Source organism: Chionomys nivalis, chromosome 1 (assembly GCF_950005125.1).
Source record: "Chionomys nivalis chromosome 1, mChiNiv1.1, whole genome shotgun sequence".
In the NCBI taxonomy this organism is placed as follows: domain Eukaryota; kingdom Metazoa; phylum Chordata; class Mammalia; order Rodentia; family Cricetidae; genus Chionomys; species Chionomys nivalis.
The window spans coordinates 8,347,014-8,491,192 of record NC_080086.1 but is presented as its reverse complement, the minus strand read 5'-3'; the positions used below and the strand labels follow the sequence as shown (position 1 = coordinate 8,491,192).

The window sequence follows — 144,179 nt, the reverse complement described above, 5'->3', positions numbered from 1 at the left end:
TGAGGAGCAGAAGGAGCGAGAACATGAACAAGGAAGTCAGGACCAGGAGGGGTGCATCCACCCACTGAGACAGTGGGGCCGATCTATTGGGAGCTCACCAAGGCCAGCTGGACTGTGACTGAAAAAGCATAGGATAAAACCAGACTCTCTGAACATGGCGGACAATGAGAGCTGATGAGAGGCCAAGGACAATGGCATGGGGTTTTGATCCTACTTCATGTTCTGGCTTTGTGGGAGCCTAGACAGTTTGGATGTTCACCTTCCTAGACCTGGATGGAGGGGGGAATACCTTAGACTTTCCACAGGACAGGTAACCCTGACTGCTCCTGGGACTGGAGAGGGAAGAGAAGAGGAGTGGGGGGAGGGGGAGAGGGGCCGGGAGGAAGGGGAGGGAAATGGGAGGCGGGGAGGAGGCGGAAAATTTTTTTTCAATAAAAAAAATTTCAAAAAAAAGATTCAATTATTATATGTCTATCTTCTGGGTCAGTTACCTCTATTTGTACTAGTTAGTCTTTGTAAAAAGTCACTAAAAGGCTCTTTCTGATACTGTTTAATTCTAAGATATGATTCAACACTATTTCTGACTCCCGAATCCTGTCCCGAGACTTTAAAGTTGCTGTGCTACATAGGGACAAGGTGTGGTTACCATAAAAAGCTTGATACTGAGAATCAGAATAAAGTCATTTGCCTAGAATTTGATCTAGGGAAATCTCAAGTCCTTTTGCTTTTTCTTGTTGCTCTAAAGTTTTAGCATCATCCTTAAAATAGCATCTCCAAAGCAACTGTGGTCCACATTTTGGCCATGCTGTGTGATGCAACATCAAATAACAAAATGTCAATTGTTCAATTTTATGAATAAAGACTTGAGAGTCAGATTTTGGAGTGAAAGAATGCTAGTTCATAGAGGCAGAAACCCAGCTGAATTTCCTCCTCAGCTAGCATTCCAGAAACCACCCACCTTCTACTAAACTCTTCAAACAAAATCCCACCAAATTCATGTACCTTGTTTCTATATCTTGTTTATCCTTCTCTCTGTCCTCTTTAGTTCCTCTTAATTGTTATGTTTTTTCTTAATAATACTGTTTTTACTTCCTATCAATTGGTTGCTGTTTCTACCTTTTGATCTATGGTTGAATTTATTTGATTCTGTTTCCAATATTCAAGCATAAAGTGTTATCATTCCTAAAGCAGGTGACAAGAGGCTTTTTCCATATGGGGAAGTGGTGAGTTACCTGAGGCCTTGGCAGTCTCCTGATGGGTGGGTGATTGCAGTAGGTGGCCTGAGGCTGTGGGGAAGACAAACAGATAACACCATGCAGAAAGAGCTTGGCTATAGAGTTTATTTAGTGGGAATTGGGAACAGTACAAGACCAAGGGATTATGGAGGGGAGAAGAGAAGGGGGACAGAAAAGGGAAACAGAGAAAGACAAAAGAGAGAGGAGAGTGAGGGAAGGGAAGAGGCAGAAAGGCAGTAGTTACCTCTTCAGCAAAGGGAGAGATAGAGAGAGTGGACTGAAAAGGAAGCAGGAGATCTGCCTGCCTTGGTGGAAGGGGGAGATTGGTAGTGCACAAGTCTTGTCTTTTAAAAGGACAGGGTACCCTGGTGACAGATAGGCTAGTAGATTACAACATTCCCATCTTTCTCTTATAATAAAAAGGCAAAGAGTTAGGCATGGCGAGTTGAGAAGATTGGGATGACAGTTTCTCAAGACTGTTTTCTGTTTATTTGTGGGCGAGAAGTCTTTCTTGGTGGGCCTGAGAAAACTAGCTGGTCTTATCCTCGGGTAGCTGGACACTTTCCTCTGTCAAAGACTTGTGGTATAGAACTGTCCATTTTCACTTGGACCTGGCAAGATGGTGGCAAAGCAGAGAATAAAGTTAAGTTTAGGAAGAAAAAAAATTCATGACTAGAGAATTGAGAGTGTATCTGATATGTTTAAGTTGGATTCTTCAATTCTTCTCCCTGGAATTCACAAGAATTTTTTGAGTTTGTGAAAACACAAGTTTTAGACATATACACTGCATAAACAGCAGCATATTTATACCAGAATGACTATGACAGATGTTTTTCCACAATAAAAATTATCTTTAGAGAATGACCAAAGAAGAATATGAAAGGCAATGTGAGAAAGAAATTTGATGACTTTCATTTCTCCTCATACTTTTATAACTTGCAGGTACACACTTTAATAACTTGCATTTGTATATTTTAAAACACCTTTTATTTAGAACATTTTAAGAAGTTGTACTGAAATTTGTTTGGTGAGGTTGTCCTTTTAATCTGACAAAACATTTCAGCTGTCAAACTCATCAGAGATCTTTGAGAAGGATAAAACTTTACTGGAGTTATTGATCAAAAGATAACAGAGGATTTACTCTATTAGCTATCTAGAGCTATTCCTCCATGGTTATCGACATTAGGGGCATCAGAACTGTATTTGACTTTTGCTGTTTAGTACAGGTTTTAGAAGAACCTGTGATTAGTAAATTAGTAGGAACACAAACCTATCTCAGCCCGAGGAGCAAGGAAGTCAATTTCATTTAATTCTTTGTCCACATCTGAAGATATTCAGTTTAGATAAAAGGCAGTTTTCGCCCAGTGGTTAGTGCATTCACTTGCTGAAGTGAATTGTGGATGGACAATTGTTGTAATAAGAGCAGCGGGGCTGTGTCCCCAGCACCCGGCCGCCCGCATGGCTTATGCCCCAAAATAATTACACGGAAACTGTATTCTTTTGAACACTGCCTAGCCCATTAGTTCCAGCCTCTTATTGGCTAGCTCTTACATATTGATCTAACCCATTTCTAATATTCTGTGTAACACCATGAGCTGGCTTACCAGGAAAGATCTTAACCTGCGTCTGTCTGGAGTGGGAGAATCATGGCGACTCCTGACTTGGCTTCTTTCTCTCAGCCTTCTGTTCTGTTTACTCCACCCACCTAAGGGTTGGCCTATCAAATGGGCCTAGGCAGTTTCTTTATTAATTAACCAATGAAAGCAACAGGTTAGAAAGAAATCACTCTCACATCATTTCCCCTTTTTCTGTTTAAACAAAAAAAAGAAGGCTTTAACTTTAACAGCAAAATTACATATAACAAAACAGTTATCAAGTAAAAATTACAATATTTACATCTATTTTATCTTTATCATAACTAAGGAAAACTATAACTACAACTAACTAACCATTCTTCAACTCCATCAAAGACTCCAGAAGGATATAATATTACCTAAGTAAACAAGAAATAAGAAAACTCTAGAAATGACAGAGACATCTTGCTGCCTGGACAGTCACCCAAAGTTCCTCTGTACCGTTGGGGCATCCATCTTCAGCCTACAGGCCCATAGTATCCAGCAGACATTTCCATGAAGCAGGAAAATTCAAAGACAGTTCAGTCACTTTCTGCTGTGTCCTGCAGAATGTCTCATAGACTCTTTCATGAATCAGGAACCCTGAAAGATCATCTCACCTTTAGGCAAGTTCAGCAGTCCACTTTCTGCGGGTTCTTTGTTTAACAGTCCAGGCAAGAGCAGTTTCTTGCCCAAATGGCTATCAAACTCCATAAGGAGCCTCTTCGATGCCCATCTTCCTCTTGAAGTAGATTGGTGCTGCCAGGAGCAGACGTGTCTCATTGTCATGAAAAGTCCTAAGTTATTAAAACATTAAATGCCATGTTCTATAGTCTTTGAAAGATATGAAGAATGCCTAATTGAAATATATCTCTATATATCTAGAAAATCTAACTAACGTGACTACAAGCTTGACTATTATTTATGATTATCCATTAGCAACCTATATTTCCTAATTACACATTACATTTTTAAATGAACTACACAATCACAATACCTTAATCAAGATCAGAAATACATATACATATAACAAAATTGACCTTAAAATCTATACCAATGCAAATTATTCATATCTATATCATATCCCCCTTTAAATGTAAAAGAATATTCATAAACAATATTTGGGAATATGGGCACAGTTTTTTTCTCTCCAAACTGCTTCCTGCTGAATAGGGGCGCTGTATTCAAATCTTTCATGGTGTAACCTGTGTGTCAGGGTCATCTCGGTTGGCAGTTGAGTGAAGTAATTTTCTGAAGGTGTTCACAGCAACCTTTCAGGAGGGCGTGGTGTATCATACCATATTGGAATAGACACAATCCACAGAGTCTCATCCTCTGTGAAAACAAAAGAAGACCCTCTCCAAAGCATCATATCCTTAGACCCATGTTTTGAAATCATAATACCCTTATATCCATTCTGGTTTAGCTTGGCAGCCCATATAATAAAATGTCTCTCTGCACTTAGCTCCTTTACAGTCAAAAATTTTAAAGAAAACACAATAATACAAAGAATCCAGACTCTGTGAATTTTCCATTTTTACGTGGCTTATTTTTCTTTATTTCTTTTAATCTATAACTATCTGTACTCTGTCTCTTTAAAGACTTTACCCTTTTTTTAAGACATTAACTTTATTCTTTATATATATTTTTTTCTCTCTCTCAAGCCTACGTACACTCATCCAACAGTGTCTGAATCAGTTCTATTGTGAATCTGTAATTTTTTTACTATCCAGGAGCATTTCTTAAAATGTTGAGCACTTCTTAAAAACTTAAGTTGCACCATGTACAGATAATACGGTACCGCCTGTGTCCTGCTCAGTCCAAACCTTAACTGCACTGTTATTACGATAATTATGGTAGTTCCTGCCTGAGACCAGCACAGTTCAGCTTGGTGGAGCTGCGCCCTCCTGCCTCAGAGCCATTTGGTGCCCCTGAGCACACACAGTTCCAGGCACACAGTCCACATTGCCATCAAGCAAGCCATAGCACTTTACTCCAAATGCTCCATTCAAAAGCTCTGTCTCCCGCAGGAGCCAGACAGAGATTGCAATGGCGGCACAGCCCAGAAAGCCAGCATTTTAAAACAGCCAGTTTTTTCCTGCTGCTGAGTCAGGACAATTTTTTGCCCCACGCAACCCACAAACAGCAAAAAAACTCTCTTGAATTCTCTCTCTCTCTCCTTTTTAAGCCCTCTCAGGTTTTACGTGGAGTTCATTAGCACGTTGGGTGCCACTCTGTTGTAATAAGAGCAGCGGGGCTGTGTCCCCAGCACCCGGCCGCCCGCATGGCTTATGCCCCAAAATAATTACACGGAAACTGTATTCTTTTGAACACTGCCTAGCCCATTAGTTCCAGCCTCTTATTGGCTAGCTCTTACATATTGATCTAACCCATTTCTAATATTCTGTGTAACACCATGAGCTGGCTTACCAGGAAAGATCTTAACCTGCGTCTGTCTGGAGTGGGAGAATCATGGCGACTCCTGACTTGGCTTCTTTCTCTCAGCCTTCTGTTCTGTTTACTCCACCCACCTAAGGGTTGGCCTATCAAATGGGCCTAGGCAGTTTCTTTATTAATTAACCAATGAAAGCAACAGGTTAGAAAGAAATCACCCCCACATCACACAATGTTCTGTGCCCATCTGTTTCCTGACTTCATTGGAGTATATATAGTGCTGCTTGTTAAGAGTCAATATGTCACTCTGTTATGAAAGTCTTCTAATAATTAAACATTTAAGTGATGTATTCCTAGTATATGAGCTTCTTCTGTTCATGTATTGCTTTCATTGGTTAATGAATAAAGAAACTGCCTTGGCCTTGTTGATAGGGTGGGACTTAGATAGACATAGAAAACAGAACTGAATGCTGGGAGGAAGAAGGGCAGAGTAAGAGAGAAGCCATGGATCCTCTGCCTGAGATGGATGCTCGTTAGAATCTCCGGTAAGCAACTGCCACGTGGTGATACACAGATTAATGGAGATGGGTAAAACTAATATGTAAGAGTTAGCCCATAAGAAGTTAGGGCTAATGGCCAAGCAGTGTTTTAATTAATACAGTTTCTGTGTGGTTATTTTGTGTGTAAACTAACTGTACAGCCGGGATTAACAAAGGAACCTCTCCTTGTAAGGACTGGCACCAACATGATGGAATAAATCCACTTAAAAACCCGAGAGAGCTTAATTCTAGACACACCCACACAAAACAGAGCTTAACACAGCTTTTTCTGTTTGCTGGCAGCGTGCCACAGAGAGATTTTCCTGACTCAGCAGCAGCAACAGAAAAAAAGCTGCACCATTTTAAAATAAGGATTCCTGGGCCCTACCTCTGGTACAAATGCTGGCTATGGAGCATTTGTAGGCCCGGGGGGGGGGGTTGTGTGCCCACTCGGGGTTGGGAGGAAAGTAGCTGAGACCATGACCTTGGCTCGGCTCTTTCTGCCAGGGCAGATGGCAGGATCAGGTCTACTAGGCTTGAGTAGGCAGGAGGGCATTGCCGATTCCCACTGCCATACAGAGAGATGTTTCTGGGATGCACAGTGTTCTGCATGGCGGATTTGACTGTAACTCAGATAAAAATTTATTCCAGTGCTGAATGTTCATTCTCGGGGTTGGACTGCTGAACACCACTCCTGCCGGGCGGCCCCAGAACAAACACTGGTGGTGCTTCCACTATTTTCAAATTGGAAAGAGGCAGAGCCAAGTTCCACAGCAGCTTCAATCAAGCTGCTTAGCATTTTAAAAGCTCTGCTAGACAGTAGAGAATTAAAGAAAATGCAATAAGGACAGATTCAGACATAAATGATTTAAAATGGGTCACAGTGTTGAATAAATGTATGTAGCTTGATAGAGAAAAGAAAAAAGAGTATAGAGAGTCATAAAATAAAGCTAATGCTTTAAAAATGGATAAAGTCTTTAAAGAGACAAAGTAAAGTAACACAGTAAAAATAAGCCAAATAAAAATGGAAAATTCACAGAGAGTCTGTATTATATATATTATTGTGTTTTCTTTGCATTTTTTGACTGTGAAGGAGCTAAGTACAGAGAGACATTTCATCGTATGGGCTGCTAAGCTAAACCAGCATGCATATTATAAGGGTATCATGACTTCCAAATTTGAGTCTAAGGATAAGTTGCTGTGGAAAAGAGGTACTTTTTTGTTTCAATAGAGGATGAGAACCTGTGGATAGCCTCCAGGCAAATATGGTTTCATGGACCAAAGCCTCCTGAAAGGTCACCATGAACACCCTCAAAAAATTACTTTGCCCAACTGCTGAGATAAACCTAGCACACAGGATACACCATGAAAAGACCTGATTAGTAGCTCCCCCAATCAGCATGAAGCAGCATGGATAAATCTATGCCCATATTCCCAAATATTTATATTCTTTTACATTTAAAGGGGGATATGATATAGATATGAATAATTTGCATTGATATAGATCTTGGTTTATTGATACAAATTTAAGGTGAGATGATCCTTTGGGGCTCCTGATTCATGAAAGAGTCTGCAAGACATTTGGCAGGACACAGCAGATAGTGACTGAACTGCCTTTGAAATTTCCTGCTTCATGGAAATGTCTCTGGATACTATGGGCCTGAAGGCCGAAGATGGATGCCCCAAGGGTACAAAAGAACTTTGGGTAACTGTACAGGCAGTGAGATGTCTCTATCATTTCAAGAGTTTTGGAAGTTGCTTACTTCTTGCTTGCTTAGGTAATATTATATCCTTCTGGAGTCTTTGATAGAGTTGAAGAATGGATAGATAGTTCTAGTTTTCCTTAGTTATTATAAAAGATAAAATAGATATAAATATTGTAACTGTAATTCTTGCTCGATAACTGTTTTGTTATATGTAATTTTACTATGTTACAGTTAAAGTCTTCCTTTTTGTTTAAACAGAAAAGGAAGAAATGATGTAGGAGGGTCTTCTGTCTATTTGTTACTTTCATTGGTCAAATAAAGAAACTGCCTTGGCCTTTTGATATGCCAGCCCTTAGGTGGGTGGAGTAGAAAGAACAGAATGCTGGAAGAGAAATAGCAGAGTCAGGCAGATGCCATGAAGCTCCGGCCTGAGATGGACATAGGTTAGAATATTCTCAATAAGCCACAACCCCATGGTAGTATACAGATGACTAGATATCGGTTAATCAAGATGTTAGAGTTAGCCAGTAAGAGGCTGGAGATAATGGTCCAGACAGTATTAAATGAATACAATTGTATTAAATGAATACAATTTGTGTGTTATTATTTCTGGGGCTAAGCTAGCCATGTGGGAGCTGGGCAGGATGAAAAACAGGCCTGCTCGCCTCATCAGTACAAAGGTCAATCTTGTTAAATGTATATTTCTGCTCTTGATTAATGTATTGTAATTGTATAGTTCATTTAAAAGTATAATGTATAATTAAGAAATATCTGTTAATAGATAATCATCTCTAATAGTCAAGTTTGTTGTCATGTTAGTTAGATTTTCTAGATGTGCATAGATATATTTCAGATAGGCATTCTTTATATCTTTCAAAAACTACAGAATATGGCATTTAAAATGTTTTAATAATTTAGGGCTTTTCATGACAATGAGACACATCTGCTCCTGGCAGCACTAATTACTTCGAGAGGAGGATGGGCATCAAAGAGGCTCCTTAGTCATTTGGGCAAGAAACTGCTCTTGCCTGGACTGCCTCACTAGATATTCAGTACCCACAGAGAGATGACTGCTGAACTTTCCTAAAGGTAAGATGGTCCTTTGGGGTTCCTGCATCATGAAAGTGTCTACAAGACATTCTTAAGGACACAGAAGAAAGTGACTGAACTATCTTTAAAATTTCCAGCTTCATGGAAAATTCTGCTGGATACTATGGGTCTATAGGTTGAAGATGGATGCCTCAATGGTACAGAAGAACTTTGGGTAAATGTCCAGGCAGTGAGATGTCTCTGTCAATTCTACAGTTTTGGAAGTTATTTATAATGTACTTCCTGTTTACTTAGGTAATATTATATCCTTCTGGAGTCTTTGATGGAATTGAAGAATTTATAGTTATAGTTCTCCTTAGTTATGATAAGAGATAAAATAAATATAAATATTGTAACTGTAGTTTTTGCTTGATACCTGTTTTGTTATATGTAATTTCGCTATGTTAAAGCCTTTTTTTTGTTTAAACAGAAAAGGGGAAATGGTGTAGGAGGTTCTTCTGTTCATGTGTTGCTTTCATTGGTTAATGAATAAAGAAACTGCCTTGGCATAGTTGATAGGGTAGAACTTAGGTAGGCAGAGAAAACAGAACTGAATACTAGATGGAAGAAGGGCAGAGTCAGAGAGAAACCATAGATCCTTTGCCTGAGATGGATGCCAGTTAAAATCTCTGGTAAGCCACTGCCATATGGTGATACACAGATTAGTGGAAATGGGTTAAACTAATATGTAATAGTTAGCCAATAAGATGTTAGAGATGATGGCTTAAAAGTAGCTGGTGACAGGTCGTGTAGCTGGCTAGGGGTGGGACCTCATGTGCAGAACCTGCCACTGGCACCCTTTGGCTAAGGGCAGAACATCATGAGTTTGTGGCTCCTCCCTTTGTTAAGCTCAAAGAAAATGGTGGCAGCTATGGTTGACCTCATGGTGTAATTCTTTAAATTTAACCATCCATTGGTAGAAGTTAGAAATGTCAGCCTATTTCCCATGGGTGAGGCAGAAAACTAAAAGAGTTGCTTAGGCCATTATGTATTCATCCACAGATAATGGGAGTCAAGAAAAGGCAGTCACCCAAGGGGTGCTAAGCTAAAAGGGAACAGTTTTACCTAAAAAGGATCTATATGTCCAAGGAGCCGTGGGTACAAAAACAAATGCACTGCTCAGTGAGTGCAGTGCTAGGGGAGAACCTGAGAATCTTGCTTGTGGGAAGTGCCAGAGATATCTTACCAATTGTCTCAGAAGACTGATGGAAAGTTGGGAAGTAAGCTGATAAAAGATCCAGGTCCAGGATTTTCATGTGTCTTGGACCTTATGCCCACAGTGAAGTCCTGCAGAAACAGGACTCCATGAATGGAAGAGAGACAGACTCCACCACCGTGGTGGAAGGCAGCATAGGGAAGGACATGCTGACAAGCCAGGAGCTGGAGCCAAGTCTATGAGATGGGCCCAGCATCAGAGGGACAGTTTGGTATGTGTGTGGTTATAAGCTTGGAACAAAAGCACAGAAAAACATGGAAAAAGTAGGCTGCATTTCCAACTAATAACCACTGGAAGAATGTAAACTGATGATAGGCAGCTATGTAGGTTGATATATAAAGGGGAATTGGTGCAGTCTCCATGAATAAGGCAAGAAGAAGGTCCAGAGACTGAATTCCAGTTTCCTAGAAGTTCAGCATGGGCTGCAACTCAAACTGGCTTTAAGTCATCATTCACAAAGTCCAGTGGCTGTTAGAACAGGTGGGCACAAACCAAAAACCTTTATCATTACTGTGGAATGGGGGCCCGAGGGAGGGGCTTTAAGCCTAAGGGGTGAGTGGTTGACCAGCACTGGACCATTTTACAAGGGCGAACTACCGCTGAGCAATTGCACACTCATGAAGGCATGGCGAGATATGTAGGAGGAACCTATTTTTTGATGTTGGGTGTAGAATTCCAGTAATTTTTTTTGACATTTTATTTTATTTTTTATCACTTTTTTTAATTTATTTATTAAAGATTTCTGCCTTCTCCCTGCCACCACCTCCCATTTCCCTCCCCCTCCCCCAACAAGTTCCCCTCCCTCATCATCTCTAAGAGTAATCCGGGTTCCCTGCCCTGTGGGAAGTCCAAGGACCACCCACCTCCATCCAGGGTGTACACTCATCCATTGGTGGTGGGAATCCAGTAATTTTTAAATTGGAAAAATGAGCATATAGAAGAAGAGTTAGACATTTACAGAATACCTACCAGTCCTCAGCTGTAAGGGATAGCCTGCTGAGTTCACAGCACCAATGTTATCATTTATAAAGCAGATGACTCATGGCCTAGGTGGGTCTTCTGACTGCAGTGGGTGGCCTGAGGCTATGTGGGAGACAGACAGATAAGCCATGCAGAGACAGCTTGGATATAGAGTTTTTATTAGTGGGTATTGAGAATGGTATAAGTGTTAGGGGTTAGGAGAGAGAGAGAAAGGGGGGCAGAGAAAGAGGAAAGTGAGAGGAGAGAGAGGGGGAAGGGGAAAGGTAGAGAGGCAGTATTTACCTCTTCAGCACAGAGATGGGGAGAGAGAGAGTAGTTGGAGAGGAGGCAAAAGATTCACTTGCCTCAACAGAACAGGGAGATTGGGAATGGGCAGGGCTTATATCATAAAGGGACAAGGTACCCAGGTGACAGGCCAGGTCAGTAGATTACAACAGAAAATTCTTAGATTAATGGTGTGTTCAAGGACTGAGTCATACCAGAGCTAGAAACAAGTAGGTTTTTCTAGTAAATAATGCAATCTCAGAGTTCACATTGTAATCAAATAGCCTGAAAAAACACATGGTTGACACTTTCTTGATATATTTTAAAGATAAAACATATCTACTTGCGTGTGTGTGTGTGTGTGTGTGTGTGTGTGTGTGTATATATATATATATATATATATATATATATATATATATATATTTGCCCTAGAGATCAGAAAAGGGCATTGGATCCCAAAAAGCTGGAGTTACACACAGTTATGAACCACAATGAAGGTGCTGGTAAACTAACTTGGGACCTTTGCAAGAGCAGTAAGTGCTCTTAATCACTGAGCTATCTCAGAAGTCTACTGACATGCTCTTTTTAATGTCAGTGCTCTGTTTTAAAGCCTTGGGGCTGTAGAACCCTTGCCTTGCATAAACAACAATTTGAGTTAAAAAATAGTGCCAGGAATAAAAACAAAACCACGGTCTCTGATTTCTAGCAACTTAATCTTGGAATCAATCCAATTCCATTCTCTAGAATTTCTCAATTTTCATATTAAAAATGCTAATAATTCTCATGTCTTGGACAGTGTTGGAGGAGGCTGCTTGTTATTCTTGGCTGACCAGCTAGCTTAAACCCAAAATAATCATATAGAAACTGTATTAATTAAATCACTGCTTGGCCCATTAGCTCTAGCTTTTTATTGGCTAACTCTTACATATTAATTTAACCCATTTCTATGAATCTGTGTATTGCCACATGGCAGTGGCTTACCAGCAAAGTTTTGGCATATCTGACTCTGGTGGCAGCTTCATGGCTTCTCTCTGACTCCACCTTCTTTCTCCCAGCATTTTGTTTAGTTTTTCCTGCCTAGCTCTGTTCTCCTATGGCTGTGCTGTAGGCCCAAAGCAGTTCCTTTATTAACCAATGATAATTATAGCATACAGAGGGAATCCCACATCACCTCCCCTTTTCTGTTTAAATGAAAAGGAAGTTTTTAATGTTAATATAGTAAAATTACATATAACAGAACAGGTATCAAACAAGAATTATAGTTACAATATTTATATCTTCTTTATCTCTTATCATAACTAAGGAAAGCTATATTATTGCTATCTACTCTTAAACTCCATCAAAGACTCCAGAAGGATATAATATTACCTAAGTAAACAAGAAGTGCATTGTAAGAAACTTCCAAAACTCGAGAATTGATGGAGACATCTCGCTGCCTGAACAGTCACCCAAAGTTCTTTTGTACTGTTGGGTCATCCATTTTCTGCCTATTGGCCCATAGTATCCAGCAGACTTTTTCATGAAGCAGGAAATTTCAAAGAAAGTTCCACCTATACTAGCAGTTTGTCTGTCACATTTTTATGTGTCCTGCAGAATGTCTAGCAGACACTTTTATGAAGCAGGAACCCCAAAGTATCAGATGACATTTAGGCATGTTTAGCAATCATGCATGCCCAGTATCAAGTAGCCTAGGCAAGAGCAGTTTCTTGCCAAATGGTCAACCAATTCAATAAGGAGCCTCTTGAATGTCCATCATCCTCTTAAAGTAGCTTGGTGCTATAAGAAGCAGATGTTTCTCACTCTCATGAAAAAGTCTTAAACTCTTAAAACATTCTAAATGCCAAATTCTGAAGGTTTCTGAAAGATTTGAAGAGTACCTATCTAACTGAAATATATCTCTATATATCTAGAAAACATAAATAACATGACTATAATCTTGACTATTATATCTTATCTATTAACCTATATTTCTTAATTATATTTTATATATTTTTAATATAAATTATATTTTACATTACAATTTTTAAATGAGCTGCACAAACACAATACCTTAATCAAGAACAGAAATATACATATAACAAAATTTATCTTAAATTTATATCAATAAACCAAAATCCATATCAATGCAAATCTCTATAGCATATCCCCCTTTAAATGTAAACAAACATTTATAGACAATATTTGGGAATATGGGTGTAGTTCTGTCTAAATTTCATCCTGCTGTTTATTGGGCGAAGTAATTTTTGAGGGGTGTTCAAGACAACCTTTCAGTGGGTCTTGGTCTATCAAACCACACTAGTGTGGAAGGATTTCACAGGTTCTCATCCTCTGTGGAAACAAAAGAACCTCTTTTCCAAAGCAACATATCCTTGGATCCATATTTTGAAATCAAGATACCTTTAAAATATATATGTTGTCTTAGTGTGGCAGTCCCTAGAATCAAATGTCTCTCTGCAGTCAAAAAAACTCAAAGAAAACACAATAATATACATAATCCAGACTCTCTGTGAATATTCCATCTTTATGTGGCTTTTTTTTTTAACTTTTTAAATCTATTACTGTCTGTACTCTGTCTCTTTAAACATTTTGTTTTATTTTTAAAATAGTTTACTTTTTTTAACTCTTTTTCTTCTCTCCCCCAAGCCTATGTACATTTATCCGACAATGTGACCCATTGAGAGGTCTATATCAGTCTTAATCTGTTTGTATTGTGTATCTGAAAGCCTTTTCTGGCCAGGACAGCTTCTTAAAATGCTAAGGACTTCTTGAAAACTTAAGCTGCGACATCACTAAAGGTAATGTGGTATTTTCTGCTTGCCCTACCCAGTCCAGCCACTGGCTGTCTCTTAGAGACATGGACATTACCCCATCTCTAGGCACCCAGCTGATCTATGTTGCCACCAAGCAAGCCATAGCACATTGTTCACAAACCCCATTCAAATGCTTGGTCACCTGAAAGAGCCAGAGGTCATTCTGGCAGCATGGCTAAGAAAACCAGCATTTCAAAACTGCAAGTCTTTAATCTGCTACCACTGAATCAGGAAATCCTTTCTTAAAGGAGCTGTGGAAAGCTGCCAGCTGAAAAAAATGTGGCTAAACTTTTTTTTTGTGTGTGTGTGTGTGTATGTGTGTGTCTACAGTTCCTTTCCAAGCCCTCTAATGTTTTACGTTGATTTAGTCTACCACATTGGCATACCAATTTGTTGGAGGAGGTCACTTGTTTTTTCCTGGCTGCCCAGCTAGCTTAGGTTAGATTACCTGAAATAATCATACAGATACTGTATTGATTAAACCACTGCCTGGCCCATTACCTCTAGTTTCTCATTGGCTAACTCTTACATATTAATTTAACACATTTCTATGAGGGGAATCACACATTAGACAAGTATCTTTGTGAAAAGTGATTGATCCTCTCCTATTAACCAACCAACACAGTTGGCTGAATTGTTCTTGTATTGAAGTGATGGAGAGAAAAAGCAATCAAATGTAGAAGTGAAAGAACTACGAAGGGGAAACTCTTGGGACATATCTGAGGACTTGTTCTTTGATTCTAAAGTAAGCTTTAAAAAGTTGCTCAAGTGTTATGTTTTTGTCACAGTCACTTGTATTATATTGTGACAAATACCCTGACAAAAGCAACTCACAGTAGAAAGGGTGTATTGTAATTCTCAGATTAAGGGTGCACAACATCACCTTGGGGAAGTCATGATGACAAGAATTGAGGTAGTTGTCATACTGTATCCAAAATTAGGAAGCAGAGATGAGTACTCAATTTTCTTTCTCCTTTCTGTTTAGTTTAAACTCCAGCCTGTTGAATGGTGCTGTCCACATTTGAGATGGAATCTTTCCATGTCAGTTAACCTAATCTCAACAATTCCTCAGGAGATTCCTAGGGGATTGCCTTCTGGGTTTTTCTAGGTCCTATTAAATTAACAATCATCATAAGCCACCACAAAGTATCATACTGATTCAGGTTTTGCTGGTGGCAGTTTTAAGACAGGTCTTACATTGGGCTCATAGTCTAAGCTACTAACTTTGAACTCATGATCTCCAGAACCATTATAAATAGCAGTACTTAAAATTTTTTTTCACTAATTCCCTCTGTTTTCTCTCATTTAAAATCAAAATTTCTAATTAAAATTCAAAGAAATGGCTTTTATTACATCATTTCCAACAATATCTTTTAATATACTTTGTTCTCTTTTGTTCCCCTCTTCCCTGCCCTCTCTATGTCTTTCTCTCTATTCTCTCCAATCTGAAAACAGATGTTAAACTTCATTGTCTCTGCTACTTTTATCTACCTGTTTCTTAATCACCATTTCAACTGTGGCTTTTCTTTTACACTCCATTAAACCTCAGAACATATATTTGAAAGAAAGAGTACCACCAAATTGGCAAGATTTCCAGTTAAATTGTGGACTCCAACCGCTTTGACTACTATAATGTTTTCACATCACTTTCAAATACTTTGGCAGGTAATATTTTTCAACACAATTATCAGAAAAAAAATCTTATTCCAAATGCCCAAAGATAAACCTCTCTGATATTTCTTCTCTTTGACCCTATCATCCACCTAAGAATAGGTAAGTTTAACCTGAGCACATTGTTTAAAGCTGATTACTACACGTGTATATTGATAGCAGCCATGCTGTCACCGCTGGGAACAGTGCATAAATATTTTGTGAATGAATCTCCTTAAGACAAGACTCTTTGGTGAAACCCATTCACCTTGCAAGGACCTGTGGAAGCAATGCTGCAAACCCACACACTGATCCCAGGAAACTCATGGGCTTCAGGACTCTCTAACTTTTGCTATGCTTATTTGGTAATTCTTAGTTTTGCTTTGTTAGTTGTGGTTACAGTTGAGTTTACTGGGAATAAAAGGTGATAGTTTTCCTAGAATTTTCTTCAAAGAAATTAATCTTCTGTGCAATCATTCACAGAATCTGGCTAGTCATGCCAGGTTACCTCTGCAGTCATTCTGAGTACGCAGGAGGAACTTACTAAGATTAATGATTCTTGCTTACATAACTATTCAAAAAGGGGTTAACTATATTCCAAAGATCCTAAGAACTGGGGCTATGGTTTCTTTAAAGATTATACTAAAAACTAATAGGGACACATAAGGGAAAGATGAAGAATATGAAAGGTAGACATCTTTGTGGTGCCAGCAAATTAATAACCAGCTAGATGTGTTTTCTAGTTATAAATTTCCAGTTCCCTTGGAAGTAAAAAGTACACTTACAACTGCCAGGAAGAATAGAACTTTAGCCCCAACAGTTAAAGGGTTAGGTAATCATTATCATTTTGAGAATTTATAAAGAATACAATTATAGCTGGTTTCCAAATAAAGGTGATATACAGTCTATTTAGAAGTTGAATTGCACATGAATTAAATTTCTAATGGCATCATACACTCAGAATATAAAAAGTATCACATTATTAAGGGCGAATCATAAAGCTTGAATCTTTTATATTTATAACCACATGTTTGCTGCCAGCTAGGGCACAGTACGAAGAAGATATGCCTGGGTGGTTGTAATCATGTGGCTTGCAATATAAAAATCAATGATATGAGGCAATGGGCATCAAAGAAGCGGGGAAGAGGAAAATAAACTAAAATGGGCAAATATTAATGATTCTTGGAAAATGATTACAGAGAAATTAGAGAGTATTGAAACTGCTCGTACTTGAATGCATTAGAACTTATATTAATAAAAACAACTTGAGCTATTCAGTGTCATCTGTTTGAAAGACAACCAGTAGTTAGAATCTTCAATTTTCACCAGTTTTACACCTCTGACCTGCAACTCAGAAACCTGCTAGAGCTGGCTTCTGGCAGTCTATATGCTTCTCAGTACCAAGTAAACTTCTGGACTGAATCATAGATTCCTGGAGAAAGAATGCCAATGTCCTGCCACAAGGGTTTTGTATCACTTATGGAATGAATGAATGAATGAATGAATTATTTTAAATCTTTAAAATCTCACTGATCCTCTATACTAAATTTTGAAAAAAGGAGGCTGTGTGTATAGCTCAGGGGCAGAACACATAGGTAGTATGTGCAATACCCTGGAATTTGATCCCTAATGCCACAAATATTTAAAACTTTTGAAAGGAATTTATACCTTCTTGTTTAAAATGAACATAATTTTTATGTGTTGGTTTTCTTACGTTTATTTATTTGATGTGTGTATATGTGGTGCATGAGTGTCCATGTGGTATGTGTGTTTGTGTATGCATTCACAAGCACACAAATGTGCACATGTGACCATAATTATTGTCTGCTCTGTTCTCAAAGAGGTTAGAGAAGGACAAATAGCAAGTGTCTCCTATCACTTTCCACCTTATTCCTTTGGAGCAATGTTTCTCACTGAAGATTGATCTACGATAATGTCTCAGAAGCCCAAGCATTCTTCTTCATTTCACCTTGTTAGTGGAACTATTTGGGAATGGGTGAGGGCATGGCCTTGTTGAAGGAGGTGTGTCATTTTCAGTTCGTGTTCTCTTTCTCTTTGTCTTTCTCTTTCTCTCTCTCTCTCTGTCTTGTGTTTATTGATCAAGATATAAATTCTCAGCTACCATCCTACTATCATGCCTTACTGCCTGCTGCCATGCTCCTTGTCATGATTGTTATGAACTCTAACCCTCTGGAACCATGGACCCCCAAATTAAATGTCTCCCTTTATAATTTGCTTGGTCATGGTGTCTCCTTACAGCAATAAAAAAGTAATTGAGACAGAGAATATTAATTTTAATAGAAAATTCAGAAATAATTCAGTGTATTACATAAGAAAGCTAGTTAGATTTATTCAACTTACTGTTTTGAAATATTCTTAGTCAACAGTGGAACTGACATCTAAATATTGACTGACTGTGGACTCTTTATCAATTGTGTTAGCAGGAGTTTGTTTCTCCTGTTTGATGAGATTGATCATGTGATTCTCTTTTGTCTGTTTTAAGTACATGCAGAAATGCTGAGTGTTTCCTTTCTTTCTGTGGTGTCTTTGGAATTTTGGCTAGAAACAGAAGGGTATGGAAGAATAAAAAATAATAATCTAGATACATTATAGTTGAGTCACCCTGCACAAACTTAACCAGCATCCTTATGAGTTATTTGGAAGCTACATTTGATGAATAATTACAACAGGCCAGTCAGAAATTATTCTGAAAGACAATATTGGTTATGGCTGATGGCCTTCACAGATAAAGAAACCAAACTACATTTTATTAATCCTAAAATCTAATTTTCCTCTTTTTAGTATTTTTTCAACTTAGAAGTAGGGATAAATCAACAATTTGATGATACCTTACAATTTATAATGTCCAGAACCAGCAAAAATATTATAGCTTACCACCATACAGACTAATTTATAACTCGAGAATTGTTGACACTAAGTATTTGACCTCAAAGATGACAAAAACAAAGTCTCAGCATGAGTTTTCAACATCATCTGAAAATAGCTGTCAGTAAATAGGCTAGGATGGTACCAGACAAAAGTTTAACATTATTTCCAAGAAATGAGAAGGTTCTCCTGTTACTTCTAGATGCAGCATATGCAGCCCTATTGATAACACAGAAAAAGAAATGGCTGAGAAAAGAATGAAGTGAAAACAAGTTTAAAGGAACCCAGAACAGATGGACCCTCAACATGAGGCATCCTATACTGATATCACTTCAATTGTATTTTCCTTTGCAGTGTGAAGAAGAACGACATGTTAATGCTAGCTATCAGCTGACGTTCCCTGTGAATGATGAATGTCATTCATTTAATAATCAGTAAAAGATGTAGTAATTCCTAAAGACATACAAACTATGAAGACTGTGTTGTGAACTGGTGGAATCACTGAGCAAGCCTGGAGCTAGTGAGGATGCTGGAGCAGGAACACAGAGGAAAGTCCAGGACCAGATGGCTTCTTCGCGCTAATATTCTGCCTAGCACTCAGAAAAATAATAAGAATTCTAGTTCTTCTAAAAATATTTCTAAGTACTCATGATGAAACACTTACAGGTTCACCCAATGTGGCCAGAACCATGCTGATGCTAATACTAGACAAAGAGACAATACTTTAGATCACAGTAGTTGTGGTCTAATTTTTGTTGTGAAGTTGTCAGATGCAAAATTATAGCAAACGTTGCCATGTGGTTGTGGTGAACACCTTTGATCCCAGCACTTATGAGGCAGAGGCTGGCAGATCTCTGAGTTCAAGGCTGCCCTGGTATACAGAGTGAGTTTCAGGAAGGCAGGGGCTACCCAGAGAAAATCTGTATGGAAACACCAAAAAAAATACAGAAAAAATTACCTTTCTACACTACAAAGAACTGCCTGGAGACTATTATGAAATCATTCTTACTTTTAGTGCATCAAGAGTTAACTATGGAGGCAAAAACATAAAATTTACTTCACCCATTACTAAACAAAAAGAGATGCAAATAGACATGAAAATCCTGTTGTAGTCATCAAGATCTCAAGAATTCTGATATAATACAGGTACTTATATCTAAAGATAGCCTAATTTTTTTCAACTATTACCCTTAAAAGAGCTCCTCCCCAGCTCTGTATGAGATTTAAAATAAGGATGAACATGGAAGTGAATGAGAAGTAGTTTGATTAAGGGACTGTATTAAAAACAAGAGAGAGTTTGGGACTTCTCTTGACCTACTGTGATGTCAACTCTAATTTGGAAATAAATACTTTGAAGTCCTTAGATTTCTGATGAGATAAGAATTGGAAGGAATTGGATTTGTTAATATTGCAATCACTTATATGTTGAGTCAGATTCCTTCCTGTGGTGTTTAAAAATATTGTCATGCATTTGGTGGACTCTGATCCAACAGGGAGCTAGTAAGGTGGGGCATCTCTGGAGAGGAGATATGTCTTGGATGAGATTCTCAGGACTACACTAATGGAAAGTGGAATAGAACTCTCCACTGGAAGATTCAGGAGTGTGAGATGAAAGGGTCTTTTGAAAGTTACACACACAGTGATGGTTACTGCAAAGGGTATCAATGAAAAATTAGTGGGGAAGAAGAAAGGAACTCAAGTAATAAAGATAAAATGGTCACAAAGAGATATTTGTCCAGTTCTGATGAACCTGGATTTGGTACTGAAGTCTGCACTGAAATCACTATAGGTTCACAGGCCTGGATCATATTTGTTTAAAAGATTTATTCTGGAAGTGTGATGAATGAGAATAAGTGACACTGGGGTTAGGACAAGAGGAAGGAAGATTATGTGATGATTCAGCAAATAACACAATAAAGAGAAGGATGAGATACCACATACTTTTTTTTCTGTTGGAGTTTGAGAACCATATTTGCCATGTTGAGGTTTAGGTGCTTATTTAGCCTTCTAAAATTTTAAAAGGTGAGCACACGGTTATTTAAAAAAAATAAAAAATAAAAAAAACAGCTGATTCTATTTTATGAGCCAGAGAAATAAGATTGCAGTTGAAAAGTGTATGGGGTTGCTGGAGAGTCAGAAGTCTTCTGAATTCAGACTTCTTTCAAGATACTTGACTATGAAGAGAAATAGTTAATCATAAAATCAGCTACAAAATTGTTTGAGGACATAAAAATATCATACATGTAGAAAGTGCATAGGATGGAGAGTACTCCATAATAAAGAGAGTGGAGGTAGAGGGTGGAGATGGCTATGTAAAAGAGTGATGGGAAGAGATCTTGATGATTCAGGATAAAGATATCAAATCCTCAGGGTGGGCCTACAAACCTGAGCTGAAGGGGGATATGATTTTTACTGACTTTTGCATAGAAAAATGAGAGAAATAATGAAGATAAATGTGATAGTTATTGGCAAGAAGGTTTAAAGTTGAGAGTTTCCATATTTTGGCCAATTTCTCTGAATTATAAAGGAATGTTTGCTTTGAGAAGATAAAATGCCATAGGGATCACCTAGATTGCATTCTTTCATCCTCCAGCTGAAAGGGACCGTATGCCAAACCCTTTGTTAGGATCAAAGAAAGCATGAAAGCCAAGACACGGTGGAATTGCTCAAACCCTTCTAACCATTCTTCAACCACTCAACCTTATAGCATCTTCCCGAAGCTTCACTCTGTAATTGCTGTATTTCTAAATCCAATCCATCACCAAGTGAAAGCGCACCTGACTGTGTAACCAATTAGTTTTGGATCTAGTTGTCAAAAATTAGATTGCTCCAAATGACACATTTTATACTAACTTAGAAAAGTTTGGCATAAGCAAAGAGATGAGCTTTCTTTAAAATATGAATACCTCTTCTCCACTTATGATTTTTGAAAGCAAAATATCAAAGAACTATTGAAAGAGTTATACCTGTAACTTGGAGGCGTGGTGGCTTGATTCTGTAAGATCACTCTCTTGCTGCCTTTTCTGATTCTGCTTACTTAGGTCTGTGTATCCAATGCCTACATACATCCAAGCAAACATAGGTGACACAATAAATCTAACAACTGAAGCTGTTGTTGTCACTATATTCAGAATACCAGCAACAATTTCAAAACCATTTGATCAGAGTCCAATTAAATATATTTATTTTTCCTCACACAAATTTTGATCATATCCCCTACTTGTACTTACCTGAGAGCCATGTCCACTTCCTTACACATCCAAATTTGTGCCCACTTGTCTTTTTAAAACTCATCAACTTTAACTTGTGCCACCCATATGTTCTTGGGAATGGCCTTTACCAGACCATGATGAACCAATCACAGGCTACACTCTTAGAGAAAGTTTATTCTCCCTGTCCTAGTAGCTATCAACTGCTAATAGCTCCTCACTTAGCAATGAAACTTACTATCTACTTCCCATCATGAAGCTACGGTTTTGTCATCTTGAACTTGTAAATTAATGTTTTTTGTGCAGCATGTTTTAAAGTATAATAATATACAGCACATTTCTCCAAATAAGTTTTTCTAATTATATAAATTTACTTAGAGAGCTGGGGACATAGTTCACAGTTTAAAAGCATTGTGAGCTCTTCCAGAGCTTGGTTCACTTTCAAGCACCCAAATGTAGCTCATAACCATCTATAACTTTAATCCTAGGAAATCTGACACCCTCTTCTAGTACCCTTGGGCACTGCATACAGGTTGTTCCCTGACATAAATGCAGCAAATAAGACATATAAATACACATTTTAAACATAAACAAATCTAAAACCAATTTGCAATAATTAATTTAATAATGTTACCATTTTAAGGTTAGACCCAGAGAAATTAAGGTATTAAAGGTTGAACTGTATATTGCTTAAGTTCACAGAGGAGTGACTTTCTTTTACAAAGTCATCAATACAGGAAATTTCCAGGGGCCCTGATTGTGTTTCCCCTATCCCACAAAACATGATTCTCATCCATAAACAAATCTACATGTATGACTTGCATTCACTTTAAGAATCTGAGAATGGCATATACTTTTCAATTCCAAACAGTTCCATCAACTTGTGACCAAGTATTCAAATAAGAGCCAATGGGGGACATTCTCACACAAACTACCACAGGCTAAAAGATTATCAATATATGAAGTGCCTTTTATTCTAACAAACCTGTTGATCCCTCTTTCCTTTTTTGATTCATCTCTTTTTCTTTCATTTCACAGCTACATCAAAAAGCAAATTCTTTGCTCTAATCTTAAAATGTGACCACATTATGGAATATGAGTTTGTGTTTCCCAAAATCACCATGTTGAATCTTCAGTCATACATACTGCTGGGGCAATTAGGAGGTCGTTGGTTCTTCAGAGTTGAACTTTCACACTAGGATGAGTGATCTTATGATAAGAGAAAGCAGAGTGCTTGCTTCCCTTGCCCTGTCATGCAAGGATGCTGTACGAAGTCCACCTGCACATTCAGAAAGAAAGTTCTCACCACCTATCTCTGAAGGAAGCTTGGCTTCAGTTTCCCAGCTTCCAGTGAAATGCAAAATGAATTTCTGTTGTTGAAGTTGCCTACTCTTCACTTTTCTCAGTTGAACATTCAGTTTAAAAAGAGGTAGAGTGATGCAGTCACAGTGTTGGGAGGGCAGAAATAAAACCTCTAAACTAAAAGGTGTAGTTACAAAAATGTCCTTAAGAATTCAAAGAAAAATAATTATCTTCCTCAGATCAATAAAATTTATGGGAGCTTATTTAAAAATTTTCACAGTGAGAGAGAAGACAGAAAAAGTGGAATCTGATGTTTATTTTCTTGTTTTCATTCATCATTTTCATTTTTGTTTACCTTCCTACAAACTAGCCCTCAAAGTCTATTCCTTTATTTGACCACTGACTCATTCCTGAGACAAAAGCACCACGGTCCAACAATCAGAATTCACTAATTGGCTAATATATCCAATCAGGATTTACCCACTCACCCAAGCACAGACTCCCCTCCTTTCCCTTAAAAGTTCTCTCCTGCAGAAATAACCTCTCTTTCTCATTGCTTTTCTTGCTTACTTGCTGCTGCGATTATATTTGCAGCTTCCCACTTACAACCCTACGTCTCTGCCAGGTTATAAATCACTCTTGTTCTAAGAATTCAGTGTTCAGTATGTTCTGTATTGATTACAGGGTGGCAGATGACCTCTCTTCCAAGAGATTTGTTAGATTTGTTTGGTAGATTCTGAGAAATATTTCGAAATACATTATCTGGTTCTATGAAAGGATTAGTGACTACATCTATTCCACTTAAATGATACCAACTCTAACCAAATAATTAGTTGGGTACGTCTAATGTGGAACTTTCCTGCTTCCTAAGAAGTTAAAAGAAGTTATATTTACTTCTATATACTCCTAACTTTTTTAAACCTGGAAGACTCTGAAAAGTTTCAATACAGATTCAAGATTTAAAAAAAATAGGTTTGGGAGAATTTTGTAACAATATTGATGAGGCATTTTCTTCATGATTCATTAGTGTTTAAAAATAGAGTTTATCATTCTGTGAGCAGGAATATCTATCTTAAATAAAGGAAACAACTTTTAAAATGAGGTTTAAGGGTGCTGCCACTTCAATGGCCTTGTAGAACATTCATTTTCCTTCTATAAACAAGTAGGTATTATGCTGTTTAAGAATGTAATGAAATCCCCTGTAGGAGGGGCTACCAGGTGTCCCTGTTTAGGTGCTGAGGAGTTCCATCTGGATGGGTGAGTGTGTGCTATCCAGGGGTGGATTGTTCCGGAAGAGAGCACAAACTCCCCTCCCCCAGCTCCCTCCAACCCCCAAGCCTGGCCTGCTATCTGCTAGGTCCTTTGCTCAAGAACAATTTTTCAGCTCCTACACTAAGGCTACCCACCCAGAGCGGTGAGTGCCTGCCTACCGGGCAGGCTTTAAGTTCCCCTGCAAGGGAGCACTGGCACCTTTAGCTTGGGCTGCAGGGTCTCCTGTACTCTACTGGACCCCGCCCTGCCTGCCACGTTCTTCCTTTTGTCCCTGGATCATTGGGCCACCAGGTGTCCCTGTTTAGGTGCTGAGGAGTTCCATCTGGACAGGTGAGTGTGTGCTATCCAGGGGTGGATTGTTCCGGAAGAGAGCACAAATCCCCCTCCCCCAGCTCCTGCTGTAGGGCCCTTTTTCTTACACACGACCCAGCCCTTCCCCCCCAAGCCTGCCTTGTCTGCTAGGTCCTTTGCTCAAGAACAATTTTCCAGCTTCTACACTAAAGCTACCACCCAGAGCAGTGACTGCCTGCCTACCGGGCAGGCCTCAAGGTCCCCCACAAGGAAGCACTGGCAACTTCAGTTTGGGCTGCAGGGTCTCCTGTGCTCTACTGGACCCCGCCCTGCCTGCCACGTTCTTCCTTTTGTCCCTGGCTCATTGGGCTACCAGGCGTCCCTGTTTAGGTGCCGAGGAGTTCCATCTGGATGGGTGAGTGTGTGCTATCCAGGGGCGGACTGTCCTGGAAGAGAGCACAAACCCCCCTCCCCCAGCTCCTGCTGCAGGGCTTTCTTTTCTACACATGAACCCCCCCCCCACACACACACACACACACACCAAGCCTGCCTTGTCTGCAAGGTCCTTTGCTCAGGAACAGTTTCCTGCTCCTACACTAAGGCTACCCACCCAGAGTGGTGATTGCCTGCCTACCGGGCAGGCCTCAAGGACCCCCAAGAGGGAGCGTGGGCACCTTTAGCTTGAGCTGCAGGGTCTCCTGTGTTCTACTCTACCCCGCCCTGCCCCCCACATTCGCCCTTTTGTCCGCAGTCATTGATCTACCAGGCGTCCATGTTTTGGTGCTGAGGAGTTCCATCTGGAAGGGAACAGTTTCTGCTCCTACACTGAGGAGATACACCCAGAGAATCAGTCACAGCAAAGACTGGACCAAGACACCAGGCTTCTCCTGGCTCCATTTGAAGGAAGAGATGGGCAGGCGCCAATGCAAGAATTCCTCCAACAACCTGAAAGGCAACGTGACATCACCAGAATCCAGGAATCCCAAAATAAGAAGAATTGTACACCCTATTCCAGAAGAATTAGAAGAATTAGACTCAAAAGTGAATTATATGAAAATAATAGAGGACCTTAAACAGGAGGTGAAAAACTGCCATAATCAATTAGAGATTACAAACAAAAAGGTAGAGGAAATGAATAAATCTCTCAAAGATACCCAAGAAAATCAAGAGAAACAAGAAAAAGCAATCAAACAGGTAAGGGAAACGGTTCAAGACTTGAAGAATGAAATGGAAGTAATGAAGAAAACACAAACTGAGGGAAGGATGGAGATGGAAAATTTGGATAAACGAACAGGAAATACAGAAACAAGTACTACCAACAGATTACAAGAGATAGAAGAAAGAATTTCAGACACTGAAGATAAACACACTGATCAAAGAAAACAGCAAAACCAACAAATTCTCATCACAAAACATTCAGGAAATCTGGGACACAATAAAAAGACCAAACCTAAGAATAATAGGGATAGAAGGAGAAGTACAGCTCAATGGTCCAGAAAATACATTTAATAAAATTATAGAAGAAAACTTTCCCAACCTTAAGAAAGATATTCCTTTGAAGGTTCAAGAAGCATACAGAACCCCGAATAGACTGGATCAAAAAAAAATCTCCTCGCCATATAATAATCAAAACACAAAGCATACAGAATAAAGAAAGAATATTAAGAGCTGCAAAGGAAAAAGGTTAAGTTACTTATAAAGGTACACCTATCAGACTTACACTTGACTTCTCTATGGAAACCATGAAAGCCAGAAGGTCCTGGATAGATGTACTGCAGAAACTAAGAGACCATGGATGCAAGCCCAGAGTACTATACCCAGCCAAGCTTTTGTTCACTGTAAATGGAGAAAACCAAATTTTCCAGGATAAAAACAAATTTAAACAATATGTAGCCACAAATCCAGCCTTACAGAAAGTAATTTAAGGAAAATCACAACCCAAGGAGCCCAACAATGCCCACAATAACTCAGACATCTAATGACCTTTCACCAGCACAACTCAAAGAAGGGAAATACACAAACTCTACTACAAAAAACAAAAAGAAAAAAAAGAATAAAAGAAATAAAGAAATAAAGAAAGAAAGAAAGAAAGAAAGAAAGAAAGAAAGAAAGAAAGAAGAAAGAAAGAAAGAAAGAAAGAAAGAAAGAAAGAAAGAAAGAAAGAAAGAAAGAAAAAATGACCGGAGTTAACAACCACTGGCCATTAATATCACTTAATATCAATGGATTCAACTCACCTATAAAGAGGCACAGGCTAAGAGATTGGATACGAAAACAGGATCCAATATTCTGCTGTTTACAAGAAACACACCTCAATTACAAAGACAGACATCTACTCAGAGTAAAGGGCTGGGAAAAGGTTTATCAAGCAAACGGACCTAAGAAACAAGCAGGTGTGGCCATACTAATTTCTAACAAAGTTGACTTCAAACTAAAATCAATCAGAAGAGATGGAGAGGGACATTTTATACTCATAACAGGAACAATTCATCAGGATGAAGTCTCAATCCTGAATATCTATGCCCCTAATATAAAAGCACCCACTTATGTAAAAGAAACATTACTAAAACTCAAGGCAGTCATCAAACCAAACACACTAACAGTAGGAGATTTCAACACTCCTCTCTCACCAATGGACAGGTCAATCAGACAGAAACCTAACAGAGAAATAAGAGGATTAAGGGAGGTAATGAATCAAATGGACTTAACAGACATCTATAGAACATTCCACCCAAATAGGAAAGAATATACCTTCTTCTCTGCAGCTCATGGAACCTTCTCGAAAATTGACCACATACTCAGTAACAAAGCAAACTTACACAGTTACAAAAAAATATTAGTAATCACCTGTGTCTTATCAGATCACCTTGGATTAAAGCTAGAATTCAACAACAATGCTACCCCCAGAAAGCCTACAAACTCATGGAAACTGGACAGTCAACTACTGAACCACACCTGGATCAAGGAAGAAATAAAGAAAGAAATTAAAGTCTTCCTTGAATTCAAAGAAAATAAAGACACATCATACCCAAAGATATGGGACACTATGAAAGCAGTGTTAAGAAGAAAGTTCATAGCACTAAGTGCCCACTTAAAGAAAATGGAGAAAGCACACATTGGAGACTTAACAGCCCACCTAAAAGCTCTAGAAAAAAAAGAAACAGACTCACCTAGGAGAAGTAGAAGACTGGAAATAATCAAACTGAGGGCTGAAATCAACAAAATAGAAACACAGAAAACAATACAAAGAATCAATGAAACAAAAAGCTGGTTCTTGGAGAAAATCAATAAGATTGATAAACCCCTATCCAAACTAATCAAACGGCAGAGAGAGAATACGCAAATTAACAAGATCAGAAACGAAAAGGGAGACATAACCACAGACACAGAGGAAATACAGAGAATCATTAGATCTTACTACAAAAGCCTGTATGCCACAAAATTGGAAAATGTAAAAGAAATGGACACGTTTTTAGATAAGTACCATATACCAAAGTTAAACCAGGACCAGGTGAACAATCTAAATAGACTTGTTAGTCGCGAAGAATTAGAAGTTGTTATAAAAAACCTCCCTACCAAAAAAAGCCCAGGTCCAGATGGCTTCAATGCAGAATTCTACCAGAACTTTCAAGAAGACCTAATACCTATACTCCTTAATGTATTTCACAGTATAGAAACAGAGAAGTCATTGCCAATCTATACTGTGCTACCTCCATACCTGGGAGGAGAAGGTGAGAGCTGAGGTTGGAGGAGGGCTGGATTAAGAAAGGCCTATGCAAGTCACCTTGCAGAAGGGACTGAAGAGCTGTGAGAACGTGGGGTGGGCTGGTTGTGGTGATGATTTGGGGGCTTTTTTGCAGACAGCTGTATTAGTTACTCTTATTATTATTATGACCAAATATCTGACAAGAGGTAATGTGTGTGTGTGACTATGTGTGAGAGTGTGTGTGTGTGTGTGTATGTATGTGTGTTAGTGTGTGTATGTGTGAGTGTATATGAGTGTGTGAGAGAGTGTGTATGTGTGTTTATTTTGGCTCACAATTTAAGAAGGAATACAGTCCATGAGAGTGAGGAAGTCATGGCAGCAGGAACATACGGCAGTGGTCACATTGTGCAACCAGAAAGCAGAGAGTGGAGAGGGGAATGGACCAGGTTAACAAACCTCAAACCCCATTCCCAGTGATCCACTTCCTCCAGGGACACATTTGGGAGCTGGGTCAGTAAATTCACCGTCACTGGCCAGCCAGGATGGAGGTCACATATGCATTGTCCGTGTTTTCAAAAAGAGAATTTAAGGGCCTGATGTCTGGTCCCACTTTGCGTCCCTGCCTTGGGTAAGTAGAGAGTAAAAGGTTAAGATTGATCTGTCTAGGGTGGAGGTCTTGCAGGTTATTGGACACTGTGAATCTGATCCTGGAGAGAGGCCGCCCGTGCCCACACTCTGTAAGCCCTCCACGGTTCCAGCTGTTTCCTTACCATGTTATGGGGTCCAAGTGACATTTCCCACACTTGGAGGAAGGGCAGGAGGAATGACAGAGGGAGGTTTGGGGACCATGGCTCACAAAGACACCGTCTGTTAGTTAGAGGACTATGGGGTGCAGTCTCTCAGGGTGGAGGAACTTTCCAGAAACCTCTGAATGGGTCTCTGTGGGGAGGCCCTCTTTCTTGCACATCACACTCCCATTCCGGAAACACATGACTTCATCCAGCCCCAGTCAGGATCCCCAAAGTGAGTAGTCAACACAGAGTTTGGAGGGCACTTGAAACACTGGGGTGCAGGTCAAGGGTCAGCAACAAGGGGCGGGGCAGTCAACAGCATCACAAACAGAATGCGGTTGTCTGTCTGTCTCCAGGATCTTTCCTCACCCAGGAACCCTCAGCCTTACAAAGGAGACCACATGAAGACAACGCTGCCTGCCTTCCCAGGCAACGGGGACTTAAACCAGATAAATTCGCTTAAAATTATTTTGAAAATTGCAAAACAATTCTGCCTTGGATGACACTGCTTCCTGTCATGAAAAGTTTATTTTGGGAAACATTTCCCACCGATATAAACCCAGCATGGTACGAAGTATCAATAGATCCCAACTCCAGCAACGTGCTTTTGGATAGTGAACACACCCAGCACCGGCTGCATGCTTTTCCAATGCCAAACACATATGCTTTAATCTTTGCCTTCTACATGTCTGTACCCAACGGCTTTGCCATTGGTGGTCTTGCCCCCGCCCATCCTGAAGACTCACGCTCCTCCTAGGTCCAAGTGACCAAGCCTGGTTTTGAAAAAAAAAAAAAAAAAAAAAAAACCAAGATTTATCTCCTACTGTTGCAGTTCCTTGTCTTCCCCCAACCCCCACTGATGCACCTGGGTCTTTGGGTGACCCTTGCCTGTTATGGCCTCAAGTTGGCTCACTTACCACTGTGCAGCAGAGAGACCAGAACCACCAGAGCAGCGCCAGGGCCAGCAGCAGGAAGAGGATCAGCAGGGCAATTGCCAGGATGGAGCCGTGGGACTGTGGGCGAAGAGAGGGTGGTCAGTGACAGGTGGGACGCTTGAGGTCTCCCCTTCCCCCCACCTTCCCACATAACGATGGTAAATTTGAGGTCTAGATAAGTTCACAGTGCAACGCACACCTGAGTGAGACTATACCCATCATTCAGGGTCAAGGCTCCAAAAATCCTCTCTTTGGCTGATTTTCAAGAGAAATAGATTTGATGTTTCAGGGAGCCTCTGATCTTTATTTGGGGAGGTTCTGAATGATCCACCTTACAGGTGCAGAGGTCGCTTAAGACTACGCCTTGTCTCTGGGTACAGTCAGATTTCAGTCCTCAAGGCCTGAGGTTCTGGCCCCCTTCTGGGCTCATTCAAAACACCCCTATTTAGGATTCAGCCCCACACCCTACCCAGGAGTGTGTGCAACAGCCTCCTCGGGTGTGCGTGGAAAGTCTAGAACCACTGATGAGAGGCCAAATCGGAAAGGGGACAGGGCCACTTCTGCCAGCTGGCAGGGGAGGGTAGTGTGGCTGAGAGACTGGCAGTCAGCTCATGTGGCTGTGTGTAGTGGGGGCGCCAGGCAGCCGAGGTCAGTTTTAACCACTTCTACATGTTCCCAGATCATCCTGCAGAAGGGCACGGTTGCAGGGCCTGAGGAGTAGTGAACATAAGTTCCACTTGTCACCAGCTGTCATGTTCTGAGACTGCTGATTCAGAAAGCACCCGGGATTATGAGTCTAGGTCCTTCCCTGCCAGCTACATAGGCCACAGTTTCCTGGGGGCATGGGGTACCACTGTGCACATCAAAAGCTGCTGAGTGAAACTGGCAGCCCCACCTTTGGCCTAAGAAAACCATCGGGTGTATTTTCTTAAGTTATAATAATACAAGTAAAAAGGGTGGCTGTGCAAATTCTTAATGTACAGTTATCAAGCTATCAGCTGCTATGCTGGAACATGCTATCAAATAACATTTAAACAAGGGAGACAATTCCTGGCATAAAGAGATCTCTGTGCATTCGAGTCAAGAGCGGGGAGGAAGATTGTCTCCACCATTTACTAACAATTTCACAAGTAGCTTTTTGTTTGTTTTGAGACAGGGTCTCAGGTGGCTCAGATTGACCTTGAACTCCTGATCCTTTCGCCTCCATCTCCCGAACGCTGAAGTGCTAAGATTATAGGTGTCTGCCCCACACTGGGCATTTTCACTGACAGCTTATTGGTATGTACTAAAATGTTAAAGTATCTTCACTGGTAGGGCAATTCAGTTCTTTCTGAAATCTGTATTTTCTCTTTCCTTTAAAAATTTTTCATAAAGAGAAATATCCCAAGAGACTTCTTTAGAATATTTGTGTGGAGGTCTCCGGGACACGAGCATGAACACAGGGAAGATTATTCCGTTAGTGATCTGTGGGATCTGCAGAAGGGCTCAGGAGGATGGAGGCTTGCCACCCTGCCGAATCACCACCGTGATCTTTAGGGAGACCATTTACGGCGTTCCCAGGCTCTGAAGGCTGTCCCCCTCCCACAGCTACCCAGGAGGGTGGCTGGGTGGCCTGTCTAGGACCCCACAAGCTAAAGGCAGAGCCAGGATATGAGTCACTCCCACTCTGAGAGCTCGGTAGGACTCTGGAAGAGGTTTAAAGGTAACTCTCTGGAATGTCTTTGACCAAAAAGTCAGGGAATGAAACACCCTTGGCTCCAGCCAAGAAGCCAAGGTTTGGGAATGTGGGATTGCCCTCAAGGGAGCCAGGCCTCAGGCTCAGGTGCAGGGCCGGGCAGCCAGAGTGTGGGGTGTGGGAAAGCAAGGGTCCAACAGTAGACAAGGCCATGGCAGGCAGGCCCATTGGACCCACACGCGGAAGTCTGGAACGAAGTGTATCATTAGCAGTGTTGACGAGAAGTCACGTGTTAGTTAAGGGCAAGTCTTGTGGTCTGTCTCTGTAATCTAGGTGACAGAAGTGAGAAAGCCACTGCCTCTGTAGCAACTGACGACAGCAGGGACAGTGGAGAGGAGAGGGCCAGGCCTTCCCGTACAAGCGATCACTTCAAAGTCCGAGCTGGAACTTTCCTCTGTTTCCCCATAGCAACCAACACAGTGAACATTTCAGATCGTAAACCTGTCCGCACTTGGAATAATAAGTGGTTTGGTCACCAAGAGGCTTATAAAACTTCAGCCTCCATAAAGACTGCAGACTTTAGCTATTCACAATGTACACGTCACCCTCCTCCCTTATTGTTTCTGCCTCAGATAAACTCAAGCAGGCGCTGAGATGCTGCACAGCTCACTTCTACACTCCCATGGAAGACAGGGGCAGTTTCCATGGGCAGCAAGGGCAGAGGACTGCCCCATGGCGGGTGAAGAAGTTTCTAAGGCATCCAGAGTGGACACTGGCGGCTGGTTCTGCAACAGCCCCTAAGGAGTCATATTCCACCTAACTGTAGTGGAGGAGGAAGAGGGGGTTTAGCAAGGTGCCCTCTCCGCATGCCAAGGCCCAGGGTGGGGTGTTTAAACATTTTCTTGTGCCTTGGAGAAAGCTGTTGCCGAGGTTCCAAGTGTTTCTTGAAGTCATCGGTGCCAAGTTCATAAATGTCACTATCAAGTAAGAAAGAATGCCCTTTGTTTTCTAGAACCAGACCTGGAGCTAACAGCTCATCAGGAACATACACAGCGAGTGTGTATTGTGTCTCTGCTCTGTGCTTACTGGGCAGAGCTAAGGGGCGTGGATCGAAGTAACCAGACAGCCTCAATGTGCTCAATGTGCTCAGTCTGTGGAGCGATCTAAACCACAGTGCAGGAGGACATGGCTACTCTGTACCTGCATACCCGCCATGGTCTGTGGAGCAATCTAAACCACAGTGCAGGAGGACATGGCTACTCAATGCCTGCATACCTGCCATGGTCTGTGGAGCAATCTAAACCACAGTGCAGGAAGACATGGCTACTCAGTACCTGCATACCCTCCATGGTCTGTGGTGTTGCGGGAGGTTCTTCCGCTCCTCCAGCCAATAGCCGCTGAGATACCAGCCCATTGGGGCGTGGTATCTTTCCCTTTAAAAAAAGCGGCTACTTCCCTCCTCTCTCTCTTTACTTCCTGCTCCGGTTCGGCGACTAGACTTCTTCCTAATTGCGTGCGCAGAGGGCTGTTGTCTGGGACGGTGATCTGTAAGTTTATTCCCTTTTAAATAAATACCACCCTATTAATCACAATTCCAAACTGGTGTGGGATTGTTTATGACTTGCGCCTACACTGTGGAGCAATCTAAACCACAGTGCAGGGGGACATGGCTACTCAGTACCTGCATACCCGCCATGGTCTGTAGAGCAATCTAAACCACAGTGCAGGGGGACATGGCTACTCAATGCCTGCATACCTGGTGCTGAACTAAACATACTCTCTCTTTGCATATTCTGACAGGATGATGACGATAATGGTGATAAGAATAATTATGAACATAACTAATATTTATTAGGCACTTATGTGCAGGAAATATCTTTATTCTGTGTGCTAGGCTAGCACATTTCATTCTCTGAAATCTGTTTCAGCTCAGATCCCAGGCATATCTGTGGTCTTTTGTGGCAACATAGGCAAGAGACACCAAGATGGGACTGCAGGCTACTCAGACTGGCTTGAGCCTGGGAGAGTGTGGTCCTCAGATATCAACATGGCTCTGCATGGCCTTCCATGTTCTCAGGAGCTGCCAACTTCAACTCGAACCCTGGGTGCAGCAGCTCCACGGACCCAGACATAGCCTTTAGCCACAGTACTGGTCCAGATGATACCATGACCCCATTTGACATCATTGGCCACCTAACTCATCCTGATCACAGTACCAGAACAGCTCTCGGATACTACCAGCATGATCATAGATTGCTGCCCAGATCCAAAGCAATCACATAGCCCTTGCCAGAAACACGGGCCAGGAACATCACAGACTGTGACTGTGGCAGGACTATGGACTCAGAAATGTTCCTTGACAGGAGCCCAGAATGTCACTGTGCCCCTAGGTAGCCATTTATACCATCCAGATTGGCAAGGTTTCAGCAGCAGCAAGGCTCTTGGATTCCAATGTGATCCCAGTTGGTGGCCCAGACCACAGGGATCTGCAGATACCCAGAAGCCAAAGGAGCCACAATCATCAACACAGGCCCCCTCAGATGCTCCAGGACCCCAGATCAAGACCTGGTCCCTAGCCACTAGCCATAACCCAGGCCCAGCATCACTCTGGACTCAGGTGACTCAGGCAATTCCTGTCGGTCCATTCTCTCATCACCCTCACCTCTCCAGATCTACCTCTCTCCCCAACCCATAACCTTTCCATTACCCCCTTCCTTTTACTTCCACACTCTATACTCTGGTACCACAATGGTGTCCAACAGGCCTACACCAGTTGGGCTTCTGGTTGATTGTGGACCCACAGATTAAAAAAAATATATATTTAAACCAGCTGTTTCTGCTAATAGTTTGTAGGTAGTTACCAACTTCCTTTAACTTTGAGAGTGAACTGAATTAATATCAATATACCAAATAGTTACAATACCATTGTTAGAGCCCAACTCTGGGATACTAACTCCTCAGGAGGATCGCCCCAAGAAACGACTCACCAGTCCAGTTGATGCAAAAGCAAGAGGAATTTTATTCTCAGCCCCGACTAGCACAGGCTGCTTTTAAAGGCAAAAACCACATTTTCAAGGAGGGGTTGTTTGTCAAATGCAGGGATTGGCTCGTTTTAAGGGCATTTACTATGATTGGTTATGTCAAAGGTGGGAAGGGCCTGGGTTGAAGGACAGGGGAGCACCTGCAGGCTGTTGGAAAACACCTACTTTTCTAGTCAACAGGCAGGGTGGGATCAGTAGTTCACAAAAACATGTTTTCTTTATCCCCTCCTCTTGTTTTGGGAGTATTCCAATCCTGGAATAAAAGGGGTCCCCTTTTAGGGCCTGGTATTGTTGAGGGACATGTGGGTTTCAAAGTCTTAGCTTGAGTGGATTCCAAGCACACTGTGGCCTCCATCTGGCTTGATCCTCCCAAGATGCACACTGTCTTGAGCCAAAACAAAGATGGAGATCGAGAAGCGACATGACCTTTCAGGACACAGCTATAGAACCACCCCAAGGTGTCCGCACAAATCTACAAATAACAAAACAAACAAACAACAAAAATAATAGAAAAGACCTGTACAAAGCTGGCACCCAATCCCACTCTGCCCCAAAGTTTCACAAGTCCATCCATTCAGCAGACTGACCACAGGCTACTCACCTCTCAAATGAATCCTGTGGTAAGACAAGTCATTCAGCAGAGGTGCAGAGTGATGGAGGAAGGTCACTGGTTAAAAAATAAAGAAACTGCTTGGCCCTCATAGGTTAGAACATAGGTGGGTGGAGTAAACAGAACAGAATGCTGGGAGGAAGAGGAAGTGAGCTCAGATGCCATGCAGCTGCTCCCCAGGGCAGACGCAATGAAGCAAGTCGCCAGGTCAGACATGCTGAATCTTTCCCGGTAAGACAGGTGCTACACAGATTATTGGAGATGGGTATATTGGAATATGAGAATTAGCCAGTAAGGGCTAGAGCTAATGGGCCAAGCAGTGTTTAAAAGAATACAGTTTGTGTGTTGTTATTTCGGGGCATAAGCTAGCCAGGCAGCCCAGGAGCTGGGGCGGCAGGAACACAGCCCGCAGCTCCCACTACAGAATGGTGCCCAGACGTGGATGACTGAATCCACTGAAAGCCTGAGAAAGCTTGGGAAAGAATAGAGTAAAGCATGTTTTCTTGGTAGCAGCAATTTCTTGGGTCTGCTCTGTTTGCTAGACGCAAGCAAGCACTCTCATCTAAAAGAGGCTTCCTGACTCAGCTTTAGCTGCAAAACCCTGCAGCTCATTAAGAGGTCCTGCCACGAAACACTTAAATGGTATTGATAAAAGCTGACTGCATGCTTGTTTGTTTTCAGCCGTAGCAGGAAAAAAGTTGTGCTGTTTTAAAATGCTGGCTTTGTGGACCATCCTGCCAGGGAAACCTCTCACTCTTTAAGGCAGGAGGTCAGCTACAGAGAGAGCATTTGAGTGTTGTAGCTTGTTTGCTGGCAAGGACCTTGAAAAGCCACAGAGTTGTGGTGATAAACATGGCTACAGCCAGTACCTCTGCATGAGGCTGGAAAGCTAAGGAATGGGCTGGATCTAGCTGGCAAAGCCACGGCTTTAATCCTACCCACATTGCTCAGTAATTTAAAGGCTCGTGTGGACAGAAAAAGAGAGATATACAGTAAAGAGAGATTCAAAGACAAAGAAAATTTCTAAATGATTTACAGTGTGTTTAAAAATATATGCAGGCTAAAAGTTAAAGTTCTTAAAAACAAAAATAAGGAAGAAAGAGAGTAGTTGGGTGTGGTAGTACACACCTTTAATCCCAACACTTGGGAGGCAGAGGGAGATTGACCTCTGTGACTTCAAGGTGCGGTAGCACATGCCTTTAATCCCAATACCTGGAAGACAGAGACAGAAGGATCTCTGAGAGTTCAAGGACAGTCTGGTCTACAGAGTTATTCCAGGACAAATATATACAGAGAACCTGTCTCAAAAAGCAAAAAGTTAAAAGTAAATATAAACGAAATAAAGGTTAAAATAAAGCCGTACAAAGATGGAAGATACACAGAAAATCTTGATACTGTAGGCTATTATGCTCTGTTTGAATTGTTTGAGTGCTGAGGAAGGAGCAACAACTGCTAAAAGATATTTGTTTATAAATGCTACTGAACTAATCCAAGATAGATATTTTCAAAATACCTTGACTTTAAAATTTGGATCTAAGGACATGATGCTTTGGAAAGGAGTTTCTTCTTTTGTTTTCACAGAGGATGAGATCCTGTGTATTGCTTCTATTCCAATATGGTATGGTGGACCACGCCCTCCTGAAGGGTTGCTGTGAACACCTTTAAAAAATTGCTTCTCTCAACTGCCTACTGAGATGAACCTAGCAGACAGGTTATCCCATAAAAAACCCGAATAACCGCTCCCCCATTCAGCAGGAAGCAGTTTGGATAGAAAAAACTGTGCCCATGTTCCCATATATTGTTTATAAATGTTCTTTTACATTTAAAGGGGGAGATGATATAGATGTGAATAATTTGCATTGATATTAATCTTGGTTTACTGATATTAAATTAAGGTCAATTTTATTATATGTATATGTATTTCTGATATTGATTAAGGTATTGTGATTGTGTAGTTCACTTAAAAATGTAATGTATATAGGTTGTTAATGGATAATTATCAATAATAGTCAAGCTTGTAGTCATGTTAGATTTTCTAGATGTACATAGATATATTTTAGATAGGCATTCTTCATATCTTTCAAAGATTATAGAATATGACATTTTAAATGTTTTAATAACTTAAGACTTTTCATGACAATGAGGCACTCTGCTCCTGGCAGCACCAATCTACTTCAAGAGGAAGATGGGCATCGAAGAGGCTCCTTACGGAGTTGGTTAGCCATTTGGGCAAGAAACTGCTCTTGCCTGGACTATTGCATAAACTGGACACAGAGAACATGCAGAGAGAGGACTACTGAACTTGCCTAAAGGTGAGATGATCTTTCGGGGTTCCTGATTCATGAAGGAGTCTGCGAGACATTCTGCAGGACACAGCAGATTGTGACTGAACTGACTTTAAAATTTCCTGCTTCATGGAAATGCCTGCTGAAAACTATGGACCTGTAGGCCAAAGATGGATGCCCTAAGGGTACAGAGGAACTTTGGGTGACTGTCCAGGCAGCGAGATGTCTCTGTGATTTCTAGAGTTTTGTAAGTTGCTTACTTCTCATTTACTTAGGTAATATTTTATATCCTTCTGGAGTCTTTGATGCAGTTGAATAATAGATAGATAGTTATAGTTGTTTTCCTTTATGATAAAAGATAAAATAGATATAAATATTGTAACTGTAATTCTTGCTTGATAACTGTTTTGTTATATATATTTTTGCTATGTTGAAGTTAAAGCCTTCCTTTTTTTATTAAAAACAGAAAAAGGGGAAATGATGGAGGAAGGTCATTGGTTAAAAAATAAAGAAACTGCTTGGCCCTCATAGGTTAGAACATAGGTGGGTGGAGTAAACAGAACAGAATGCTGGGAGGAAGAGGAAGTGAGCTCAGATGCCATGCAGCTGCTCCCCAGGGCAGACGCAATGAAGCAAGTCGCCAGGTCAGACATGCTGAATCTTTCCTGGTAAGACAGGTGCTACACAGATTATTAGAGATGGGTATATTGGAATATGAGAATTAGCCAGTAAGGGCTAGAGCTAATGGGCCAAGCAGTGTTTAAAAGAATACAGTTTGTGTGTTGTTATTTCGGGGCATAAGCTAGCCAGGCAGCCCAGGAGCTGGGGCGGCAGGAACACAGCCCGCAGCTCCCACTACAGCAGAGTGCAGAATGGAGACCCTAGTTTGTGATTCACTACTTTCACAGAACACAGGCAGTACAAAGCGAAGTTTATCAAGACATGGGACTATCACAGCACTACGAAAGAGTACAAATTCTCCCTGTACTAAGGAAGCTCCAGTTGGGCATCCCCGTCCATGAGATCATTCCAATGAATGATAGACTCCATATCACAGTTCAAGTTCTCAATAAACACTCCATCCAAGTCACTTGGGAGCTTCTCCTGGTGGAGGACACCCATCCTCCCATAGCCATTTCAGCTGCTCACAGAGGAGTAGTCACCCAGGGCACTCATCTGCATGGGATGGGACTACTCTTGGAGTGGGACTCGAGAGCAGGACCAGGGGTATCAGGGTACTTCTGCCTCCCCCGCTAGGCCAATTCTAAAACAAGTCCTGTACAGGCACAAATACAGAACTAGCCAGACTTCAAAAGTAACATATAAGACATAGACACATTTAACACAACAGAAATGGTGAGCTCGCTCTTACCTCCAACTGGGTCCTGGTAATGGGTCTGGGGGGTGGCGTACCTGATCCCAGATGAGCCCCCAAAAGTTAGACCCCCCAACTCTGGGATGCTAACCCTCAGGAGGATTGCCCCAAGAAACCACTCATCAGTTCAGTTGATGAAAAAGCAAGAGGAATTTTATTCTCATTTGCACAAAGGGGCTCCTCAGCCAAGTGAGGGAGAGAAGCCCCGACTAGCTATTACAGGCTGCTTTTAAAGGCAAAAACCACATTTTCAAGGAGGGGTTGTTTGTCAAATGCAGGGATTGGCTCATTTTAAGGGCATTTACTATGATTGATTATGTCAAAGGCGGGAAGGGCCTGGGTTGAAGGACAGGGAAGCACCTGCAGGCTGTTGGAAAACACCTATTTTTCTAGTCAACAGGCAGGGTGGGGTCACGACTAGTTCACAGAAACATGTTTTCTCTAGTTCGCAAAAACATGTTTTCTTCACCATCTCTAGCTCACTAAGAAAATTTTAAAGCAACTCCCTAGAGAATATTATTTTTAAAAGTTTGTTTTTTGTTCTTTTGTATTTGTGTTTATCTACATGAGGGCAGGTGCGTGTGAATATAGGAGCCCACAGAGGCCAGAAGTGACAAATCTGCTAAGGCATAATTACAGGAAGTTGGTGACCCTCCCAACATAAGTACTAAGAACTTAACTGGGATCCTCTGGAGGAAAAGTAGGTGCTTTGCACACTGTAAAGATTTGTTACTCAGACTTGATAAGATTTCAACTTTGAAATCCCCAGTTGTGGATTTCTCTGATGCAATAAGCCAAATCCAGCTAAATTAATAAGACCAGGTTTAATAAACAAGCAAAATCACTGCCAGGTGACTCTCAGAGAGGCAAGAGTAGAATCATGTGACAGGTTTAGGGGGATGAGTCTTAGATATCCTGTGGGCATGGTTCTGAGCATCTCAGAGAGAGGAGCTGCTGGTTACTGGGTTTTCTGAAGGTAGGGTTTGGAATAAGAGATGGGACAAAGTTGGAGATTCTACCTAAACATGATTGGTTTAATAAAAATCTGATTGGCCAGAAGCTAGACAGGAAGTATCTTGGGACAGACAGAAACAGCAGGCTGGAAAGAAGGAGGGTGGAGTCAGGGAGAGTGTTGACATCCAGACAAAGACTAAGCAAGACATGCTAAAGAAGTAAATGACACGAATTGTGGGAAAACACATAGATAAACAGAAATAGGTTAATTTAAGTTGTAAGAGCTAGTCAGTAATAAGTCTGGGATAAGAGTTGAGCATTTATAATTAACATTTAGCATCTTGTGTGGTTACTTGGGAACTGCTTGTGGAACAGAAACTTCTGCCTACAAAGGACAGTCACTGAGGCCAGGCATATGTTAGAGTTGTCCGTGAATAGAGGCCTAGGAAAGAGGCCATTGTGTGAAACTGTGAAGTTGAAGCTTGAGTTGTCTTGAAGAACCTAAGATGCTAGAGATGCCAGAGTCATGGGATACCTGCAGAATGGAGCTGTCAACATGCTTTGAGGTCTCTTTTGTTCAAGCTTCCCTCAGTGTTATAGCCAGGCAACTCTCTGTTTCCCTCTAGGTGTAGGGCCCTCAGTTATTCCTCTAGCATCTTGTCTGCCTGTACACTCTCATGCCCCCTGCCATGATAATGGACTTAACCTCTGAAACTGTAAGTAACTGTCCCCCCAATTAAATGTTTTCTTTGTAAGAGTTGTTGTGGTCATGGTTCATCCTCACAGCAATAAAAAACTGAGACATACAATTTTAAGTTAACCAACTCCAAAACATGGCTTTTGGGTGGTCCACGTTTTCTGTGCTTCTCTCTAAGGATCCACTGAGGACTTCCCATTACAAATGTACCTTAAGGGAGATGTCCCCAGCTAGTTCCTTGGGCAGCTGAAGAGAGGGAACCTGAAATGGCCCTATCCTATAGCCATACTGATGATTATCTTGCATATCACCATAGAACCTTCATCTGGCGATGGATCGAGATAGAGACATAGACCCACATTGGAGCACCGGACTGAGCTCCCAAGGTCCAAATGAGGAGCAGAAGGAGGGAGAACATGAGCAATGAAGTCAGGACCGCGAGGGGTGCACCCACCCACTGTGACAGTGGGCTGATCTATTGGGAGCTCACCAAGGCCAGCTGGACTGGGACTGAATAAGCATGGGATAAAACCAGACTCTCTGAACATGGCAGACAATGAGGGCTGATAAGAAGCCAAGGACAATGCCACTTGGTTTTGATCCTACTGCATGAACTGGCTTTGTGGGAGCCTAGCCTGTTTGGATGCTCACCTTCTTGGACCTGGATGGAGGGGGGAGGATCTTGGACTTCCCACAGGGCAGGGAACCCTGACTGCTCTTCAGACTCGAGAGGGAGGGGTAAAGGAGTGGGGGAAGGGGGAGAGAAGAGTGAAGGAAGGGGGTGTCTGTGGTGTACCGGTTAAGGTTCCCAATATCTGTCTCTGGTGGGGCTACATGGCTTCTCCCCGACTCCTCCTTCTTTCTTCCAGCATTCAGTTTAGTTTTCCCTACCTAGCTAAGTTCTGCCTTGCTATAGGTCCAAAACAGTTTCTTTATTGATCAATGGTAATCACAGCATTCAGAGGTGAATTACACATCAGTTGTGTGATATTTTGCTTGTGTTCTGACACATAAAACTTGTCTGGAGATCAAAGGGTGGAGCAAGCCACTGGTGAATCATAGAGGTCTAGAGGCTGGTACAGACAGGAGATAGGAAATGATAAGGCTCTGCAGAGACAGAATGATAAGACAGGGCAAAGGCAAGATCTTAGCTTCTTTTTGATCTGAGGATTCAGATAGGTTAGAAGTGACGATAGCTGCTCCTTTGCTTCTCTTATCTTTGAGCTTTCAGACCTATATCTAACTCCAAGTTTTCATTGATAAGACTAATTGGAATCATGCTTCATCTGGCATCCAATTATTGGGGCAAAATTTCATGGAAAAGTCACTTGCCTGTGGCTTTGAAGTCACAAGCCGGAGCTGAATATGACTTGAGTCATAGCCCACTGGCAAGGTTGTCCTTTTTTCCCCCAATACCTCTGAACAAGTTTGGGATTTTTTCTGTTGCAGTTTCTCTGCAGCAAACACACAAGCACTTGGGTTCCAAATGCCATGGGTGTTAGCTCTATACCACTAGCCAGCTCTGTCTTCAGGCAGCTTCTGCCACATATGCTTTTTTCCCAAGAGTTCCTTTGCTTGTGTTTTACAGACAGAAGGCTACCTATGGATTATGAGCTTAACCTAGACCACATCCTTGGGCTGCTCCCAAAATAGGCAGTTGCCTTGAAAACCCACTCATGCTTCTACTGTTCTATGAAGCAGCAGTCAGCCTCACACTTTTTACTGACATCATCAAATTTGGTGAAGCAATTAAAAATTCTTTAAGGGGAATTAGTGTAAAATAAATAGAGAGAGAGACTTTACCACATTAAAAATGGGAAACATACAATGGAGGGAGTTAGGTCTCCTTATGATTATACAATGAATGGTTTAAAATGGAGCAATTAAATGAGGGATAATTAACTTATGGATTAGCATAATGTCATTTATAAACATTATCAATTTGATCATTCTTGCTTTATTCCTAAAAATAGCCGGTTGATATGAGTGCCAACATACAAATCTTAGAAAAACTTATTAAAATAGACCATAGAGGTTAGGGTTAGGGTTTAGGGTTAGGGTTAGGGGAAAAAAAGACTATAGGGATATTTAGATTCAAAAAGAGAAATTTAAAAAGCAAACCAATCTCAACATTACATCATAAAGTTAAGAAGGAACAGCTCAAGGTTTTCAAACAACCAAACTTAATTTTTCCAGTCACCTTACAGGAACTACAAAACGACAGATATCTCCAAGGCCAAGCAAAACTTAACCAGACTCTTGGGGAAATGTTATATTTGAGGAGACTTAAGGAAGTAATAGTCTCATAGGGTATGCATCCACCTTTTGTGAGGCAGATATTAAATTCAGAGTCAATTAGTAATAGAATTATCCCACAAGACTGGAAAGACTTGGTTACAGCAGTATTGAAGCCTGGTCATCAATTTCTGTGGGGGACCAGTGAAAAGATGAGGTGAGGACCACTGAGCAGTAAGGCTAGATAGAAATCTCTCAAGACCTACTTCTTGGAAAGGAAAATTATGCTGTGTGCAAAAACAGTCTATAGGGGCCCAAAAGAATTCTTCACTGGTTTTTATTTTATTTTATTTTATTTTATTTTATTAAAATTTCCACCTTCTCCCATTTCCCTCTTCTCACTTCTCTCTCTCTCCCCATGTTCCCTTACCCCCACCCCACCCCCAATCTCCCAATTTTTGCCTGGCAATCTTTTCTCCTTCCAATATCCAGGAGGATAACCATATGTTTTTCTTTAGGTTCACCTTTTTATTTATCTTCTCTAGGATCATGAATTATAGGCTCAATGTCCTATATTTATGACTAGAATCTACTTATGAGTGAGAACATACCATGTTCATCTTTTTTGGGTCTGGGTTACCTGACTCAGGATAGTGTTTTCTATTTCCATCCATTTGCATGCAAAATTCAAGATGTCATTGTTTTTTTACCTCTGAGTAGTACTCTAATGCGTACATATTCCACACTTACTTTATCCATTCTTCCATTGAGGGGCATCTAGGTTGTTTCCAGGTTCTGGCTATTACAAATAAAGCTGCTATGAACATAGTTGAACAAATGCTTTTGTAGTATGATAGGGCATCTCTTGGGTATATTCAACCACACCAGAAAATGGAAGGATCTCCCATGCTCTTGGATTGGGAGGATCAACATAGTAAAAATGGCAGTTCTACCGAAGGCAATCTATAAATTCAATGCAATCCCCATAAAAATACCAACAAAATTCTTCACAGACCTTGAGAGAACAATAATCAATTTTATATGAAAAAACAAAAAACCCAGGATATCCAAAACAATCCTATAAAATAAAAGTACTTCCAGAGGAATTACAATCCCTGACTTCAAACTCTATTACAGAGCTACAGTAATGAAAACAGCTTGATATTGGCACAAAAACAGAGATGTTGACCAATGAAATCAAATCAAAGACCCAGATATTAATCCACAAACCTATGAACACCTGATTTTTGACAAAAAAGCTAAAAGTATACAATGGAAGAAAGAAAGCATCTTTAACAAATGGTGCTGGCATAACTGGATGTCAACCTGTAGAAGATTGAAAATAGATCCATATCTATCACCATGTACAAAACTCAAGTCCAAATGGATTAAATACCTCAATATTAATCCGACCACACTGAACCTGACAGAAGAGAAAGTGGGAAGTAGTCTACAACACAGGGGCACAAGAGACCACTTCCTATGTTGAACCCCTGTAGCACTGACAGTAAAAGCAACAATGGATAAATGGAACCTCCTAAAACTGAGAAGCTTCTGTAAAGCAAAAGACACTGTCATTAAGACAAAAAGGCAACCTACTGATTGGGAGATCTTCACCAACCCCGCAACAGACAAAGGTCTGATCTCCAAGATATATAAAGAACTAAAGAAACTAGACTTTAAAATGCTAATTAACCCAATTAAAAAAACAGGGCACTGAACTGAACAGAGAATTCTCAACAGAAGAGGTTCGAATGGCCAAAAGACACTTAAGGTCATGCTCAGCCTCCTTAGTGATCAGGGAAATGCAAATCAAAACAACTTTGAGATATCACCTTACACCTGTCAGAATGGCTAAAATCAAAAACACCATTGATAGCCTTTGCTGGAGAGGACATGGAGTAAGGGGAACACTCATCCATTGCTGGTGGGAATGCAAACTTGTGCAACCACTTTGGAAATCAGTGTGGCCATTTCTCAGGAAATTTGGGGTCAACCTACCCCAGGATCCAGCAATACCACTCTTAGGAATATACCCAAGAGATACCCTATCATACTAAAAAAGCATCTGTTCAACTATGTTCATAGCAGCTTTATTTGTAATAGCCAGAACCTGGAAACAACCTAGATTCCCCTCAATGGAAGAATAGATAAAGAAAGTGTGGAATATGTATGCATTAGAGTACTACTCAGCAATAAAAAGCAATGGCATCTTGAATTTTGCATGCAAATGGATGGAAATAGAAAATGCTATCCTGAGTCAGGTAACCCAGACCCAAAAAGACGAATATGGCATGTTCTCACTCATAAGTGGATTCTAGCCATAAATATAGAACATTGAGCCTATAATTCATGATCCTAGAGAAGATAAATAAAAAGGTGAACCCAAAGAAAAACATATGTTATCCTTCTGGATATTGGAAGTAGACAAGATTGCCAGGAAAAAATTGAAAACTTGGGCATGGGGTTGTGGTGGGGTAAAGGGGAGATGGGGAGAAAAAAATGAGAAGGGGAGAATGGGGAGAGCTTGAGGGAATGGGATGGTTGGGATGGAGGAAGGGTGGATATGGGAGCAGGGAAGTATATATCTTAATTTAAGGAGCCTTTTTAGGGTTGGCAAGAGACTTGACTCTAGACGTGTTCCCAGGTGTCCTTGGAGATGTCCCCAGCTCATCTAGGTCCTTGGGCAGCTGAGGAGAGGGAGCCTGAAATGGCTCTCTCCTATAGCCACACTGATGAATATCTTGCATATCACCATAGACCCTTCATCTGGTAATGAGTGATGCTAGAGACAGAGACCCACATTGGGGCACTGGACTGAGATCCCAAGGTCCAAATGAGGAGCAAAAGGAGGGAGAACATGAGCAAGGAAGTCAGGACCGGGAAGAGTTGGTCCACCCACTGAGAGGGTGGGGCTGATCTAATGGGAGCTCACCAAGGCCAGCTGGACTGGCACCGATGGAGCATGTGATCAAATTGGACTCTTTGAATGTGGTGGACAAGGAGGGCTAACTGAGAAGCCAAGGACAATGGCACTGGGTTTTGAGTCTACTGCATGTACTGGCTTTGTGGGAGCCTAGTCTATTTGAATGCTCACCTTCCTAGACCTGGATGGAGGGGGGAGGACCTTGGACTTTCCACAGGGCAGGGAACCCTGACTGCTCTTTGGATTGGAGAGGGAGAGGGAGGGGGAGGGGGGACGGAAATGGGAGGAGGGGAGGAGGTGGAAATTTTTTATTAAAAATAAATAAATAAATAATAGATGAGAAAAAAAGGATAGAGATCCCTGTTAAATACACTATAAAATTTCTTTGAAGGTTCTAATTTAAAACAGCATCGATCAGAACTGAAGGAGGTCACTTGATTTCAATGCTTTTTGCTTCACAGCAAACTTGAGAAGCGGTGCACATCTCCAAGCTGCTGGCTGCTCTCCTCATCCTCTCTGTGGCACTAAACCACGTGAAAGCTACAAGTGTCAGATGGTTGGTATTCTGAAAATCTCTACTTTATTTGAAAAGTGTGGGGAAATTAGAATTGAACACTGCTATGTGGCTAATTACCCTCACACTGTTCAGTTTCTAAGAAAATGCAGCCATGAGCAGTACTTGAAGCTTAATGTTTTCCTAATTCTGCATTCTTTAAAAACAAAGTCAGTGACTGATGATTGAACTTCTTAAAGATGGGCATGGATGATGACATTTGTCTGGAAACTCATTATAACCTACAGGGGCAAACCCAAAGTAAAACCTGGCAAAAGCCGGAAAAACTGACAGACAAACAGACATTCCTGATGTTTAAACACAGTACTGAAAGAAATGGAAGGAATTGAACAAAACAATAAATTTCATGTCAGCTGAAATTTTGGTGCATAATTTTAGGAGTGTGTTTACTGTTTGTTCTTCTTCAGAAGATACAGGAAATATCCAAACTTCTGCATCTCCTTCTGGAAATTGAAACTATAAAATCAGAGACAAATGAAAAATTTTAAGAAGTTAAACTTCAGGATTAGTTTAAAAGTCATTTGTTATTTAAAGGTCATTCCATGCCATGGCTATACAGAATTATAAGAAGCTATTCCACACAAGATGACTCTGAGTATCTGTGGATGTAAATTAGTAATACCTGAAATATTGCCAATGTATAGATTGTTCATGCATATTATCATGTGTTGCGGGAGGTCCTTCCGCTCCTCCAGCCAATAGCCGCTGAGATACCAGCCCATTGGGGCGTGGTCTCTTTCCCTTTAAAAAAGCAGCTACTTCCCTCCTCGCTTTTTTTACTTCCTGCACCTTCCCAGACAACAGCCCTCTGTGCAATTAGGAAGAAGTCTACTCGCCAGAACCGGAGCAGGAAGTAATATAAGCGAGGAGGGAAGTAGCCGCTTTTTTAAAGGGAAAGAGACCACGCCCCAATGGGCTGGTATCTCAGCGGCTATTGGCTGGAGGAGCGGAAGGACCTCCCGCAACAATCATGATTTCTGAGGAAGGCTTATTAAAAGCATCAAAGGTAAACAAAGAAAACTAAATAATAGTTTGAGGAAACCTAAAGTAAAGACAGCTAACAGAATAGTAACAATTCCAACCATCAGAGGAAAACCACTAAAAACTGTAATTCTCCATCTATTTAATAGATTCCTGAGACCAAACCCATGAATTTCATTTAAATTATGTAATGAAAATTTGTGCCTAAATCAGTTTTGCTCAATATATTCTCAGGAATATATTACCTATCTTGGGCAGCACAAAGAATTAAATTTACCTTTGAAAATTCATGTGATTTAATCTCTCATTGGAAGTGTCATCATCTCTTTTTATTCTCTGGAATATGTGTTCTTGGGTGAAGGTCTGTGTCAGTGTACAGATATTTCTACAACACCAGCTGTGATTAATAGCAGGAATCATCAGAAAGTGGCTTTTGTCATCTTAAGACTTAATGGTTTCACATGTTGTTCTCTGAAATAACTGTAATTTTCAATTGTAATTTTAATGGCTAAAAATAATTATAGAAACAATATGAAGTTTCTGAGAAGCAGAACAATTGAATCCTGACAGAATATTTAACAGAATTACCTAATATGTCTGCTAATATCTTGATTGTTTTTCTTCCAGTACATTCAGAGAGGTTTGCTTAGCACCTCAACTGAGTGTGTCTGTGAGTGCTCACATTTTATACAGTGAAATTTAAAATAGAATAATTCATAACATTACTGTCAGATTATTTTTGTGTTTTTTCATAATTACTTTTCTTGTGCAACTGTAAAATGTCTGCTAATGCATTTCTTGACATCAGTATCCTCATTGGTGATGGAGGATGTTTACAGAGATTTCTGTCCCACCTGATCCTACGGTCATTCAGTCCCAAAGAAACACACAAAGTCCTACATTAATTATAAACTGGTTGGCCTATTAGATCAGGCTTCCTTATTAACTAAATCTTATATCTTACATTAACCCATAATTCTTGTCTGTGTTATCCATGTGGCTTGGTACCTTTTATCAGTGAATCTTACTCATCTTGTATCTTCTGCATCTGGGTGATGACTGCAGACTAATCCTTTCCTCTTCCCAGAATTCTCCCATTCTCATCTCCTTGCCTCTACTTCCTGCCTGGTCTCCCCACCTATACAAACAGAAAGGGATAGAAAATGTCCCCCAAAATGATTGCATAATACTTTATTAACCTTGAATTTTCTTAACCCTAATGAGTAAGGAACAATGGCAGCATGGAGATATTTGATAATAGAAAAACTTCTGAATTAAATCAGCCAGTATATTTCAAGGATGTGTTGACTTCACAATGGAAACCAGGAGATGTGCTATGTTGAGGAAAGGGTTTTGTTCTTGTTTCCACAGGAGAAGAAAAACTATGGATACCCTCAAAATTAATAAAGATTCAATAGGAAAAGGAAAAATCTTTTGAGAAAGAAAAATGACAGCTCATCCCTAGAGTTGACAACCATACAGGTGGTAAGAAAACCTCATAAAGGTTGGGCAGGATTCTCTTCTGGCCTTTGCAGGAAAATATTCATCTCCAAAAAGACCTTGGACATCTAGATGCCTAAAGGGGAAAAGAGAGATACCCAGAAAGAATCAACAATCAAAGAGAAAACTGACTTATGATGTTGTATTATCTGCATGGTAAATTTGATTATTTGGACATGTATATATCTCTTCTTAAAAATAAGAGTTGGCTTTGGAGTTGGACAATGGCTATCCTTCTCTAAAGCCAAGTTTGTTTTTAAAAGAAGAAATCAGAACTTCTGTCTCATGTCAGGAGCCATCTGGTATAGGACAGAAAGAAGATAGGTTTTAAAAAATATTTTACTTTTCTCCATGCCCATTTTGTCTACATTGTATTTTTCATTGAATATATGTCTATATGAATAATGTTTAAGTTTTCAACAATTAACAGTAGATTTCCTGCAATAATCTTTGAAGCTTCCAGGAAGAAGATGGAGTTCCACAACAATGACTCCACCTGGTTGATATGATGTCATGCTGTTGATAGTGCTACTATAAGACCAGTTTTTGGATACCAACTGTGAAAATGATGCACCTTCTTACAATGTTCTGGCCAGAACTCCACATAAGAACTTCAAAAAAAAAAAATCTATCGACTATTCAGAGACCATTTTGCAATTATACAAAACAGCAACAGAGCAATCTTGAAATTTAACCATCATTTGGCATTTGGTGTGGGATAATTCTGTATTCTGTCAATTATGTTTTAAATAAACGCTGATTGGCCAGTAGCCAGGCAGGAAGTATAGGCAGGACAACCAGACAGGAAGTAGAGGCAGGGAAATGAGAACAGGAGAATTCAGGGAAGAGGAAAGCCCATTCCTCTGCATTCCTGTCCAACTACAGAACAAGCAAGATGTGACTATACTGCTGAAGAAGGTACTGAGCCATGTGGCTAACACAGATAAGAATAATGGGCAAATATGTTATAAGAGTTAATAAGAAGCCTGAGTTAATGGGTCAATCAGTTTATGATTAATGTAGGCCTCTGTGTGATTTCTTTGGGACTTTATAACTGTGGGAACCAGGCAGCACAAGGACCGGGTGGGACAGAAAACCCCAACAACAATCATTTTACTTTTATAGGTTCCCATAGAAAAAACATCACCCCCATGACAGCAAGAAGCAATTCTAGAAGACAATGTCCTCTCTCTCAACAAAGTTTGTCCGCATGGTTAGGGACACCATTTGGTGTTCTTTTTTACTCACAAAGAGTTGGGGGTTGGGGTAGAAATTATGTAAGCCTAGATATCAAAAAAAAAGGAAAAACTGAATGGGATAATAGGTAGATTAGTGTGAATTTATTCACACTAATAATAATAATAGTGAGTAATAGAGTGAATACTTATGAGCTATTATTTATGGACAATTTACATTGGTATAGCTTCTTATATATTGATACAAGTTCAAATTATAATTGTTATTTCTATTTACAATATTTGTATACCTATTCAAAGTTATTTTGTCATATTGTATGCATGCATGTTTCTGCCTCTATTTAAAATATTTTGTATATTGATACAATTTTAGGATATATTTGTCATATTGAATTATAATTTATACCTCTGGTTAAGATATTTACACATTGTTTACATTTTGAGGTCATTGTCCTCCTTTAGTGCACAGTTATTTAAAGATTGTTTAATATTCTGATATGAAGTCTTAATCTTTAAGTTACATGCATCTTGAAAAAAAGTGCTTTTCCAAATGCTAGTGATAAATGATACATTTCCACTCAAACTAACTTTTCTAGGAATCAAACTGCTGTGTCTTCACAATGGCATATTTTCAGCCACCCAACTTTTGCAATCATTTAGATAAAAAAAATCAATAAATGATGGACTCAGTTCTTTCCTCTTCTGTAAAGGGCTTTTTTATTATTAATCTTTCTTTTATCCATACATTGCTCTTGAAGAAAGATTATTTTAACCATATTTTATGTGTATAAGATAAAATGAAAACTCATAAAAGAAATCAAATTGAAAGGCAAATGCCTAGGCCTTTGTTCTTCCTTCAGACCCTCACACTGGCCCAAAAACGATCACTTGTGAGCTTGCAAACAACTCTTTGCTCCCTTTGGCAGTGAGTTCAACCATGCTAACAAACACATATCACAAAATATTAACATATCAAGTTCAATTTCACACCATGGCATACATGACACAGTGATTGACTCCCCCTTCCTTTTCCATTACTTCTTCCAGATTCTGTGTTGTTTAATGTTAAAATTTTAACTTTTTAATGTTGAAATTTTTATTATAATGAAATTACAGCTAAATCAGTGAGAAATTATTATACATTCTATTAGGTTTAGATACATAAGAATGCTAAACGGGAAGCTTATTCACCTGCAGGTTTCCCTGCCTCTTCCCTTACTCCTCTTCTGCACATCTGTCTGCTGTACCCTGATCACACCCTGATGAGAATAAAGCTCAGAATAATAACCTATCTACCTAGGTCTCATAGACACCATTAGGAAATCCCCAAGGATTCCACTGCCTATGTTTTCTGGATTGCTTTCCCCACTAAGTGTCTAGGACGAACCTGTGCTATTAGAGGGAAAGACTACATTCTTCGTAAAGGGTGAGTCCCAGATTTTTAGAGGAAAAGATTATATCCTTTGTAAAGGATGAATCCCAAGCACTGAGTATAAGCATGTGAGCAGAAGTGCCAGGAAGATCAGAGTCATCAGAAGCCAGAGAGCTGGGATCATAGATGGTTGAGGATCGTGAGAACCAAACTCAGATCCTGTGCAAGAGCAGTACATGCTCTTGACTGCTGAGCCATCTCATCCATGCCCCTGATCCTTCCCTTTTATAGGACACAGTCACTAATTCAGGAAATCATAGCATGAAGATAAGTGCAGAAAGCACTTCAGTTAAGTTACCTACCTTCTCTTTGCTGTTGTTTGGGTTTGGACAATTCCCTCAACGGCCCATGTGATAAAATCTTCAGGAAGGAGTTGTTGAAAGGTAGTCAAAGCATTAAGACATGGCAACTAGATACTAGGTCACTGGACCCTTCTCTCTCTCTCTCTCTCTATCTCTCTCTCTCTCTCTCTCCTCTCTTCTCTCTCCTCTCTCCTCTCTCTCTCTGTTCTTCCTCTCTCTCCCTCTTCTCCTCTCTCCTCTCCCTCCCCTCTCTCTCTTTCTCTCTCTTCTCTCTTCTTTCTCCTCTCTCTGTTCTCTCTGTGTGTTCTCTCCTCTCTCTCTCTCTCTCTCTCTCTCTCTCTCTCTCTCTCTCTCTCTCTTTCTCTGTGTGTGTGTGTGTATATATGTGTGTGTGTGATTCACAGTCAATGTGAAGTCAGCAACTTCCTTCCTATGAGTTTCATCCCAATGCATTGCATAGACCCAGGCCCAAAGCAGCAGGGCTGAGTGATCATGACCTGACACCTCTGGAGCAAAACAAGCCCTTCTTTCATGGAAGTGGATTGGCCTCGGTTCAAGTAACAAAAAGTTGTCAGCGTAACTCTCCCATGAACATTCTTGCTACCCAAAAGAGCTTTTGAGGTTGTACCTGCCTTCAATCTGCTCTAGATGGTAGACTCTCAATTTATTTTACATAAACATTGTGTATTGTATATTGACCCCATCACTCCTTACCTTTCCTTTCTTCAACATCCCCATCTTTAGGTATTTATACCATTTTTATATTACTGACATTCTTTACCAAAGGAAGAAAAATGAAGAAGAGAAACAAGTAGTCATGCCCATGCTACTGTCTTGAGCCACAGCTATAAAACAACAGACAGACAGACTTGCTGTTTCTTAAAATCTCTTTGTTCCATGCTACTGTCTTGAGTCACAGCTCTAAAACAACAGACAGACTTGTCCCTTAAAATCTCTTCATTCTTTATCAGGCACCCAATAAACTTTTTTTCTGTATCAGTTACTTTTCACTGCTGTGATTAAACACCACAAAGCAACCGAAAGAAAAAAGAGGTTATTTTTTTCTTATAATTCCAGAGAGACAGGAGTTCCTCAAGGCAAAGAGGCATGACAGCAAGCACCAGGCATGGTGACTGGGGCAGGAAGCTGAGGTGTCACATCCTCAATCTAAGCACTAAGCAGAGAGTAAGGGAGGCTTTAACTCTCAATACCCAGCCCAGTGATTCACTTCCTCCATCAAGGATGAACCCCTACTCCGCTCCAAGTAGAGCTATCAACTGCAAACCAAATGCACAAATGCCCGAGTCTACAAGGGACAGTTCTCAATCAAACCACCACAATTTTACTTTGGTTTGAAAGTGTACCTTGAATTTTATTAATTCCCAGATATATAGCAATAGTCACACTTAAAATCTTTCTATGTGCTTTTATTTATTTGTTTGCCGGTAGGGAAGTACAGGAGACGAGGGCATAGGACAGCTTGCAAGAGATGGTTCTCTCTCTTGGTCCCAGAGATCAAAACCACCTTGTCAGACTTTGAGGCAAACATCACTTTCCACTGAGCCACCCAGCTGGCTCTACTTTGAAAGTTTTATTTTAAGGTAATTTTGAATATTAATTCCTATGTGCTCCGAGGACACATGAGTAAAATGAACATTGGGCCAAAGAATATTTGAAGTATTTGAATATTTGAAAGTAATCTTTTGATAACATCTGACACAGCATCCAGCCTTGCTTTTTACTTTATTTTATATTTTAGTGTATTATCAGTAGTTTACCTTGTTGTTGAACACAGGGTCTCCCACATTCTAGGCAAGCATTGTGCCAAAGCCATACAGTCTCAAAAGATTGGCTTTCTCAAATATTTGCTTTTAAGAAAGAGTTTCATTACCATATTTTAATTGCTAGGGAGAATTCTGGGCATCTTTGCTACACGATTTTAAATAACGTGATTAAATATTTCAGTGCTCTAAACAAAATGATCAAATGTGTGATATGAGTAATGAAATAATGGGGTGAAAACAACAGATGACACATTAATGAGAAGTCTAATTTTGGAAGCATCATTTCTAGAATACAAAAAAGAGACCTTATAACTCTAAATAGATAAAAAGGTATTCATACGTCTTGCACATAGAAAAGATACATTTGAACAAATTATTTCAATGTAACACAACCAATATATAAATTTTCAATTCTAAATATCTCCAACATTGCAGCATAAATTCAATAAAATTGAATAGTGTCTCAGGAATGGGCAAGTTTTAATGCTATTTGCGTATATGTGAGAAACACACACTTGCTTTGATTGAGTTAAAAGAGAAAATGCTGTTTGAAAATGAAGGAAGCTTTAAAATTCAGTGTGGGGTCACCATAGTCTTCCCTGGGAAAATCTTAAGTACTACCCCAATGTTATGAAGATGCTATCAGTAAATATTTTCATCATGAGCAAAATAATTTTTGAGGTTCTTCAGGATAAGTTGAGTCCCTATAGTACACCTCTCATGAAGTACTATAGGTTCAAAAGAAGCAGATGCACACTCTGTCCATGGAATTGGGCAGGTCATTGGAAACCTTATTACAGCTTTGTTTTCAGTTCTTTGTCATTCTCAACCTCAGGACTTCCGTGCACATCCTTGTGCTCGCCTTTCTTTTCTGTGAGCTTCATCTCTGGATGTTCAGTCTCTGCAAAGTCAATTTCCCCAGGAAGTTGGACCTTCCTCATAAGTATTAGGATGAAGATTCCTGGGATAAAACTTGATCCTCTTAGAGCTGCTGGCAACCCAAGGTAAATGCGCCTGTTGAAAACAACTGATCTGTATTAAATCTTAACATACTCAGTGAAAGTTAATTCTGTATATTTTCACAGATCATTTATTCTTCAAAAAATCAGGTGATTATTTTGTCCATGTAATTTATATACTCTAGTTCACTGAGCTGTTAATTCTTTCTGTTAAAAATGTCAAAAACTTCCAACATAAAAGTTTGAATGTATTTTTTCAGTTTGGTGATGGCTAGTTTCCATTGTCAACATGACTGAACTTAGGATCATTATAGAAATACTACTCTGGGTGTGTGTGCTATGAGAATCTTTTCAGTAGGCTTAGCTGAGGATGAAGTCCCTAACACAGCATGCAATATGACCAGCCTCCTTATACTCTGCCACTAATCTCCTCTTCCCTTACCTCACACTGGGCCATTATTCTGCCATTGTCATCTAGACTCTTAAATACTGAGCCAAAAAAAGCCCTATATCGGGTTAAGGGTACTATTCTTTTCTATTTTGTTTACTCCAGTTTTAATTACACATGTAAGAAACAACACAAAGTCACTCACTTTTCAAGGTTTTCTTCCCACTCCGCATTTATCTGCTGTGCTACACTGAAAGATTTTTGTGATGTTAAAATCCTTCTATATCTAAACTAAGTCATATTACTCATTTTATATATCAGTTGATTCAATTTGTTAATTTCCATGCATAATTTTGCTTGTGTAATCAATTTATTTTATAACTCTTTACTACTTTTAACTGTCTAGGTCTCTGTATGTATCCTTTAGTCCTGGATACCTGGGAGTTGGAGTAACAGAAAGTTGTAGTCTTCCCATTGTGGGTTATGAGAACTGAACACATGTCCTCTGCAAGAGCAAGCAATATATACTCTTAACCCCTGAGCCATCTCTTTAGAGCTAAATTCTTTTCATTTAATTGACTTGTCCAATTAATTCATGAGGACTGTAGAAGCTTCCTGAAATGAATTGGGTAGTTTTACCTTTTAATTTTTTTGAGAATACTTTCATACTGTTAGAAGAATTTCTTCTTTATAAATTTGATAAAATATTCCTTAAGATTTCTGGACTTAATGTGTTTGGGAAATAGGTATTTTGACATATGTACATTTTTAAATAATTGTGAAAAATCCCTTCATGTTCTCAACATACTTATAGGAAAATCTGGTGTGATGGCTAGGCTGTCAACTTCATACAATCTAGAATCTTGTGGGAAGGAAGATTTTCTGAAGGCCTGAGTGGATTATGTTAGCCTGTGAACATTTCTGTGGGAGATATTTTGGTTACATTAATTGAGGTGAGAAGACCTACCACACAGTGAGTGGCACCATTTCTTAGGCAGGAAATCCTGAACTAAATACATATAGAGAAAATTATCTCGGCTACTTCTACAGTGGTAAAGTACAAATATATATGTGGAGAGAGATGCTTAAGACTTCAGATACAACAGTCTAGAAGTACAATTGAAATTTTTCTAGATGTATACTAGAATAACAAATATCCTAGTTTATGTTTCTGCCACTGTTATAAAAGACCCTGACAAAATCAATTTGAAGAAAAAGGGGTGAATTTGCTCAAGTTCTGGGTTAAAGTCCAGCATTGTGGGTATGTCAAGACAACTGGAACTTTAACGCACACAGATACACAGACAGAAGTAGTTGACTTCTTCCATGCTGGTACTATAGGCATACCAGTCTGTGAATGGGAGAGCAGCCATCCCCAGCCACACGCACATGAGAAAAGGGCAATGGCCAGCACTTTTCTTTCCTAGAAATTTTCAGTATCCTCCTCACCCCCTCACCCAGAATCAGAGCAAAACTAAGTCCTACCTAGAGAAAGCCTAAATTCCTTTTGACTAATGAGTTTTTAGGATCAAGGAAGAGAACAGGGAAGTACATAGCAAACAAAGTTTCTCTGTGGACTTTTTTTGGACCTTTTGCCCTAGAAGGTCAAAAAGGTAACAGCTAAAGTCTGTTTCAAGATCAGCCTAGCAAGACCTCCGGGCATGGAACAGCAGTAAACCCACAGTTACTCCACGATACTGTCAGCAACTGGTGCCTGTGTAGCACTGTGAGTGGTGGGAACCATGCAGGAACTGCTTTTAGTCTACACAGCAGCATGAAAGCACATAACTGGATGCACCCAAATCTCAGAGGCCAGGCTCCCCAGTCTGCTGGTTCTTGAGGGTAATGGTCTCAGTTATTTCTATGTGTGGTAACTTTTTCCCCATCTGTGACACTCTCAGCTGACTTGTACCACAATCCCTCTGTTGAGCCACGTTTTGTTCATGAGGCAGACAACCACTATGTGCAAAGAAGCATCTATGGGTTCTCAGCGATGAGACCATCAGTCAAATTCAAGTAGCAGATGCCTTCTCAAGCTAGTCCCTAGCTACAGTACCCGACATGTTCTACTAAACTGCAAGGCAGTACCTAGGTTTGGGGTTCTTAGTATATCAGGGTGCAAGCATGAGAGGGTTGTGAACTTTCCAGAAGCTTTAATGCCAGGATCCTTGCTGCTTGAATGTACTGGGACTGTCATACTGACCCCTGCAGAAAGGAAGAGTCTTTCTGTCCTTAGGCATGGAGGAGTAGGAACTGAGAACTTTCTTTCCCGCCAACAACATCAATGTCGTTGGTCTCTGGATCCTGCTGTCTGTTTATCTCCAGTGTTCTGCCATGCTGGCTCAGCTCAAGATGTAGCTCTCCTCCTACTTCTCCATCTGCTTCCTCTACGCAGACACTCTGCTCCCTTTCTGAGGTGTCTTCAAGGGTTAGGTTAGGAAGCTCACTCACACTTACATACATCAAGTACTTTAAGAAAAAAGGGAAAATATTAAAATACACAAATAAGGAGGTTATACCCTCCATGTGCATTCTGAACATGAAACCTAATGTAACCTTGTCACTCAACAAAATGTTAGTTATAAATGGGGACATTTTATGTAATACAAAAGTAGGTCTCAAAAATTACCTTTACCTTTGCATCTGGAGCAATGGCTCAGCAGTTAAAAGTACTGATTATTCTTCCAGAGGACCCATATTCAATTCCCAGAACTCACATGCCAGCTTAAAACCTGCCTGTAACTCTCCCTCCAGGGAATCTGACCCCATCACACAGACCACAGACATATGTGTATGCAAAACATCAATGAACATAAAGTAGAATTAAACAAATCATTTTAAAAATTATCTTTACCTGAAGTTATTTATATCATACATCCTGCAGGCCCCTGGCTCACCACATTTCAGAGTTCCCCAGTGTAAACAGGTTCTGTCTATCAAGGCACCAAAGTAAATAGGTGCTGGAATGCCCGCTTCAATGAGGAAAGAAAGAAAAACAGCTTATTGAAAAGAAGACAGAAAGGGGAAAGGATGCGATGTGTTATTTTATTTGGAAGTAGTTCAATTTTTCTCTTAAAAATACAACAAATTATGAATCAAACATTCTACACTTCTAGAATTTATAAATTAGTGTAAAGTTTCTAGATCACAACAAATGAAAACCATTGAGTTAATAACCAACAGCATCATGTATTTTCTGAAATGTCTTGTGCTGGCTTTCTATACATCTAACTAACAGAAACATTTTGCTTCTCACTTTATTATTGACTCTACTAAAGATGAAAGATGTAATTAAAATATATCATCTCTATAATTACCTCATTCTCAGACTAAATACAAGTTGCCATACCTTAACACAAGGGCTTGTGAACTGAATTTCACGGTGACATGGGTATAGTATGTGTATGTTAAAGATGCCACTAGGTCGGGATTTTTCAGATGTAGACTGTAGGAATATTGAAGATCCAGAGACAAACTATCTTTTTCTCTTTTATTTATCTTTCATTGCCCCATCCCTGTGTCTGACTATATATCCACATATCTATTACATGAAGCCTTTGGGGATGTATTGAGTTAACAGGTTATTATCCTCTCCACTCACCCAAACACTAAGGATGCCATCAGATAGCATCTGAGCCTACAGCAGATAATTCCCTGCTTTGCTGTCACCAATCTACTTCACGTTCCCACAGATATATTTGAGAAACTCCTTTTCATGACTTCCTTTGTTCTCCAGCCACAAACATCATGAAACCATATCCATGTTGGAACCACCCTGAATCTGTGTTCTCATTATGGTGACTCATGTCTGATTCCAGAATAAACCCTGTTATTCCTTCTAAGGTAAGGGTTGAGTTTTAGGCTGAGAAGATAGTTCCTATCTTTTTATTCAGAGAAAATAATTAGTTTATTGAATACTTAGCATGGTATTGCTCTAATGTGTTGAGGAAATTGTTCATACCAAATATTCTTGTACAAAATGCATGTAATCCAATTCCAAGTGACTTCTCTTCAGACTTGATACACCTGAAGAATACATACACATATATAAAAGTACATCATGCAAACCCTAGGGTCCTAGCATCCTCCCAATGACAGTCATAGTTCATGATCCTAATGGTTAAGCTTTGCATCCTGAAGAGAAGACAATGCTGCTCTATTGTTAAGCACCCATAGTGGAAGAAGAGAGTAATTTCTGAAAGTTGTCCAGTGACATCCATATATCTAAAGTATGGCAGAGCCCTTTAATGGTTAGACATTGACTGTTAACCAAGATGAATAGTCTTCTGTTTGCCATGGACAGCCCCATAGTATCCCCAGCATAATGGACCCAAAACTTTGAAACCAAAAAGCAAATAAGTCTTTCTTCTCTTAAGTTGCTTGCCAGGCATTTTGTCATTTTGATACAAAATCTAACATGTGTTATATAAAAACTCAAGTTATCATAAAAATGATCCCATAGATAAACAGAGGAAAACTCCATCATTCAAGCTATGACATTAAGAAAATGCCTTTGTTACGCGGAGTTAACAACTTTAGATGTTTGTCTTACCTGTACTGCCTATAGAAATAGACATAAGGTGGTTTTGGGAATTACATAAAAGGGGAGGTTTATAAAACAGTCAGGATAAGGTCTAAAAATATTCTTATGAATTAGGAATGTGGACGTCCCTTTAAAATGAGGTCTTTTCCTACCAAATACATCTTTCAGTAAGAAGAGCATAATAAATACAATGTTGGTATTTCATTTCATGAGGGATTCCATGAGAAGTTCAAGAAAACACAACAGACTAGAAGAGTGATTATAGTGTGCAAACAGTAGGACTGTATTACCAATCATTGACACTGCAACCATCACAATCAGCAAGAAAGAGCAAAGAAATATGAGAAAAATTAATTAGAATAGACCTTAACCCCATTATATCAAGAAATCGCACATTATATCAAGAAATACAAGATGGTTCAGTGGGTAAAGTTGATTGCTACGAAGCTTAACAAACTGAGTTCACTACCTGAAAACCATATAGTGGAAAGAGAACCAACCCTGCAAAAATGTCTTCTCATTTCAATATGCATGCCATGGCATGCAAACACACACACATACACACATACACTGAAAGCTTTTAGAAATCACACATTAAAACATCAATGAGCAAAAATTAAGTAAAACTTTAAAAAAACTCAATGAGCCACATCTTTTATACCCAGTTAAAGAGTCAATGTCAAAAGGTAAGATAATTGAGAAAGTGAAGAACATGTAAGTAGGGCATGGAAGTAGGAACAGACATGCAGTAAACACACTATCGTGTCTTGAAAGTGTTTGGAGATTTTAACAGTAGAGTATAAAGGCTCACATGCCCTTCACCTATGACCATCTTCCTCTACAAGGAAAACTCTGTTGATATAAGGATATCAACTGAGCGTGCTGCTTTGGAACAGAGGCACCTGGAGTAGTGAAGAAGAAAGAAGACGCCATGTAGTCACATCAGCTGAATCAGCCTGGCATATGATAGAATGATAGACGTTACAGCCAATTCTCCCTCACTTGTAAGAATAACAAGCAAGACTTGGTGCCTTTTTCTGTCCATGAACCTATCAACAAGGCATATACCACATCCTCATTCATGTGGACATGATAATATAACATCTTACCATGGAAAACAAAGATAGAAGGATGAATATCTAGCTTGTTCCAGAAAGTGTCTATGAAGGGTAGAAGCAGGGGAAAGGAAGAACCAAGGGAAGGGAATGGGAAAAATAGGAAGAGGAGAGAAGAGAAGGGGAGGGGAGGGGAGCGATAGAGGAAGGAAGACGAACGGAGAGGAGAGGAGAGGAGAGGAGAGGAGAGGAGAGGAGAGGAGAGGAGAGGAGAGGAGAGGAGAGGAGAGGAGAGGAGAGGAGAAGAGTGTAAGAGGAGGTATGGGAAAAGGGATTTGGAAAAAGAGGAGAGGGGGAGGGGTAGAATGGAAATGTGGACAAGGCAACCAAAAAGCATAGGAAAAGAAAGGGAGGAGTGAGAATCTTGGACCAGACTATGGATGAAATATTATGAATCATCAAATATTATATAACATTGTGGTTAACTCAACTTTGTTTCTGAATTCCAATGACACAAGGAAAGGAAGGATTGAACTGTTTTCCCATTGTTAGTGAGTATGAACTTTGCTAGACTGGAAATCATTCATGCTAACAATAAAAATACCTTGAAACTTGGCTTTGGAACTTTAATACTTTATGTTAGAAAGTTGAGTATCTGTGACTGCTTTCATGTGCCTCCTCGTTTATCTTCTACTGCTTTCATGTGCCTCCTGGTTAGTGTCTGTTACTACACTCATGTGCCTCCTGGTTAGACAATATCTATTCCTGCATTCATGTGCCTCCTGGTTAGACAATATCTATTCCTGCATTCATGTACCTCCTGGTTAGATAATGTCTACTACTGCATTCATATTTCTTGTTTATAAAGACAGGTAAAACCTAAGATGTCAAAAGATCCGGGTCACTTTTGCACAGAGTTGCACACTCAATCAGGCAGTTAGTTGAGCCATAGGAAATGGGTTTTAGACAACTCCCCTCTCCCTGCCAATACAAGGTATCCATTCATTTTGGGTTAAGACATAAGGGTGTAAAATAGAAAAGGGCAGAAAGGAAAATTCCAGAAAACTTTAAATTGTTGTTAAATTTAGCAATGCTCAGTGTAAGAGTCTTGATAAATGTATCTAAGAGCATTGAGGTTCTAGGAACCATGACTCTAAGAACCTTTCTTGGGAAAAATATTTTAATAGATGACCAAAAATCTAAATAGCATTGGTGGGGTGCTCAGTGTGTAAAGATGCTTGCCACAAAGGAAAGATGACCTGAGTTCAATACCCAGCAGAATTCAGGAACATATGAAAAAAAAACCTAAAAATAAGAAATCCCAGTTCAGTGGCACGCAACTGTAATTCTAATATTCCCGTAGTGAAATAGGAGAAAATAGAATTGCTTGGAACCTTGAAGGCCATGTATGCTGGAATACTCAGCCAGCACAGCAGCAGAAATATTAGAGACCCTGCCTTAAAAACAAGATGAATGGAGAGAACTGATTCCCAAACATTGTCTTCTGATCTCCCTCTGATCTTATTGGCTCCCAGGAGCCCATATCCCCCACATACACGTACAGAGAGAGAGAGAGAGAGAGAGAGAGAGAGAGAGAGAGAGAGAGATCATAAACTTGCATATGCACATACTACTAAGAAAAATAGAACACTAAATGAAAGAGTTACTTATTACCTCAGAAGAACCATATACCCAGGTATGGCTGATAGTGAATAGATGAAACAGCCGAATACTGACACGATTAAGAAGTACTGTAGCTTGATAGTACAGTCAGGGCTTTTGTTACACAGTCCAAGGACAGCAGATGCGTTTCCTGAAGACTGAATGCAGCTACAATTTTGAAACACCTGTCAAAAAAAAGTGTCCTATTTAAGAAAAAGAAATATTGGACATAGACCTTCAGTATTTTCGACAAGGCCAGTTAGAGCAAAATGGAGAGTGTTGGGGCCAAAGACAGAGCTCATAGGAAGAGCACTCATCTAGTTTGAATGAGGACCATAGTTTGAACACAAATACCATTGTGGTTTCTTCCCCCTTTATTCCTGTCCCTGTTGGAGGAAGGGCTGCTTGTTGGTTCCCAGCTGCTGGGATAGCTTAGATCCTCCACCCTCCCCAAAAGAAACTATTATTTAAATCACTGCTTGGCCCATTAGTTCTAGCTTCTTATTGGCTAACTCTTATATTAATTTAACCCATTTTTATGTGTATGGCCACGTGGCTGTGGCTTACCGGCTAAAGTTCCAACCAGTGTCTGTCTCTGGTTCCATGGCTTCTCTCTAGCTCAACCCTTTTTTCTCTCAACATTCAGCCTAACTTTCCCTGTCTAGCTAAGTTTTGTCCTGCTATAGGTCCAAAGCAGTTTCTTTATTCATAAATGGTAATCACAGCATGCATAAGAGACTCCCACATCACATCTTTTTTTAGTATCTTGGAATTCTATTATAAAATATTAAAAGGTGGATTTTAAAAGTTGGTATTTTTTCTAAATTTTTGGAGTAATTAGCACATTTATTTTATTTTTATATTTATTTTCATGTTTGTTTGGGTTTTTGTGGATATAAATATATATGTGTGTGTATGTGTGTTCATGTGTGTGTCTATGTGTGAACAAGTATGTGCCATGACATACATGCAGAAGTCAAAAGATAAATTACGGGACTAAGTTTTCTCCTACCATGCAGGATGTAGTTCTGATAATAAGGTTTGGTGGCAAATGCCGCATGTGAAAGATGCATGTGTAGAGGAAGTGCCCCACACACTGGTGCTCTGCAGGAGGGAGCAGGTTACTCCCTGGGGCTCACTTGCCAGGCAGCCTAAAAGAATCAGCAAATTCCAGGCCAGCAAGATTCTGTCTCAAAAGGCCAAAGTGGGTGGGACCTGAGAGTCCACAGTAGAGGTTGTCTTCTGACCTCCATATGCACATGCACCTGCATACACACACACACACACACACGACTGCAATCAATCAATCAATCAATAAATAAATAAATAAATAAATAAATAAATAAATAAATGAAAGAAGCTCATGATATGGAAAGATAAGTTTTCTGCCTGCCTCAACTACCTAGCTAGTTTGAGACTGACCTGGACTTCATGAGACCCTATAACAAAAGGGTATATTCTCTCCAGAGTATTTTAAAGTTTTAATTTTATATTTATATGTATGCTTCTTTATCTATGTGTATTAAAGTAGGTGCATATGATACCTGAGGATGGGAAAAGAGAGTGTCAGATTGCCAGGAGCTGGAGTTGTGATCTGCCTGCCATGGGAACCAAACAGGTCCACTGAAGGAGTAGCAAGTGTTTTTAACAGCTAAGCTATCTCTACAGTCATTTAAATAATGGTCTCAATTGTCTTTAAATTACAAAAAAAAATTCTCAGACTCTGTCAAGGTTTTACATAATATCTAGGAATCATAAGGTCAGATATAAATATATGAAGAAAATTTAGTTGTTCATAAAAAATATATTAAGCTAATTTAAGCATAGGCTAAATTTTGCTCAGATGTAGGATTAAATAGCATATGTTAATATACCACACAAAACATCAGCCCAGAACACTGAAAGAGTGCTTACCATGTTGATTCCTGTTCCAACAGACTTTTCACAGCCTGCAAGGCAGGCTGACATGTACGATAGACCATTGTCTCCACACACTGGATCCCATGTTTTATTTAAGCAGCTACACCTTGTGTTGCAGTCAACAAGCACCTTATGATCCTCATATAAAGGCTGCTGAATTCTGAAATGATGTAAAACAATGTTAGGGATACTGAAAAGTTACCCAAACACTTTATATTCTTCTCTTCTCTCTTCATCTCAGCAAGTACACACACACACACACACACACACACACAGAGAGAGAGAGAGAGAGAGAGAGAGAGAGAGAGAGAGAGAAACATTTCATCTCCTCAGACTAAAGAGAAATCAATCACCCGAATATCAATCTGTGATCTCTGTACTGTTTTTGTCACACAAGTTATCTGCTCCAGTGGTCACATGACTGGCTCTCAGTTACTTCAGAAACTAACATGAAGTGCCTACCCTATAGGAAAGTACTATGCTGTTAGAGCTAAAAATGAAGATGTAATTTCTCACTGATCTGCATGATGGGAAGGAAATAATGAAAGAGGACTGACTGAACAAAATCTACAATATAAATATTTTGTTTACTCACAAAACAGAGTGGTTGGAGTAACCAGACTTGCTTCTCTGAGATATACAGTGTCCAGCACTTACACTGGGATTGAAAGAGGATAATGTGGAAATCTAGAGGCTGAATCTAAATCCTGTCACTCAAACACAGTGTAGAGTCAGCATGACTGGAGATGGAGTCAAGACAGACAATTCTACTTTGGTGTTGTTGAATGCATTTTCTGTAAACTCCCTAATTTCCTCTGAGTTTCAATTTCTACATGTACAAAGTGAAAAAGACAGTCCTGTCTTTAAAAAAAAGATTCAAAGAAGATGATATGATTACTAAGGATTTTATACTGCAAAATCTAAGACTACAGAATATACAAGATACAACTATACCAGTGGCATATATATGTATATTCATTAATTGACTTACTGTATATTAGACTCAATTGTGCTAAATTTGAGCCCATTGTAGAAACCTGTGAAGGCATGCTGCCCTGAAAAGTCAACTTTTAAAACTATCTGTTGATGGAAGTTTAAAATATATTGATAATTTATGCTACTAAGCTCTTGGTTATTTTTCTTTATTACACTTTAAAGCAGACTAGGATATCACCATGATGGCCATGCATATGCATATAGAATCATAAGCTTACTCACTGGTGGTCCCCAAACCTCTTTAACAGGCTTGCAACTTATGTGAACCGATATAGGAATTATGAGTGGAAGAAAAATACAAGAAATCCTAGACCACTGCTTGTTGTAATAAACTGATCTTGTCATACACAATCCTTGATGAAAATGGACTAGTCATTGTAAAAATATTGTGATCATCATTAGGAAGCTACATACCCTTCATAAGAGGTGGTTAAGCCGGCAACTGGGAAATTATCACAGGCCATCATGAAGTTAAAGAAAGATAGAAGGTACTCAGTCAGCGATAGACAGAATGCTATGTATGCAGCTTTTTTGACAGTAATCTTGAACTTCTTCATAATCAAGCCACCAATTAAATATCCGACACATATTGGAGGTAAGTTATAAAGACCTATAGACATGAGTAAAATAGTATTTTTAAAATACAGAATAAAAATAAACGTTATCAATCTGCCTAACACATCTTACTTAAGAAACCATTTAGCTATAATATTCAGTGATCCTAACCCCTACAGGCTCACATATTAAATAAAAGGAGATTTTCAAGTGTCCCATAATGTCACTTAAAAAGAGACTATTGCCATGTATTAAATCATTGCAGCAGATTATATATAAGTATCACACACATGTATATGATAATAGATATTTCATGTATTTCTTTCCACTCTGTCTTGGGAATTTGACTCAGCCCAGGGTTAACAGGTGACTGATAAGTCCCTGATTACCAAGTGCAGAGCATTTCATGCATTGTTGATGGTGCCCATTATTCTTCCTCTCTAATGTTCCTTTCCCAAATAAAAAAATCAAAGGAATAAAAGAAAAGAGAGGAGGAAATCCCAGGTAGGTTGCATTCATACAACGTCATCCCCAGACTTGGAAGAATTTAGAACATTGCAGCCGTGTACCATTACATTTAATTTTATCCATCTGAAGATAAGGACTGGGATTTGGATTTCCACAGAATTCTGGATACCATAAATCCATGATCAACAGTTATCAGGAGAAAAAACACTGGGAAAAATCCAAAGCTAGAAAGGATCCTTGGTTTAGGGGAGTGTGGCTGCACAGAATCCACCGACCACCAGGGGATCAAGTAGTAAAATTAGTAATAATGTGGAAAGCAAGAATTGAAGTCCAGAAGTAAAATCTGGGAGTAATAAACAGAATCTTGTGAGCTAATTTTGTATTCCTCTGAATTAACATATTGCCTCTTGAAAATTGAATGATATGAACACCCCCAAGGTTTCCATAACAATGATGATTTCCATTCTGATTGGAGAGAGAAGAGAGAGGATATTTCTGGCCTCTACCTTTCCCTATCCTTTCCTAATTTACCTGGAAACTAGAGAGAGGATATTTGCAAGAATAACCTAACAGATTTCAATTTTGCTGTAGCCTCCTAGTTGCATTATCTGACTGCGTATCATGTCTTTGTGGGAGGGAGAAGTGCTGCTGAAGAAATCATGAGACTTCATACCTATGAGAAAGACTATCTCTGCAGTTGATTTTCCATATTGCTGTTCCAGGTATTTAGGCATGAAGGTAAATGAATTGATAAATGCGTTGAACTGGAGCACACTTATAAGGATGAAAAGCATGTAAATTGGATTGCAGGAGAGGCTCTTCATGAATGGCAAGAAATCTGAAACAAGAGAATGTCAAGACCATCAAGATTACTTTGCTTTGAATGTTGTATCCAGTGCTCTCCTAAAATCTTCTCACAAATTCTGCACTGTATCACAAAGGCATTTGATAAATCTTTATCCCTTGGGTCTAAAGTTCTATATCAATTTTTAAGTTGCTTCTGGAAGTTAGTAACACAACTGGCTATACAAGAATCAGAAAACTATAAGGAAATGGAATCATATCTATGGCCACACTCTTTCATTTCCTTTTCTTTCTTTTCCCTCTATTAATACCCTACGTTCACTATTGAATGACAAGTCTGTTCTCTCGATTCTACAAGGGACTATCATTGATGACATTTGAGGTCAGACAATGATACTATCAATCTTTTGTGCAAGAACAGATAAGCTCAAAAACCCAGGAAGGCTCCTAATCATGTTCTGGCTTTTCCAACCTCAGCATTTGTGTTGGACTTCACAACAGGATATGCATTAGAACTACCTGGTGATATCTTCAAACATCCCAATACAAGAGTCTCACTGTATGGAATGTATAACTCACTTAGTGTATGTCAAACACCATCCAACTGGCTTAACTAGAACTCCTCCTTGTTTATAAAACTGAGAGTCAAGTTCGTAGCCTGTCTCTAGTAAATGGACTGGATCTGATCAAAGATAATGAGCTTCACATTTAACAGTCTCTTTCCTTTTCCTGTCTTCATGTTTCCTGGGTTGATTTTCTAATTTTATACTATTCTTCATAAATCACCTAAAATTTTAGAGAGTAAAGTATTAAAAAGGAATGACTTAGAAGTAGAATCAGAGCAGTTTAATAAAAAAGTAAACTCTAGTGGCAAAATCATCTTTATGAATGAGAGGATTATAATCAGAATTCCCAGGAGCTTTTGGAGTCTCTCATGTTTGTTGATATCCTAACCTCCTAATGGAGTCTCCACAATTCATATTGATTGTCTACATTATGCCAAGTTCTTTCCTAGTTTTAAAAATCAGGTTGGCTGGGCTTACCATGCAATTGTGCATAATAATCAATATTAGTTGTTTCAGGAGAAACATTAAATGAGCATGGTTCTCAGAATTTTCAAATCTCTGAATTGGCTCCCAGTGCCCCACCCAAGCCCATCCCCAACCTCCACCTCCCTTTGACTTCACCACGCTTCAGCCACCAACTGGGCAAAGACTCTCTTCTCTACCAGACGCCATTCCAGCTGACAGAAATCCAGTCCCCAACTCAGGCAGAGACCCCCATCTCAACCACAGGTCACACTGACCAGAAGACAAGAGAGTAAACTGCAACCAAGCAATAAAACACCCATTCAACAAAGAAGAACTTCAATATCATCACTTAGACCCATAATTGCCCAAACCTAGATGCCCAGCTGTCAGTATAAGAAATAAGAAAAAACAGTCAAGGAAATGTATCACCCAGAGGCCAGCTATCCTAATACAAGTCTCAAATATTTCAATGCAGCAGAAGCTCAGAAAAATGATGTTAAAAGCAAATTTATGAAGATGTTTGAGTTCCTTAGGGGAAATAAATCCCTTAAGAAAATCAAAAAAAGAAAAAGAAAAGAAAATCAAAACTTAAAGGAAATGAGTAAGTCCCTTAGGGAAAGCCAGGGGTGGAGGAAACAGTTAAAGAAAATGACCCAAGATGGAAATAGAAACGATAAAGAAAACACAAACAGAGGGAGCTCTTGAAGTGAAAAATATAGGTAAGTGCTGTGGTCTGCAGGATTATGCAGTGAAATTTCGGCTGACACTTTAGAAGGCCAGCCCACCGGAAATATGCATTCTGATGGAGACAAGCTCAGACACAAGGTCTTGAGAATACAGCCTTTAGAACAGCAACTGTTCTTGCTGTTGATCCCGTGTGAAGCCATAGCACTGCCCTCTACAGTGGGACTCATTCCAAAACCTCACCCCACTGAGACAGTGTGCCCGTTCTAATGGGAGCTTACCAAATCCAGCTGCACTGGGACTGAATGAGCATGCCATCAAACCAGACTCTGAATGTGGCTGACAATGGGGTCTGACTGAGAAGCCATTGATAAAGGCACTGGGACTTGTTTCTACTGCAGGTACTGGCTTTTTGGGACCCTAGTCTATTTGGATGCAAAGCTTCCTAGGCCTAGATGGGGGGGGGGACCCTTGGACTTCCCACAGGGCAGGATTCCCTGCCCTCTCTTAAGGAGGGAAGGGGAGGGAAGAGAGTGAGTGGGGAAGCCGGAGGGGAATGGGAGGAGTGGAGGAAGTGTAAATTTTTGAATGGAAAAAAAAGCTAGAAATAAAACTATCATTTGATCCAGCTGTTCCACAAAAAAAAAAAAAAAAAAAAAAAAAAAAAAAAAAAAAAAAAAAACCTCAGCAGTGAATTAATCAATTATTAGGCACAATTTCTCCCATGTTCTGGTGTATTGGGTGATTTTTCCTCACACTGTGGGACCCTGGTGTGAAATAAGCCACACAATCATCTCCTTTGTTCTCACAGTCAAATCTCTGCTCCATTTCCTGATATAAACTTAGAATCCAGTTCCCCACAATCATCTTTTATGACAGGACATTTGGGCAGAAGAGTCTTGAAAAAAGATCATAATGGGACCTTCACATATAAGCCTTAGGATGAAATTATGGCATGTCTGGGTCTGTTGATTCCTAGTCCTCGGAGATAAGAACCAAATGCCCTGGATTCACCCTCAACTTATATGGGGAAGTACAACCCCATTTAACCCCACTCTGACCTTAGCAGGCTATTAACTATGCTTACTTTCACTTTGGTTTATTTATACAAGATTTTGGTTTAGGAAATTGTTTGTGTTTTAACCCTGAGAGATAACAGGAAAAAGTTGTTGATCACTTGACCCACTCCAGAAAAAGTTAATCCTTTTCACACAGATGCTGTGGGAACAAAAAACGGCCAATTGGCTGGGGCAGCTGGAAAGTGTCAGGCTCTGGATTTTGTGCTATATACCCACAGATCCCCTTTTGTTCTAACTACTTAGGGCAAAAGATGTAATTCTTAGATTTAAGAGGCCCCCTTTAGCCAGCTAATATTTGGCAAAAATGCTACCGTGAATCGGGCTCCACACTTCTATTTCTGAAGTTTACGCCAGTTGCCATGGCTACCCTGATGCAGTTCCCACAGCTACTGTTCTGCTGAGAGAGAACAGGGAGAGAGACAGCATCACTGCATTTTCCCTGTTTGACATGTATTGATTACAAACTTCTAGCTTAACTAGTCACACTTAGGAATGTAGTGTAGCTCACAAGCTCTCCTTTTCCCTTCTTAGTATTTGAAGCTTATAATTGACCCTTTTGCCTCTTAGACTTACTGGGGCATTTTACAAGGTATGACTCCCTAGAGCCATAAACTAACAGTTACTGTTTTGTGCAGCTCTTTTCTGCTTTATGACCATGAAAAATTCAAGCCTTATAACCTTGATATTGCCAGAGAATTGGTGTCTGTGTGTGTATATAATCTGGAAATTTTGCAGAATGGCAGAACAATAAAGAGGCTAATTCAGAAAAGCACATGAGAAAGAGTTTGCGCTCAGGTAAAGTCCTTTTATGAGTTGTTGCTTCCATTCTGAACCTGAAGAGAGTCTTGGGGCTGGAACTCAAGGTTCTTGTTAGGTAAGTAAACAGGAACTTCATGTTGTAATAGGAGCGGCGGGCTCCCGGCTAGCGGCTAGCTTTACCCGAAATAATTACACAGAAACTGTATTCTTTTAAACACTGTTTTGCCCATTAGTTCTAGCCTCTTATTGACTAATTCTCACAACTTGATTAACCCATTTTTAATAATCTGTGTAGCACCATGAGCTGGTAGCTTACCAGGGAAGATCTTAACCTGTGTCTGTGTCGGGTAGGAGAATCATGGTGACTGCCTGACTCGGCTTTTTTCTCCCAGCATTTTGTTCTGTCTACTCCGCCTATCTAAGCTGCTGTCCTATCAAAAGGGCCAAGGCAGTTTCTTTATTAACCAATGACATATGACCCTCTTCCATCAACTTCAGATGCAAGCATCACCAATGCAATAAAAGAAATAGAAGAGAGAATCCCAGGTGTTGGAAATCTGATAGAAAAAGTAGATACATTGGTTAAAGAGCATGGTAATTCTTTTAAAAAAAAATCCCTGGCACAAAACATCCAGGAAGTCTAGAATACTATGAAAGGACCAAACTTAAGAATAATGGGAATGGAAAAAGAAGAATCCCAGCTCAAAGGCTCAGAAAATATTTTCAACAAAATCATAGAAGAAAATTTGCCTAACCTAAAAAAAAAATGTGTAAAAGAACTTTACAGAACACCAAATAAGTTGGACCAGAAAAGAAAGTTGCCTCACCACATAATAATCAAAACATTAAACATACAGAACAAAGAAAGAATGTTAAAAGCTGGAAGGAAAAAAGAGCAAGTAAAGTAACATATAAAGGCAGATTTATTAGAATTATACCTGACATTTCAATGGAGACTCCAAAAGCCAGAAGGGTTGGAGAGATGTATTGTAGACTCAGAGACAACTGATTCTAGCCAAGACTACTTTACTCAGCAAAAGTTTAAATCACCATAGAAGAAGAAAATAGAATGGAGTCAACTTTAAACAATATTTATCCACAAATCCAGCTCTGCAGAAGGTACTAGAAGGAAAACTCTAACCCAAGAAGATTAACTACACCCATGAAAGCACAGTAAATAAATCACCTCATACAAGCAAAACCAAAAGAAGGGAAACACACACATACCATCACCATCACCATCATCAACAACCTAACAATCATTTGCCTTTGATATCTCTCAATATCAACGGACTCAACCCCTCAATAAAAAACACAGACTAACAGAATGATCCACCCTCTTTTGTATGCAAGAAACATAACTCAACATCAAAGATAGATATTACCTTAGTAAAGGTCTGGGAAAGATTTTTTAAGCAAATAAACCTAAGAAACAAGCTGGGATAGCCATTAAAATATCTAGAAAAACAGGCTTCAAAGCAAAGTTAATCAAGATAGATGGGAAATGACACCTTATACTCCTCAAAGGAAAAATCCACCAAGATGATCGTTCAATTCTCGATATCTATGCCCTAAATGCCAGGGCAATGTTTGTAAAAGAAACACTACTAAAGTTAAAATCACACATTGGCCATCATACATTGATAGTGGGATACTTCAATACCCTATTCTAACCAAAAGAGAGGTCATTCAGACAAAAGATAAACAGAGACATACTGGCACTTAAAGGTATTTATGAACCAAATAGACGTAAAGTTTCGCCCAAACACAAATAATTAACCTTCTTAGCACTTCATAAAATTGATCACATATTCAGCCACCAAGAAAGTCTCAACAGATACAAGAAAGTTGAAACAACTCCAGCTTCCCTATCAAACTACCAAGGATTAAAGCTGGATTTCAACAATAACAGAAATAGGAGAAATCCTATAAACTCATGGAAACTGAACAACTCTCTACTGAATGACTACTTACTGGGCCAAGGCAGAAAAAAAAAGAAATTAAAGGCTTCCTTGAGTCAAAGAAAATGAGTATACAACATACCCCAAACTTATGGGACACAATGAAAGTGGTAGAAGAGGGAAATTATATAGCATTATGTGGCTGCAAAAAGAAATGGGAAAAATCTCATACTAGCAACTCAACAGTACACATGAAAGCTCTAAAAACAGAAGCAGCTTTATTCATAACAGACAGAAACTACAAACAGCCTAGATGTCTCTCAACCAAAGAATGGGTAAAGAAGATGCAGAACATTTATGCATTGGAATATTACTCACCTGTTTTTAAAAATGACATCATGAAATTTGAAGGAAAATGCATGGAACTAGAAAAAAATCATCCTGAGTAAGGTAATCCAGACTTAGAAAGACAAGCACGGCATGCAGTCACTTATAAGTAGATATTAGCTGTTGAGTCAATTAGGATCATACTACAATCCACAGACACAGAAAGGCTAAGTAACAAGGAACTCTAGTGGGGATTAGTGGACCGTAGGAAGGGAAAATAGAATCAGTTTTGCAAGTAGACTGGGGTGTGTTGGTGGAGGCTGCTTGTTCATTCCCAGTTACCCTGATCTGAAATAATCACACAAAAACTGTTATTTGCAATACTGTTTGGCCAATACTTAAGCATATTTCTAGCTAGCTCTTACATCTTAAATTAACCCATTTCTATTATTTTATACTTTACCATGACAAGGTTCCACTATGTCTGACTCCTGTGGCAGCTACATGGCTTCTTTTTATTTAAACAGAAAAGGGGAGGTGATGTAGGATTCCTTTCTGTATGCTATGATTGTTTTATTGGCATTGGATAATAAAAAAACTGATTTTAGCCAATGATTTAGAATATAGACATGCTGGGAAAGATATAGAGAGAGAGTAGGCAGAGTCAGGGAGAAGCCATGTAGCCACCACAGGAGACAGACGCCAGATGCCAATAGACCACAACCACATGGTGATACACAGATTAATAGAAATGGGTTAATTTAAGATGTAAGAGCTATCTAGAAATATGCATAAGCTAATAGGCCAAACAGTATTATAATTAATACAGTTACTGTTAGATTATTTTGGATCTGGGCAGCTAGAAATAGACAAGCATCCATTGACTACAAGGGTGAGTGCTAATAAGAACAGGAGGGGTCAGGTGAGAGGTGGTAATAGAGGGAGAGCACATGGGAGAAATGACTGGAATTGGAGGTCATTTGATTGGGTGATATGGAAACAGAGTCCTTTAGAAACTTTTAGGATTATAAGAAGGTGATTCTAAGTGAAGATTCCAAGTAAAGGAGGATTCAGAGTATGAACCAGGTATCCTCTGTAAACAGGCTTCCAGAGGTGGAACTCAGACAACCCAGCCACAGACCCATCACCTTTCATCTATCCCACCTGAATGATGGGGTAAGACACTGGAACAGAACCTTTTAAAATCGTCACCCAATGACTAATCAAATTTGAGATCCACATCACTAATGGGAGCCCGTGCTCAATACAGCCTGGATGAATAGGAATAGGAAGCTGAATACCCAAAGATTTATGATAGAAAAAAATCAACAAAATGATTGCTAATGCTATTCTTATATACTCATAAATCTGTGCCTAGCAAAATCATCATCAAAGGGGCTTCCCACCAGCAGCTGATGGGGACAAACACAAAGCGCCCGAATAGAAGTCTCCATTAGATCCTTCCCCTTGGAGCTTGGGGAAGCTCACTGAAGAGGGAGAAAAGGAAATGTAAGAGACAAAATGGCCAAGGACACCAGGAAAGCACAGCCCACAGATTTCAGTTAAGTAGGGCTCATAGGGGCTCACAGCGATGGAAGCAGCAATCACAGCATGCATGGATCTGCACTAGTTCATCTGCATATATGTTATGGCTGTTCACTTGGTATTTTTGTGTGGCTCCTAACAGTGGGAGTTCACGTGTCTATGACCCTTTTGTCTGCTCTCGTGAATTGTTTCCTCCTAGGTTGTCTCGGGTAGCCTTGATGTGCAGGTTTGTGCCTAGTCTCATTATATCTTTTATGCTGTGTTTACTGGCTATCCCAGGGAGGCCTGATTTTTTTTTCTGAAGGGAAACAAAGATCTTTTGGGAGAAGGGGGCACTGGAGGAAGGGAGGAAGGGAAAACTGTGATCAAAAAATACTGAAGATAAAAACTTAAATTAAAATTGTTATGTTGATCTGGCAGACCACACAGTGGCACAAAAATCAGTATTAGTGCTCTCAGGAGAATCATTAATATGATCACAATTCTGAGAATGTTCAAGGCTCTGAACTGGATGCCAGTGACTGGCTCTTCAGCTGTGGTCCATAGAGCTTAAGGTAAATGTGCAGTTGTTCGTGGCCCATCATAATATCAAATATGTTATGAGTAATGAAGGAAATAGCAATATTGACAATAAAAGTGCTCCCCACAGTGGTCTGCACCAGAACAGCCCAGAAAACCAAGAATATAATGTAATTAACCTCCTGCACTAACCCAGCTCTCTTGAGAATACTAGACACACAGCTGGGAACTTAGTGCCAAGGTTCAGGTATGGGCAGTCTTGACCACTCAGCTTCTCACAGATGCACCACTGCTCTGCACCAGAAGTTAATAACATTCTTGCTTGTTTTCCAGCACTCTGCTCCTTAGGGAACAGTTCTCCTGTAAACTATCATACACCTTCAAATACAGAAGATCATATCATCTCTCAGGAATTCTCCTCCAGCCTTAACTTCAAGGATGCTCACAGCTAAACTGACATTTTTCTTATCAAACTACACTGTTACCATAGCACAGATATTTCTCTTACATTATGTTTAGGCTGAATTTCTGGTTATTCCTGTCTTTTAACTGGAACTAATATTTTGTGTAAAATGGGCTTTTCAAAACAGAAGGGAAAATTGTATTTGCTCAATTGAGTGGCCAGATTGACGAATTTTCCATAAAGTCTAATCTAAGATGTGCTGTTTACAAATTATGTGATTTGTTTCCAAGCAGTAACTTGGGAAGAAGTTTAAGGCATCTGAGTAGGGACCATTAGTGACAAACCATCTTAACTCAGCACAGCAGGCACATGCTCCACCACCTGCAGACCCATCTAAACCAAATACAGGGGTTAAGTTTTTCCTGTTTGCCTTTAGTGATTCCACGTTTTTCCTCCTTGGCTTTTTCTTGGTGTTTCTCTTCTTTGTCGCTTTTAGTCACATCTGCATTATCCTCTAATCCTTCCTTTGGGAGTGTTTTGGGAAAAAAGAAAAAGGGGATGCTGGTCAGGATATTCACTCCTGCACAGATCAAAAAGCCGACCCACCAAGCACCGACCCAGCGTGTATCAGTGGGAGATATGGTCAGGTCATCTGTGGAAAAATACAAATATTTTGTTAGCTTGCATCATTCCTTCCTGGGTAAACTGTAAAAAATTATTAAAATCATAATCCATCTAAACACAAAATTTTATATCATTTGTAAACCCATCACACCTTAGTTATTCCTCTTATTTGGGCCTTGAGCTTGTCATTATCTGCCTCTGCTTCCTAAATGCTGGGATTACAAGCATCTGCTACCCCCTGGGTGAGTTCAGACCTATAGAAATAGTGTCTGAGGTTGATCAATTGGGTGAAGTTGAAATTAAGTAACAAGGAAAAGTTCTAGATTGCTACATGGCATAATAGTTAAAACTTTATTTTAAAAAGATAGAAAAATATGTGCAGCATATTTAAGATACCAGCATTAACTTGATATATTCATATCTCAAAACATCACAGTGGGTGAAGAAGTTGGACAGGAGAAACAGTTCAGTGGCTAAGAGTTATTGCTGCTCTTGCAGCGGTCCTGAGTTCTATTCCTACCACCCACATGGGGTCTTACTACTGCCTGTAACTCTGATTTCAGGTCATCTGAAGTCCTCTTCTGACCTCAGCAGGCACCCTCACACATTGCATACAAACACACAGTCATACACACACACACACACACACACACACACACACACATATATATATATATATATATATATATATATATATATATATATATATATATATATATAAAGTCATTACTGCTTGTAGCTCTGATTTCAGGAAATGTGAAACCCTCTTCTGCTCTCAGCAGGCACCCACACACAGTGCATACACACACACAATCATACAATGCCCCAAAAAAATAATAAAACATCACACTGTATCCAGTTTTTTTATGGTTTGTGAGTGTTTTAAAATATTAACTAATTTTTATTTAGCAGTGTAGGTGTATATTTTCCAGCAGTAAATGAGTACTTCTGTCTGTCCTGTAAAACTTTACAAACTGGTGCTTGTCACATAACAGAAAGATCTGTTCTGTTAACCACAGTGACTGCTTCATTGAGAAAAACCTATGTAAGTAAATCTTCTGAGACCAAACATACGGCTGCAGTATGGTGGGAGAATGGTGGACTTTTGTTCCGAAGGTGACATTTTATCCTTACCACACTTCTCTTAGGTCTGCAAGTAGTGATAATTTCCCTAATTGAAGATCAAAGGAGGCAGTGTGTAGCAATCTGGAACATTCTTTTGCATTCTAGCGAATGGACTGTATAAATAAAATTATTGTGTTACCTATATTCACAGACCCAGTGTCTACATAAAGTTTTGCACAGAAGGAACCCAACATAAGTCCAATCAAAGGGCCGATGATCATTCCTGTTTCTAAAATCCCTGAAAGTAAACAAAGACAGGAAGTTACATGACCACACTTAAATTTGCTTACACACAAAAAAAAGCCTTAAGATTGAGTTGTTTCTAATATTAGATTTCTTTTCCTTCCTTTACACAGTTGGATAGCAAATCCAATAGTCTAAGCAAGTGTTCTACATGTGAGCTACATTCTCCCACTACCTCAAATACTTTTATATTAAACATATAAAAATTAATCTTGGTCTGTATCTTACACTTACTTAGTTGTTACATGCACATATTTGTGATGCATGTACATGTACTGGTTTCTATAATATTAGGAAGGAAGGTCCCATTGTTTCAATATAGAATGTTTCCCAGAAGCTCATGTGTGACAGACTTGTTTCGCAGAGGGCACCACTGAATTTTAATGGGACCCTACCGAGGCAGGGCATGAATTTGGGTCTTCAGGTCATCCGGAGTACAACCATCACCCCTATTCCTGCCAGAACCCATTGACTGAAGAGCTACACTTCAGGATCCCTATCACAGATTTTAAGAGTCCTCTTCAATGGCTTCCTCTTTAGATGGTTTCTCTTCTTTTGGGGGAGGAGTAGTTCTAGGGAAAAGAGATTGTCACAGAAGTCTTCTATGTCTCTCATTCTCAACTGTTAGTCTTCAGCCATCAACACCAATGCAAAAGAAGCTTTCTTACCCTGTATAGTCTGTGGCAGCATGGATTGTGGTAATGTTTTGTTTGTGCTTTAACAAATAAAGCTTGCCTGAAGATCAGAGTAGAATTAGCCATATTAGTTAGCCATAGAGGCCTGGCAGTGGTGGCACACACCTTTAATCACAGCACTTGGGAAGCAGAGGCAGGTGGATCTCTGTGAATTCAAGGCTACCCTGGGTTATACAAGATTGATCCAGTCTAAAAGAGAAAGAGAGTCAAGCGGTTGTAGCTCACACCTTTAATCCCAGTTCTTGGGAGTCACATGTCTTTAATCCCAGCACTAGGGACTAGAGACAGAGGGATATGGCTAAGCAGAGAGAGGACTATAAGGCAGGAGGAGATAGGAGCTGAAGGCATTCAGTCTGAGAACTTATAGAAACAGGATACCCTATTTTGTTTGGGGATTTCATAGAGGTAAGAGCTAGTGCCTGGCTGTTTTGCTTCTCTAATCTTTCAGCTTTCACCCCTTAATATCTGACACGGGTTTTTTTTATTACTATTAATACCAATTAGAGTTCACAACAGTGGATCATCAACTTCCATATAGTTTATGGTGGTAGTACAGATCAGAATCATAACCAATATAGCTCTCAGAAGAAGCATGGAACACAGACACCATCATGACCCTCAGTGGCAGCACAGGCCACAGACAGCAACATGACCAGAGGTAACATGAGCCAAGGACACCAACATGACTTCAGTAGGTAACACAGACCACAAACATCAACATGGCTAATAGCAGAAGCACAGACAATGAACATCACATGGCCTTGGGCAGCAACATGGATTACAGACACCATCATGTAGCCTCCTGCAGCAACAGGGCCCATAGATATCCAAATGACCTTTAGTGGTAAAACAGGCCGCAGGCATCCTCAGGGACCCTGGCTGCAGGGAAAACATGGAAAACATCATAGCCCTTCTTGGCAAGAGGGACCATAGACATCAACATGGCCACAGATGGCAAGATGGACCATAGACATCAACATGACTGACGAAGGAGGGTAATCTTTCTATCTGTTGTTTCATTGGGTAATTAATAAAGAAAACTGCTTGGCCTTTGATAGGACAGAAAATTAGGTAGGCAGAGTAGACAGAACAGAATTCTGGGAGAAAGAAAGCTGAGTCAGGCAGTCGCCATGATTCTCCGGCCAGACACAGACACAGGTTAAGATCCTCCCTGGTAAGCCACCAGCTCGTGGTGCTACACAGAATATTAGAAATGGGTTAGATCAATATGTAAGAGCTAGCCAATAAGGGGCTGAAACTAATGGGCCAAGCAGTGTTTAAAAGAATACAATTTCCGTGTAATTATCTCGGGTATAAAGCTAGCCATGTGGGTGGCCGGGTGCCAGGAATTTAGCCCACCGCTCCTATTACAACACATGACCTCCATGGGCAGCTTGGAACCTGAAGATCTTTCAGGGAGTCCCATTCCAGAAAAAGAACCATTCTCCATTTTTGACATCCTGTCATTATTCAGAGTCTGGGACATCCCACAGCTGGGCAGCATATTAGGGGATATTACTTAGGAGATGCATAGGGTTCCTATGATAATTTTAAGTAGTAATATCAAGAAAATGAACTTGGATATTTGTCAGAACTATTAAGAACCCTATCTAGGCTGAACAGTTATAAGGAAGAAAACTGTATCACTAACTTCATAGAGAAGCAGGATGCAGAGTCCCAAGTAGAAAGAGAGAACAGAAGGAAAATAAGAAATCACTTGCTGAACGTGGCTGAGAAGACATGATTAAAGCCATGTTTGGTGAAGCTTAAACTGAAAGACTGTTTATGAGATACAACAAGAGAAAAACACTACAAAGCCAGGCAGATGGCTGATGTGGGATGTCCTTCGGTATATGTGTTGTTTTTATAAACAAAGCTTTTCAGATTTGCCAGTGGCTTAGCAGAGTAAAACCAGGTGAAAAATCCAAACAGAGATATCTAGAGAGAGTAGGCAGAGTCAAGCAAACATCAGCCAGCCACCAAGTAAACAAGACATATAGAAAATGAGGTAATGCCACAGCCATGTGGCTTTTCATAGACTAATAGAAATGGATTAATTTAAGATGTAAGAGCTAGCTAGAAATATGCCTGAGCTGTTAACCAGACAGTATTATAATTAATATAGTTTTGTGTGACTATTCAGGTCTGGGTGCCAAGGAAACAAAACTACAGTCTCTGTTTACAGATGGCAAAGGCCCTTGTGCATTAAACCTGGCCCAAAGATTCCAGTTCAGTCCCCAGGCCAACTACTAAAAGCTGTCTTCTGATCACCATAATTTAATGCAAATTGACATGTATACATACGGGGGAGAGAGAGAGAGAGAGAGAGAGAGAGAGAGAGAGAGAGAGAGAGAATGGGAATAGTGGCATTTTAATCAATTGTATTTTAATAAATAAATCTTGCTTGAAGATTTGAGAGGAAAACAGCACACTGGTCAGTCTTACAGATTAGGCAGTGGTAACATACACCTTTAATCCCAGTAGCCCTAGTTGGTCATGGAAACTGGGCAGTGTATGCCTTTAATTCCAGTGGTCCACACCTTTAATCCCAGCCTCAGAGAGAATTATAAAATGAGAGGAGCCAGCTCTGTCTCGGTCTCATTCTGCGATTCCTGGAGGCAAGAACACCATTTTGGACTGAGGTCTGATAAAAGCCAGTGACCGACTGCTTTGCTTTTGGGGTCTTCAGGCTGAAACCCAATTTTAGTCTCTGAGTTTTTATTAATCATGTATCAGAGAGAGAGAGAGAGAGAGTTAAAAATACAAAACTATATTTTAAAATACTACAGACACAAAATGGCCAATATTGAAGTCATAATAACTTATAGATGAAATAATGAGAACCTAAGAGCAAAGGAATAGATAAAAAAGAATGGATTTATGGAAGACTTTCCAGGAAATACTGGTGAATCTCTAGCAGTTTAAAGGTAGTGCAGCAGCATCACAGGAGTATCGGGTCCGTAGATCAGATGGATCTCCAATAGTGAGAGTAACTTGATAAAGTAGTTTGTCTAGAGCTATCATTTAATTCTCCCATTGAACATTCTTATGAACTCTGCTCATGGTTCTGGAAAGCACAAAGCATCTAGATCAATGACTGATCTCTACCCTCTCAGAACGGTTAATTTTCAAACTTACTGTGGCAGTTTAAAAGAAAATGGCTCCCAAAGGGAGTAGCACTATTTGAAAGTGTAGCCTTGTTGGAGTAGGTATGGTCTTGTTAGATGAAGTGTGTCACTGTGGAGGTGAGCTTTGAGGTCTCATATACACTTAAGATGCCCAGCGAGACAGTCTACTTCCCTGCATATCAACATGATATCAGCATATATCAGCTCCTTTTCCAGCACCGTGTCTGCCCACACACCAACATGATGATGATGGACTAAACCTCTGAAAATGTTTTTCTTTTAAAAGAGTTGTCATGTTCTTGGTGTCCCATCACAGCAATAGAAATCCTAACTAAGACACTTACCAATGTATAAAGGGGAGTTTTCAGATTTGGCAAAATCTTCAATGTAGGAAATACCCAAGGGCATGATGGGAGTTTCACCAATTCCACGGATAATATTTCCCACTACTACATATATCCACATTAATGATTTAATTTCTTTCACACATTCTGCATGAAAAAAAGATAAAATTCGTGAATATTTTGACAGTCAAGTGTTACTGACAATTAATTCAAAAATTTCTGTAAGCCTTTCTCAGGTCACAAGTCCAGGTGACCAGTCAGTGACTTGCCTTACTTACTATGCTATCTGCATCTGTAAGTCACCCTACTACTTACTTTGGAAGAATACTTAGCAATAGAGTATAAGTGCTATGCTGGAGACATTTCCCACTTGGGTGGAAAGATGACTCTACAGATAAATACCTCTTCCCAATTCCGTGTTTAGTGACAACACGTTGGTTGTGAGAATTTACACTAAAGAAATAGGAAAAGAGAAAGAATTAGGACTTTTCTTCACATCAGGGACTCAGTTTTCCACAAATCAATGGACCCAGTAAGTTCATGTGTGCACTGCCTCATGTCTCCACAGCTTTGAGGAAGGAAAGCAAAGCATGCATGTGCATATATCTCTGACAATTGATGCTGTACTGTCACAACACAGAGAAGACTGATAGAAGTTGAATAACATTGTAGAAACTAAATATTTTAACTGAGTATTAATCATATTTTGAGAGGGTTTTTTTTGATCTTTTACTATCAATCAAATATTCCAATGAATCGAGTAGCAGATAATCAGTAGAACAACTCAAACTAGGCCAACTGGACTTGAAAGGCAAAAGGAGAAATCTTTGAAGGTTTGCACACACCTTCCAAGTTTGTTTTAAGCTAAATGAATTTCCACTCCCTAGGGAAGCTTGGCATTGTGTTTTCAGGGAAGTGAAGGACAATATACTCGAGCTGCAGACAGGTCAGGGGTTGCCCACATAAATGTCCTAAACACAACAGGATCATGAGGTCTAACTGTTACTTATGTCTGATTAAAGTAAAATCAGTTTTCATTTCTATGTATTCAGATTCTTATCTTTGATAAGCATGATGATTTCTGTCTACAGATCACAAGGAGACTCTCAACCCTTTTCTGGGGTAGAAGTGAAAGCATCAGACACTGGAAGACTCAAGTACTTTCCTGGTGCTCTGTACATGAGGAGATTTTTAACTTATCCACCAATATGCAAGAAGAACAAGGGGTGGATTTCCAAAGGTCAGTTCAGGAAGTGAGAATAGGCTAGCATGGAGGTCACTGCTTCATGGTGTTTGCTTAGATTTCTGTGGCTCAGAGCATCAGAGATGGCTACTCTTTGACTCTCTTATTTTTTTCTACAGACTCTCTGAGAACAGTGACAATCTAAACCTTGGAGACTGCTGAAAATTTTGTGGCATGGATCTAGCATAAAATGGAGAATTTCTGGTCTGAGGTGATCGTGCTGACACAGTCCCAGACTGAATGTTCAGAAGATGTGTTGGGTTCTTTGGCACATGTGACTTTAAAAATAATTTTGAAAAGTTTATGTAAATGTGTGTACAGACGTTTATGATCATATGTGCACCTTATGTGTACAGGTATCCAAGAGGGCTAGAAGAGGTCACCCAATTCTCCAGAATTGAATTGACAGGGATTGTATAATACTGATGTTAGTGCTGGGAACCAATCAGGCTCTCTGTGAGAATAGTGTGGTACTCTGAATTGAAATGTCCCCAAAAGGCTGTGGTATGAAACACTTAGTCTCCAGTTGGTGGTGGTATTTGGAAAGGTAAAGGAAGAATGTTACTGAAGATGAGTTTCAAGAGCTTAAAGCCTCACTCTCTACCGCATTTTGCATTCTCTGACTTGTGCTTATAGTTGAGATGCAAGCTTCTAATTTCTTGCTCCTGCTGTCATTCTCCCTGCCATGATTGATTCTCATCCCTCTAGAACAGTGGTTCTCAACCTGTGGGTCATGACTCCTTTGAGCGTACAATAACCCTTTTACAGAAGTCACCTAAAACCATCTAAAAACATAGATAAAGGCTATAATTTAAAATAATTGAAAAATTACAGTTATGAAGTAGCAATGAAAATAATTTATAGCTGGGGGCCATAACAACACGAGGAGTAGTACTAAAGAGTCCCAGCATTAGTAGGGGTGAGAACCAGTACGCTATAACCATAATCATCAATAAATTCTTCCTTGTATAAGTTCCCTTGTTCATGGTGCTCCATCAAAAACAAAGAAAAGCAACAAGGACATACAGTGAGTACTTTTATACAACATCTGACTGTTTCTCTGAGGCATATACAAAGACAGGTCACTATGGCTCTGACATAACCATCAATGGACTGTTCTGCTGATGGAGTCATGGGACTGGCACTATTGCGAAGTAATGAAAGGTAAGAGGTGACCCTAATTAGAGAAAGCTGTTCATCAGGGTGACAAGTCCACAGAGACTATATCCCACCACTTCCTGCATTTTGTTGTCTGTTTCCCCCTCACATCAGGAAATGAAGAAGAGCATCAGCCAACACTCGTGTCACCATGACACTCTGTCCATAAACATGAGGCAAAGTGATCATGGGCTGAATGTAAAACAATAGGTGAAAACAAACCTTTCCTCCTTTGAGATGTGATGGAGGTGGATCTTGTATTAATCTGTTGCTTTCATTGGTTAATTAATAAAGAAACTGCCTAGGCCCATTTGATAGGCCAACCCTTAGGTGGGTGGAGTAAACAGAACAGAATGCTGGGAGAAAGAAGCCGAGTCAGTGAGTCGCCATGATTCTCCCACTCCAGACTGACGCAGGTTAAGATCTTTCCTGGTAAGCCAGCTCGTGGTACTACACAGAATATTAGAAATGGGTTAGATCAATATGTAAGAGCTAGCCAATAAGAGGCTGGAACTAATGGGCCAGGCAGTGATTAAAAGAATACAGTTTCCGTGTAATTATTTCGGGGCATAAAGCTAGCCATGCGGGCGGCCGGGTGCCGGGGACGCAGCCCCGCCGCTCATATTACAACAGAGATGTCTGAGGTTTTGACCACAGTGATAGGAAAGTTACTAAAACAGCATATGAAGGGCAGGAGCCAGGACCACAGTGCATGAGCCCATAGAAAGTAAGGGAAGCACTGTGTGGTTGAAATATAAAGTAATGTCTGTGTTAAAGAGGGAAAAGGAGACTGAAAGACAAACTCCCAGTTAACCTAGGAATTCTGAGCTGTGACATAGACACCTGCTTTCCCATGGTGTATCTGACGCACAGCAATGACTGGAGTAAGATTCTTTCTCCTACATTTCCTATTTGCATCAATGTGATGACTAGATTTTGTCAATATTACACAAATCTAGACATACCTGAGAAGAAGGAATCTCAGTTGGAGAATTGCCTTTATCAGACTGGCCGGTGGAAATGTTTATGAGACATTTCCGTCTTTGATAATTGATGAAATATGGCAAACAGTACTGTGGGCAGTACCAGGCCTGGGCATATTGGCCTAGGCTATATAAGAGACATATCTGAACAAGCCAGTATACAAGACTCATTGGGGCTCGCTGTTTTGTTCTCTCTCTCTCTCTCTCTCTCTCTCTCTCTCTCTCTCTCCAAGTTCCTGCCTTTGCTTCAATGATGGTGGGCTACAGTTTGTAAGCTAGACAAACTCCTTTTAGTCCATGTTTTATTACTACAACAAAAAAACAAACTAGACCCATCATAGAGACCAAATCTTGTGTCTAAATACCACTTTAAAAAGCAGAGGAGTCTTAATAAGTATATTCAAACTCAGGAGGCAGAGTGTTCTATGTTATTATAGACAACTCTCTTCCCTGAAGAGAGAAATATGGTTTGTTCACTTGTCTTAGGTGCCTACTAAATCCAGTGTCACATTCAAAGCCCTTCATTAAAATGTGTTCTGTGACCCTGTCCCTGAGCGGAAATCAATAGGAAGCACCAGTCCACCTGCTGGATCATGAGTTGGCATTAAGGTCTGACTTCTGTTTCCTGAACACAGGAAGCTGTTTGAGGACAAGTTGCTTGAAGATGAAATCGTTGTTTCATATTCATATCTGTATGGACAGAGGAAACATTCACCATGAGGACTTGAAGGCAATTATAGTATCTGCAGATCACTGACTCCTGCTTCCCTGAAAACACAGCATCTAGAGCCTGCACAGACATGTTTCCACAGCAGTCATTCAAACCATCATTAATCCCATTGCAGGGCCAGAGAGACAACTCAGCAGGTAAAGAACTTGATGTACAGCTTGATGATCTGAGCTCAGTCCTGGAAATCACATAAAGGTGGAGGGAGAAGAGTGACTCCGTGAAGTGGTCCTCTGATCTCTACACGTGAACACCTACACCCACCATGCATATGTAAACACACGTACACACACAGAGACACACAGATACACAGAGGCAACATGCATGCATACAAAAATACACATACACACATGCATACAGAAATAAAGAGAGAAAGGAAGGAAGAAACAAACAAAGAAAGAAAGAGATCTGTATCACTAGGGTGGACAGGTAACTCTAGGTTTAAACTGTATAACTGAATAAACTGACTATGGTGAGCTATGTCTGTTATCCTAGCACTTGAGAGGAGACTCAGAAGCTCAAGGCTCATCTATTCAGTTAGTTAGAAGCCAGCCTGGTTTCTTGTCTCAATAAAAAGGAAAAAAAAGAAAAGAAAAAAGAAAGAAAGATTTAAAACAACTAATGTGGGATTCCCCTCTGTATGCTGTGATTACCATTGATTAATTTAAAAAAAATGCTTTGTGCCTATAGCAGGGCAGAACAGAGCTAGGTGGGGAAAACTAAACTTATTGCTGGGAGAAAGAAGATGGAGTCAGGAGACACCATGTAGCCATGCCAGAGACAGACGCCAGACAGAATCTTGTCAGTAAGCCAGAGCCACATGGCGATACACAGACTAATAGAAATAGGTTAAATTAAGATGCAATAGCTAACCAATAAGAGGCTGGAGCTAATAGGCCAAACAGTGGTTTAACTGATATAGTTTCTGAGTGATTATTTCTGGTCTGGGCAGCCAGGAACAAGCAAGCAGCCTCCTACTACAAGCAACCGCCTGAATGAAGAAAAGTAAGTAATCAATATCAGAAAAAGGACTTGACTTATTTATATTTTACTGTGTGAGTGTTCTGCATGTATACCTGCTTGCCAGAAGAGGGCATCAGATCCTATCCATAGATGGATGTGAGCCACCCACTGATTCCCGAGGACTGACCTCTGGAAGAGCAGCCAGTGCTCTTAGCCGTCTCTCCAACCCCCTCTTTGATTTCTAAATGACTATTTCCTAGAAATAATTGGGGAGAAATAAAGAACAAAAGCAAGAAAAAGAAAGAGACTCACTAAAGTAAAATTGAAAAGATAAAAGCTTTAGAGAGACACAAAACAATACAACAAATCAAGACAGCTGCTCTGTGTTCTCTGAGCTGTGGTCCCACCCTTCTTTTCTGAGAATACAAACAATCATCTTCCAATGTGTTCATTATCTCCAACAGAAGAAAAAAATTCCGTGTCATAATAAGATATGACAGAATCCATCACCTGACAATGCAGTGTTATGGACCAAAAGTGCTAATAAACTTTGGTTATTTAACTTGCTAAAATCACCAAGGATCAGCTTGTCCTAGAAAGACATGGCAGAGTACATCAGTAGAAGAGAATGTGTCCATCTAAGGCTCTCCATTGTAAGTATGCTGGATTTATTTCTAAGTGTTTTTTAAAAAGAGACAACCAAAGGGAAACATGGGCTGCTTAATTCTGCATGAATAGGAAACTATACATGCCAAAATGCTAATTTCTATGCTGCATACTATAGCACAGAAATCAGAATCACTTTCCCTTAGAACAACTGCCCGAATGTACCCACAGAGTTGGCCAGTGAAGTGTAGACAAAGCCATATGTCTTTCTATTCATGATTCCATGAGGACAAGTCAGTTTCAAAGAATACTCACCTTTGAGAGAAGGTGTAAAACACAGTAATAATTGAATATTTCTTGACATTGATTTGAATGGAATAAAAAGTAAAAAAAAAATAATTTTTAAATTCCATCCACTAAACTTTAATTCCCTTAAAAAATCAACTGAGAAGATAAACTATCCTTCATTTAGTTCATTATCTACTTAAAGGTCAGTTGTTTACTCAAGGTCCATTTATTCCTCAACTGACAATAAAATGGCAGAGAATAGTTTCAAAATAAAAAAGGAAATCTCATTTTCTCAAAGATAAAGAAATCTAGATATGGGGATGTTGCTCAGTTGTTACATCGGTGCCTGGAATGCATCAATCCTGGGTTTGATCCTGAGCACAAAATAAAACCAGAAACAGTGGACCATGCCTATAATCCTAGCACTCAGGAAACAGAGGCAAGAGGAGGAGAAGTTCATGATTATCCTTAACTACAAAATGAGTTTGAAGCCACACTTAGATACATGAGAATCTGTTTCAAAAAATAAACTCGTCCTCAATCTCTCCAAATGGAAGTACTTACAGGTAGGAGAGGATCCGAGCTGGAAAACAGAGAACAAAGGGGGGGATGTACTATTTTAAAACCCTGCACACTGAAGATGATGCTCCCATTGCTTTCTGACTAATAACCAACTTTCTACCTCTTTAGTAAGTGCAGAGAATTTCTGCCTGGGATTACAAATTACATACATTTGTGAGACAGCTCAAATTCAGTGAGTTCAGCTCAAATACCACCTAGTTCTGCTCATCACCACCTAGTCCAGATCAATCACCTGTCAATTCATCCTATTGAAAAACACAAAAGTCTCCCATTAACCAAGTCTATACTTGAATACAGAATTTCTAGTTAGCTTTCTGTTGTTATCCTTTCTTAAATATGAAAAAATAACTAAGAGCCATCTGTGGGGGGCACTCTATTACAGTACTATTACAGTAAGTAAAAAACAAACAAAAGCTACATGTAAAGAGCCAGAGAGACATGGGAGAAAGATAAAGAAAGTCACAAGGGAAAAGACACTGAATTCCTGAGAAAATAACAAGATGTTCCCTCAAAGGAGATAATCAAGGTAAAGAAGTGTTTTTGACAATAAAAATTTAGAGATATGATAAGACATGTGACAAACCCATTCAAGACTTGGATGACAAAACTAAATCTCTCGGGAAGTTCCCAAGAGATTCAAAGACTTGAAATTAGAAAGACAGCAAGATATGAATAAAATCTAAGATGTTAGTGCTCAAATAGCAGCTGCAGAAGAGAAGAAGGAGGAGGATATCATCAAGAAGGAAAGAGTACAAAAACTTTACAAAATGCTCTGACTGAAGGCGCCTGATGAGGCAAAGGGCTTAAACCAATCATCATTAGTGTCAGACTGTGGAGATAAAAGAGAAACCAGTCAGAGTAGTTAGAATATCAATTCTAATTCCAAAACACACAGACTTTGAGGCAATGTCTCCAAAGGCTGTTGGGAATTTTTTGTTTACAGAAAGAAATGAGGGAGAGTAAAGAGGAAAGCAAAGGGCATGATGCTCCTCCTGTGAGCAATTAAGAGCGAAATAGCAACACTTGGAAGGCTGAAGCAGGAGGATCACCAAGAGGTTGAGACCAGCCTGAGCTACACAATCCTGGACTTCATAGCAAGACCCTATCTCAAAGAGAAAGAAGAAGAAGAAGAAGAAGAAGAAGAAGAAGAAGAAGAAGAAGAAGAAGAAGAAGAAGAAGAAGAAGAAGAAGGAGGAGGAGGAGGAGGAGGAGGAGGAGGAGGAGGAGGAGGAGGAGGAGGAGGAGGAGGAGGAGGAGAAGGAGGAGGAGAAGGAGGAGAAGGAGGAGAAGGAGGAGAAGAAGAAGAAGAAGAAGAAGAAGAAGAAGAAGAAGAAGAAGAAGAAGAAGAAGAAGAAGAAGAAGAAGAAGAAGAAGAAGAAGAAGGGGTGGTCTAGAGAGATGGCTCAGTGGTTAAGAGAAGTTGTTACTCCTGAGGAGGACCTGGGTTCATATTTCCAGCTCTATAAGGTAGCTGACAACCATCTGTAACTCCAGTTCCAGGGAATTCAATATATTTTTGTTATCTGTGTGCACCAGACATACACATGGTGCATCTATACACATGTGGGTAAAATACTTACACACATCAAATTGATAAAAAAAAATCTTAAAAAGAAAAGGAAAGATAGAAGAAAGAAATAATTAAGAAGAGTAGAGGAGAAGCAGGAGAAAGAGCAAGATGGAAAAAGGAAGTCAAACAAATTCATAAGGAAAAGAGAGATGGAGAATTACAAGGAAATGACCCTGAGCTGGGTTCAAGTTTTGTAGTTCAGAGGCTGGTGGGATGAAACAGACAATAGCAAGAGGCATGACCAGGTCAACACTGAAGCCCCCGACCTGTGTTGAGGGATGTGCACCCTACCAGTCACTGAAAGGCCCATGAGATAATGAGAGACACAAAGAAAGTCAATCAAATTGGAAAAATCAGATAAGTATTAAATCTAGATAAAAATTGAATTCTATAACAAAGAATAACATAATTCTATGGTAGAAAATATTAGTTTTACATCACTTAGCATTAAGGTACTAAAAGCTAATGAGATACACAGGCAAACAGAAGAAAGAACTGAGAACATCCCCCCAGCAAGCAGGAAAGGGGTAAGAGATAACTCAATATAACTTTACTTTTACAGTTTTCTGTTTTAAGTTTCATTAGTAAACATGAAAATTAAAACAGCCTTGACACCGATCTATCCCCGAATGACCCATGATTGCAGCCCACTGTAGTTCCTTTGTAACTGGAGCTTCTAAATAGTCCTGATGAAGAACTTAACACAAGCTTTTGCAGGTTCAGAGAATCGATTCATGTGTCTCAATATCATGAAAGCTGTTTCTCAACTTCATGAAAGAGGTGTCTCAAATTCCCACTTGACAATGGACAGGATGGGACCTTAAATAAACCCAAGGTTACAAGATCCACAAATCATACCAGCAAAGTGAAGACCATATTTTTTAATTTCCATATTAGCATTCTGTATGTTGGGGATGCACTGTTCCTTCCAGAGAGAAAATTCTGAGCCTTATTTCCTGTAAGTGAAAGATGAACCTAAAATATTCATCAAGGAGTGGGATACTCACCGGTCCATCAGGAAATGAGGTAGTGATATTAAGAAACAACCTAGGCCCATAACCACACATCCAATACCGATCATGATGGGCCTGTGCAGTTTTGTTCCAAAATAACTCACGAATATAATCAGCAAAAGGTTTCCTAGGAGAGAAAAATGAGAATGCTTGTTCAGTAATAGGTTAGCCGATCTTAGTCAGCATCATCTCCAACATTTGCACTTAGGGTTTAACAACCACCTTAAGAGTACAGGAATGGATCCACCCCTGTCCACTGGACCCCACAAGCTACAAGCCCCATCCTGCCCCCAAACTCGCCTATCCTCCTGCAACCTTGGTGGAACTCTAAAACACACCTGGCTACAATGCAGAGAGGACCAAGAGGTGAGTGACCCAGCAGAACACCTCACAGTCTAGACCCTCTATAGTGGGGCAACTTCCTCAGCATCTTTGGCCAACCAGCAGGAGAGTTCCCTGAAGGTAGGCTACCCCAATTCCCACCCCCATCCACCAGACTCTGCAAACTAAAAGCCCCATCCTGCTCTCAAACTTGCCTACCCTCCAGCAACCTCAGCGGAACTCTGAAAGACAGCTTGCTACAATACAGACAGGACCAAGAGAAGAGTGACCAGTTACCCAGCAGGACACTCCACTCTCTAGGCCCTCCAGAGTGGGGCAGAACCTCGGGCCTCTCCCTCACCTACCTCAGCTTCTCTAGTCAGCCAGCAATACAGACAGGACCAAGAGAAGAGTGACCAGTTACCCAGCAGGACACTCCACTCTCTAGGCCCTCCAGAGTGGGGCAGAACCTCGGGCCTCTCCCTCACCTACCTCAGCTTCTCTAGTCAGCCAGCAATAGAGTTTCCCGCAGAGAGGACCAAGAGAGAGGACTAAGAGAGGAACTCTAAAGCACAAGCTGTGACTACATAAAGTGGACCAAGAAAGTGAACCAGGAGAGCAGACCAAGAGAGCAGACTAAGAGAGACCTCAGTGGCTCCTTGAGAAATAGATATTAACAGTACAGAGCAGACCAAGAACAATTCCCAAAGACTCAGACAGCCACTGCAAGGATTAGACCAAGATGCAAAGACACTGCCAGCATAAATTGAAAGAAGAGATGGGTAGGCATCAATGCAAGAATTAATCCAACAAACTAAAAAGCAACATGGTAACACCAAAACCCAGTGGTCAAACAACAGGAGGTCTTGATCATACTAACCCAGAAGAAGCAAAAGAAAATTACTTTAAGTGAAACTTTATAAAGATGATGGACACCTTTAAAGAGGAAATGAAAAACTCCCCTAAAGAATGAAAGAAAAGATAAACAAAAAATTGGAAGAAATTAATAAATCCCTTAAATAAACCCCCCCCAAAAAAACAAGAAAAAAAACAATCAAACTGGTGAATCAAACAATTCAAGACATAAAGACTGAAATAGAGGTAATAAAGAAAATTCAAACCAAAGGAAGTCTGGATATAGAAGATCTGGATAAGTGAACAGAAACTACAGAGGCAAGTATAACCAACAGAATATGAGAGATGGAAGATAGAATCTCAGGTGTTGAAGATACTATAGAGAAAATCAATTCATTGGTCAAAGAATACATTAAATCAGACAAATTCTTAATAAAAAATATCCAGGAAATCTGGACACCATAAAAAGGCCAAACCTAAAAATAATAGGGATAGGAGAAGGACTCCAGCTTAAAGGCACGAAAATATATTCAAAAAAATCACAGAACAAAATTTTCCCAACCTATGAAGGTACAAGAAACTTACAGAACACCAAATTGACTGGATCAAAAAAAGTCCCCTCACCATATAATAACCAAAACACAAAATACAGAATAAAGAATATTAAGGGTTGCAAAGGAAAAAGGTCAGGTAACATATAAAGGTTGACCTATCAGAATTACACCCAACTTCTCAATGGAAACCATGTAAACCAGAAGGTCTTGGGCAAATGTGCTACAGACACTAAGAGACCACAGATACAAGACCAGACTACTATACCCAGCAAAGCTTTCACTTACCATTGATGGAGCAAACAAGATATTCCATGACAAAATCAGACTTAAACAATATGTATCCACAAGCCAGACCTACAGAAAGTACTAGAAGGAAAACCCCAACCCAAAGAAACTAACTGCACCTACAAAAACATAGACAGCAGATAACCTCCCACCAGGAAAACCCAAAGAAGGGAAACACACAACCACTACCACTGAAAAATAACAGGAATTAACAATCACTGGTCATTATTATCTCTTAATATCAATGGTCTCAATTCACCTATAAAAAGACACAGCCTAAGGGAATGGATATAAAAACATGATTCAGCCATCTTCTGTATACAAGAAACACACTTCAACCTCTAAGACAGACACTACCTCAGAGTAAAGTGTTGGGAAAAGGTTTTCCAATCAAATGGACCTAAGAAACAAGCAGGTGTAGCTATCCTAATACCTAACAAAATAGATTTCAAATTAAAATCAATCAGAAATAGAGAACACTTTATACTCATAACAGGAACAATCCATTAAAATGAAGTCTTAATCCAGAACATCTATGCTCTTAATACAAGAGTACCCACATATGTAAAAGAAACATTACTAAAGCTTAAATCGCACATCAATCCCCACACACTAATAGTAGGAGACTTCAACACTCCATTCTCACCAATGGACAAGTCAACCAGAGAGAAACTTAAGAGAGAAATAAGAGAACTAACAGATGTCATAACTCAAAGGGACTTAACAGACATCTATAGAATATTCCACCCAAACACAAAAGAATATACCTTCTTCTCAGCACCTCATGGTACCTTCTCTAAAACTGACCACATACTTGATAACAAAGCAAACCTCCACATAAACAAGAAAATTGGAGTAGCCTTCTGTATCTTATCAGATCACCATGGTTTAAAGTTAAAATTTAACAACAATACCAGTTGCAGAAGGCCTACAAAATCATGAAAATTGAACAGTGAACTACTGAACCACCCCTGTGTCAAGGAAGAAATAAAGAAATTAAAGACTTCCTAAAATTCAACAAAAATGAAAGCACAACTTACCCAATGCTATGGGACACTATAAAAGCAGTGCTAAGAGGGAAGTTCAAAGCACTAAGTGCCTACATAAAGAAAGTGGAGGAAGTTCACACTAGTGACTTAACAACACACCTGAAAGCCCTAGAACAAAAAGAAACAGACTCACCCGAGAAGAGTAGAAGATAGGAAATAATCAAAATGAGGGCTGAAATTAATAAGATAGAAACAAAGAAAACAATATAAAGAATCAATGAAACAAAGACCTGGTTCTTTGAGAAAATCAACAAGATATAAAAACTCCTATCCAAACTAATCAGACACTGAGGAAATTTAGACAATCATTAGGTCATGTTACAAAAACCTGTACTCCACATAATTGGAGAATGTAAAAGAAATGGACAGCTTTCTGGATAGGTAACACATACCAAAATTAAATCAAGACTAGATGAACAATTTAAATATACCTATAACCTGCAGGGAAATAGAAATAGTCATCAAAAGTCTTCCAACCAAAAAAAGCCCAGGGCCGGATAGTTTCAGTGTGAAATTCTACCACAACTCCAAAAAGAGCTAATACTTATACTCCTCAAAGTGTTCCACATAATAGAAACAGACCATTGCCAAACTCTTTTTACGAGGCTGCAGTTACCCTGATAATGAAACAAAGACTCAACTAAGAAAGAGAATTAACAGACCAATCTCACTCATGAACATAGATGCAAAAATACTCAATAAAATACTAGCAAACCAAATAAAAAAACACATAAAAAAAATCATCCTCCATGATCAAGTAGACTTCATCCCAGAGATGCGGGACTGGTACAACATAAAAAAATCTGTCACTATAATCCACCATGTAAATGAACTGAAAGAAAAAAAAAACATATGATCATATTTATAGATGCTGAAAAACTTTCAACAAAATCCAACACCTCTTCATAATAAAGGTCTTGGAGATATCAGGGGTACAAGGAACATATCTAACCATAATAAAAAGCAATATACAACAAGCTGACAGCCAATACCAAATTAAATGGAGAGAAACTCAAAGCTTTTCCAGTAAAATCAGGAACAAGACAAGGCTGTCCACTCTTTATATATATATTCAACATAGTTCTTGAAGTTCTGGCTATAGCAATAAGACAACCAAAGAAAATCAAGGGATTCAAATTGGAAAGGAAGAAGTGAAACTTTCACTATTTGAAGATAATATGATAGTATATATAAGTGACTCTACCAGGGAACTCCTACAGCTAACAAATACCTTCAGTAATGTGGCAGGATACAAGATCAACTCAAAAAAATCAGTAGCCCTCCTATATACAAATGATAAAGAAGCTGGAGAAGAAATCAGAGAAACATCACCTTTCACAATAGCCACAAATAACATAAAATATCTTGGGGTAACACCATGCTCTTAGATAGATAGGATCAACATAATAAAAATGTCAATCCTAACAAAAGCAATTTATAGATTCAGTGCAACCCCCATCAAAATCCCAACATAATTTTTCATAAACTTGGAAAGAACAATACTCATATACTTCATATGGAAAAACAAAAAACCCAGGAGGGTGAAAACAATCCTGTACAATAAAGGAACTTCTAGAGGCATCACCATCTCTGATATCAAGCTCTATTGCAGAACTACAGTAACGAAAACAGCTTAGTATTGGCATAAAAACAGAGAGGTTGACCAATGGAATCGAAGACCCAGGTATTAATCCACACACCTATGAACACCTGATTTTTGAAAAAAAGATAAAATTATACAATGGAAAGAAAGAAAGCATCTTCAACAAATGGTACTGGCATAACTGGATGTCAACATGTAGAAGAATGAAAATTGATCCATATCTATCTTCACGCACAAAACTCAAGTCCAAATGGATTAAAGACCTCTGTATAAATCCGATCGCACTGAACCTGATAGAAGAGAAAGTGGAAAGTAGCCTTTAATGCATGGGCACAGGAGACCACTTCCTAAATATAACACCGTAGCACAGATGCTGAGAGTAACAATAAATAAATGGGATCTCCTGAAACTAAGAAGCTTCTGTAAAGCAAAGGATATAGTCAATAAGACCAAAAGGCAGCCTACTAAATGGAGAAAGATCTTCACCAACCCCACATCAGACAAAGAACTGATCTCCAAAATATATAATGAAATCAAGAAATTAGACATCAAACTTCAAAATAACCCTATTAAAATAAACAGGGAATTTGCAACAGAAGAATCTCAAATGGCTGAAGGACACTTAATGAAGTGTTCAACATCCTTAGCCATCAGGGAAATGCAAATCAAAACAACTCTAAGATACTATCTTACACCTGTCAGAATGGCTAAAATCAAAAACACCAATGATAGCTTATGCTGGAAAGGATGTGGAGTAAGGGGAACACTCATCCATTGCTGATGGGAATGCAAACTTCTACAATCACTCTGAAAATCAGTGTAGTGGTTTCTCAGGAAATTAGGAATCAACCTACCACAAGATCCAGCAATACCACTCTTGAGCATATACCCAAGATGCTCAATCATACTACAAAGGCATTTATTTGTTCAACTATGTTCATAGTAGCATGATTTGTAATAGCAGGAACCTGGAAACAACCTTGATGCCCCTCAGCCAAAGAATGGATAAAGAAAATGTGGCACATTTACACATTAGAGTCCTACACAGTGGTAAAAAAAAAAAATGACATCTTTAAATTTCCACGCAAGTGAATAGAACTAGAAAACACCATCCTGAGTGAGGTATCCCAGACCTAAAAAGATTAATATGATATGTATTCACTCATAAGTAGACACTAGCTATTAACCAAGGAATATTGACCCTATCATTCATGATCCTAGAGAAGCTAAGAAACCAGGTGAACCCTAAGAAAAACATACAGATCCACCTGGAAAGTCAAAACAGACAAGATTGCCTAACAAAATTGGGAACATGGGGGTAGGGAGAAAAGAGAGGGTGGGAGAGAAAGAGAAGGAAAGAAGGGGAGGAGTGAGGAGAACTTGAGGGAATGGGATGGTTGAGATGGAGTAAGGACAGAGATGAGAGCAAAGAAAGAGATATTGTGATTGAGGGAGCCATTATGGAGCTAGCAAGAAACCCGGCTCTAGAGAAATTTCCAGGAATCCACAAGAATGACCCCAGCTAAGACCCTAAGCAATAGAAGAGAGGGTGCCCCAACTGGCCTTGCCCTGTAGTCAGACTGATGAACATCTTAAGTATCACCATAGGACCTTCATCCAGCAACTGATGGAAACAAAGGCAGAGACCTGTAACAGAGCACTTGACTGAGTTCCCAAAGTCCAGTTGAGAAGTGGGAGGAATGAGATTATGAACAAAGAGGTCAAGACCATGATGGGGACACTTACTGGAACAGTCTACCTGGGCGAATGGGAGCTCAGCCAGAGCCGGGAAAAACAAGCATAGGACCAAACTAGTCCCTCTCAATGTGGTTGACAGTTGCATGGCTGAAGTAGACTGAGGGGCCACTGGCAGTGGCACCAGTGTTTATTCCTACTGCTTGTACTGGCTTTTTGGGAAACTATTCTCTTTGAATGGGTACCTTGCTCAGCCTAGATATAATAGGGAGGGCCTTGGATATTTCCCAAAGCAATGTACCTTACCCTCTTTGAGAAGTAGATGGTGGGGGGCATGTGTGGAGGGAATGGGAGGAGGGGAGGGCGTGTGAACTTGGATTGGTATGCATAATGAAAAAGGATAGTCTGTTTTCTTTTAAAAAAATAAAAAGGAAAAAATAAAAAAGAATACAGGAATGGGTGCTTAGGAGGTTTGTGTATTGTTTTAATATATATAATTATAGATATAATTTGTGTATAGTTTTAATATATGGATATAGATATACATATCATGACCTGAGGGAAGGTTCTCCTCCATTGTGGAGAATATTCAGGGCTCTGTTCAGGATTATATAGCCCTTCGGAATGGACACAAAATCGGGTGTCAACCTGCACATCACCTCTGACTTCTGCTCTCATGCCTGCTCTTTGCAGAGTCAAATGGATTCATGTTTTTTAACTTACTATTCAAAAACTCCTTTATTGCTCAACATGGCTGAGTTGGATGTCTGCTTCTATTGTCACATCTTTACTTAGACCCTGTTAAACAGAGAAAAGGTCAGAGTCCTAACAGTCCAACTGGATCTTAGGACTAGATTGCTGAGGTCAAAAAGTCAAACCCAAAATTCAACTCCCTGGTTTAGGAAAAAGTTTAGGTTTAAAGAAACTCAGTGTGAAGCCCCATTCTGACAGAGAGAATAATGTTTAAGAGATGAAAGAACAGGTGTGACTGGTGGCATCTGCCATCCACAGTCACGGGTTAGGGGATGGCTAGGAGAGGAAGACTACAAGATCAAAGTCACCTGGTCAAGTGAGGTCAAGACCAGTTGGAACAACTTACCAAGAATTTCCAGTACCTAGAGGGAGGGGGAATGGAGTGGGGGGAGGGGGAGAGGAGAGGGAAGAGGAGGAGGGGAGTGGGGGGAGGGGGCGATGTGTGGGAGGTGGGGGAGGGAAATGGGAAACGGGGAGGAGGCAGAAATTTTAATTTAAAAAGAATAAATAAAAAAAAAGAAAAAAGAAAATAAAAATAAATCAAGGCTGAGGATAGAATGAGAATGGTTGTCTGATGTGTGGGAGGCCCTGGGCTAAATCTTTGGCTGAAGAAGGACACTTAAAATAAATCCCACATTAGCTCAGAATTGAGAAATAGATGGTTATTTATTTAGGGGTAATCTCACAAATCAGAATCCTCTGCTTGAACGACATCAGAAACCAAAATCTGCAACCAGGAACAGAGAGGCTAGAAAAGAGGCCAAATGCATGCTCTATGTTGGCATATACAGTATAAGAGGCCATACCCCAGTGGGCAGGTAACCACTAGCTGTAAGACTTCCTACAGCATTTGGCATTATTGACAGAAAAAGGGGAATTGAAAAGAAGCAAATACATAAGTGAGCTCTCCACAAACTACTTATTTTTTGTTTGATGAGCAATTTTCTTGTTCACACTATCAAGGAAAGACTAGAAAACTCAAACACACTTCTTTGATGACTTGGCAGATCTCTAAGTGATCTTAAATATTTGAAAGATATTTGAAAACTTTATCTACGTCCAATTCTATTTATCTCTAATCTGCTATCTATGTAGGTGAGCTGTTGCTTGGTTTTGAATGGGAGTGTGTCCTATCTTTATATCCTTGTTACCCTTATGACAGCCTGTTTCCAAAGTCCCTGTCAGTGAGGCCATCTTGCAGAAGGTAATGTCCCAAGATACCCAGTATTTGAACTCTCTGTGCACCTTTCTGGTCTATGGCTGTACTTCCCTGAGTGCACTGGGTCTTGTCTGAAATCTCTAATGTTTGAAAGGAAAAGCATTCTTTCTCCTTTCTATAACACTAGGCTAACTTCATCCTGGCACAAACTCTTTGATGCTTCACCTTCTGCACACATCTCTCCTTCATATTTACTTGTCCATTTCTCCATGTGGAAAACCTTTACTCCTTCAGGAGACTGGCTTCCCTAGCACAGTGTGTCCCATAGACCTTGGATCACCAACGAACAGCACTTGCTACAACTAAGACATTACACTAGAATTTGTATAATGTCTGTGTAAGGCATTCATCCTGACTGCACTGGGAGGCCTAGGATATGGACGGTAAAGCAAGCACTAAAATGTTTGATCCTGAGAGACAGACAAGAGCATCCTCTGTGGATTAACTACCTCACCATCCTAGTTTTCTTTGCTGTTTTCAGTGAACACATTATGGCAATGTCACAGCAAGTGAAGTAAAAATTATGATTAAACTAGAGATGAGAGGCACCAAGATTTCCAGGAAACTTTGTGTATAGACGGCATCTTTCTCTCCTTCTCCCTTTGTACTTTCACATTCCAGTTCATCACCCAAAATAGGGACTAAAACTCATTCATTCTTCTTAGTAAGTATGTCTGACACAACTCAAACACAGGGAAGCATCCTCATCTTCACAAATGATCAGGCTATTCAGTCATACCAGCAAGCATGTAGCTCAGTCATATCAAATAGTTAATGTACGAAATAAAGAGAGAATGTCAATATATAGTAATAAGTAAATGTAAAAATAACTCACCAATCTCAAAGCTCCCATTGATAAATCCAACTATAGATGTGGGGATATCAAACTGTCTCTCTATTTGTGTGAGCATGGAATTCATATAAGTTCCTGATAGCGATTTGGAAACAAATGCCCATGTCAATGCCAACAGAAACATCTAGGAAGAAAGCATTTAAAAAAAAGTGAGAGGCAATTCTCCCCCTCTCTTCTTCATCAACATTATTCTTTGCAGTCCCATTGCAAGATGTATGAGTTTTGGTTTCATTTTTTTTTTTTTTTTTGTTCCATGTACCTTAACCAGAGCCACCTATGTAGACACTGTGTAAGAACTAATCATTGGTGCCTGGTAAGGTCATTAGTCTGTGCACGACTGAAGGTCATTAAGGCCATTATATCCCCTGTCTAAGGACACTTTCCTTAATGATTGTTTTCTAAATTTAAGAAGCAGGAGCTTCAGTCTGGCACTGTAGACCATTTGACCACCCTAACATTATAGACAGTTCTAAGGTCAGAGAACTCTAATTCTTTTTCAACAATAACCTCTAAATTTTGACTTGTAAATCCATGGTTTTAACATTTAAACTGCACACCAGTGTCTACTGTTGTTGAACTCCAAAGTAACTGTGGTGGCTCGATCAGGAAGGAATGGCTCCATAAGCTCATAGGTTTAAATGCCTGGCCACCAAGTAGTGGCACTATTGGTAGCTGTGGCCTTGTTGGAGAAAGTGTGTTAATGAGGGTGAGCTTTGCAGTTTCAGAAGCTCTAGTTGGGCCCAGTGTCACTCTCTTCCTGTTGCCTGCAATACTGAATGTAGAACTCTTGGAGCCTTCTCTAGGACCATATCTTCACTGGGCCCCAGTGCTTCCCACCATGATGATTATGGGCTAAACCTCTGAGCCTGTAAGCCAGCCTCAACTAGGTGTTTTTCTTTATGAGTTGCAGTGGTCATGGTATGTCCTCACAGCAATAGAAACCTTAACAAAGTCAGTAACCAAAGATGAACTTTGAGAAGTAGAAAGTATATGGTATCTGATGATATTTCTCTACAAATGCTAATTATATTGGTAACTAAGATGGGGCTCAGCAGTTGAGATCACTTTTAGCTCTTGCTAAGGACCTGTGTTCCATTCCTAGCACCTACACTGTGTTTCAAAGCCACCTACAACTCCAATTCCAGGAGATCCAACACCTTCTTCTGGCCTCCAAGGACACCAGACACACAAGTGGGACACCAACTTATATGGGGGAAAAAGTATCCATATACATAAAATAAAACATAAGTTTAAAGTAATTGAAATATGTTAAATTGGAGAAGGTGGTAGGGATCAGGGACAGAGGAATTGCCTGGTGTGTTGAGCATCTGGGTCTAATTCCTCATGCCGCTAGTATAGGATGGCACTGAAGGATGAGCACTCACACACATAGAGAGACATAGATGCACACAGAGAGGGATATTCACACAGGTCTCAGAATGCTTTTTTTTTTATCTTAAAACATAGGACTTAAAGTATAGATGGACTAAGCTAAAGTAGAAACATATCCTGGCCAGCGGGATTTGAATGGGGGTCCTGATAAACCTAGAGGAGGAAGAGGAATGGAGGGGACAAGAAACACAAGAAATGACAGCAAGACAGGATTTCTGATCAAGCCATGTTTTATTAATTCTCAGAAGCTGTACATAGCAAATGGGCAAGGAGGAGGGGAGGGTGTCAGGTCTGCTGGAATTCAGGTCCGGAGACATCCCTAGCTGGTAAGGAAATACTGAGGTCTGTGATTGTTGACTAACAAAGGAAATACTAATTGTTTCTAAAGCCTGGGGCCTGCAGGTCTCACTAGGCTAATTTCCTAGGTCCGGAACTTGCCCTGCAAAGGTGGTATCTTACTTGTGAATTTAAGATGGCTTTAAACAAAATACAGATCTCAAAATACAGGTCTTTGATGTGACACATCTAGTAAGCATCTGGCAAAGGTGAGGACCAAGGGTCTTGGGCTCCTCAGAAAATGAGAATTGGAGGATAACTTGAGCAGGCTGGGTTTCAATAATTCATGCATCACTGCAGGTAAAAACACTTTCCAGGGCTGAGTCTGAGGCCTCCTCTCTTTTGCATTAGTGTATGGAGTCCACTGCAGGTGAATAAGGTAAATGAGCTTGTGATTGGATGACTCAGGAGGCAGCAGCCTGGGAGGGGCTCTGCAGAGACTAGGCAGTGCTCAGAGTCCCTGAGTTAATGCACATTCATATTTGATGATCATACAAAGATGTCTTTAGAACTGTGAGAAGGACAACTATCTCAAAACTATTGAAAATCACCCAAATAGTAAACAGGATGGATATTTTCTCTTACAAAATGATTTTAATATTGTCAAAACTCATAGACTATATTCCTCTGACTAGATCATGAGCTCATCTTTGCATATTAATAAACACAGAACCTCTGCTGGAGACCTGTTTCTTAGCTGTGACCCCTGACCTTCTGTTGGAAACTCCTGAGGGCTCCCACTGAACTGACCTCTGACCTCAGACTAAATTCCAGCACAGTATAATTCCATTCACACCTCAAATATTTTAAACCCCATGCTCCATTAAGGCGTACTAAATCAGTGTTTCTCAACCTTCCTATTGCTGTACACTTTAACACAGTACATCATGTTCTGTTGATCCCCAACCATAAAATTATTTTTAATTGCTATTTCATAACTGTAATTTTCCTACTGTGATGAATCATAAGGTAGATATCTGATAGGCAGAATATCTGATATGAGACTCCTGTGAAAGAGAACCCCTAAAGTCACAATGACACACAAATAGAGAACCATTGCTCTAAATCATTCTTATGAAGTTTCCTGGATAAATTATCCTGGTCAGACAGCCCTAATTATAAAACCAACTTCTTTAAGGCAAGAAAATAACAAATTAGGTAAAATGGCTTTTCTGTTGGAAAGCTTCATGTAAGCTGAGCAATGTAGCAATGTCACAAGGACTATTAAAGTTTTTTTCAAAGACTCTCATTCATACACACATGAATACAATCCATACCTTGATCTTGGAAAAGCATCTCACCCCATGAGTTACAACTCTTTTATCAGGTTCTGCCATGGTCTTCTTCTGATGGTTGCCAGATGCCTATGCTTTAAATGCCTTATTGCTGGCTTTGCAAGAGAACAAACAGATAGTTGTTTAATAAAATATTCACTTCACAACAAATCATTAATAAAAACTCTCTTAGGACTGGGGTGTATCTTTTTAGAAAATAGTTTTTAAAGTTAATTCTTTACTGATTTTTGGGAATTTTACAACATGTACCCCAATGTCACTTATCTCCCTGTCACTCCATATCTGCCCCTCAAACCTGAACCATGCCCTCTAAAAACTAATTTAAAAAAAATACGTTGCTCCTCAATCCTTCCAATACCACTTCATTCACGCTAGTGGCATAAGGAGCCTGATGGAGGAAGGTCATTGGTTAATTAATAAAGAAACTGCTTGGCCCTCATAGGTTAGAATATAGGTGGGTGGAGTAAGCAGAACAGAATGCTGGGAGGAAGAGGAAGTGAGCTCATATACCTTAGCTCTGCTCTCTGGGTCAGACGCGATGAAGCTCCGACCCGGGATGGATGTAGGCTAGAATCTTCCCAGTAAGCGTACCTTGGGGTGCTACACAAATTATTAGAAATGGGCTAAATTAATACATGAGAATTAGCCAAGAAGAGGCTAGATATAATGGGCCAAGCAGTGTTTAAAAGAATACAGTTTGTGTGTTGTTATTTTGGGGCATGAGCTAGCCAGGCGACCAGGAGCCAGGCGGGAATGCTGCCCACAGCTCCCTTCAACAGGAGCCATGGTGTATTGTGCAGTATACTCTTTTGTCCAATAAGCCTCACCCACAAAATGTTCATTTTTTTTTTTGGTTTTGTCTCTTATATTTATTCTTTGTGTCTTTTATATCATGCCTACTGGTTCCATCCATATCCCTCCCCACCATAGAATGAAATATAATAGGAAAAGAGGAGAAAAAAGAAAGAAGGAAGAAATCTCATCATGGAAGCTACAGTGTGACACAGTGAGTCACGCACTTTTACACCACACTTTTATCCACATATTTTTACATGCAGGCATTTTTCAAAAGAAAAAAATCATTGGTCTGGTTTGAGGCCCTTGGTCTCTGCCATAGCAGTGACACTTGGGTCCTCACTGGGACTCTTCCTGCACATCCAGGTGCTGTCCTGGGTCCTGGAGACCCTGCAACCCTAAATCCAAAGGAATGACGCCTCCCGTTCCTGAACAGATGACATATGGGGTGGACGTTGGGGTGGTGCCGGGCCTGGGTATTTGTATGGCTGGTCAGCCTGCCAGCTCTGACCTGTCTTAGTCACCATCTGAAGAGATGAAAGAGATGAAGGGTGGGCTTAGGGTGGCTTCACTGCCACTCAAAACAGTGATCATTACGTTTTAATGAGATATTGGTCTGGCTCAAGGCCGCTGGCACACCACTATCACTGGACCCTCACTAAATCTTCTCTCAGATATCCTGCTGATACCCCAAGACATGGGGAAGTTGCAATTATTTTTCTGCAAGATCAGTCCCTTCGCACACTTCACCATGTCATAGATGGGTAGATTTCAGGATAGGCCAACTCAAGGCCCAGGATGTGGGTCTGGGTGGTAGCTGAGCTGGTTGGTCCAGGTCACTGGTACCAATCACCTCACATGAGGTGTGGAGCCAGCTCTCCCATGCCTATGGTAAGGTGTAGACTTCTCTCCCAAGTGTGGGAGTGGAGTCAGAGAGGCAGCTTTCTCATGGGGGGATGGGACAAACTCTCCTGCTGAAATGTCCAGCTAGGAGTAGGGCCAGCTATCCCAGGGTCAGTAAAGGACAGGCTGACTCAGCAGGACACTTGGATTTCAACATGGATGGTTCCTAAAAGTCCCTATGGTAACACAGACCATGAGCATCATCACAGACCCCAGCTGCAACAAGAACATGGACTTAGACATGCCCTCAACAGCTGCTCAGGCATGGACATCATCAGGGCCCCAGTAGCAGCACAGACCACCCAGATCAATATGACCCCAGCAGCAGCAAGGTTCTCATACACAACATGTTCTCGAGTGACTATCCAGACTCCAGACATTCATATGGCCTTTGGTGGTACCCTGAGCCACACACATCACAGACCCCAACTATGGTAGGATTTGGGGCCCAGACATGGTCCTGGAAGCTTCCCAGACTCAGTTGTCACAAGAACCCCAGGTAGCAGTGCAGGCAACTCTGATCAGCAAGGACACCACAGCAGATTGGCCCTCAGACACCAACATGGCCCCAAGTGGCAGCTCAGGCCTTCATCAGTATCAGGAGCAATGACATCAGATCAGACCCTGACTACAGAAAAACCACAGGGGTATAGGGTATCTTCTTACTCTGGGTTTCTATTGCTGTGATAAAATACAAGGATCAAAAGCAAATTATAGAGGAAAGGGTTTCCTTCTGCTCACAGTTCTATATCACAGTTCATAACCCAGGGAAGTCAGGGCAAGAACTCCCAGTAGCAACCTGGATGCAGTAGCTGAGGCAGAGGCCATAAAGTAACATTGCTTCCTACTTTGCTCCTCATGGCCTATACTGCCTGCCTTCTTATACAACCCAGAACTGCCTGCCAGGTTGGTTCCACTCACAATGAGCTGGGTCCTCCCTCCCACATGGATCAAGAAAACACACCACAAGCTAGACCATCAGTCAAGCTCCTTGGGTCACTTTCTCAGTTGAGGTTCCCTGTCCCCAAATGACCCTAGCCGGTGTCAAGTTGATATGAAACTGTCAAGCACAGCTGTGGAGGTGGTTCAGCAGGTAACGTGTTTGATTTGAAGATCTTAGTTTGAATTCATAGCAATGAAGTAAAAGGCTGAACTTCTCTGGACCTTCCTGTAAGCCCAACCGTGGGAGAACACAGACAGCAGGATCACTGCAGTGTACCAAGTGAACAACAGACAAGTTCAGTGAAGAGACTAAAGTTTCATAATGTCTAGAGGAAGATATTCAGTATTGACTGGTGGCCTCCATGATATGGACACCTGTATATGTGCACCTGCAAGCACACACACACAAACCTTATACATAAACATATACATTGCTCTGTCTCTGTCTGTCTCCCTCTCTCTCTCTCACACACACACACATACACACACACACACACACACACACACACACCACTTGAAAAGGAACAATTTAACCAGTATCCTGAATGTTATAAAATTTTCCAGGAAGTGTTTTATTCTGACTGATCTTAAAAATTATGCCATAGGAAAAGATTTGGTTTGTTTGATTTCTGTTGAAAAAGCCAACGCAAATAACTATACTTAGTCTTTGGTGATATTAAAGATAGTCTCAGAACGTGTTAGGTTCTGCCCTTAAGCTAATGACAGTGTTGTTAAAATAAAGATTTTTGATTCTTTAGCAAAGCAAATTAGACCCTGGTGAAGCCCTTTGAACTCACTTGAAGAATGCTGCGTTTAAGAGCATGAAGACATCCGCTGTGTTTGTTCACAACCTCTGCCTCACTGAGCCAACTAAATCTGTTTGGCCAGGCTTCCTTCTTGAGGTCTTTACACTCCCAGACTTCCCCGATGTCTCAAAAAGAGAAACAGTTTTCTAGGCCACTGTTGATTCACAGAAACCTGGGGAGATACAGAATTTTAGTCAAGAAAGTAAAAACAAGTAAGTCTACAATTGGGGACAAATCCAACACTTCCAGGTTTAAAAATATAGGGTTTAGGAAAAGAACAGACACGTAAACAAAGAATTATACATGGTTATGTATGACCTATATGTTATATATGGACAAAAATGTCCCTCCCTATATAAGTTATATGTAGATATTAGTATTCATATGCAATGAAGAAAAGTGACTTATGTTCCATTCAAAAGTACTAGTCTTGTCAATCTACTTAGTCTGTGTCTTAAACGTAGAGTAGTTTTCATCACCACCAAAATATTTTAATTTCACATTTATTCGAGAAAACCTATTTAACCATACTTGTATGATTTCTCAGCTGTATCCTGTCAGGAGCCGTGTCCCCCCAAAATTTACAGGAAGCACCACCGTGAGGAGTTTTGCAGAGAGCTCTACTTCTCAATTGTATTGAGAATAGTTTTATTGACCAAGCCTATCCCACACCCAAATTAACTGTTAATAGAGAGCTATCTGTTAGCGAAACCTGCCTCACATTCCAGACTATCTAGAGAACTAGGTGGGTCACCTTGTGACTTCCTGGCCAAGGAATCTTGACCTGACCGATCGTAACCTCTTGGACTACGTGACGGGCATGGACCACGTGGCAAGGTCCCATGCCCCAGCCCCCCAAGCTCCTCATCCAGGGGCTATATAAGCTGTAACCATGACTCTAATAAAGGGAGGCTTTGACAAATATGCTTAGCCTTCTTCCTCTTATCAGCCTATGTCTTTTAGGTGGTGCCTCTCCGTGACCCTGGAATAACTGACCAGCCAGGTGGGTTACAAACCCTAGACAGAGTGACCCGTCGAGGCGGCTACAGTATCCACAGCTCTAATTTATGAAAACCCTCTAAACAACATCCATTTAACCAGTAATCCAGAAGAGCTCTAAGTTTATAAACGTTTACATTTAAAATGTTTGCCAAAAAGTTCCAAATATCAGTCACAACAGGGTAATTATGTATGACTGTAGTTGTATATACTTAACACCTAATATGTGCCATGAATACTACTGAACACCTAATATGTGCCAATCACGGCATGAAGCACCAAGATGAAACAAAGAACAAGAAAAGCTTCCTGTGCATAGAGAAGTGAAGTTCTATTAGACACCTCAGTCAACACCTAGATTCCTAGGAACCTATGCGTCTCCTGGAAAAGATAAAATTTTCAGTAAATAAATATAAATAAATTAAGGTGCACTGGGATAGAATGGGACCATATCTGCTGAGGCACAATATACTTATTAGGGAAATAGGAAAGAAAATTCATAGGATATGGATGAAAATTATAGGGACTGTCTAGGCAGTTATGAACAGACATAGCAATGAAACCCCAGACTCAAACCTTCAAGACCACTTTACTTCCTCAGAGGAGCTGATACTGGTGGTGGAAAGAATGGCAGGAGGGATCGATTTCCAGTAGAGAAAAGACTCCCATGATTTAAATCTGTAGAGAGCTGCATGGAGCTGCACCTGATGGCTATGTGTAGAGAGCTGCGTGGAGTCGCACCTGATGGTGCTGACTCCCGCCCTCCGCGATCCCGAAAGCGAGTGCTCTCTGTGATAATCACCTCCTAATATCAACTAGGCCTGATTCATGCTATTATCACGCAATGATTGTCAGCTGCTTGCATATGCGTGGACCTATGGGCAGTGCCCTCCTGGCAATCTGGGGTTGGCAGCCCGGGCCTACTTAAGGGCTGGGAGAGGTTTGCCCAGGGAGAGAGAGAGAGAGAGAGAGAGAGAGAGAGAGAGAGAGAGAGAGAGAGAGAGAAAGATTGTTGTGAATAAAGTTCTGAATAAACTGCTTAGCAAGAAGAGCTCTGGTGTTGCGTCCTTCTTGCTGGCCGAGGGGTACCGCGACATAAATCTACACCAAATATAGATGAACATCCACCTCTCAGTTCTCCTCACCTGCCTCTCTTTTCCTCATCCACAGTACAATCTTTCGTCAGTCTTCTCTTTCTTGTCTTTCTCCCTGTGCATCCCTGAGTCTGGGGTGATCTCCCCACCCATTCCTAAGAGGACTTATTCTTCTCCCATGTGAAAGCCGTATTCACTTTTCCTTAGTGGCTTAAAACATAACCATTCTCAATATCTACTCTTCTTTTTCTAGCAAAAAGAAGTCTGAGTTAACATCCAGAAGATCACTGAATGGCTCTTCCCATGAACACTAAGTAATGATCCGGATAGTTTTTATCACTGCCTTGAAGATTCCTTTCAAAATGCTTTTGCTCTTTCAGAGAAGTTTTACAAACAAGGGCCTTGACTGTACCAACATTTACTGTGAAAAGCATTATATCCTTTCAGATACATTTAAAATATGTCCATAGAGGAAAAGAGGCAAAGCAATATCTGTTTCATTGATTCAACAAAACCTATGTAACCCAATGCTGAATCATGTAATAGTCCCCTGCTGAACACTTTGAAGCTAAATGAGAAATGTGCACAGAATAAGTGGCAGTCACATGAACAGTGTGCCTTTGTTAGCATAGCATTGTTTAAACAGTGCTTCTGTTCCCAAGATCACACAGTGTCACAGACAAATACTATCACTCATCAGTGCTCATGAAAACCGAATGTTACACTTGTACTAAGCAGACAACTCTGCTTCTTTAGCACCCAAACGAGGAGCAGAAACACACCACTCTGGTTCTCAAGCAAAAGAGTCCACAATCTGAACCACTTTGCATCGTCTGAATTATCGGAAAGATGTATTACAGAATGTCTGCTCTCTCAAGCATTTTAAGAATACAGTGCAGAATTGCTAGGTTGGTGGGTAAGCATGCTACAAAGCCGATCTCTAAAACAGTAACTACCCTGTAGTACTGATACTCTATACACACTGAGCAGCAACCCTGGTCAGGGGAGACCCTTTGGCTGATGGTCCTCAATGACATCTCAATCCCAGGGGAATACAATTCTGTACAAGGTGAATAAACATACTCACTCATGCTCAGTATCCAAACAGTTTGTGATTATCAGTACATACATACTGTTCATTCCACCTTACTCTGTACTATTGAATTAATGAATCAAAGGTTTTGCTTTACCATGTTCAAGCAAATAATACATACATGAGGAAGCCTTAGGAGACGATCCTCTCCCTGGTGAAGGAAGAAAAAGTAACAGCAGCAAAAACCGAATGAAAAGCACCTTTTTCTGGAATCCTCAAATTGGCTCTAACTGCTAGAGACAGCCTATTAGGTGCTGCCCAGTTGAAATGCTTTCAACTAATACCAAGCCAAGAAAGGGCATGGAGAATCAGCAATGACCTCTTGTTTGGTTCCCAGCAAATCATTTCACTTTGGTCAGCTTTCTCCAGTCAGAAATCAAAGAAGAGAATACTGAATTCGACCTGTTAAGGCTGAACACTTTTATTTCCGACATTCAAGGTTCCTGGAAAGTGTGGCCCTAGAGAAAACTTAATCAGACATCAAGAACATTACCCATTCATGTGGTTTTACCATGGAAAAGAAGGCTGGAACACAGACAAACCCTTCACCCACAATCTAGCCAGTCTGTGACTTTGGATGTGTTCTAAGTCTAGACTGAGAGGCAAGCAGAATTAGAAATTCAAAACTTGAGTTCTGCCTTTAATGGAGCCACTTGTGACATCAGTGGCATTTCCTGTACCACACAGACCTAGAGAATGAAGAGGTAGTTGCAGGAGATGCAGTTCCCACACTTGAGACTCTTGTTTTGACCTAGATCTCACCATGAAGCTTTAAGCTCTCTAATGCACAGTCCCGTTGAGCCCATACTTCCTAGCTAAAGCAAGAATCAGGCTAAGCCACAGCAGAGAGTGCTCTTTCTTGATACCCAGTTGTTCACTTTTTGTTCCCCCTCTGCATCATTGCCGTCCCCTCATCATTGCCAGCAAAAATTGTCAGGTTGTCATACCTAACACTAGAATAGCTGGCATGCTGTCTCCTCTGGATGGCATCCCTCACCCTCTTTGTCTGCAAGTCTCTACTGATCTCCACTGCATCCAGAACTGCACCCAATCTAGACTGAAGCATTCTCTGCAGTTGTTGCAGTTCATGAAGATAACTTGCCTTACACTGCTTACTATCAATACTAGCTTTTTGCTGAGAGCAGCGCAATGGGAATTACAATTTCTTCAGGTTGTCTCAATTATTCCTTTCCTTTTATCTGCTTGGGCAGAGTTTGAGGGACAAAAGTAGGTATCTCTACTTAATCTCGTGGAAGGAAATAGTTGAACTTCTTTTTCTCATATATAAAAAAAAGTTTACCTTTTCCATGTACCCCTCATATCTGGAAATAGAACAAAATCCCAGGGTTTTCCCCTAATCCATTTATGTGTGCATTTTCTCATTCACATCCTAAAAAATGAAGAGACAACTGGAGAGTGTCAGTTGTGAAACACCACTGTGACTTTAATCCCAGATATGCTGATTTGTCTATATAGATTTTTAGCCTGTTTATATTGAAGGACAGCAATATTTATGTCTATCATGCAAGACTATTAGGAAGAATGAACTGTATATCTACCATCAGCACCCTCACAGGGAGCTGGAGTTAAACAGTCACCCTGTCAATGGCAGTGAATATTATTCATTCACTCCACAATGTTTATTAAGGCTTTACTAAATTCCCAGCACAATTGTAGGTGTTAGGGATCTGAAGATGAAGAAGATGAAGCTTGTGCTTACTCTCAAGAAGTCTCAGAAGCTATGGGAGAGACAGATCATTAACTGGCAATTGGTAGTTATTGCCATGATGCAGACAACGTCAGAGGGAAAAGAAATATTAATGAGAACCATTCTCATGTCTGTGTCATCTGGGTGCAGTTTAATAGTTTAGATGCTATGCCTTAAAATAAGGACAAGTTTGAAGATCTGTTTGCAAACTGTCTGCATGCTTTAGGACAGACCACTCAGTTTCTCTAACCACAAATGAAAACAGCATCTATTGTTCTCAAAGTTGTGGATGCTAGAAAAATGCAGGCCCCTTTACACCTTGTCTGAAGGTCAGAGAGTTTGAAGACTAACAGGCTTAATTACACATTCTAACTCAGGAGGTGGTTGCCTAGCTATTTTAAAGTTAAGGGAGCCTGGTGCCACCCTGACAGGTGGTCAGGATATGCAGGTATGCTTCTGCTCCTTTCTTTTGTAACTTTGGGGTCACCTAGGGAAGGGAGGTCTTCAGCATACTTGACCTAAATGACTTGGTGCACCAGCTACCTAGACAACAGAATGCTAATGATTGTGTGTCTCAGAGTTGACTGTGGGTGTTAACCTTTGGTATCATGTTAATCACGTCTTTTGTTAGCTTCTCCCCCATTTACATTGGGTATAAAAAGCTGTGTAAAAATAAGTGCAGGGATTTCAAGGTTTCAGTAATCCCTGAAATACCCTTCCGATACTGTCTTATATTTTCTGACTTATTATTTTTGTCTTCATATTCTTTACTTATATTTCTTTAATTCCAATGCCCCTACCCTGGTAAGTAGTTTTGTCAAGGCCAGTCCTCAATATATGGTGCCCAATGTGGGGCAAAAACCTATAACCCTGGATGAGAAAATAGAATTCATGAGAGATACCAAAAGAATTTAATGTGGGAAAACGTCACAAAGGCACAAGAAAAGTTAGAAAGCAGGTTAAAGACCATGTTGGAAGGGGAAAGAGCTGAGATGCACAGGCTAGAGTTCTCAAGGTCACCCCTAGAAGCTAGGAAAGCCCTGGTATTTTCCCCTTCTCCATAAGCCCAATGTCACACAAATATTTTCCAATAGCACAACCTAACAGAGTCTTATGAACAGGGATACTTAGTCTTCAGTCTCTGGGATACAGAATGGATAGAGCACGGGAGAGAATGAATGTGAAACCAGATGAACATTGGCAAAGACAACCATAATCTTCACTGCAAAATTAAATATGTTTAATGCATATTATAAAATTGGCATGCAAACAATAGTCAACTAATAGTAGATGTTTGATGATGTATGATAGAATTATGTCCTCAGTGCTGTTCAGACTGGATCAGGAAACAGATCCTTGAATATTTCAGCAGCTCTTACTTCCTATACTCACCTCTCTGAGTCACACTAAACACAAGGTTTACCATCAAGTCAACTGATTTTTCTTTATTGACTTGAATGTATGGATTCATTCCTTCTGTGTCATTGAAAAAGAGCCACAGTACCAGGTCTTCATAGAATACAGTGTGCCCACAAACAGAATACCACCTGATTGGAGGCTTACTGCCAGGAAATCCACTTGCCAAAAGAGACAAGCCACCACATTCTGAAACACCAGCATATTTATTGTTCAACATGATATTTTGGACTCCACGTGTGATGTGTGGTTTTTTGGTTCAGTGACTAGCACATAAGAAAAGTTTAAATGAGTCTTTGTTCCTGAAAAACTGCTGCTACACTGGAAGACACAGCTCTGAACTCATTTAGATAACACATTATCCTGATAAGGCTGGATATCATAAAATATCATAGATAATAAATAATGACCATCCACCTGATGTACTTTTCACATATTTTAAGCATCACTCTGGAAACTTGTCACATCAGTGCATTCAACCCTCATCAAGCCCAGTCACATGGGTACTGTTGTCCAACTTTAAGGGTACAGGACTTAAAGTACAGAGAGGTCAAACAACTGTCTAAGGTCATATAGGTCACAAGTGGTAAAGTCAATATTTACCCTTGGAGATTTTTGCCATCTGCAGCAATCTGTCCCTTCTCAAGTGCATGTGTCTGTGTGTAAGATCTAAGTCAGAGTCTTCTGAATGGGTTTACAATAGAATTTGTTTTAATTCTCTTTCGGAAATTTCTATATTGTTTTCTATAAGTGTCATTGGAGATTATTTGCCAGTTAAAAATGGTGGAGGATCTAGAGAGCTACCACTTAAGAGCTCTTGATGTTTGATCAGAGGACTGCACATTAGCCCCAAGTATTGGCTAGAGGATTGTGCATGGGACCCTAGCACATAAACATCTGGAACCCCAGCAAGGGATGTAGAAACCCTATTTCTGGCTTATATGACCAGTTAAACACAAGTTCACAGGCACATAAATAAAATAAATATTTTTAAAAAAATTATAAAGGGAGCACATGCCTCTAATCCCAGGTTTAGTACTTCAGATGGAGAGGCAGGAGGATAGTTATGAGTCTAAGGTGAGCCTGATGTTCATAGTGGACTCCATGCTAACCAAAGTACACAGAGTGAGCCTGCCTCAATAAGAAAAAAGTTTGAAGACAGTTGTAAAATTGACTCTTTAATATTAACAAGAATATTATGCACTTCTGAGCCAGCCTGATGTTGAATCTTAGCTATTCTTGTTAATTATTATCTAAATATTTTATGTCAGTCAGCACATCTGTTAAGTCTCCTTCCTCATTTTTTCCCTTCTTTATATATATTTGAGTTTAATGAAACAGTCCAAGGCCATCCTAAATTTCTACCCAGAGACACTGAATAGCCAACAAATACATTGAGTCACTGCTCAGAATGCCTTACTGGCTGCGTGTGTTGGCTGTCAGAGCACTGTGATTCAGATTTCTATGTGGGAGTTGGAAAACAAAATACTGGTTTGACCTTCACAAAGGAAACAGCATGTGGTTCCAATTAAATATTGGGGATAATCAGGGCCTGGTTTCATCATAGGCGTGTCTATGTGTAACTTACCATCAGCATCAGGCTTCGGATCATTAGACAACTTTCAGTGTTCAATTTGTAACCATGTGCCTTTGTGTTTACACTTCTCATGGGCTATTAGATCAAGAGGAGCACCAAAGGTAAGACAGAACCTCCTGAGTTTAAGAAAAACGACTTGATAAATTATATTCTCCTGAACCTCAAACGTTATTTTTGATTCAAAAATTTATCTAGTACTGCATTATGTGATTTTATTGCTCAGACATTGATTTTTTTTTAAAAGAAATGAGTAAGGAAATTTGTATATACCTAGGCATTTCATACTGTGGGAAATATCTGCAAATAAAGATACCAAGAAATTCTCTTATGTCCTCAATTTTAAAGAAAATTAACACTGTAAACATTTATTAATTCCTTAAAAACATTCTAAGACTTCAGGTGTGAAACTTGAAACATTATGAGCGAATTTTTTCTGATTTTAATAACTTAACATATAGAATAAATGCCAAGTTGCAAGCATGCCTTCTTTGAATTGATTTAACAGGTCATTTCCATACACACAATGTTAATTAAAAGTGTGTTTCATACATTAAACGACATCATATGTAAGAAAGAAGACATTTGCTTGTAGTAAATATTGCCAAATATCATAATAAGCTTCATACACTATCTATATATCATCCACTTTAGGTGGAACCATCAATTTAAATACAATCATTTTAGAAGTTAATGATAAATATAAGTAACACCTTTGGGGATCAATTTAGATAAAGAAGAAAGGGCAAAGGTCAAAGAGAACCAAAGGCTGCTGCCCCAGCAGCTTTGATAACTAACATACAGAATGAAGTTGGGATAAAGGTGAAAAGAAGAAATTCAGATTTTGATATAAAGAGTGTTCCACAGTCAGGTGGGTATGTCCACTGGGTGATGGGACATGAGTCACACAGTTGATTATCTGCATAGTAGAGGACCATGTCACCCCAATGCAGAGAGATGGGCCACTGGATCAGAAGGGGGAGACTTTGTTGCCCTGCTGCATCTGAATTTGTAGCCCGTCTTTTTCATTTGTTTTAAGTTTGAACTATCATTGGTGTGGGTATGCGTATGTTTTCTGTACACAAATGCAAACACAGGTGTGCCATGGAATAGTTGTGGAGGGCACAGGACAAATTTTAAGAATCTCTCCTTTCTGTCCATTGCGTGAGTTTTGGAGGCCAACATGAGGTTCTCAAGTTTAGTGACAAGTGCCTTTACCCATGGAGTCACCTTACTATCTCCAGATGTTTTCAGTCTTTGCATCCTTATCTCCCTGGCTCATGCAACTGCTTCCCTCGTGCCTCCTTAAAACATCTGCAACACTAATTATCCCTGGTCCTGAGAACTAGCCACATATAACCCTTGTTATCTCCTACCCACAGCCATCATGGCAAGGTCCCATAGATAGTATTTGGTGACCAGTAAATGGTCATCTCTATTGCCTAGAGTCTTATAAATATCTCCATAAATTTTTACTATTTTTGTTGTTGAGAAACTTCTTTTTTCTCAATTTCAACATCTTACAAACTTCAGACTACTTCAGAATTGACTTTGAAATATAAATGGGCAGCCCTTGATCAGGTACTATTTTCTATTCAAGACACTACTGCACACCACTGCATATCACTCGCTGCAGAAAACAGAAGTGCCTATTTCTTATTTCAGGGAAAGTTTATGGAGGTAAGATTCTACAGAGAATTAGGGTGACCGTAGTACAACATGATGAATCTAATTCCAGTTGGTGTTGAAGGCTGAACTTCACACCATGGTCTAGTTACAAAAAATACATCCAAGAGAGTGATAAAGAAAAGAACCAAGTAGGCTCTGACTGTTGGGAGTCTTGGCCATTTCTGTAGCCATAGGGAATGAAGGATTTGAGTACAATTGTCTTTGGAATGGGTGAAGGATATTCTTTTTAATATTACTTAAAGTTCTATGATCTCTCTGCAATAATCACACTCATAGGTTATGGAGTGCGTGCAAAGAGGAACACATTTACTTAAAGAACCTAGCAGAATGGGGTATATTCCCTCAAGTTCTCTAAGGATAGCTGTGTTCTTTTCGCTAGACTTCCACAATTACATTGGACAAACGATTTTCATTGTCGTAAAAAAATCCATGAATCATTCTGCCCTGGATTCCCTCCAACCCCTGAAATACCATGAGTAGGACATTTAAATCTTTGTAATTCTCTTGACATTTTGGTCTTCAGATTCCTACCAGAATTATATATTTTATGTTCTGCTTAAAGAATTCTTGACCTTCTCTAGAAGAATCTCCAAACTCTTCCACCTTCATACAAACCAGTTCCAAAGGAGCGAGGTCATGTGCTCAGGTGAATCACAGCAATGACCCCATTCCATGAAGGAGATTTTCTTTGTAATTTTTACTTTAAGAAGTCACGTGTGTATATCAATGTGGGTAATACATGCTATTGTGCACATAGATGGAAATTATATGATGTATCTGGGAAGTCAATTCTCTCCTTCAACCATATCTGGCTAGATTCTGTTCATGGCTGAGAAACTTACTAACAGTAAACAAAAACTGATCTCTTTGGTGGAGGAAATCTCATGATAGCACAGTGTTCAGGCTGTAGCACACCTTTGCTTGCTGCTCTCATTCAGATCTCCAGTGAGAAGGAAAAGAAACATGAAAATGTGAGGTTTGGTGGAGAAAGTGTGTGAGAAAGTTTAAAGGGGGAGAGGAGGAAAGCACAGCAGGTGGCTGATTATGGGTTAAAAGTTACATGCTTGGGTGTCAGGTTGACAAGTAAACTTACGATGGTTAACACTGATGGTCACCTTGACAGGTATAGAATTGTGACAGAGCTAGAATAGTCTAAGAAATGGTGTGGGAAGTCCTTCTATGTTTTGCTTTTATTGGTTAATGTATAAAGCTGTTTCAGCCAGTGGCTTAACAGAATATAGCCAGGATGGAAGAGATATATATAGAGAGAGTAGGCAGAGTCAGGGAGAAGCCATGTAGCCACCCGCAGGAGACAGATGCCTCCACCAGAGCCCACCAGAACCTTGCTGGTAAGCCACAGCCACGTGGTGATATATAGATTAATAGAAATGGGTTAATTTAAGATATAAGAGTTAGCCCAAAGTACACTTAAGCTATTGGCCACACAGTATTGTAATTAATACAGATTTCTGTGTGATTATTTTGGTTCTGGGCAGCTGAGAACAAACAAGCAGCCTCTGCCGACAAAAAAAATAATTTTTAGGTGTGTCTGTGAATGACTAGGGTTAACTGCATAGGGAAAACCAACCCAAAATGCAGCACTGTTCAAAGGTCTAGGGTGCTAAATGGGGTAATTATAAGAGTCAGATGAGTACCAACATCCATCTCTCTTTACTCTCTGCATATGGATGCACTGTAACCAGTTATAACAGGGGCCTTCCATGATGTCTTCCCTCAAACTAGAAACCAAAGTAAGATTTTCCTTCCTTCAGTTGACCTTTTCATAAACTGAGTAGAAATTATTCAAGACGTTAAAAAAGTTGCTATTTATCAGTAAAAATGTTAGTTGATTATTGTGTATATTAGAACTCAATATAGTTATTATTAGTAGAAAATAATTAAACCATTTAACAGAAACCCATGTAAATATTAGAAATTAAATAACAAAAAATACAAAAATGGTGCACATCGTAAAACGGAAAAAAGTCCTTGAACCTTATTTTTAGATGCACCTGTCTTATGTTTCTCTAATGAAGCCTTCTTAGCATTCCAGAAGCATCTCCTGCTGTGGTATTTGGAGCACTGCATCATCGATGTGATTTCCAAATCTTGAACTCAAATGTTGCTGCAATTTGGTATTTCATTCTGTATGAATAGCAAGTATCTATGTGTAACTCCATCAAAAGTATCTTTATACTAAAACCTTTTCTTTATCTTTAAATTTCTGTGTGTGTGGAGGGATGAGTGTGTGTGTGCGCCTGCATGTGCCTATGTGAATATATGCTGTTTGTGCACAAGCACATGCATTCATGTGTGTGTTCATACATGTGTGTCCATGCTTGTGTGCAAGTATATATATGCATGGGATCCAAGGGACCTAGAGAAAAATCAAAGTGACCAAGGCATAATGGTCTTCCAGGTAGAATGAAAGCACAACCCATGGTCATTTTAAAGACTGAAAACAGAAGTTAAACAGAAATGAGTGAGGAATCGGTGAATCCAGCGGATTTTTCTAGTCTGAGAATATGGGTGAGGGATGTTTGCGAAGAAGTTAATCAAGAGCATGCAAAATGGGCAGGGAGTATTCAGTGTGCTTTAATGTGTACTTGCTCATACTAGTTTCTTATGACTCTTGTAGCCCTGTGAGATCCACCATAATGGTGGTGGGAAAGACATGGTGTTGGGAGCTCAAGGCAGCCGGTCAATCACACCCTCAGTCAGGAATGGGATGAGGTAAAGATTGGCACTCAACTCACTTCCTCCTTTTATTCTATTCAGGACTACAGCCAGTGGGCTGAAGCTGCCCACATTCAAGGTGAGTCTTTGTTGAGCTAACAACTGTAGAGACTCACTTCCGTACAGCTACACTGGAGTTCCTGTATGTTTACAGATGAACAAACATGAATTATAAACACCACAAGGAAATGACCTGAGTTTCATGGCCTAAGCTGTCCTCCACGTGTCAATGGTTTCTGGAAACCTATAAGCAAGTGGCCTTGTAGCCTCCCAATAGGGTTATTTGTTAGAGTTGGCAGAGCCACAGAGATTTCAGTTATGCAACCTGGTTGAGGACATATTGTTATGAATAGAGAAATGAATCAACAAAGACCAAAGCATATGCCCAAAATAAGGGAAATAGGACCAGAACGAATGGCAGTGCTTCGCTAGTGAGGAAGCTGAATGCAAAATCAAATAATAGAAAATTCCTCTGAAACATTTAAACCAGCTGTTTCTGCAAACAATTTGTAGATAGCTTTAACTTGGAGACTGAATCAAATTAATATCAGTATACCAAACATTTACAATACCATCTTCAGCTCACCAAGAAAATTTTAAAGCAACTCCCAAGAGGATATTATTTTAAGAGTTTAATTTTTGTTTATTTTAATTACCTTTATTTCAATTGTGTATATGGGTATATCTGTATGAGGACAGGCACATGTGAGTAGAGGATCCCACAGAGGTACGAGGTGACAAATCTGCTGGGGCTGGAGTTACAGACAGTTGCTGCAAGCCTCCCAACATAGGTGTGGGGAAGTGAACTGGAGTCCTCTGGGGAAAGAGTAGGTGCTCTTAATCACTGTAGCCATCGCTTGAGCCACCCTGAAAAATACTGCCTTGTAATGTAGATGGATGTGTATTCCATGTAACGTAGATAGACGTGGGTTAAATAAAACCTCAGCCTTCCTGAGCTCATCTAATCTCCAGTTCTTAACATATTAGCTGTGTCACAGGAAGAGTCTTGATTCACACAACCAAACAAAGAACGGAGATGCTAATTAGCTATGGTCACAGGCTTCGTTTCCCCCAACTTTTTTCAAAAGACAGTTAATTATGACTCATTGGTACTCGTTAATGTAATTAGATGAAGTTTTGGATTTATTTCTAACCAGGCCATGATTATGCTTTTGTGGAAAGGCATCTTTTTTCAATTCCGTCTCTGCAATAGCTGAAAGGGTTTTAGACAATGCAGCAAATGGATGCAATTTCCTTACTCCAATTCCTTTTCTTCGGCACCCATTGGACCAACCATCATGCCGTTATCACTGTCCTTTCCTCTGGATGACCGTGTTTGTCTACCAGACGCAATTTTAAATAAACCACCTCCAAAACACCACTTTTAGGTGACTCAGGTTTCCCATTCTTCTCTCGAAGGAAGCACTGAGTACTTCCTAATTAAAAATGTACTTTAGGATGCAAGGGCGACCTGGCTGTGGACTCTGTCGTGCTGTTGCTCACCAGGGTTAATGCAACTGAACACCTGACTAGGCAGGGATCCTTTCCACTCACTCAGGAACCCCTGCCTAGAAATGGTGCTACCCACAGTGATGTGGCCATTACAGCATCAATTAATATAAAACACTCTGCACAAACATGTCCACAGGTCAATCCAACATAAACAATTTCTCATTGAGACTCTCCTCCAAGCTGATACTAGGTTGTATCAAGTGGACAATAGAAGCTAACCTTGACACCAACATAAACTGTGTAGTTAACTTACAGGATATTCTGGATATGTGGTAAGACCCTGTCACAAAACAACCAAAAGGAAAAAAGAAAGTAAAACAAAGGAAGAATAAAAATAAAGAGGAATAATTTGGGTCAAACTTATTTCTTTGCCTCTGATAAAATTACTGCTGAACACTGAGAGTTGATACTTCCATAAATGAATTTATGCATTTAAAAATTTAGATAAATCTCATTCACCAAATGACTGGGGGACTAAAAAATTATATGTACTGCCTTTGAGGAGGTCTCATACATCAATAAGACTGAAAGAAGCATAATAACACAAACCCCTCGTGGATCTGAGCATCGCAAGGGCCTTGAGACACAGTGCCCTCCACCTGACCCACTGCCACAGCCTTCCCTGCCAAGCTCTACTCTAGCTACCAGCAAGATCACCTAGTTAGCAAACTCTAACTAATGTAATACTTCCTCCAACTTTTTAATTTTGTGTATCTCCAAAGCAGATACATGTTTTAATAAGAGCCTTTTTGTTGTTTTCTTTTTTTAATTAATAGGACTGGTTCACCTCTGTTCACAATTTTAACACACTCAAAGCCAAAAAGATAAGTCTAAAGGATCTTTTGAGATCTGTAATAAAATATTACAACTTTTCTCACAAATTAATATCACAAAAAAAAATAGTTTTCACAAGAGTAATAAAGCACCAGGTTAACCACACAGTCTCACTCCGTACCAGACTCACAATGCATTCAACTCATTACATTTTAGCTTGTATATACAGGACGCTCTCCCTACTCCATATTCATATAAACCTAAAGATAATGTTTAGACATGGAGAGTTCATAGGAGAACGTTATTCCCCACAGCTGCTCACGCTCTGGTCAGTAATGAGCTTTTCCATTGTGCTACTGGGCTCTGCTGGTTTCCGTGTTTGGCAGACTTCAGCTGGAATGGTCACATCAGCAGCCCTTGTCTGCATGCTACCCTATGCTGAAATAACTTTAGAATTTTTCCATCACCCCCACCCCCAATTACTACTGCTGAATGCTTCTAAACCAGCTAGACCCGAAGTTCCACCAAAGCAGAAATTTAATCCACTTTACCTCTAAGTCACCTCCCCACCCATCATGCACTTCAGAATCTGGAACAAAAGAGATGCTGGTACTGGAACAGAGTCGTAGAGTGCTGCCTAGTATGCAAGGAGCCTGGGGTTCAGTCCCAGAATAGGAGGGGTCAAGTTTATACATTTAAAATGTTGATTTTTTTCAACTTTTTGATAAAAAGTATAGCTCAAAACATATTAGAAAAAAATTTCACAGACCAAGAGTAAAGAAAATATCCAAAGGGCTTTCACGGAGTGTGTTAAAAGTCACACTGAAAAATCAGGAATGCTTTCTTTCTATAAGGAAATCAGTTTTTTTTCTTTTTTTCTTTTTTCTTTTTTTTTTCTTTTTTTTGCAGATATACCAGTGGTTAAGATGGTATAGCAGCCAAAGTGATCATAGCTGACATGTAATGCCTATAAAAGTCTAAATAAAAATAATAGGCTACCTATCAAACATAGAGATTCATTTACAGCAGAGATGTGGCTAATTGCCATGAATAGCATCTGCAATACCGTCATGTGAGAGATGAGGCAAGATTAGGAGTTCAAGGTTATCCTTGCCTACACATGGAATTCACTACCAGACTGGTCAACATGGGGTTGTATGTCAAAACAGAGTAAAATGGTTTAAATGGAATAAAGATATGATCAAAACAAGAAAAGGCCATTGGATTTTCCTGTGCCCTTTCTTTCACAAAGCAATAAAGAACAAAATCCATTTGAGGAAAGGTCAGGGGTTGGGGAGACAACTCAATCAGTGAAGCGCTTGCCTCACACCATGGCACACATTTAGAACCCATGTGCAACTGTGGAGCGTGTCGGTGTGCTCACCTAAGCCCAGAGTGTGAGAACGTGACAGAAGCGTCTTAGGGCACCTTTGTCCTAAATGTCTGGCAATTGTCAGGTCAATGACAGAGACTGTCTCAACGGAGACAATTCAGTCCTTCTAAGGATGACTCTTGAGATTGTCCTTGGGTCTATAAATGTATGCACTCAAAACCACACTTAAACATGTACACACACAATAAACAAACAAATCCTGTGTACCCATGTACAACTAGAAGTCTCTAACTCCTGATAAACACATTTTCATATGTGAAATTATTGGTTTTATGTCTTTGTTACTCCCACTTCTTTATAAATGGCTTCTATTGTCTTTTAAAGATATATATAGTGTTTTTGTCCTTGAGAATTTCACGCATGCTTACAATGTGCTTTGATCAAATCCATCCTCCACTCCCTCCCTTCCAGCTCTTCCCAGACTTCCCTCACATCATGTGTTCTTTCCAAACTTCCTTTAATCTTTGAAAAACCCACAGTCCATTTAGTTTTCCATTGTATGTGCTTTTTAGAAAATAATTTTTACAGTGGTATTACAAACTATTTCTGAGCGTCCATAGTATTGAGAGAGTGGTTATAATGCCCCCATTTCTCTAGCATTCTCTTTGCATATAAGCATGCTTTATTGCTATTCCTTAAACCATTTTTAAAATGTCATACTTAACTATCATACTTAATAGTTGAAAATGTCACTTACATTTCATAAAAATGGAAAGTCCAAACGTCTGCTTCCCCGGACGCACCATTAACCCCATAAAGACAGTCAGTGTGTGCTGTGCTAATATTTGCCCAAGTGGTAATGTGATGATGGCCCACCTGCCTGGCTGCCTATGAAGCACTTTCCAGCCATAGGATGAAAATTAATGACAGAGCCTCCCTGGTGACAGAGCTAAGCAAGGCGAGGGACATATAAAAGACAGCTTGCCAGGTGCCAAGCCGTGCAAGCAGACTTGGGCTGTGGTTCCTGAACCTTCTGGCTGTCGAGGCATTTTCTGATATTGCTGACACTGATCGTTAAAGGTAAGGAACGTCCTGTGCTTGGAAAGATGGTATTGACTGAAAGAAAAGCAATCTTTGTGTTACCTGTAGGGATTGCTTCAAAAAGACGGTAAAAGAATAGTGCGTTATAAAAGAAATTGTAATGCTATTTTTAAAAGGAAATTGGACATTTTGAAACTATTTCAAAGTTGGCGAGCATCAGTAAAAAATAAGAGAAGACCTAGTAAATTGCACTTTAGTTTCTTTGATGGTTCTAATTGAAAACGGCTTCGATCGGAACTGAAGAAAGTAGCTTGAGTTCAACGTCGTTCTCTTCTCAGGGACCTTGAGAAGCAATGCACATCTCCAAACTGCCGGCTGCTCTCCTCATCCTCTCTGTGGCACTAAACCACCTGAAAGCTACACCCGTCAGAAGGTTGGTAACCTGAAAATCTCGACTTTGTTTGAAAAGTGTGGGGAAATTAGAATTGCAATTGTAATGTTCAATTTTTAAGCCAGTCCTTCTATGAGCAGTTCTTGAAGCTGAATGGGTTCCTAATTCTGCATTCTTTAAGGGCAAAGCCAGTGACTGAGGATTGACTGGTAGAACTTCTTATAGTTGGGCATGGATGGCGACATTTGTCTGGAAACTCATTAAAACCTACAGGGGCAAAGCCAGAGTAAGATGCCAGGAAAACTGACAGGCAGACAGACATTCCTACTGTTTGAACCCAGTACTGAAAGAAACTGAAGGGATTGAACAAAGCAATGCTTTTCATGTCAGCTGGAATTTGGGTGCATATTTAAACTGTTTCTTTTTTCTCTCAAATGAGTCTGAAAGTATCCAAACTTCTGCATCTCCTTCTTGAAACTGAAACTATTTATAGGGAGGGAAATGGGAGGGAAATGAAAGGCTTTAAGAAGTTAAATTTCAGAATTAGTTAAAAAGTCATTTGCTCTTTGAAGGTCATTCCATGTCGTGGCTATATAGAATTATAAGAAGTTCGAATTTGTGCCTCATTCAGTTTTGCTCCATATATTCTTAGGAAACCAAACTTACCCACTCGTGAACAGCACAAAAAATTAAATTTGCCTTAGAAAAGCATGTGATTTAATCTCTCGTTGGAAGTATCATTATCATCTCTTTTTTTATTCTCTAGAGTATGTGTCTTGGGTGAAGATCTTTGTCAGTGTGCAGACATTTTCTGCAGCACCAGCCATGATTAATACCAGGAAACATCAAAGATAGTTTTTATCATCTCAAGACTTACCTGCTTTCACATGGTGATCACTGAACTCACTGTAATTTTCAATTGGCCTTTTCACAGCTAAAAATAGCTGTAAAGCCAATATGAGGTTTCTAATAAACAGAACAATTGAATCATGATGGAAAATTTAATGGTATTAATGTGTCTGCTAGTATCTTGATTTTTTTTCTTCCAGTGCATACAGAGATTTGCTCAGCACCTCTACCAAGTGTGTCTGTGGGTGCTCACATCTTACACAGTGAACTTTACTCTAAAATAGAATAAATCACAGCATTACTGCCTGTCAGATTATTTTGTTTTCTCACACTCACAAGACATCTTTAAAATGTCTGTTAATGCATTTCTTTACATCAGTTCCCTTTTTGGTTATGGGGGATGTATACATACATACATACATACACACACACACACACACACACACACACACAAAACCTAGCTTGATAACTAGGAGCTCCCAGTAGTAGTTACCCACCTTTACATATGAATGTTAATGTAAACAAGCCATTAAGAAAAAATACACCAAGTGGAGGTATCTTATATTGGCTATGTCACCCTTACTCAGTACTCTAATGATTATTTTGTTGTTGCTGTTTTTCCTTTTGTTTTTTAAGACAGGGTTTTTCTGTGTAACAGCCCTAACTGTCCTGGAACTAGCTCTAGTAGACCAGGCTGGCCTCGAACTCACAGAGATCCATGTGCCTCTGCCTCCCAAGTGCTGGGATTAAATGGGTGAATCACCACTGCTCACCTTCTAATGATTATTTTAAAGTCCTGTCCATGCTTTCATCATCTTTAGACGGGGGGGGAGGGGATCAATGGTGCATCTGTGACACAAGCTTTAAGAACTCTTGGTGTGTCTTTCATGAGGAGTGGTGGCGTTTTCAACTAACTCAATACGGATAATGTTTCATTTAGATGACTTAAAGTGCTTTATTGCCTTCTAATCAGTCCTCAAAGTCCAACTCCACTGTCTGTGAAGAACTCTATAGTCTGTTCCCATCACTGCCAAGAATATCTTCAAACAGAAATTGCCCTACACTGATAGATCATGTTCTTTTCTGTCTTAAATCTATCAGTTTTCAGTTTCAGAGCAAATTCTAATCCCAGATGATTTTTAGGAAAGTCTTCTTATTTAAAATGTCATGTCTTCTGTTGGAAACATGAGCAAACCTCTTTAAAGCATTAAGTGATTTATTTGAAATACAGTGTTTATGTATGCTATGCCTTCAAAGAACAAATAATATCCTTATGATGAGTACAGAACAAAAATGTAGATTTCACTGTGTGTGGTGGCACACACTTGTACTTCTGGCACTAGAGAGTGGAGGCAGGAAGATGATGCTGAATTAAGGTTAAAAAGTTGGAATTTGCTTCAAAAAATTAAAACAAACATCCAGATCCCACAGTACCCTCCTTTGGCTACTGACTTTTTTTTTTATTGTATATTTACACAAAACAAATAGTCAGGTCACTTGATGTTGATGAAAAGGTTTTCTGTAGTTGGGGGGAATACAGCAGTAAGAAGGGAAAATAATTTTAAAAATTTATATAAAACTTTAGTTTTAAGGGACCACTGTGTAGAGGCAATGATGACCCAACAGAGCCAGGGGTGGGAGGCCTTCCAAGGAAGTTTGGGAACATAATTTATTCTTCTCCTCTTTTTGTTTACTTTCCTGGTTACCATGCAATTACCAGCTTGCTTCATCTCTCAGTTACTTACTGTGATATGAGTTCTTGGTATGCAAAGTGACAGGAACAAATGACCCTGGCCTGAGCCCTCAAAGTTTCAAGCCCAAATGTCTCTCCTGTTTTTACGATGATTTACTTCAGGTGTTCGTATACAAGCAGAAAGCTGACCAACAGAGACATGAGATATTCCAAGAGTATAGAGTCAAAATAAATAAATGCTTCAAGTAATGGCACAAATCCAGGAGCAGTGGTACATATCTGTAACCCCAACACTTGGGGGGGAGTGGGGGAATCATGAGTTGGAGGCCAATCCAACTACATGGCTCGGCTCAAAAATACGTAAATGAATAAACTGTTTCCAACAACCTCTGCCTTCCAACTGCTGGGATTAAAGGCATGCACCACCACTGCCAGACCTTATCTGTCTTTTCAATGTCTCTATACTGTTTCTTATACTGAAAACACTCAGTGTGAGATCTGCTCTCACAAAAAGTTTTAGCATGCAAAAGTTGTGTACACTGGCAAACTGTAGACCAGTGACCTTGAGAATATATTCACCTTGCTGCCTGTTGCTTAGTAACCAGGTATTTGTCCTCACCCATTACCTAGCGATCAGCATTCCACTATTTGACTCACAAACGTGACTGCATGTGGAGTCTCACATGTGTTAACTCAGTATGGAATTTCCTTTACCTGAGTTATCTCACTTTGTACAATGCCTTCAGTGTTGCATATGGCAGAATTCCTTTATGGCATCTTTCCCTTGATATTTTAATTGAGTTATCTTAAAAACATCAAAATATTGTTGAATCTTTGTCAAAAAGATAAAGGAAATAAATTCACCTTTAGAATCTCTATATATCCCAGGTTAGATATAAATCATACATTCCAAATCTTTTATACATCACAGAAAATAAGTCAGCCAACAAGACTTAGAGAATATAATATGAAGAGTTTTTATTATAAGAACATGTGCCAAATATCCAAAGAAATCACTCCTTGTATTGTGAGCTGCAACACTAACTGCACTGGAAGGTGTTGTGTGGTTTTGTGGTCAAAACTGATTCTTCTACATGTTCTTGGTGTCATAAATGTCCCTAGTCCTGAGTGACTTCTATAAAAATACTTCCCCTCTTTCACTACATGGAACAGTGTAGGTGGCATGGCTGTCTCTCAACCTGCTATTCCTTCTTGTTTGTTTAGTGGAACCAACCACCAGATGGACAAACGGAAGTGCAACACCGCAACCTGTGCCACACAACGCCTGGCAAACTTTTTGGTCCATTCCAGCAACAATCTTGTTCCTGTCCTCTCATCCACCAATGTGGGATCAAACACATACGGCAAGAGGAACACCGCGGAGATTTCAAACAGGGAATCTTTGGATTTCTTACTCCTTTAGAGTCAATGTGCGTCTTCATCTCTTGTTACTTTATGTGTAAATATTCTGGTATAGTTTAACAGTGCCTTTCCCATTTCTACTGTGAATGCACAATGATGTGTCCCATGCTTTCTGGGTGTGTGTGTAAATCCTCATTCTAAGAATTGCTTTAAACTGAAGATGGATCAAGTTCAGGCTGAAGGCAATGTCTCTTAATACAACAATGTGGTGATATTTCATTTGTATTTTAATAAATAAAGCTTGCCTAAAGATCAGAGAGTAAAACAGCACCCACTGGTTAGCCTTACAGACCAGAGTGGTGACACATGCCTTTAATCCCAGTAGCCACACTAGTTTGACATAGAAACCAAGCGGTAGTGGTGCACACCTACAATCCTAGACCTAGAGAGGAATATAAGATGGGAAGAAACAGCACTCCGATAGTCTTATCCTGAGATTCCTGGAGGCAAGATCACCACTTTGGAATGAAGTAGAAGTAAGAGCCAGGGACTGTTTTGTTTTTCCGACCTTCAGTTCAAGCCCCAATATCAGTCTTTGGGTTTTCAATATTTGTGCTACACAGCATGTTCTTGAAATACTTAAAACTTCTTCTCTAACTTGTAACTTTGTTATTCAAGTTAAACAATAAAGGAGACCATAGGAACATGAAACTTGAGAAGTTATTAATGATTAGTAGTAAAGTTCTGATTTTGGACACTGGAAAAACAAATATTCTAGGTACCTGTTCAGATGCCATTTCAAAATAAATTAGCAAAATTGTTGCAGGATATTTGATCACACTGTGAACCCCAAGTTTGTGTTATTTATTGGAAAAAGCTCTTTCTAGTCGTGGTGTGGCTCAGTCCTAGCACACATCTTTAATTCAAGAGCTTTCTGCTTATTGTAAAGAGGACTAAATAAAATCAATCATAAGTCAAGAGGTGGAGCAAGCAACCAGTTGACAGGAAGTGAACATTAAAAAACCATACAGAGTAAGAAAGAATCAGGAGGATGGATTGCGAGAGGCACAGGAAGTAGAAGGAAGGGACATTTTCTTGTTTGTTTTGTTTTGTTTTTAGACTATGTAGGAGAAAGGCCTTAGATCCTTACATTCTGGGACATTCGTGGGGGAGGAAGGTCAATCAATTGCTTGTTCTGCCTCTCTTAGCTAGCAGGCTTTCACCCCCACATCTGGCTCCTGAGTCTTTATTGGTATTGGTAAAATCAAATGCTTGAGATCTAGTCAAAAACAACACAAAATCTTGCTCTGATTTAATTAATTTTTTAAAATTCTGCTCTTTAGTGTGCTTGCTGATACCAAACATCTGTTTTGAATATTAAAGGTGGTTTGTGTCCACTAGGGGCTCATTGTATTTTCTGCTGTGAGTTTTAATGACGTCTATGACTTTATTTTGTTGAATATTTATTCAACCATATTTATATCCAGACTATTTCAAAAGTATCCTGTCTTCTACTATTTATGTCTTCAACTAAAAGACCACAGATTCTTAAAACTCATGCTTGTATGTCAACTTATTATCTTGGCTAAGTTGGGGTAGTTTCTCTACAAATGGTATGATTCTGTAAATCAGTAATACAATTTACATGCTTTTCCCTGACTATAAATTAGAACCACTGGAAATAATATTAATTTATGCAAATGTCTATAATATTACATTATATTATTTTATTAAAATGGGGTCTCACAATGGAGTCGTGGTTATTGTGGAATTCATTATGTAGACCATAATAGCCTCAAACCCACAGAGATCTGCCTGCTTCTGCCTCCCGAGTCCTGTGATTAAGGTGTGATCCATGACACCTGGAAATATTTCTTTAAAAGACATTAATAGAGGCTGGAGAGATGGCTCAAAAGTCAAAAGCATTGATTGGTCTTCCAGAAGTCTTGAGTTCAAGTCCAAGAAACCACATGGTGGCTCACAACCATCTATGATAAGATCTGATACACTCTTCCAGCATGCAGACAGAACACTGTATACATAATTAATAATAAATATTTAAAAGACATAATATTTTTATTATTTTAGTATTTAATATGCATAGGCAATGTATTATGATCACATGCATTCCTTCATTGTCTGCTCCAATGTTCCTGAACACTCACAACACATCTCCCTCCCAACATCATGTCTTCCTTCTTTTTCTGTAAAGGCACTTGGTTTAGACTTCCAAAGAAAACAGAAATCAAAACAGAGAATCTCATTCTTAGTGACAATCTGACTTACAGGCATGATTTGAACACTGAAATTTCCTTCATGAAGTGTGTCTTACATTACCAAATTAATTCCTTTGCTATTGCTGTTGATTTTAGTGTTGAGATTAGGAAAAGATAATTATGTGAATATTATGGTTTTGGTTTCATATTTAAATTAACAAGCATTTAAATTTCTGTTTGTGATATGCCATCATTGATCCTGCCTTGAAAGTAGACTCCTCATTCCCAGCATTTCAAGAGGTGTGAGATCCAGCTTACTTCAAAATGTGCCACAATAAACTCAGTAAAGCATTATTGTACATCACATCTCTATATAATAGTATTTATAGTATAAGAAATAATATTATAGCCATGCAGTGGTGATGCATGCTTTTTATCCAAGTACTGAGGGGGGAGCAGAGGCAAGTGGGTCTCTGAGTTCAAGGCCAGCCTGACCTACAGTGAGTTCCAGGACAACCAGGGCTCCAGAAAGAGAGAAAGAGGTGGGGGGAGGGAAGAAAGAAAGAAAGAAAGAAAGAAAGAAAGAAAGAAAGAAAGAAAGAAAGAATATTAATTAAACTATTGTGCTATATAATTTGTATTATATTTAGGTTTTACATTAGTAGGGGTAATCTAGAGGAACAGATAAAATACATACATACACACACACACACATACACACACACACACACACACACACACACACACACACATTCCTGAGCCCTAGCTCACTCTTTGCTTTATGGCTGCAATGAGAGAGATGAGGAACTTTTCTCTGCCACATCCTTCCACTGTGATGTTTCAGCCTCACCAAACTTAGGGAAGTCTGTTGTCTTTCTTCATAGATCTATAAACTAAGTCATGAACATTTGAAAAAAAAAGAAATCAGAAGAGATTGAAAGGAAAGAAGAAACAAGGGTTGGAGAGATGACTCAGCAGTTCTGAGTTGCTGTTAGTACAGAGGATTCAAGTTTGGTTCTCAGCAACTACATAGGGTAGCTCACAACAACCCAAAATGTAGGAGGATACAGCTCCCATTTTGGCCTCCACAGGCCTGCAGTCATGTGCATAGTCACATACATTCACAGAGTAAAATTAGTAAAAATAAATCTTTTTTTTTAAAGCAATGGGATAATATCTAGGCACGTTTATATCTTCGTTATATGTGTCATTGTTAATCCTCATAAAACCCTTTTATACTGTATTTTTATGGAATAACACGAATAACCTGACTCATGCAAGAGCCATGTAGCTAAAAGCAAAAAATAAATAAAATAAAACTAAGAACTACAATCCAGACACATTAAGTTCCAAGTAATTTCTATATTTTACAAACAGACAAACAGAAATGTTTCTCTCGCCCTTCCATTGTGATGGAGGAGTTAATTTCATTGGTTAAATAAAGAAACTGCCTTAGCCCTTTAATAGGACAGAAAATTAGGTAGGTGGAGTAGACAGAACAGAATGCTGGGAGAAAGAAGCCAAATCAGGCAGTCGCCATGATTCTCCCACTCCAGACAGACGCAGGTTAAGATCTTTCCTGGTAAGGCAGCTCATGGTGCTACACAGAATATTAGAAATGGGTTAGATCAATATGTAAGAGCTAGCCAATAAGAGGCTGAAACTAATGGGCCAGGCAGTGTTTAAAAGAATACAGTTTCCGTGTAATTATTTCAGGGCATAAAGCTAGCCGTGCGGGCGGCCATGGACGCAGCCCCGCCGCTCTTATTACAACACCATTGTGCATTGCAACTTCCCCTTTGCGGATCTCTGCCTAGTGAGTCTCTTTCTGAACTGACCCCTAACAATGGATCTAAAATACTTACTCAAACTGTGAAGAGATTCATATTGAGAATAATGGACTTTGCCCAGACACTATGAAATGGGATTTTTTTTATATAATCTTATAGTTTTAGAACCCAAACTGGAAAAAAAAAGTTTGAAAAACACTGAATCTAACAAAGTTAGATAATTCCAACATTGAAAGATTGCTCATAATATAAATTTTCCCTTCCAAATTGTAATTATTCTGATGGTGTATATCTATGATCATGTATGTGTGTGTATGAGAGAGGGGGGAGGGGTGAACATATTGCATGTGTAAGTGTGAGCACACACCTGCTGCAGTACATGTGTGGGTTTCAGAGGATAATGTTGGTGTCAGTCTCCACCTTCTGCCTTGTTTGAGGCTGGTTCATCTGTTTGCTAGTTCCCTCAGTACAAATGGACGGCTTATAGGGATTCAGCTCTCTTCTCTTCCCATCCAACCACAGGAGTTCTGGGAGTACGGAAACGACTGTCCAGCTCTGCACTGGTCCTGAGGACTCACACTCAGCTGGGGTTGAAATTTCTTCACCCACTGAGCCCTCTCACCAGCATTGTATACATTTTGCTATTGAGATTGCTCTTTCTGTGCTTGATATAAAACTGGAAAAACTTTTTTGAGATTGTTGTTTCTGTGCTTGATATAAAACTGGAAAAACTTTCTTTTCTGATTCAATGACAACTTTGATGCTATAAATGCTACCCTCAGGCACCTGACTTCTGTCCCTTTCACATCTCAAACATGGTATACCTCCACCCTCTGACTCACATTCAAAAGAGCTTTTCCACCTCTGGAATACGCTCAGTTGTACACAAATGCTACACGTTATGTGTATGTGGAACCTCTCCTGGCCCATTCAACACTCCCTTCAATTCCAAGTTAACTGCTCAGTCATTGAAAAATGTATATGGAACTTGTTTTTGTATTTGATACTATCATGGTGATTATGACCTCAAAACTACCTTGGAGAAGTCCACAGTTTCTAACGTATATTTTGATCATTACGCTCAGTTGTCATTGCTCTGTCTATCCTGCAAGATTCCTGAGGTCAGAGCTAGATGAGAGCTATCTATAATCCTCACAATATTTTTTTTTGTAGCCATAAAAGCATTTATTAAAAGGGGAGAAAGGGAAGGAGGGGGAGGGGGAGAGAGAGAGAGAGAGAGAGAGAGAGAGAGAGAGAGAGAGGGGAAGAAGAGAGAGCGCGTGGCCACGCTGAAGAAAACAGGAGAAACAATCCTCACAATATTTAAGTTCATTATTTTCACAAAATAAGTGTTTGGTGCATATTGGTAGAATTGCTGTCTTCTGTGACTGATGAGTGAATAAATGCCGAAGTGCATTTTGGTATAACAATAATGCTGTAGAGTACAGTGAAGTTTTAAAAGGTGTGACTTTTTTACATTCTCTTTCTAAAACAAAGGTAGCAATGCCTTCCTCACATATTTTATTAAGGATTAGGACTAAAGTAAAGTACCTGGCATGTCTTTTGTGTTTAATCAGCAATGGCTATTTTAGCCACGATGACTGTCTAAACAAAGAAAGGGTAGGGTGGGTTGGCATTGCGGAGTGAACTTCTGTGGCTGAAGAATGGAAACCTGATAAAGGTCGCAGCCTAACTGGGCATAAAATAATATTGGAGAAAGCCCCAAAGATAAACAAAGAGAGAAACAGAATGACAATAATCCACCTCCCACCAGATCGCTTCCTGCCCCAAGAGCCAAGTGACACAAAGACCTCTGTGCTGTGCAATTACATCTAGAATTACAAAAATTTGACAGAACCATATAAGATCCAGGCTCTGCAAGTCACCTGCTTCCCTGTGAGAACATTCCTGCTGTTCTCTAGAACAAAGGCTAGCATCCCCAGTCCTAGCCCTGAAAACCCCCCGTTAGAAGCGGATTAGAAGAGTAGGAGGACGCAACTTAAGTCGGCAGAAATTTTACCACAGACCTTGACTATTCTTCTTTGGGCTGTGATAAAATACCCTGGCGTAAGGCACTTGCGGGAGTGTGTGTTTGTTTTGGTTTGCAAAGGAGCTTATAGCCGCTGGTCATGTGACTGATAACATGGCATCGGCATTTGGAGGCAGTAGGAGCACTGGATGCTTGTTTTCAGCTCTTTTCCTCCTGCTTTTTCTATAATCAAGGATCCCGTCTTAGTTAGGGTTTCTAAGGCTGTGGCGAAATCATGACCTAAAGCAACTTGGGGAAAAAGGGGTTGTTTCAATTACTTTTCCACATCACCATCCATCATGAAGGAAGTCAGGACAGGAAGAATTCAAACTGGGCAGGAACCTGGAGGCAGGAGCTGGTGCAGAGGCCATGGAGGAGTGTTGTTTACAGGCTTGCTCCTCGTGATTTGCTCAGTCTGCTTTCTTATAGAACTAGAACCACCAGTCCAGGAGTGGGCCCACCCACCATTGGCTGAACCCTCCTACATCAATCACTAATTAAGAACATGTTACAGCTGAATTATATGGAGGTGTTTTCTCAATTAAGGTGTCCTTCTCACAGATGACTCTAGTTTGTGTCAAGTTGATATAAAAACCTAACCAGAATACCATCCAAGGAATTTGGGTGGGTCTTCCCACTTCAACTAATCTAGTCAAGATAATCCCCCACAAGCACGCAGAGGCTAAACTTCCAGGTCATCTTAGATATCATTAAGTTGACAACTGAGATCACACCACATACATAACAAACTGTTAACAAATTAAGCTTATTTTAAGTTAGCTCCATGATCAGGCATTACAAAAAGGGAAACTGAGTCCATCAAACATGTGAAGTTAATTTTATGTATGTGTATATTGTTGTGCATGTGTATTTTAATCTATCGATGGATGATAAATAGACAAATGACAGATAGGTTGGGAGGGCTTCCAGTGGATACTGTAAAGCCCCGAGTTTATTACTCTCAGTCCTTCTATGCCCCAATCAAAAGAGGAGGGCACAAGACTCCCATGATAAAAAGAAGAAGCAAGCGTAACTACCTCCTTACATCTCAAAACACCTGGTAACTATGTGCTAAGCCAAGCATCCTGTTGTCTGGCCTTTGAGGAGCCAAGCATCCAGTAGCTGCACCTTTGGTCAAACATCCTGTTGTTCATCCTCAAGGAATGAGAATAGGTCTGAGCTCTCTGACCTTTAGTCAAGATGGATTGGATCCAAAACTGTGAGCCTCACAGCTCTACACACGGCAGAAAACAATGTGTTGATTCTTGTAACAGGGCAGTTTTTTGAAATCCATTCTCTGTTGGACATGATGGTTCACACCTACTACCCCAACACTCAGGAGGCTGAGGCAGGAGGATTGTTCAAGGCAGGCCTGCCTGTGCTTTCCGGAAAGACCTGCCTCAAAACAAAACCAAGGGACTGGTGTGGAGGGATGAAGATTAATTTCTGACACATAGAAGAACTTTAAAATCCAAGAGTCTCTAAAGCAAACATCCCTCTAGCAGGAGAAATTCTAACCAAGTAGTAACTGAAGTTAGCAGGTTGCTAAGAGCTGTCAAGGGATGGATAGGCACAAGGTTCAGGATAAATGATGAAGGAAGGCTCCAAGTGAGCTGAAAGATCAAGAAGAAAGTACTAGAAAAAGGTGCCAAGGAGTCCTGGTCACTTTCCAACATCTCTGCGCAACTCTGGGCTCAGCACACCAGGCGGGACACAGACTGACAGCCTCGCTTCCACTTTGCAACTGAAGATCCTGAAATTCTAACCTCAGGGTTAGATGGTCTGTCAGGAGGAGACAGGAAAAAGACAATAGAAGCCAATTCACTTCTCTGAGGCTCCCTCAACAAGGTGAGAGTCTTGGGCTGTGCCTAGGAGCCCGTAACCCCTTTCCAGAATGGTTCCTAGAGAATTAAATCCTGAGGGGTGAAGTGGCTGTGAAATGGGACCAACCCTTGGAGTATGAAAAGGTTCCAAGTCTGGCTCTAGAGTTTTATTTGATATTGAGTTTAGTATTTACACAGAACTTTCTGCCTAAGTGTATTCAGCTTTCCAAGTATTAAAACAAACAGCGGGTTTTCTATTAAGATGGTAAAGAGCCAAAAGTCAGATACTAATAAGGCATTAAAAGTAATAATAGTCCGGCCACTGGCATGCTGAGCAAATGGCATGCTGAGAGGTGCGGGCTTTGAGAACAAAGCAAGGCTCTCTCAGCATCCTGGGCATGTTTTCAAGCCTTGTGTACATTCCTAGCATTCTTTGGCTTCAGTTTCTTCCTTTGTACGTGAAATAGTGATGCACACATACATGTAAAGAAATGAGAAGACAGGACACAGTAAAGCAGAGGCCTTCAGTAAATAACAATACTTGACAGGATGACAGCACATTTTTGCACTCTGGAATATTGTGGAATTGTTCAAATCATGGGAAGTTGAAGGAAAATATCAATCAACTGTTTTCACGCTTGGTCCTAGCCTATTTCCAAGTCTTTTGAACAAAACAGTAAAAAAGAAAGAACACTCATAGGTCAAGATGTTTGGGAAACTCTAATAGTTACATCTGGAAACATGCTGCAGGGCTACGTTCTGGAATATATCTGGATGCAGAGACAACCTCGCTAGACCTCAGCACTGTAAGCATACACAGCAGTTCAATGGCTACACAGCGTGGCTGTTTCTGGACACAACGTGCTGAGCTTCCTTAACACCTGAGACTGCCCTCGTCTCCAGTTCAGGTTCTCCTTTGGGTACATTACCTACAGGGGCTGAATCATCCAAGATGGATAATAACAGTGTTACCTCCCACAAAAGGCTTGGTCACGGTGATCAGTAACCTGAAATAAATCATTTTTTTTATCTATGAAACCTGAAGGTAACAGGATATAAAGTTGACTCATTTAAAAATTAGTCCTCATCATTCTGATCACGCTGTGCTTATCTTATTGTAGATGTAGCCTCAAAAAGCTTTATGGCATTTCTCTTGTTTATGACCACCCATAAAAAAAGATTTTCTTTTTTCTAATGTTATTTAGGAACATATTAGGAACGATCCATCTTTAAAAACAAACTCACAGATAGGTGAGACTGGCTGCCTATCTAGCCCCAGGATGCACGCAGCCGCACCTCACCACCATGACAAAACAATGCTACCACATCTGGCTCTCTTCTACATGGACTCTGAGGACCAGACTCAAGTCCTCCTGTTTGCAAGGTTAGCACATTGCCAGCTGAGCTGCCTGAGCTGCCTCCCCAGACTCAAGGAGACATCTTTACATACACACATATACACATATACATATACATTAATTAAATATATAAATAACTGAATTTATTCATTTATTTGCATCTTGACTGAAATTCCCTCTTTCCTCTCTTCCCATCTTTCTCCCACCACCATCTACCCACAATCCACTCCACTCCTCCTCTGAGTCTGTTCAGAAAGGGGCGGGCCTCCCGTGGGTGTCAATAATAGCATGGCCTATCAAGTTAAGATAGGACTAACCTCCTCACCTTGTATTAAGGCTGGGCAAGGCAACCCAGCATTAGCAATAGGTTCCTGAAAGCCAGCCAAAGTGTCATGTACTGCTTCTACCATAGGAGTCACACAAGTAGACCAAGCTACACAATTGTCACACATATGTAGAGAGCTTAGGTTGGTCCCATGCAGTCTCTCTAGTTATCAGCCCCAACTCTCTGAGCTCCTGTGAGCCCATGTTAGTTGTTTCTGTGGGTTCTCTTGTGATAACCTTGATACCTCCCCTCCCCCTACCGTGCCCACTCACACAATTCTTCTACCTTCTCTTCAACAGGTTTCCAGAGTTCAACTCAGTGATTGTCTGTGGATCCCTGCATCTGCTTCCATCAGCTGCTGGATGAAGGCTCAAACAGGACATCTTAACACAGAGAAATCCAGCAATAGCTTAGTGAACTATCAGTGTTCTGACTAGAAAATGTAAAAATGGTCTGATGTCTGAGTCCTTCTTTATATGTATACAGGTTTTTCTGTTATGAAAATACAGGAAAACATCATTTTAACAGAATCAAAGCTATATTCATGAAAGTGCATATTTCTGACACTATAGTGCATGATGACTTCAACTATTAAGTAGCCATACCAATTAGCTTCATTTAACACCAAGATTTGCAGACTAGAGACCAGGAGCACACTTACAGAAATGATATGTCACTAGAACATTTTAAAAAGATATCCCTTACAGAGATGAAAGACTTCCTCTGAGATTTTCATAGTATTACCCCAAAGGTTGTTTAAGAGCTTTATAGAATTTTTAAATCACATCAAGAAACCTTCTGAGTAGAGAAGCATACAATCATCACACACATCCATACCTGGACATGTGCAATCTGTCCAGTTTCCAAATTATTCTCACTTGGTTGTATTTTATGCATGCAAATAAGAATCTTAAACTCATTCTATGGTATCCAAAAAAAGTGAGAGGGAATGGGAATTTGTATAAAAGATTTTTATGAAGACACAGTCTCACTTCTGCAGCCTAGACTGGCTTTAAACTCCTAGCCATGCTCCTGACTCAGCCCCCCCAAAATGCTGTATTTACAGGAAAAAGTTGCCAGATCTGTCCTTAAAATTTTTGAAACATATTTATAGTTTAAATAGTTTGCAAAATAGCTGAGGTACAGGAAGCCGTGGGAGAATGAAGAGATTTCTTGCCTCCCAATTCTGAGTCCTGATCGACCTTTCCCATCCACGCTCTCATAATCTTTTCCCTCCATGTAGACATTCATACCAAATACATGTTTAACCATCCAAGATGCTGCAGGTATCCTGCTCACACTTGCCACAAGTAACATTTACAGAAATGGGTTGCAAGTACAGCTATCTTGACCAGATGAGCCTGCTTCATGTGGTAATGTCAAAAGATAGCCTTGACCTTCTCTCTCCAACATGAGTATTGGGTCACTTCTCCTGATTCTCAAACCAGTCTTGATATTTTCTATTGATTTCCAAAGGACAAAGAGGACATAGTGGAGAGAGATGACTCAGTGGTTAAGAGCACTGGCTACTCTTGCAGAGGATCTGGGTTCAGTTCCCAGTACCCACAAAGAGGCTTACAACCATCTTAATCTCTGTGAACAAAACGACTGCATCAACTCATGGTTACAACTTTCACTGGAGGGTTTGGTGAAACAGACATATCCTCCCTGCCTTCCCTGGCTGGGGTGAATGTTTATATATGGCTCTTTCTGTTTATGGTAGCATTAGTGGGAGCTGTGAAGATCCCAGTTCTCTTTCTTCACCTGCGGGGTGAATGCATCTTCTCTGGTTGTTTCAGGCCAGGAGCCACATGACTTCTTCGGGGTACAAGGCCTGAGAATAGCAGAAACAAGTTCTCTTTTTGACAAGGCCTGGGAGAATTTAACCCATTTTTGGCGATGCCAATGAATAGTTTGCTGTATAATTCTGGGCATGACCCTAGGAGCTGTGTGCTACCCGCTCTCCTTGCTTTCCTTACACAAACCATCTTGCTGGCTGCCTCTAGTTTCATTTCCTTAGAGCCATAGATGAAAGAGCTATTGCATTAGGGAAACTCCCATGATGACTCTCCTCTGTGTGGGCCAGAAGAGATATTGTTGAAACACACAGTGAACCTGATTCAACTCCCAAAGCCTTTGATGTTTGATGTGCAACCATAAATTCAGGATTCTCAAGACATTGCCTTTCCAACACACCTGTGACTAGCCTGGAAGAAGTCACAGTAGTTCATGACATTACAAGTCTATATAACTGTTTTGGAGAGAACAATTTTAACCACAAGAGTCTAGGAGAAATGCTAATCATAGATGATATCAAGAGTTAATGGGAACAGTCTAGGAACAGAGAATGATGAAAGAGAATCCTAGAAGCCCACAGTGCCCTCATTTCTATCGCTGTGCCAAAGCTGTAGGAGTCAACAGTCCTCTTCCTGCAGAAAGGAAGGGGACGTGAACACAAGAGATAAATAATGCCAACTGTTAGCAAAAGGCTTTTATGTTATGTAGTTTGCAGGATGATAGGAGAAAACCTGGTAGATCCCTCATAGGAGATAGAGTAGAATAGAATGAAGAATGAATTGGTTCAGCCTTGGCTGATGAGTTGAATATGAGAACTCAGATTTGACCAGAGGTAAACACTAACCTTTATAGACAAAACTCGCTTTCCATGCTGCTGTAACGATAAATGCTGCCAGCCAGGCACACTGTTCTATCTGTAGGTGTGCCTAGTCAGAAAACATCCTTTGTTGCTTGCTGTACTGCTGATGCTTCTAGTATTAAAACTATGAACCAAGGAGGTAATGGTTACTGGTGGGAAAGTTGGGGGACAGAAGGAGAGTGAGACAAGGGAACAAACTGGCAATTATTGTAACCATTATTAGAAACTTAAGGAAACAAATATGGTTGGGAAACTGTGCATGTTGAAACTGTGTTAATAAAAATGACTCTGGGTATCCAGGCCACTCCTTTGAAACACATGGTCAGTTTTCTTTGTTTCGCGGACTTCACACATCTAGCCCAGGTCATCAGACCTGTTAGGAGCAAGGCTCCAGCGGCTCCACACAACTCCCCCGGCAGTTGTAGAATGTTTGCTCTTGAGGTTTCTTCACTGTACCGTACAATTCAGCTCTTGCCTAAGATAGCCCCAAACTCCTACCAGTCATCCCTCTGGTCCCTACTGGAAAAGGGAACCTTTCAAAATATAGACTCTGTTCATGAAGCTGGACAGATGGCTCAGCAGTTAATAGCCCTGGCTGCTCTTACAGAGGACTAGGTTTGATCACCTGCACCCACATGGCAGTTCACAACTATGTGTACCTCCAGTCCTAAAGGATCCAACATCCTCTTCTGACCTCTGTGTGCACACATGTGGACAAAACACCCATTCACATAAAATAAACAAACAAATAAATAAAATCTTAAAACTAAATGTATTCTTCTTCATTTCACCTGATGGCTGCATCAGTCATGCCCATTTTTAAATATGGCATTCTTTGTATCCCAGGAAGGCCTCAAATTCACTAGCTGAGGATGACTTTGAACTTCTTTAATTAAGATTTTTGATTATTTTTGTTTTATGCATATGTGAGTTTTGCCTGCATGCATATCTGAACAGCATATGCATGCAGTATTCATCAAGGCCAGAAGAGAGTATTAGATCCCCTGAACTGGAGTTACAAATGATCGTGAGTCACCATATACTACTGGCAACCAAACCCTATCTTCTGGAAAAGTGTCTATGGAAAAGTCAGCGCTCTTAACTGCTGAGTCATCTCTCCAGCTCTGACCTTAACCATCTGATCTTCCTGCCTCCTCTTGAGTGCTGAGAGGACATGTGTGCACCACCAGCCGATTTTATGCTGTGTTGGGCTTCAAATTCATGGCTCCCTGCATGTTAGGCAATTACTCTACCAACAGAGCTAGTGTTCAGACCCAAACTTTGGTCTGGATTCCTTAATAGATGCCCAAGTCTGACACCAGTTGCCAGTGTCTTTCAAACTGAAGGAGACACAGATAGACAGTGTGTCATGCTTACTGGGCTTGAGTTCAGGAGAAAGAACACTGTCATTGCCTCATGGAGCTATGAGCACAAAACAGTTCAATTCTCACTAAAAAATCCCCATCTCTTTGAACACAGGGATCTTTCAAAATTCATTCATTCATTAATTGATTCATTCATTCGTGGGTATATGTTGCTAGGTAGAGGTCCAAAGACTACTTGCAGGAATCAGTTTTTTCCTTACACCATGTAGGTCCCAGGGTTTGAACTCAAATCCTCAAGTTGGAAGCAAAATTTCATTTCCAGTGAGTCATCTTGCCAGGCCCAGAAAACCCATTTTGTCTATTAACTTTGTAAGCTCACTGATAGTCTAAAAACATGTGTTCTAACTAAGATACGTGAATATTTAGAATCCACAACATTTCCCACAAAGACATTAATAAGTCTAAGGAAATTTCTTTCCAACAAAACACTGACAAAACCAATCTAAAATGTGCCCACAGTTTAGACAGCATGTTTGTGTGTCTTCCCAGCCTCCTCTTGTGTAATTTCTTCTCCCACATTTCAGATGAAAGGCTTATCTCTCACCTTCTTCAATGTTCATTCCTACCTTTCCCTTTATCAAAGAATTCACTCTGCTTCTTCCCCAGGGAACATCCCATGAGGCCAGGCTTCCTGTAAGTGTCCTATGTAGTGGCAGCCAAATACTTTTGCTTTGTAGTTAATTTTTCTACTGGGGATTACACTGCATTCTTAAAAACATAATACCTACGTGCTTGTAGAAGGAAGGCAAATGTTCTCCAAAGTCATTGAAGTGGCAACACCCTAAACCTTCGGAAGCTGTTTCCTTTGTTTACAGCGGATACTCCTGCTCAGAGGACCATAAACTCTAACTTTTCAAACACTATCAAATCATGAAGAAAATGTCTCATCAATCTAGATGCAAAATTCTCCAAAAGCTTTTTACTTTGTCTTCTTTCAATCTGTGTTGAAGCATCTCAGAGACTTCCAGATTAAAAAAAAAAAATTAGAAGTTGATTGAAGTAAATAATGAAAAATGTGAATCTACTGCACAATGATCCAATAACACACAGGCTTAAAAGCACCATAGACAGAGTAAAAATGATGTCATGGGGAAATGTCTGGAACATATATGAAAAGCAAAGTTTGTGACTCTCACGTGGGAGAAAAAATCCTGTAAACAGGAAAGAAACACATGGGGAAATGACCAAAGTGAGGGTTTACAGGGGTGACAAGGTGCTGAGGAAATGTGTTCCCAAACAACAGATGTTCCAGTTTTACACAGCAAGTGAAAGAAAGAAAAAAGATGCCCAATACCCAATGTCAGCATGTGGAGTGGCGCGGCTGTGAACTGCAGGACACCAGGCTTCTGTGATCTCATTTTGGGGGACACACCTGCTGTCACCTAAGGACAAGGATGACTTAGATATGCGTCCTGACACAGAAAACTTTCCAGGGTGTAGCATTAAATGAAAATAGCAACAAAACCTGCATATCAAATGGTCTTAAACTCATGAGAGAAAGAAAGCATGTCTGCAGTTTCATGTAATAACATATGCTTTCATACATTCTTCGTGAATACAGAAAGAAATATGAAGATAACCTGCAACCGGCTGTGCTTTTATTTCTGCTTGTTTTAAAGTAGTTGACTTGCTTTCTCATCTTCAACAGAAATGCCTATGTGTGTGACTGTTGGCAGTGTGTGTGGACAGAGTGGGTGGTCATAGCTCCGGGTTTTAGACTTGAAGGGTATGAAGAAAGCAAGACTTATAGGAGTTCGAAAGACTGATGTAGAGGAACTGGATAAAGGAGGGAAGGCCTTCCAGGACACTGACAAAGCAGACAGAAAACAACAGTGCTGAGATTCAGTTAAACTCTCTCCTAATCCACTAAACCACTTGTAGCTACACATTTAAAAACTCCAGGTACACCAGACTTTGTGTGGGAACAAACTAACAATCATGCTGCATTGCACAGAATAAATCCAATACTGAATATATTGCTGTTGCTGTCAGGAATTTAAAAACCAAATATTAGAAAACTCAAAGAATCTTAAATTTATAATTCAGGATTAAATATACCTTACGTTTTCCCAAGCAAAAAATTGCTGGATTTCACCCACAACAACCAGAGGAAATGAGCAACTTTTACCTGAGCATTCTTCACCATTTCCATGGACAGGTGCTTCTGGTCTGTAAATGCATCAATGCTGCCGTAAATTACCTATTGCGTGACTGATGGGAGAGAAGCCCTACAGAGAGCAGGCAGGAGCCGCCTGCTCCTTAGAGAGGCAGAGGGGTAAATAAAGGGATCTTTGTTTACATAACTTTTAATCCTTTGTTAAAGTTTCTTTGGTTCTGAGGGCTGCATAAAACAGGTTATAATCTTGGAAACAGACTCCAAGATTAGCCACTTGGTGCCTGGGACTCCTCCTTCTTGAGCTGTGATTTCAGTTAACTCCTCAGTGGCCTTGGCTCCCGTTGGAATATCTTGTCAAAAGACCACAGAAAACTCCCTGCTGTTACTTTGTGTTACTGGCCCTTAGATCGTCTTTGTTTTCGTTTCTGATTAAGAAGCCTTTAATAAGCCTCCTGTACATTGATAACTGCCCACGCAATGAATAAAGACGTGCACAGAGACTTGAAGAGCTAGCCAAACCGAAAAGTATAGGTGTGACATGCCAGGTGGCTTCTGTGTCTCCATCAGTTAAAGAATTAGAGGACAGAGAAGTTAGTCAGCATGTTCCTGGGCAAGCCTCGCAGACTTCCTATACAGGAGAGGAACCCCCAAAGCAGCAAACCATCAGCTTTAATGGACTTGGGGTTTTCTTTGCGTTTAGGACACCCTGCTTGGCAAGTCACCCTCTTTCCCTTTTCCCTTGTTCTAAAGATGTCTCTGCACCCCTTCTCTATCAGAGATAATGTTTCTGCTTCTGGAATTGTTGAGCAGCTGGGGTAAAATTTGATCCGACCTCCTCTGTGCTTAGGGGTGTGGCCAGTACAGAGAAACCCACAGCATGTGAAGAAAATGGGTTGTGTTTTAGAGTAATAGAAACTTACTGCTGGAGACAAGGACCAACATGAAAAGGGAGGTAATAAAAGGAAGGGAGGAAGGAAGGGAGGGAGGGAGGAAAGAGAAAGAAAAATTTACTACCTATTGCTGGGGGCACAAAGTAATTTAAAAAACTCAGTGGAATTGTGCCCCCTTTCTTCCATTCTCAGAGCCCATGGCCTCAGATCTGGCTTTGATCTTCAAAACCTACCTTTCCAAAGCTGATGCGTGGGCATACACACTCACAGTCTCAACACTTGAGAGGGAGTCGGGTGGATCCTGG

The 144,179-nt window shown here is 40.0% G+C and overlaps 2 protein-coding genes across 3 annotated transcripts; one reads left to right on the top strand and one right to left on the bottom strand.

The window, feature by feature from the left end:
- Nucleotides 1-53,102: 53,102 nt before the first annotated feature.
- On the bottom strand, nucleotides 53,103-143,207 carry LOC130879973 (solute carrier organic anion transporter family member 1A5-like). 2 transcript variants are annotated; one of them, XM_057778789.1, is made up of 16 exons: nucleotides 142,997-143,207; nucleotides 105,994-106,174; nucleotides 102,539-102,651; nucleotides 99,516-99,657; nucleotides 90,341-90,473; nucleotides 85,181-85,287; nucleotides 81,214-81,360; nucleotides 76,943-77,041; nucleotides 75,485-75,706; nucleotides 66,676-66,840; nucleotides 65,394-65,589; nucleotides 63,978-64,143; nucleotides 62,076-62,248; nucleotides 58,765-58,829; nucleotides 57,658-57,775; nucleotides 53,103-54,470 (listed from the first exon to the last, which is right to left on the bottom strand). In XM_057778789.1, the coding sequence occupies exons 3-16, from the start codon at nucleotides 102,596-102,598 to the stop codon at nucleotides 54,251-54,253; spliced, it is 2,013 nt and encodes a 670-aa protein (XP_057634772.1). In that variant the 5' UTR covers nucleotides 102,599-102,651; nucleotides 105,994-106,174; nucleotides 142,997-143,207; the 3' UTR covers nucleotides 53,103-54,250. The 2 variants fall into 2 exon arrangements, with proteins under 2 accessions (XP_057634772.1, XP_057634777.1); XM_057778794.1 differs by having other exon boundaries at nucleotides 102,539-102,647.
- On the top strand, nucleotides 123,345-127,347 carry Iapp (islet amyloid polypeptide). Its single transcript, XM_057778799.1, has 2 exons — nucleotides 123,345-123,424; nucleotides 127,149-127,347. Exons 1-2 carry the CDS (start codon nucleotides 123,345-123,347, stop codon nucleotides 127,345-127,347), a joined length of 279 nt encoding a protein of 92 aa, XP_057634782.1.
- Nucleotides 143,208-144,179: the final 972 nt, after the last annotated feature.

Bases quoted from the DNA above. Each gene is read 5' to 3' on its own strand.
- LOC130879973 (XM_057778789.1), bottom strand. From the start codon at position 102,598: ATGGCAGAACCTGATAAAAGAGTTGTAACTCATGGGGTGAGATGCTTT. The intron at 77,042-81,213 runs GTAAGTGTCTTA...GTTTACTTTCAG, and splicing joins AAACTCCCCTTTATACATTG to GGATTTTAGAAACAGGAATG. The intron at 57,776-58,764 runs GTATGAACAATT...TCCTCATTGAAG, and splicing joins ATTTTGTACAAGAATATTTG to CGGGCATTCCAGCACCTATT.
- Iapp (XM_057778799.1), top strand. From the start codon at position 123,345: ATGCACATCTCCAAACTGCCGGCTGCTCTCCTCATCCTCTCTGTGGCA. The intron at 123,425-127,148 runs GTTGGTAACCTG...TTGTTTGTTTAG, and splicing joins AAAGCTACACCCGTCAGAAG to TGGAACCAACCACCAGATGG.